Source organism: Stegodyphus dumicola, chromosome 11 (genome assembly GCF_044657685.1).
Source record: "Stegodyphus dumicola isolate Sdum_Otavi_A_Nest chromosome 11, ASM4465768v1".
Taxonomy (NCBI): Eukaryota; Metazoa; Arthropoda; class Arachnida; order Araneae; family Eresidae; genus Stegodyphus; species Stegodyphus dumicola.
Genome location: NC_140778.1, coordinates 75,425,814 through 75,569,992, shown reverse-complemented (window position 1 = coordinate 75,569,992; position 144,179 = coordinate 75,425,814). Strand labels below are relative to the sequence as shown.

General features: G+C 33.1%; 2 protein-coding genes across 3 annotated transcripts; both read left to right on the top strand.

Annotated features, from left to right (window-relative positions):
* The first annotated feature begins 33,386 nt into the window (after positions 1-33,386).
* Positions 33,387-37,709, top strand: LOC146994119 (uncharacterized). The gene has a single exon (XM_085826861.1). The coding sequence runs from the start codon at positions 34,436-34,438 to the stop codon at positions 36,248-36,250; it is 1,815 nt and encodes a 604-aa protein (XP_085682987.1). The 5' UTR covers positions 33,387-34,435; the 3' UTR covers positions 36,251-37,709.
* A 9,277-nt stretch (positions 37,710-46,986) lies between these two features.
* Positions 46,987-114,163, top strand: LOC146994118 (uncharacterized). 2 transcript variants are annotated; one of them, XM_085826860.1, is made up of 5 exons: positions 46,987-47,064; positions 67,139-67,333; positions 97,798-98,036; positions 103,521-106,627; positions 113,256-114,163. In XM_085826860.1, the coding sequence occupies exons 1-4, from the start codon at positions 47,049-47,051 to the stop codon at positions 103,614-103,616; spliced, it is 546 nt and encodes a 181-aa protein (XP_085682986.1). In that variant the 5' UTR covers positions 46,987-47,048; the 3' UTR covers positions 103,617-106,627; positions 113,256-114,163. The 2 variants fall into 2 exon arrangements, with proteins under 2 accessions (XP_085682986.1, XP_085682985.1); XM_085826859.1 differs by lacking the exons at positions 46,987-47,064; positions 67,139-67,333 and adding an exon at positions 73,303-76,791.
* The last annotated feature ends 30,016 nt before the right edge of the window (positions 114,164-144,179 follow it).

The following is a 144,179-nucleotide window of genomic DNA, read 5'->3' as shown; positions in this document are numbered from 1 at the left end:
GTGAATTAAGTTAGATTGAAAGCAATGTATCTAACAACAGAGAGAACGATAAATGTACGTTATTCAAAATTGGATGGGTCTAGGTACCGTTGTTTTATCACAATGCGAGAAACATACATATATTTATGCAGATTATTCATTATTTAATTTCAAGGCAGATAGCCTCGAGTGCTTTGCCCTAATCTAATAAACCAAAACCATTATTTAATTTCTTTAAATATAATACAGGGCTGTAATATGTGGTAGCAACAGTTTGAAAAGTGAACTGACATAGTTTTCAACGGAAAATGAAGTTAATAGACCTTCTCGGCTAACGCCCTTTGTTTTAAAAATAATGTATCGTGTAATTTAATGGGAATACGATATTAAATAATTCTCTTTAAGAAATTTATCTACAAATTTATATCACGAATAACAAAAACGTGAGGCTGTCTTGATAAATTTATAAATATTATGCATCTGACAATGCGATTCAATTATTTGATTTCGTAATTTAAGAACCTATGATTCTTCTTATAAAACTGTGCAGGAATTTAGCAAAGAAGCTATTAAGTAATCTCTTATTACTATTAATCTATGCGATAAATTATTATTATTATTATTATTATTATTATTACTATTGGTTCAGTCTTTTACTTCCAAGTATCCTTTTACCTCAAATAATCGAAAAGATATATAAATTTAAAACAAAATTCGTCCCAAAATCAGAAATTAGGTTACGAATTTCATGCAAATTTTATTTCAAAAGCTATTTTACGCTTTGTAAAATGATGCAAACTTAAAAATTTTGAGATTTTTAGTTTATTCTTAAATGGAAATATGTGCAAAAATTTCTTCGACATTAAATTTTAAAAACTCTAAATCGAATTATTATCATCCGTAAACGGTGTGTGTACAAAATTTGAATTCAATAGCTTATCGATAAGTAGTTCAAAAATCGACGACGAGCTTTTGATTAAACACCGTGAATGAACTGAATACAATTTTTGGAACAGCTCTATTTTTAAGCACTTTGGAAAGATCGGTAAGTTGTTGATATAGCATAACCGTTATTTTTATAACATTCTTGGCATTATGAAACGTGTAAGTGACATTCATAAGCGATTCCCGACAGTTCTGTTCATTTGTCAAAGTGGCTGCTTTTGAAAATATTGTGAAGCTCACTCGATGTGCTTCACTGTCTATGGTACTCATTAAAGATATTTAATTATGTTTTATTTCTATACAGAAATACTGGTAAAATTAAGAGGTCAAATATTTAATTATTTGAGTTATATAACTACTTATACTGACTCAAGAAATTTTGAGTCATTTTGTAAAAATAATCTTTTCTTTAAAATTCCTTTTCCCCCCTACCCCCTATGCTTCATAACTTTATTACTATTCTGATGAATGGAAGGTTTGTAGAGACACTACATTTTTTTTAACAGCAAGAGACTTGAAAAATGAGCAATGCCTTACCCGGGACGCGAACCACGGACTTCTCGAATGCGCGCCGAGCGTACTGAGACCACGAAGGCGTGCTAAAAGGGCGGGAGAAAATACCGTATATACTTCCCCTTTTAAAGGGTGACTGGGGATTAGGGGACCGAATCGCCAAATCCTTGCGGCGGAGAATCATCATCCACCACCTTTTTTGGTTTGAGTGCCACTATAGAAACATTAGGTTATTTCGAAGCAGGACATGTGAAATAGGAGCAATGCCTTCGCCGGGGCTCGAACCACCAACCTCTCGAATACACGGCGTGCGTGCTGACCATTACACCAAGAAGGTATGCTAAGAATGCGGGAGAAAATACCTTATAGGTTATGAAAACCAAAAGTTGAGTAGGTAGTCACAAATCTAACTAATAAATGCTCTACAAATACAACTTTTAATATTTTAGCAGAATTTTTTGGAAACGTACTTATATAGATTGTTGTAGAAATCGACACAGTTTGATGTCAATTTAGAGGAGGGGTTGTTTATGAGCTTATTAAAAATGCTTTTCCCACTCAAAATGTTAACTACTTTAAAATAATAATTCATAATTGCACTGAATCTGATGTTTACAATTATTTCCCCTGAGATTTCTTTAAAAAGAAAGAATTACAATTGTGTTTAATGCAGAAAATTTAATGGGATTGGCATCTGCGCAAGAGGACGGAAACTATCAGGGAGGACTTTCTAAGGAAAACTAGATTTCCTTCACATTGAACGTAGAAAACCTTCACCGAACAAGCGTGTTCACCAGGATTTGAACTTATGTAGGATTACCAGTACTCAGCGGTTTTAGCGCTTGGCCACTGGGGCCCGCAGACCGATTAAAAATCTTGTTTAGAAACCTTTTATCTTGATTTAGTGTGACAGGTGCCGTAGTTTGAAGGTTAGGATTACTTGAATACAGCAAAACGCACGAGGACTATCTGCTTTTAAGGAAAGAGATGCCTTCATAGAAGACTTTTTAACGAGAAAAGTCTCATATTCATGTTATACATAGGAAAAAACATGGGAAAATACCATTCAGCCGTCGTATTCGTTCGTCAGGGTGTAAATCTAAGTCGAACTACCAGTATTTACCGGCCACTAATATGGCCGTTTTTTAATAGGGGAAATAACTGTTGGATTGTAAGGCATCTAAATTAAGAAAAAAAAAAAAATTCACTTCTGAGGTAATCTTAAACCCAAATTAAGTTTTTTATTATAATTATGAAAGAGTTCAACTCATTTGTTAATTTTCAGATCGTTAAAATTAGTGCGGCTGTAATGAATGATTATTTAGACGTATTACAGGAAACAAATACATCAAAAGTTTCCTTTAAAATATCAGGAATTATTGAAAAATCTTCTGTAGTTTATAAACGAGAAAACGTATTTAACCAGATTTTACATGTGTAAAAAAATAATGAATTTTGATCTCCCCTAGTAGAGACATTTGTAATTATATTTCTAGTTCCATATTCAAAGTGAAAAATCTAGGTGCCTGAAGCCAGAGAACACTATCGATTCTTCTTGGCTTTTATTTTCAGCGACGAAATAGATCAACTGCATGGAATTTTTATAATTTTTCTCAACATGTAAACTAAATGCTTGTAAGTGTTTCTTAGAAAGCTCGTCGGAAGTAGAATATCTCTATCTTGGTAGATAGATATCGTGTGCTTTAGTAAATTTAGCAAATCTAAACACAGAGCCGACAGTACTATGTTTGAGGCCTTTCTCTAACATAGTCGAATAGTGTATCGAATAGTCAAACAGTGAAATCACTCTACATCACCCTCTTTTAGTTACTTTTATACTTTTATCTCAATATTATATATTGCATCCACAAAAATTTATCTAAATTAATGTTATTTGGATTCGAAAACCATTTTATGCTTAAATACATCTTTCCAGATGTTTGTCTATTACTCACTGAGAGTCAATGCTTCTTGAAGATGTCAATTCATGAATGAAAAATTATTTCTTGATTTTCCGGTTTCCCCTAACCGTTTCCACAAAAGCCGAACATTTGGGCAAAAACAGCCCTCCTATGATGTTAATTCCTTAGTAAAAGAGAAAGCACTGAACGGGGTAAAGTAGAAGAAATCTTGACTTTCCTTTTCACTCAAAATTCAAGCTTTCCCAAAATCTACTATAAAAGATATACTCGCTAAGGTATAAAATTTTTGTGTAATGAAATTATAAAATGAAATTATATATATATATTTCATTCTAATATATACATATGCTAAAATATGAATGCATATATATATCATTGATGACATATATATATCAATTAAACCATTAGACACACTCACACACATACATATACAGATATAGAATCACATAGTATCAGTAGGTGAAAGAGGAAAATAAATCCTACTGGTGAAAGATTGCTGAAGGAATTCAAAGCATAATGAAAGTTTCTTTTATCTTGGAATCAAAGAACTTTTTTATCGCTTTAGTTTTTGGGAGACAATTAGATGAAAATGTAATAAATAAATAAGTATATGGAAGGAAAATAAATCTTTAAAGGAAGAAAAAGGAAAAATAGAACCAAACAATCAAAGCATTTTCAGCATTAAAACCAATTTTAAATGCGACAGTATATTTTTCTGCCGACACGAAAACTTAAGAAAATAGACAAAAATCTGCATTGTTTCAGCTATCAATATACGACAAATGGAAAAACGATACAAGAAAAAGTAAATTTGAAAAATTTGCGAAAGCGGAATAATTTCGAATGCTGCACAAACAGAAAGATACCATGCAGAGACATTGGATTTTTTTCGAAGCAAGAAATGCGAAAATTCAGCAGTGCCCTCATTGTGCTTCTAATAAGGAGATCTTCCAAATTCTAGCTAGAAGCACTTCCATTTATAACAAGATAGTGAGAATGACATAATTCCTTTATTATTTGTTTCATTTAAAGGGCGAGAGAGAAGAAACACGAGGCACTGTCGGAATAATTCATGTGTTAACAAATTATCGTCTGACATGTTTTCGTTGGGGTGCCATTGAAGAGACATAGCGTTTTTACGAAAAAAAAAAAAAAAAACACGAAACATCCTTTATCCTATCAGCGGAATACGCACCACAGGCATTCCGACTGATAGTCCGATCTACTATCACTTACACCCCGAGTTCAAATTCTAGCTGGAAGAAGCTCCATTGAGCAATTTCCAGCTCAAAGAAGAATAAGATAATTTCTCATAATCAATACGGATATATAACTGATGATTCTAAAATTTTATTATCATTAAGACTGAAAAAAATACACGATTTAATTCATTTTCATACATTTTAAAAGAAGTTAAATTTTTCAGAGAGTTACTATAAAATATTTATTAGAATGTCAAATTTAAGCATTTCAATTATTTATATAATAAAGGATAAATTTTATATTTATATAATAAAGAAAAATCGTTGATAATATCACTCTGATTTTAGTGGAGATATTTTAAGAAGTAAATAAGTGAAAGCTGGAGGAAGAAAAACTATTTCAAGTTATATGTTTATCTTAAAAGTAACGAGAGAAAAACTATGTTAAAAGAAAAGGCACGCATATCGAAATTGTTTTCTGTACTGCTGACAAATTGTTATATGTCATGCATACTATAATGTTCATGTATAATTGATTGCTACTAGATTAATACAGGCATAGCATATTTCTAGGGACTGATTTGCTGCAATTTCCAATTTGATTTTTACATACTTTTATATTTAGGACACTAATTACATCACACTGAAGATTACTCAATGCAATAATTCCATTGCAGTTTTATAGAAAATTATAAAATTTTCAGAAACAAATATATAATATTTCGATGACTCAGCAGGTAACATAATTTATTATCTTTCAAGTTTTTTTCGAAAACACCTCGGCAGATATAGAATCAGCCGCAGACTGTACTAACTTTAACAAGCGCAGTATCTGAGTGTTCACATTTCTGTTTATAACTGCAATAAGAACAAGTGTAAGTTTGAAAAGTTTACCAATGGCTATGTGGATAAAAGAGATGATCATAAGTATTTTGACCTGGTTTTGGTTTCTGGTCAATACGTTGGCTGTAAGGAAGATTTCGTGATTTTTTCCATGTGAACTAGTTTTCTTTATAAATTCCTCTAAGTCTTTCGTTAAGTACATACAAAGTTGCTACGTTAAACATTAGTAAGTGTTTACATAGGTAAACCTTTTAAAAACGACTAGCGTGAAGAAAGATTATTTAAATTATGTTTTTAAAATGCAAATTCAGAACACTGAAAACCAAACAGTAAACATTATAAGACTAATTTAATAATCTTTGGTTTGGTTTACTTGAAATCTTTACTTAAAAAAGCGTTGAAATTTACAATGTTTACAACAAACTATTAGCGGTAAAGTCGCTGAACACTGGTAGTTCGGTCCGAGGTTCGAATCCCGCGAACGGGTTGGCTGCATGGGTGTTTTCGTGGTTTTCCCCATGTGTAACGTGTATACGAGCCAGTTTCCCTTAGAAAGTCCTCCACGAAGGCATATCTCCCCTTAGACAGATAGCCCTCGAGGCTTTGCCATAATCACACACACACACACAACAAACTATTATTCTGCCATATTCATCGATTGCGTTAATCAAAATCTAAAATTATTTAACGTAAAATATAATTATCCGAAAATTATGTAAAATGAGAATTTTTTCCCACTATATCTGTAGCTTACAATGGCTAGAAAAAAAGATAGCTCTAGATAATGAGTATTTCTACAATGAAAAAACTGTATTGACTAGAAATAGTCTTTGGAGACCTTAGTGTCAGTTAGCCTGCGGAGGTCAGGTTCCCTTCCAAGTCGTTTTCTTTTCCCAGGAGGCAGGGGTAGAAAGGATTCTTCCCGATTATTATTACTTTTAGCAAAGACGTTTACAATTATCTATTCAATCCTTGCTAATCAGACGAATTTGGGAAGAAAGGGAAAGTTGTAGATAAATTTTGCTTCTTCCAGTGTCAGTTACAAATCGTACAGTTGTTCAATAACATTTGAACTATATCATTAACGTTGCATATTACTAAAATGTACTTGTTCTTTAAAGTCCTTGATCTGTTCTAAAAATAATACCGCAGAAGTTTCAGAAGTGAAGTACAATTTAAAGCTACTTAACATTTGTATGCATATAAAAAAGTAAAACTGTTTAAAATGCATATAGTTTAACGCTTCCTGTTTTATTTGGAATAATATTTCAAAAATAAAACTCGTGTTGGTTACGACCCAAGCAATACTTAACGGGATAAAGAGCCGTACTTTGATAATGCATTCAGTTTTCGTCGTTTTAATAAAATCCATTATGATACTTATGCTGGTAATTATAAACTGCATTTACGGATACAGAAGTATGATTAATACACTAATATCACAGAATATACGCTTTTTATGCTCTGTCAAGTTTTGTCAAGATACCAATTTTTAGTTCATATACAAGTCGTAAATTCCCTAGCCAGATTCCTTTTTTATATAAATAGATGCATAGAGGACAAAATGGAACAGTTAATTATATTTTTTATTCCTTTACAAAATTTAGACAAAATTTTTACAAAATTTAATTCTTTTAGATATAAATTTTAACGGTAAACGATATTCTGCTAAGTTATAATACAAAAATTATTACTAATAATAATTTATATCCTAATATTTATATCCTAATTTAATAATATTTATATCCTCATTTATATCACTCAAAACAGAATTGGAAAACTTATTCAAATCATATTTAATCAAAACATTTTACGAAGTTTTGGGAAAAAGGAATTTTGGGGTTTGTTTGATTTTTAACGGTGAATTCAATCATTAAAACATTTTTACCGTGTTTCATAATTCATATAACATTAGCAAAACAATTTACTAAATAATTCTTAGATGTAATAGTATTCTTCTTTATCTTTTGTTATATGACTAAAAATAAATAAAAAAGCGGCTGGTATTCAATATTTATTTTTATTTAATTACGAATACTTGGCTATTGGTACTTAAGACATAGTCTTTCCATATTATCACTTTTCTATTCGACCTTGAAATTATATTAACGACCTAATAGAATTCGGAAAATCCTATGATTGCATAAAACTGCGGGAGGTGCTAATAATGACAAATTTTAAATGAAAATAGAAATTTATTTAAATAAATTTATTTAAATTCTATTTGTGCGTGTCTGCTTTATGCATTTAATCTATCAAATGCAGAAAGGTGAGAAAAATCCATCCAACACAGAGAAATAATTCTTCTAGTCTGTGCTAAGATTGTATCAAATTCATTTAAACTTCCGTTTAAATTCGAAATGCGATCTCTCAAATCAACGAAGGAATACATTTTTGGCTTTAAATTCCACATTAGTAGCAACTGTATAATAGCTAAACGTACCCAAAATATTTGTAGAAAACCGCCAAAATTCTAGAAATTGCTATAAAATCCCGAAAAATATTAGGAAGATTATTGCTTGCCATTTCCATGCTGAAAAGATCAAGCGTTTACGAGGATGAGCTCGACTGTTAACGAACAACTTGTGGAAAAAATTCAACGCTAAAATATAAATACGTATGCCAAATTTTCCAAAAATTCCTGATAAATATTGTATTCTCATCGTAAATATATATGGACTTATAATGTGATGAAAACAGTCGGTAAAAGAATGGATTAAAATTCAATTTCCAAAAATAAATTGGCCTACTAAAACTAAATAAAATAGATTAGTAAACAGTAAAAAATTGTGTAACAAAATAAATAATGATCTTTCTTAAAATACTGCCCAATAAAACATGTCGAATAATTGAAAATTTACAAGCTTGAAAGCTAAAATTCTAAAAAGATTTCGGAAAATTCGGCCGTCACATGTTAAAAGAAACAAGTCTACAGGCTACTAGTACAAAGAAAGAGGAGGGAGACGAAACGCAAGCCATTCAATACCGGGGAGGCAATTTTATGGCTTATCCATCACACTAAGGGGAAGCAAACATACTGCCTTAGGCTGGGCCATCTTAGAGACATTTCAGAAAACGAAAGCGATTTTTTGGAGGGGTTTGTTGTCTGACAACGCGGCCGTTTTCAAAGCATTTCGTTCCGAGAGGCGGGCTCGTTGATGGGTTAATTCTGTGGGTGTTCCATGAGGTGGAACACTGCGCCGCCAGAGCTTTTAAAAGTGCGACTAAGCGAGCATTGCAGTGAAGAACGAAAATGAGTAGAAGCGTTTGCATAAGAATGAAAAAACTCTGTATTATGGCTGTATACATGGTTTCCTGGATATACACAATATTCTTGAATATATACGGATAAATGAGATACATATCTATATACACAAGTCCTATATACAAAAATGTTTATAAATTTTCCTATTTCTTAGCTTCGTGAAATTGTTCAAAGCAAGTCACACCTTTTTGATGGAAGCACAAACCAACTAAGATTAAAATAATTAACTACGATTAATATTAACAAAAAAGAAAAATAAGCTTATAATATATAGATACACGAAAAATATCTACACAATTATTGAAAATAAACGGGAATGAGACTAAAAAGACAGCAAAAAAATTCGCGTAGGTCTAAGTAAAGATGAGTCAAGCTACTAATGAAATTCCCGACTAAAAACTACCCCCAAAAATTCCGAGATGCCAATATTAAAGCTTTCATAACACAAAAAACACATCGCCCCTCAATGCTGCTTTGTTTGAATTCATTCCCCCCCCCCAAAAAAGTCAACGGAAACAGCGGATGTTCTCTCCTAAGAGCAGAGATGTTCTGATTAGTAACAGCATGAGATCGCTAAAGTCGCAGTGTTCCCGCTAATGGAACACCTGGTTTTATTCAATGATTCTGCTTATGAATTTTGTATGAAAGATTACAAAAATAATTTGGAGTACAGCCAGCAAAATTATGCCTATTTTTTCTCCAAATAAAATTTTTATATCATTAAAAAAATTAATGAAAATTACTTGAAAAAAAATGGATTTTAATAACACATAATAAATTAAAATTATGTGTCTCCTTGAGATATGCTGCTATCTACGGTTTAAAAAGAAAAGTTCAAAGTATATTATAAAAGCATTTTTATCTATTTACGGTTGAATTTAGAGGCTTTCGAAGCGATTCAATTTGGGTGTTCCATGTAGTGGAACACTGAGACACAAAAGCTTAACCATATTTTAAAATCATTTATAAAAATATATAAATGTAAAGTTAAATATAAAATATTCGTTTCAAAGCGATCGTTGACGATTCCATATCTCTTTAATCTTCCGTGGATGTGGTCATCTTAGAGAGACATTCTTAAATACCTATATTTACTTATTTTCTCAGAAACATCGGTTATCTTAGGATGGTAGTCGACAAGAGGATTTATTGTACCTATATTTTCTTTTTTGTAAAATTCTTCGTTTACATTTTCTAGATCTAAATTTAAATTTGATCTTTCTCAAAAAAATAGTGGGAAAATGAATGCATTTCCGTTAATAATCTATTCCGTTAATAACTCTATCTGGCCGCAGTGGTCCAGAGGTAATGTCGTTGAACGCTGGTAGCTAGACCCAGCACACGAACACGCTGCTTGAGAATTTTGTGGTTTTCCTAATGTGTAATGTAGGTACGAAACTTTTCCTGAGAAAGTCCTCCCCAAACGCTTCCCTCCCCTTAGGAAAAGAGCCCTAACGTGCTCTTCCAATAATCCAATAAATATAAATACGGTACTGAAATATTACGTAGTTCATCCTGACTTGTTTCATCACAACTAACGAATCGCAACATCCAAAGGATACTTATATAAAAGGATTACTTTGAAGAAGCTGAAGGAAAAAGAACAAAAGAAGTCTTAATTTTATTCAAAGAATATAAAATTAGAAATTTCAGACATGCGTAAACCTTTTAAATATATTTAATCTGATGTAAATGCTCCTTTTCCCTTTTTTAATTTTTTAAAAATATATTGTTCATGAAGAACTGCCAATACAACTTTATGAAAGGACTTAATTAAATAATAACGTTTAATAGTTAAGTACATAAATTTAAAATTCTCTTAAAATAAAAAACTGCATAGCACTCCCATACGTATCATTAATTTTCTACTTCCTTTCAACTTTTCAATGCAAGAGTTCCTTCTTGGATTTTTAGCAAAAAATTATTAATAAAAGGAAATATATGAAATATAGAGTTAAAAATATTCCTCATTCTTACTCGCACCTAGAATTCATTACTCGAATACGCACCAGCACCTTTTAAAAGTAGAAAAGATATATCTGCAGAATAATCGTCATGCGATTATTTTACTTACTCTATTTTATAGGAATATATTTTCCACTACGATATTTTTAACTTGCGAAGTTTTGGAACCGCTTTCTTTTCTTCGTCGATGTTTTGTACCACGATTGTTTTTTTCGACGATGTTTTAGACTTACGATATGTATTCCTGCCTTCTTTTCCATCACATGTTTTCTACAACGAAGTTTCCGTCTTACGTTGTTTTCTCCGCTACGTTTTCGTCCGCGATGTTTTCGTCGGACGTCCTAGAATTCACTCGCAAGCAAGCGAAGTAATCGTTCCATTTAGACTCTTGTCCTTCGACAAAATAATATCTGGCCCAGTATGGATTTATGCAAATGTACAGAGACGTATAAGATTATGGGGTTCATTTAAAAATGACTTTTCAGTCCACTTTCATATTAGTTTGATTACCATTAAAAACGAACATCAGAAAAGTGTCTAAAAATTTGCGTCTTAAAATTAGGAATTTTTGAATAAGATTACAATCAAAATTTTTTCTTATGGTTGGCACTTGCCTATGTCGGCATCGTCCTGCCCTAAGGCCAGATCGGTAGTCTCTTTATCATGGAGGCGCCTAGTAGGTGGGCCATCATTGCCTCCTATGAAAGGACAGACCATTTTACATCCATGCTTTCTCCGGGATTCGAACCTGAGCCCTTCGGTATCGCACTCAGTTTTCCCTAACCACCATAACGCTAAAAAAGGCTTTCAGCTACAGATTTTGTTTATTCATGACTTATCATTATAGTCGTTAGAATATTTTATTCTCACAATTAAATGTTGTTTTTTTTTTTTTTTAGCTTGTACAACGATGATTCAAATTTTAGTGTTTTTCCAGCATCAAAGCGGTGCGCACATTGATTACAGACATGTTGTTTAAAAAAATAAAATTTACGAAAAGAAAACGCAGATGAATTTTTGAACAGTGGGAATCAATTTTTCGTAACTATTTCAGTCGTGTCAGTTAGGTCAGACTTGTAGAGATTAATATTAAAATATTAAAACTGAGACTCGGTCTTACAGAAAGCCTCACAAGTACTTTCTCTCTTTCCAGAACAATGTATGTTATTGTCGTTATTATTGATCAATACCAGTATTTATCTCTGATAACTTTTTAAGAAAATCTGTGATAACTCTTTACCGACTTTTAAACAAAGGAATGAAACTTATACAGGGTGAGCTGTCAAGTACTTCAGAAACTGTGTTCTTAAACGTTTAAAATATTTCATATCTTTTAATGAAATACATCTGACACTGAAGCATGTCTCCATTCGATGATGCCACCGATGCTTAAAATTATATTCACAGTTTCAGATTGTTTATAATAAAAATTGTAACCAATGTGCTACTCACTAGTTTTCTTGTATACTCCTGCGCTTTATGTACTTTAAAATTACATACGGCTACAACTGTGTCTCTGTTCACCTTGTTTATTTAATCAAACTACTTTGTCTTTAACTGACAGAGTGGTGGCTTAATAGTAATACATTCTTCTCATACTTCTGCTGCTTTGTTTTGTGCTTAAAATGTTTCTTCAGTTTTATTTGGACTGTAAACGCTTATAGGAAAGAAATTCAGAAATCTGATTTAGAATGTGCGTGTTGATGACTGACTTATTCAGATGTTTGATTATTTTCTGATTAGATCTTATTTGCGTCTGCAAGAAATGCCAATAATTAGGTAATAAATCTATGCAGACTTTTCGTCAGAAATCTTTGGTATGCAAGTAAATAAAATGCTTGCACAAATGAATAAAATACTCCTCATATTACCATTTCGACGTTTCATATACAGATAATTTGACTAAAACCTGATAATAATTTATATTTTCTCTCTCAATGTAATGTTTCTTTATACTTTTATAAACGTTCTTCCAAATAAATGTTTCCACAAAATTATTACAATAGGTTCTCAAGCATTATCCTCTTAATCGCTCGGCTCACGTTCGTTCACGTTAATCTCACGTTCACTCGGCTGGAGAACTCAGCAAAGGACTTCTTACCACAATGCCCACAGTTGGATAATCTTCGGCTTCTGGCAAGTACTATCTTAGCTGGTAAAACGCAGCAGACCAACAATAAAGTGCTATTCACATTCAATGTTCCCATGTTTAGCTATTGTCTATTTTGCCTTTCTGCTCACTTTGCGAATATTTGCTTTTGAGTGAAACGATCCTTAAGATAGTAGGTGCTTTGAAATTTATAATCATTCATCCTTTGGTATTTAATTAGGAAAATTCTCATCGGAAGACTTAGTGTGAAAGTAATTCAGCTAACAGGGAAGTACTGCTATATGCGGTAGAATTACATTTGCATAAAGGTATGAAACCGGCCCTTTAAAAGAGCTTCAACGTTTTCATATGAACGTGTATTTCTGTTGAAATTCAACTAGTTGCAAAAGCACAAATCTTCCTAATTTATTTTGAGATGGTGGAAAAACAGTGCTGATGTGTTATAAAGCTAAATGTACACTGCTCAAAAAAAAAAAAAAAAAAAAAAAAAAAAAAGGGGGGGGGACTGTGCTATATCTCCCGTTCTACTGGGCCGATTGACAAATTTCAAACTGCGTGTTTCATGTCTCGAAAGCGCGACTTAAGAATATATTAGATTTATACATAGCACTATTCTAACATAGGCATTTTGACACAAAATAGGACTTTTTCTGAAATAATATATCAATATTTTTCCATATTTCTATTCTACGACTCAAATTATCCCAGAATACCAAGTTTTGTAAAAATCGTACAAGTAGTTTTTAAAATATTAGCTCTCAAAATTTTAGCTCCTCAATGTTAATGGAATTTGGTAAATATTTATTAATATCTCTTTTTTTTATTAAACTTTTATCATTTTTCTTTCACATTTCGAAATTTAGGTTTATTCCAAATAAAATTTACCCATTTTTTGTGTGTTTTTTTTTTAAATTTCTGTTTTTAAAGAATTTTTATAAATTTTTCGAAAACTTTTTTAATTATAACCTATAAAATTTTTACCATCACCTTAAAGTAGGTGTGTTTTTAAGCATATCTGCAAAAAATTAGACTTTTTTATTCAAAATTTTCTAAGATATACCGAGTCCCTTCTTGTTGCCACACCGTAAAATGCAAGTCCTTATCCTATTATCTATATTTCACGTTCTTTTTAAGTCACGATCTTTACAAGTCCTGATCTTTACAAGTCATGATCTTTACAAGTCACGATCTTTACAAGTCCCCCCACAAGAAGCACATTCGTCACCGTAGAGACAATGCTGCTCAGAGTTCATTGAGAGAGAAAGAGTTACCTGCTAACCTTGACATAGCATCAGCATTCCCATGTGAACTTCCTTTGCGGTATGTCTCAGTCTGCCCATTTTAGAGAGTCGCCTATCTGTAGATCTCTGGGTGACCATTGTCGCTGCTCCAGAGTAGCCGCTGGCTACGCATTATCAGTTTATCAGTAAAATGTAGCCCTCTTGTTATCAGTTTGGCTACATTTTGGCAAAAATGGCAGGTTTTGTCTCGCGCCAATATACTTAAAAATCAAATAGAGGCCATGTCTTTCTCAATCTGTCTCATAATTTTATGCTAATTTTTTTAGTACTGATTTTGCTATGATTAAAACGTCAGCGATTTTGCACGCTCTTTAAGCTTACCATATTTATTGTTTTTTAATCATAACAAATAAGAATAGATTAATATTTTAGATTTAATGCCCTTCTAGAAAATAGGTAAAACCGCTTTTATCGTTTACTTTCTTTTCATACTTATGAATAATAAGATTTTATTTTGACATTTTTTTGTGGAGTGCATAAAATGCTTAAGAATGGTTAACTTTTTCAAAGTGCTTCTATTATGTAGGCAAGTTTGTCTGATTTATCAGGAGATAAATAAGAGACAATTGTATGCATAATAGTTTTTGTGATTTTCATTCATTCAGTGATTGCTTTCAATGAGTTTCATTGATTGTAAATTAAATAAAATCAATTTATATTTAGACCCTCTTTTAGGATGAGATCTGCCAAAAAGTATTTAAATATCAGTAAAGCTCACGTTACTTCTAAATTGAATCAAAACATCAGTTACATTGTATAAAATTTCGGCCAGTTTTATTTGCTGGAATTCTTATACTCCTCAAGAGATAAAGGGAATTCAGAAAAGTTAATAAAAAAAATATCTTTAAAAAATGTTGTTATTTTGTCTGTAATAAGGTGTATGTCAACTTACTATTAAATGTATAAAAATTAGGATTGGATTACGGAAAAGAACGCGAACGCTATCTTAAGGGGATGGATGCTTTCGTGTAAACCTTTTTAAGAGAAGATTGCTCGCATTTACGTTCTTGGTGGAAAACTCCACATGTAATCAACCCGTTCTTCGGGTTTGATTGGATTAATTTTGTTCGCTTACTGAATTACATCAAAGCACACAACAATTACCTGTATAAGGGGAGTTATGCCTTCGCGGAGGACTTTCTAAGAGAAGCTGGCTTGCATTTACGTTACACAAAAACCGTGAATCCAACTATTTAGCCAGGATTCAAACCCAAGCGAGCTACAAGTGTTTAGCCAACTTTACCGCTCTACTCAAGAGCCCGTAAAAATATTCATAAAGGAAAAGTATTGAAATAACCGGTTTAATTTACTAACCTATATTTCTCAGTCGACAGTACATAAATTACGCATATGAGGGGGATTATTTGTGAATAAATAAACTGTATTGCACTTTTCTCCACTATTTCATATTACGATGGAATTATTGCATTTCAAAGTTATTTCTCATGAATTAATTTTGCTCCGTTCATGATTTTTGATATTTTCAAAGAGAAAATTCCACACTTTAAATAAAAAAATACGCGAGAAGATACTTTATACAAAATTTGGGGTAAACGGTTTTCTTAATTTTGCTTTGAAAATATTGCAGGGTAATCGTTTTCATTACTGGAAGAAATATAAAAAACAAATTTACTACATGGTGTCAACACCCAATATTTCCTTATTCTTTTGAAAACGTGAAAGATTACTCTTTCTAAAAATAAATTAGAAAATATATTATGTGCAAATAGAATATTAGTTGAAAATGAAATAGACTTCATCTTTTGGATATAACGATAGTTTTAGACGAAATTTCTTCCTATGAAAAGAAATTGACGTATAATTAATTCTTCATGAACATTTAAAACTGTTCTCAAAACTCTTTTGATGATTGCATGTATAAGTCACGAATTCTTTTTCTCGGCTAACATAAACAAAAGCCAATTTTACAAAGAAAAATTCTCGTTAAAGATATACCTTCTTTTGCCTGATAGTCTAATGTAATATTTGTTAAAATTAATTATTAAACGCAACCAATGTATCTCGGATTTTGATTTTTATATTATAATAACAAAATTATCGAAAAAAGAAGATTTAAATCTCTGTTATTGTTATGTAAAGCTTTATTATTGCTGTAAGTTCATCTCAAAGTCTAATTGTATTGAATCTCATTCTAATCATCTAATGGTAATAAATATTATTATTATTATTTCATTAAATTAGTCATTACCATTACTTTATTAATGAAAATATGTTATTAAAAATCGCATTCCGGCCTGCAGACTTACAGATCTAGTCTGTATTTGCTATATTTTGTTAAATTTTGTTCTCGCTTTCTAATTTCTAATACGAAAATACGCGAATATAAATGAAGAGTGAAAACAAAGTTAAAAAATTCACAAATTATTTACGAGATTGATTAGAAATAATGAATGAAATATAAACATTGCATACATTTTGTTCTAAATAAAGTGTGCACTGGATATGCATCCAGTACTGCATATTTATTTATGCACTATTTATTTAGAAGTTCATTTAAATGAAAGCAAAATAATCATCGAAAAAATTGCAAATCTAGCAACTCCTCTTCTATGGGACGTAAGCGTCCGAGAAACATGTAAATTTTACTTCATCCATGGAGGGGAACTAACGACTTTTCTCATTAGGAAAATGTCAAAGAGGGGGCAAAACTGTTTCGGATCGCGCCGGTCTGAAGGCTATAATATGAGAATTTCGGCCCGGGTTTAGAAGGTTAAATCACACTAATGAGAGTCAGTAAAGAACAACTAATGTCGGCAGTATAGTATTTTCTATGAAAGTTTAGTCTATACAGTTCGTTACACAAAGTGTAATTAGCTCCCTAAAGCTACTTGCAATAACAAATTTTAATCTTAGAAAATATTATATACACTACTGTGAACGTTCATGTCTTGTGAGAATAAATTAATGCCATTAGTTTTTATGATTTTAGTTGGATACCTTATAACACAAAATTCTTTTAATATTCACTGAACTATTCCGAAATTAAAAGTTCAAAATCAGAAGTTTCAAAAATAAATTTCTGAATTTTTGATCGAATAGCTTATTTGGCACCCTTTCTACTTCTTCACCTGACACAAATGCCTCACCTGCCCCACCCCCGTCCGGCCCTGCTGAGAAACAACTTTAATGTTTTTGTTTTTTGCAGCTGATTGCGTGCTTTGTTTCAAATATCATATCCTGTAAATTTGCTTCACTTTTAGCATAATATATTTATAATTGCTACCAAAAACATTTTGGTTTGATTTCAGTGTAGAAAAGCGTCCGTAGGGCCTATGTATCTACCTAGAGAAAGGAATGCTTTCGTGGAAGACGTGTTAAAGACATACAATGTTCTTAAGAGCGTTAACACATCATGAATTATTTACATAATAAGGCATGATCGGGTAATCGTACATAAAGTTTTCCGTTTTGTTTTAATATATAGGGTGAGTGAGCTTCTTGTAAAATTTTGCATTTCATTAGAAGCACTAATCTACCTTTTGTCCCTGTGATTATACAGGGTGATTCTAAATAGTTTTTACAAATTAGGAGGGATTATAGTACTCATCCAGAAGAGCAATAATTACCATAGAACATTGGGTCGCATTCAAAGCTCTGAGGCAGAAAAGAGGAATATTAGAATTTCAACCTAATCTTACAACAATATTGGGAAAGTGAATGAACGAGACCATAAGTTGCTTAATGAGTTTAGTGAAAAACTCCCAGAGAGTGCACAAAACGGATAAAACCGAAAACTTGGCGTTCAAGTGTAAATTCGTTCTCAAACTTTGATGACAAACACTCACATGCACATCTTTGGTTCATAAAGATCTCAACCTCGCAAACGATTGCAAAAAGTTAATTATCTAATCAGGGGCTGAATACCTTGATATCAAAGTATCAGTTTTTGCCCTTTGCCACCTTCTAACTTTTCCTCCTGGACATACTGTTCGGCGCTCATTCTACTTGAAGCACCCTTCTATGGGACACGAAGTTCTGACGGCCGGAACGCTGCTTGAACATTTCATGCTGATCTCGGCATTCAGTGAAAGTTGGAGTAAGTTCATAATATTCAGTTAGTTGGTAATATTCTTCTTAATTTGTAAAAACAATTTAGTATCACCCTGTATAGAAAACGGGGGCTCAATTAATCCATGATCAGTCTAACTTACAATATCGCGGAGCTATAATCTAAATTAATACCCGTTTTAATAATATATAGTTTAGCAGCTGTTAAGAGTTTGGCAACACGATACAGAATAGTACACTGTATAGTGTACAAGTGATAAAGCTTCGACTTCAAATATTGAACCTTGTTGAATGTTCCAAATGAAAGGCCCATTTTAATTACACAAATGTCTCTAAGTTCTAAAAAGAAATGTTATGCCCTAAATGTAGCTTTTAATTCGTGATTACTTAAATACTTGAAGAAAACTGTTATACTGTATTGCTTTTTTTAATATCTTGTGAGTCAAAAAATTTTAAACTGTCCAAAAACTCAAGAATTTAATTGTTCATAAATATTAGAAACCATAGAAACTAAATTATCACTTAATTGAAAGAAATTAGTCCTAACTCGGACATTATTAGTATTGGAACTGGAAAAATATGGTTTCCTTTCTATTTGTTTTAGTATTTTTGTAGTTATATTTAGTTTTGACTCATTAGTAAAAATGTTAAATTAATAAAAATAACTTGTTTCTATTAAATAAGTATATAAAAGGAATTAAACATTCGTTTAATTCGTTTTGTATGCACAGCCATTCCTAGCACAGTTCCTTAAATATTCCCACTAAACGTTTGATTTATTTTAAAAAAAATAAAACTGTCTTTCTACAGCATATTAAATGCTCTCTTAAATCGAAGCTATTATTTTTTGTCAAAAGGGACATTTCCTCTACTGGATAAAGATTTCGAGAATATTTGATGTTGAAAGTGAAGTCGAGAGATAAATTTTGTGTAAAATATTTATGCTTGCTTTATGCTTTATTTGAAATGCTAGTCTAGAGAATTTGAATACTATTGAAGATTCTTGGCATTGCCAATCATCTTCAATAAAAATTAGCATTTGTTAATTAAAATGGCGAAATTGGCAAAGTAAATATATAAAATTCTATTAGAAATCCCAATTTATACTTGGAAGAATTGAATAATAATCTGTACTGCTATAAAAGAGACTTCATTGATTAATCACACCATTTCGCATTAAATAAATTCCTGAATGAAACGAAACTCTGTTTTATGTCTAGCCTGGGAATGATGTCTCCCCTTTCTAAAAATAGATTTCTAAGAAAAGAATGAGTCATCTTTTTCTTGGAAATCTGCTTTAGAAGCATGTTGAAACATGTTGAGACCTGATTCGATCCAAAATAGGGGATGTCAAGTTAATTTTTATGATGTCTAAGACATCATAAAAATTAACAAAAAGTTTTTTTTGTTTTTTTTAAATCTGAGCCAGAGAAAATATTTTTCTGTCTGTCAGAAATTTTTTCCCAGCCAACTCGATTTTTCGATTGGCAAGACAGCACCTTTTTTTTAAGAATGAGCTTTTCCTGATCTATTTATTACTTTTTTTTTCATTCTGAGCCAGACATACCCATTGATTTTCACAAGTTTTTTTTCATTTTACTTCCCATCTCCTCCCTTTTTTTCCTAAACTGTCATACAAACATTGTAGAATCTCATTTTTCCTTCCCTCCCAAAGCTAATACAGAGGTTCTCCAATCAAAAATGTTACTATAAAGGGATTGGTTTGAATGCATTTATCTGCAAATTCTCTAGGATCCTGTTGAGAAGAAGATGTCATATTATTATTATTGCAGAGTCGTTTTTGGAAGAGAAGCCTAGTTTCATCAGAGGGTCTTTTCTGAGGATCGTCCCTACATTGTTTTTCAGTAGGAATGATTTCTGTCGGATCCTCAAGAGATATAGGAGAATCCTGTTTTGAGATATTGAGCGGTCCCTCCTCCTCCTCCTTGAGGGGTCTTGTCAAAGGGAGAAAAGTTTCGGTTCATTATCCTCGGAGAGTCTTGACAAATCGAGAAGTTTTTCCTCTTCGAGAGATCTTGAAAAAAGGAGGGCAGGTCCTTCCTCATTCTTGAGGGGTCTTGACAAAGGGATTGATTTTTCGTTTTCGAGGGGGTTTGACAAAGGAAGGAGATGAATCCGAACAGAATCCTTCGTGTCCTCTTCCTCATGGATAAGGATAGACTTTTTCTTCTTCTGAACAGGTTCCTCCTCATCTTCATCATCATCGGTGAGAGAGATAGGGTAGCTTTTCAACCATTCTATATTTTCTTGCTCGATAATTTTTTGAAAAGTCGTGGTCTCGTTCAGATGATTGTTCTCGAGAATATAATATGGATTCTTCCCAGTCCTCACGATAGAGAGAGTTTCGTGCAGAAATTTGGGCCACCAATCGCTAAAATGAACGAGAATCCCCTTTTTCTTCTGAAGACAATTCACGTTATTGTTCATTTGCGGGAGGGTTAGAAAGGTAGACGTATAATGATATTTGGCTCCTTTCACCGACAAAATTTGTGAATCCAAAGTTGAAATTTCACGAGCCATGAAAATTTTTTCGTCGGCCAGAAAGTAATGCCGCATCTTGTGGTAGCTTCCCACGATATGATATCCCGCACATTTTGAAAAATCGGAGGCTTTCAAGTAAAGAACGGCTTAGATGATATAAAAAAAAAGTTCAAAATTTTTATATTTGATATGGATACATGTGGTGAGCTGGGGATTCTTCATGATGATCGACTTCTCCTCCAAAAAAACATAACAACTGTTTGACTCTCCTTATTCTATTTTATATATAGAGAGAGAGAAAGAGAGAGTTCCCTCCCCCCTTCTTCCTCTCTCTCTATATATCTCTGGACGTCCTTGGGATAGAGAAAGTGTAACTGAAAAAATAAATTCGGGAAGTTCATGGTAAGTTCATGATGACTTTCACTTCCGCATTCCGACCCACTCAAACTAAAAACAATGAATGAAACTATGATGTCATAGAGATTCTACGTGTGTGTGTGTGTGTATATATAAGAAGGCGGAGAGCACTGAGCGAGATGAATTTTTTTCCCCATTAGGAGCCATGTCGCTGTTCGATGTTTTTCCGACTCAACCCATTTCGGGTGTAGAGAATTTGAAAACGCTCAAGGAAAATCATAAACCTGAAAATCTTTCTGGCATGTCATTCTGCCAAATTTATTCCACATCTACCCACTCATCGAGCCATCGTCTCTTTCAAGCAGGATGTCGGATCCTCTGACTTGCTCGTTCAAAACCTGTATAGGAATTTTTTCCAATCTCAACAAACGAAAGAGGAATCTCCCATCTCTTGGAGCCGGTGAATCGAGCTTTGAGACGGCCTATTCAAACAGATCGGAGGTATACGGATCCCCGCATGAGTTTTCGATGGAGGAATATTTTTCTCACGAAAAGATATTTTACGTTTGGAGTCAGAACGACGGCCAAGGACGAAGTGCATATTGTTCAGACAACAGCTTCCCCCATCGTCTATTATGAATCCTCGTCGCTCCATCTCCAGGAAAGAAGTTTTAACATAGCCGACAGGACGAAATTTAAGAAAGATGTTTTAAGACCTTTCCAAAACTATGTCATTCTTCCGAAAACGTGCTGCCTCATCCTCACGATCCAGAAGAGCCTCTTTTTCGTGGATCGATGCCCGTGGACGCTTTGGAAACAAATAAAAAAACAGATTCTTTTTCAAACGCCGATGATGTTTCGAGAGGAACCACGGCCACTTTCTCCCATCCCTCCTTTAGAGGATAAGTGCAGATGGATCAAACCGTCCTGGCCCGGAACGAGTCAACGGAAAGTAATCGAAATCATCACCATTGAAGATGAGGAGGAGGAGGAGAAAGAGGAGGAAAAAGAGGAAGAAGAAGAAGAGAAAAATTACCGATTAAAAAACGGTCGACTTATCGTAACATGCCTGACGGGGAAGATTCATCCAAGAACCTGGAATCTTCTTCTTCTTCTCCAACGTGTCCAGAGATTATGGAGGTCGTCCAACTTCGTCCGGCTCTAGAAGTTCCAACGTGTCCAAAGGTCATGGAAATAGAATCTCAGTCGGGTCCAGAAGCTTCAACATGTCCAAAAGTCATGGAGATAAAATCTCAGCCGGGTCCAGAAGTTCCAACGTGTCCAGAGGTCATGGAAATAGAATCTCAGCCGGGTTCAGTCATCGTGGATCCTCCCACTCATCCTAAAGAGACTTCAAGAGTTTCAAGACAAATTGGGGAAGATCCAGCCTTTCCCGTATGGAAAGATTATATGGACTTACAAAGTTGGATGGATCCTGAAGAAGAAGAAGAAGGAAATAATAATACGAATGGGTGGGTCAAAAATTGTTTAGATTAATTATCTTCGGAGGAAATTGAACTGTTATGGGGTTGCATTTCTGAAATCACATCGGAAATGTTGTAAACAAAAAAAAATAATTTTTTTGTAACAAATTGTGAGAGGGTCATGATAAAAATAAAAAAAAATTATAGATACCAATCTTGGTAGTTTTCCAATTCAGAGAGAGAAGGTGTAAAGCGTTCCTTTTCCATTTTCAAGGATAAGAAGGATCTTAAAAAATGACTACCCAATTCAAAGAGAGAGCGTGTAGAGCGTTCATTTTTCAGTTTTCCAAGATGGGAGAGTCTCAAAATGGTTACCTAATTCAAAGAAAGAGGATGTAGAGCGTTCATTTCCATTCTCCAAGGTTAGAAGGAGGGGGGAAGATTCCTAAAAAAATATGACTTACCCATTTCAAAAAAGAGAGATTGTGTAGAGCATTCATTTCAGTTTTTTTTCTCCCCAAGTTTGGGGGAGAAGGAGTCGCAAAATGGCGACCCATTTCAAAAGAGAGATTGTGTAGAGCGTTCATTTCAGTTTTTTTCCCAAGTTTCGGGGGGGGAAGGAGTAGCAAAATGGCGATCCATTTCAAAGACAGAGAGAAATCGGTGTAGAGCGTTCATTTTAATTTTTTTCCAACGTTAGGGAGTTTAAAAAACTAGTGATCCATTTCAATGAGAGAGAGAGATCGTGTAGATCGTTCATTTCCAGTTTTCCAAGGTTAAGGGGGGAATCCTCCAAAATGGCTACCCAATTCAAAAAAACAGAGAGAGGGTATATAGAGTGTTCATTTCCATTCTTCAAGGTTAGAAGGTCCCGAAATACTTCTAAATTCAAAGAGACAGGGAAAGATCGCGTAGAGCGTTCATTTCCCCCCCCTCAATTCTCCAAAATCAGAGAGTCCGTTTCCCCCCAAAATGGTTTTCCGAATTCAGAAAAAAAAACAGCGGGGTGCAGACTTCCAAAGTCCCCCCAAAAATGGTTTCCCGTTTCAAACAGAGTGAGAGAAGCGTGGTAAGCGGTCATGTTCCGTTCTTCCAAGATGGGGAAAGAAGAAACACCTAGGATGGAAAGACAAGAAGGAAAGAGAGAAAAAAACGCCATCTTGTCATTTTCTGATAGGGTACCGGTGTTCGAATACTTTTTTGACCAATTGTACACATGCTCGCATGTGTTTCTGCGGAACAAGTAGACAGAGTAAAACAGAGTAAAAAAACCTTTGGAGCCCCCACATGAAGGACCCTTTTTGGTACTGCAGAGAACCCCGAAATATTTTCTTCTATCAATTAAAAATAAACAACTTAGTATCTCTCTGGATAGGTTAAAACCAGCTTATGTGTTACAACCTAACGAACTTTTGTCTTCAACTTCAAAAAGTGATCATACATCTGTGCCAAGTAAGCAAACACCAGTGCCAAGTCAGCAACTAGAACAACCTAAAAAATCAACACGCTGTGGAAGACAAGTAAAACTTTAGGTTCGTTTCAATGATGTTATTGATTCTTCTTGAATTTATAACTCTTTTACATTAATTTAAAACTTAATTATGTTTTTCTTTGTGTACATTATTTCAATTTATATATTTGTATCAGTGTTATTTGTATAGATATTTGTATCTTCTCTCCCACCATGTTTTAAGAGTTACGTAACTTTGTTACTGGTAGGGGAGTGATGTAGGCAACAATTATTATTGGGCATAATAACTACAACTACTTCTACTAGATAATAACGACTTTCACTTCACCTTTAGTTTCAGGTTAGTTTCTAAGGTTGTCATGCCTGAAATCAATAAGGAGTTAGTGAGCGCTACAAAGAATGGACCAGCTTAGTATAGGTCCTTTTGACGAATTTTTGATTTGGCGACAAAATTTTGTCGCCGAGGCAGACCCGACAACGACGATTGGAAAAAATGGCGGATCGTCAACACAACCGTTCAACGAAAGATATATCTGGACTAAATAACTTTCTTAAAACATAAGCTCTTGATTATATACTCCAAAAATTATCAAAGTAAAAATACCGTTTCGGGACTTTGTAAAAATAAACTCTTGATTATATTGCACAAAATTTCACATTGACGGGGAGGATCACCAATGAAACTAAATAACAATCTTAAAAAATTATCTCTTGATTATAATATTGCACAAATTATCACATTTATAGCGGAATGCCAACACAAATTAGATCTATACTAAATAACAATCTTAAAAAATAAACTCTTGATTATAATATTGCACAAATTATCACATTTAATCACGAGTACAATGGAAAGCAAATGTAAACATGAAATTTATCAAATCATACCCCACTAAAGGACATACCTAAAATTCTCCCAATTTACTTCCCTGATAATTTCCAGAAATGCAATAAAAGCATTTATATTCTTCTCCTTGCACGAATGCCTAAACATGTACACAGCTAAATAAAACGAGAAGTCATTTTGCCGATTATAAGACAGCAAAGAACTTTTCACATGCCTCCATGTGCTTTCCATTGTGTTCGTGTGACACTGTGTCACAGGATCCTTAAAATGGATCGAGTGATTCACGTTTAAGTGATCAAAACCTTCCCTTGAAATAACGTCGTATGCCTTCCAGCAGTCACTGTAAATTAGTGTACCCGGTTCTATCCATTCTCTGATTGCATTTAATAATGTATCCTGTGTTCGATCGGGTACTGCAACTAGAAAAATCTTACCTGATCTTCTTTCCACCCCGCCAAAAACCCACTGACCCTCCACCCAATGCCCTCTATGATACTTCCTCTTGCCAAATTTAGATTCGTCAATTTCAACGATCCTGCCTACACCACCTATTTTCTCGGACGTCAGCTCAACGTGATCGAGATTCACTTCATTAACGAACTGACGTAAGAGTAGCTGACGAGAAGCCAAAATCGTCAACAATATCTCACGTTCGCGTCCCCCTAACTATTTCAAACGTTAAATGAAATATCTCTTCCAGCTTCAGCTTACTGCATGAAAACCAAGAGCCATATCTATAGGACTTTTGAGCCCCACAAACCTTTCCTTCGTTAACTTTCCTACAAATCCAAGCACAACCATCTGAAACGGTCTTTTTAGGACCAAGCTTCATAAGCCCTCCACACTTCAAACATACTAAATCGCTTTTCACTAAATCAGCTTCCCTCAAAAAGTCAAGAAATACATCCCTGTTGTTACACAAAGCCGTAACAAAATTCCTATTTGGAAACCCCTGTTTCCCTAAAGTTGGATTGTTATTGGAATAAGTCCAACTAACCGTACTCTGTAGCAAACCCTGATACTTAATAAACACACTTAGAACGGAAGGCATACTGACAAAATAGAAAAAACTTACCTGAAATACAAACCATAAAAAATAATAAAAATCCCAATCGAACGATCCCGAGCTCACTGCACAGAAAAAAAAAAGGGGAGTACTGAACTGAAATCACGGACTCCTGCTTTAGGATTACCATAAATAAACAGTAAACGACAGGGTTACCATAATTTGTCATTAATCGCGCGAAAAGAAGTCGCCAAATAGAATCGCGCCAAAAAGGACTAATACTAAAGCTGTGCCCAAAGAATAATAAAGATGTCATATATGAAAAAAAATACATTCTTGCTTTTGCTTTTTGCCTTTTAAATTATTATAAAAAGAACTTTGCAAGCAACTACACAACTCGGAAGGCCATCTGTGTTGCATATGAATGCAAAGGACTCCGCCCAATCCTGATTGAATTCTCGGTTTTCTTTTCAGTTCTCTTTTTTTACCAGCTGCCATGCTGACGGCGGAGCTGAAAAAATGAACAATAGTTCAAATTAACAGTACAGTATTAATGCTCAAATTTATCTCATCACGGTCATGTTAAGCGTAATTAACGATTATGATAAATAGAAGCTATTGAGAAATTAGGTACTTAAAAATATATTTTCTTATTTTTTAAGGGTTTTCATAATAAATTATTAATTTTTCTGTATGGAACTGGAGAGCCGCAACTTTACATCAAAAGAGACTCAGGTTGCCGACCCCTGGGGTAGACGCTTGTGTGTTTTGTTACTACAACTCAGAGAAATCTCGTGACGTGAATATCGAATGTATCTTTACTAGTGCTGTAGAAGTAACGAGAAATTGTGTACCCGTATGTATTCGTTACTAGGTGAACCAGTACTCGTTACTATCGTATCGTTACTCGTTACTTTCGGTAAAATCGATAGGTATCCGTATCCTGAGCCTATTTTATCGGTCTACGGCCCTAAAAAGGGCCTTGAAACGTCGCATCGCATTGAATCACGTGAGCTATTTTATCCCGCGGGAACTTAGTAGTGCTGCGATAAGGAGTTTTGCGTCGTATTTTTGGGTAGAAATAATTAACTTTATTTTTTTTTTTTATTTTATTTTTTTTTTTTTTGGTGCACTGGATATGATTCATTATTAAATTTTCTATTGCTGTCAGGGCTTAGTTTCTAAAATCAGAAGCGCCTACGGAAGGCCGTCAGGAAAATAGGAAAAAATAAAATAAAAAAGAAAGAAAGAAAGGAAATAAATATTAAAATAATAACATTAATTAGTAATTAAAATAATAAAAAATTACTCATTAAAATACTTAATAATTAACATAATTAAAAATAGTGATTAAAATAATGAATAATTAAAGTAACACAATAATTAGCAACTGAAATATAGAATACTTATGAGTAAAATTTAATAAAAATGTAAAAACAAATAAAAATTAAAATAATTTTTAAATTTATGATGACTAATTAAGTAATAAAGTAAAATACCAGATCTTGTCTTATTGGCTTAGTATCGTTTCGTCCTTCCTCATTTCATCCCCAGCTCGAAAAAGTGTTATTTCGTTTGCTGCCCTTCCCCATCAATTCCCTCTTTCCCGTTTTATCCGCTGTTTGAAAAATAGGTGTTTACGATAAGGCGAACGTCTCTTTACTTCATTTAAAATGGTTTAAAAGAGATGACTGTTTCTACTTCGACTTTTGATTTTTTAATACTAGTTAATATTTTATGCAGACAAATTATATTGAGCAGAATAATGAATTTCAGACGTGTTCAAAAGGTGTGTATCTGAATATAATAACATTTTTGTTATACAGTATCCATTTTTTTTTAATTTCACACATTTCTAAAGCAACAAAAGTACGGTATAACTATTTTGGCACACACATCAAAAACATATATAAATAAGATAAATGTTACATTCCTTATTAAAAGTAATGGGTCCTCTTTAAATGCAACCATTCATGCTTTTAGAGGATTTTACATGTGGTGGTCTTAAAAAAGTGATGTTCACTACCAATGTTTGTTTATGTTCCCAAAAATAGAGATCTCTTAAGAAGTGACCTCTTAGAGATGTCGTAAATAGATGATTAGATATGATCATTTTCCGATAGATAATGGAATTAATGTAATTTAATGTCAATAACTCGAGGAAGCAAGTTTAAATACGGTGCAACAAAAATACAGAAGTATTTTAAATGACGAAAATATCCATATTTTGTCAATGTCAGATTTTAAAAAGAATTAATTTTGGACAAATTATGAAATCTAGCTTTTAATGTCGTCTTCTGGTTTCTATATTTATATCTGGCGAAGTTTTATACTCGTTATGAAAAAATAAAAATACAAGAAGTTTGAGTTCCGTAGGACAAAGATTGACCGGGAAATTTAGTTTCAAAATTTGCAATGTTTGATACCATTTGTAACTTGCCTTCGGGTATCGCTTAATTGAGTTAGAATAATTCGAGGAAATAAGTTTAAATGAAGTGCAGAAAAAATAAGCATAATTTAATTAGTCGTAGAAGGAAGTCATGCAGAATCCATATCAAATTTTCACTTTTTTATAATGACCATAAAACCTTTCCAAATACAAATACAGAAACTGGGATACCGCATTAAAGATTAACTTTCGTTATTTGTCCGTTATTCGCTATTTCGTTCGCTGCTTCCCCCATTCCCTTCATCAGAACCGCTAATGACGAAAGGGTGAATTTTCCTCGATTCATCCCCTTTCTAAAAACTCCTTGTTGAGACTGTTATTTGTTGAGACAAGGAATGCTATATTATAAACGTCAACTTGCTTTTTACACTTAACAATAGGATCGATAAAAACATTCGCACATGTACAGGTTAAGTACGAATTAAGAAAGAACTTAAAAGAAATTTAGAAATCTTTAAAAGGTAAGGAAATTTTTATGTTACTTTATTAAAGATAATAGTGAAGCATTAAATAATTCAATCAGTGTTATTTCATAATGCTAAGAGTATACCTTTATTCATTTAAGAAATGGCCCACCATCGGTCGAGCGGTAAAATCGCTGAACACTGGTAGTTCCGACTTGAGTTCGATCTCAGGCGAAGGGGCTGGCTTCATGGGTGTTTTCGTGGTTTTTTTCCCGTACGAGCTTGCAAGCCAGCTTACCATGTACCATACGAGCCAGCTTTCCTAAGAAAGTGCTCTACGAAGGCGTTCTTCATCTTAGGCACATACCCCCAATGTGTTTTGTCATAATCAACTAAACCAAATCATTTAGGAAATATATCAGTTGATCACTGCTCAGTGTACATCTGCTGTTTGCTTACAAAAACACCTTGTAAAGACATTTCCACTATTTTGCTAATAATTCTGGAAGGCTCATAAAATCCGAAATTATGTTACACTAACTAACAGAGAACTTAAGCCTGCTTAATACAACAAAAATCTGCTTAACTTGCTTTCGTATTTTTGGGAAACGTAAGTATATGCAGAAATAAATATTAAAATCTATCACGTATATTTGTAAGGATGTAAAACATACTGTTTTGGTTCACGATAATGATAAATATGCATCATGTTACGGCAGTTTTAAAAGATCATAAATAAGTATACATATGCTAGACTTCTAACAAAATTTCTTTTGCAGTATGAATATGCATTTATTATTATATGAGTCGTAAAGTTCAGTATTCGTCATTTTTAGATTCTAGGTATATGACAATTTTTTTTTAATTTTCGTTTTGTTTTTAAAAATTAATTTACTTTATAGCTTTCCTTCAATTTATTATAAAGGAATAGGAGTTTAAATTTTGATTATATATAATATGATATAAATTCATCATTCCTTAATAATATTTTATGTATAGCAGAAAAATTATTATTAATGTTTCAAATTTTAATTTTTTTTTAATGATTTGTCTTACATTTGTTGTATATTTGTCGAATGTATAGCTAAATATTTCAATTATACACAATAAAGATTATGCTGAAAACAATTCAGCTGGCATGACAGCTAATTGCGAAAGAAAAATTAGAGTCTTATTGCTGTTAACTCTTAGTAGAAGCAGCCATTTTTAAACTGACGTTAAAATAAATTTCTTCTATGGTCTATTAGAAAATAACTATACTGAATCATTTATTGACGACTTCTAAGAGGTCGCTTTCTGAAAGAGACCTGCATTTTTGAGAACACAAACGTACGTTGATATTGAACATCACTTTTTTAAGATGCCAGAGCAAATGCACAGAGCTCCAAAAATATTCTAAAAGCATAGACGGTCACGTTTAAAAAGGCTGACTTCTTTTAATAAAGCCTGGATATTAATGTTCATTATACATTTGTCACATTTTTACTTTCTTTCAAAACAGCGATACTGTGGTTCAATTGCTTTAGAACTATGTGAAACTAATAAAATGGGCCCTATGTTATAAAAAACTAAATATATTCAGCTACACACCTTTTGAACATGTTTTAAATCCATTATTATAATCAGAATACTTTGTCTACAGAAAATATTGAAGCAATATAAAAATCAAAAGCTGATTGAGATTAAAGTAGTAAGAGTCATATCGTCTAACCCATTTTAATTGAAGTAAACAGGTGCTTACTTCATCGTAAAGTGAACACCTGTTTTTCCAACAGCGAATGAAACAAAAAAGGAGCCCACCAGAGCTCGAGCGGTAAAGTCGCTGAACACTAATAGTTCGGTCCGGGGTTCAATTCCCGGTTAACGGCTAGCTGCACAGGCTTTTCGTGATTTTCCCCGTGTGTAACTTGCATATGAGTCAGTTCCCTTTAAAAAATACTCCACTAAGGCCTCCCTCCCCGTAGGCAATAGCCCTAGTGTGCTTTGCCGTAACCGAATAAACCGAAACCGAAAAAAAAAGGGAATTGGTGGTGGAGGGCAGCGACGAAACGTCGTTTTAGAAGAATGGGCTACATAACAAAATTTCTATCTATATTCTGGTAAACACTACATTATTTTCTCATCAAGAGGCTAAATTTAGTTAATGCTCGGCTTAGTTCTTAAATTGCAATTTCAAGCACAGCCCCAAACAAGACGATGTCTGGTATTTTATTTCATTACTTAGTTATTCATCATTAATTTAAAAATTAATTACATTTTCATTTGTCTTTAATTTTTTTTGAATTATAGTAATAATCATTTAATATTCTAGTTGCTAATTATTTTATTATTGTAATAGTTATTTTATTTATTTTTTACTTTTATTTATTTATTTAATCATCTTTCCTGATGGCCTTCCATAGAGCTCCAGCACCTCTAATTTTAAAAATTAAGTCCTGACTACAACCGATGATTGCAAAAATAAAAGTCAAGTAACTTATTTAGTGATAATTAAATAAAATAAAAGCCAAAGCTTTTTCGCCTTACTTGGTTTTTATTTTATATATATATATGTGTGTGTGTGTGTGTGTGTGTGTACTTTACATTTAATTATAAGGACATATATATATGTACTTAACGTTTAATTATAATTTATTTGATATATACATATTTACGTTTGGTAGTATTACCGATTGCAATAAAAAGGGAGGTGCACATCTAGATGTTATAACGGACCCATATGCAAAATTTCAACGTTCTATAACTAACCGTTTTTGAGTTATGTAAAATGCATACATACGTACTTACACATCACGAAAAAAAATCCCTTTCAAGTATCAACTTAGAGTCATAATCATTAGTCATAAGTATCAGCTTAGAGTAAATGGGATTACATTTAACAATTAGTTTTTTTGGAAAAAAAAGAGAGAGAGAGTCCTTCATTGTGTTCGTACGCACAGACATCACCCCAAAAATAATTCACATGGATTCCGTAATCGCCAAAAATGGATATTTCCGTTAAAATATGATAACCAAAAGTTTTCTCGATTACATTACTTACTACCATTTTATTTGGCACAAAGAAGTAAAGAACCTATATTAACCTACATATTCTACATAAAAAAAGAGCTCACCAGAGCTCGAGCGGTAAAGTTGCTGAGCACTAATAGTTCGGTCCGGGGTTCAATTCCTGCCTAACGGCTAGCTGCACGGGCGTTTTCATTGTTATTCCCGTGTGTAACTTGCATATGAGTCAGTTCCCTTTAAAAAATCCTACACGAAGGCGTCCCTCCCCGTAGGCAATAGCCTAGTGTGCTTTGCTGTAACCGAATAAACCGAAACTAGAAAAAAAAAAAAAAAAAGGAATTGGTGGTGGAAGGTAGCTGCGGAACGTTGTTTTAGAAGAATGGGCTACATAACCAAATTTCTCTCTATACTCTGGTAAACAGTACATTATTTGCTCTTCAAAAGCCTAAATTTAGCTAATGCTCGGCTTATTTCTTAAATTGCAATTTTAGCCACAGCCCCCAAACAAGACGATGTCTGGTATTTTATTTCATTACTTAGTTATTCATCATTAATTTAAGAATTAATTAAATTTTCATTTGTCTTTAAATTTTTATTGAATTATAATAATAATCATTTAATATTCTAGTTGCTAATTATTTTATTATTGTAATAGTTATTTTATTTTTATTTATTTATTTATTCATCTTTCCTGATGGCCTTCCATAGAGCTCCAGCACTTCTAATTTTAAAAATTAAGTCCTGACTACAACCAATGATTGCGAAAATAAAAGTAACTTATTTAGTGATACCTTACTTGGCTTTTATTTTATATTTATATATATATGTGTGTGTACTTTACATTTAATTATAAGGACATATATATATGTACTTTACATTTAATTATAATTTATTTGATATATATATACATATTTACGTTTGGTAGTATTACCGATTGCAATAAAAAGGGAGGTGCACATCTAGATGTTATAACGGACCCATACACAAAATTTCAACGTTCTATAACTAACCGTTTTTGAGTTATGCAACATGCATACATACGTACTTACACATCACGAAAAAAATCCCTTTCAAGTATCAACTTAGGCTCATAATCATTAGTCATAAGTATCAGCTTAGAGTAAATGGGATTACATATAACAATCAGTTTTTTGAAAAAAAAAAAAAAAGAGAGAGAGAGTCCTTCATTGTGTTCGTACGCACAGACATCACCCCAAAAAATAATTCACATGGATTCCGTAATCGCCAAAAATGGATATTTCCGTTAAAATATGATAACCAAAAGTTTTCTCGATTAAAATAATTACTGCGATTTTATTGAATACAAGGAAGTAAAGAACCTATATTAACCTACATATTCTTATATAAACAATACCTAAGTGCAGTATATAAATATTTAAAATCAATAAAATCTGACTATGGCACGCTCAAGGAAAAAAAAAAAAAAAAAAGATGAATCATCTAAATTTTCAAATTACAAACATAAATAGCAATAGTAAAAAGCAAATAAATAACGCTTCACGCTATCAAAATTGCTCATTTTCTTAAATATCAACAACTAAATAGTATTTCAACTAAAACACATAATGTAAACAAGAGTTTTCCCGATGCCCAAAAAAATTCAAAATTATCTATGAAAAATATGAGCGCATTGTGATGCAACCGTATCATTCGTATTCGAACAGCAACCGCATCATTCGTATTCGCATATAAACCGCATCATTCGTACTCGAACAAACCGCATCGTATGACAGATGCGAGTAACGAAGAGATGCGAGTAACGAAATGAATTTGTGAGTACCGAATCGGTACTTCGAGTCAACCGATGTACCCGTTACTCAGTAACGAATACATGCGGTTTGCTCCAGCTGTAGTTTTAAGACGTTAGTCCGCTGTAATTGTTGTCTGACATGATAAGTTTTGTTTTCGTTGAAACTGATTTTATTATTTGAATAATTACCGCAGTTATAGTTTTTTTTAATGAAAGTGGCTGTTTTAAAACTATGATGTGACTCTTTAATTAAAGTTTACTTCATGCTGAATTGTAATTCATGCTGTTTAGTATTCAAAGCTTGAAAGCCGATTACTTTTTTTCCGTGTAAGCTTAAGAGTTGTTACTAAATTTCTAACGTATCATGTAACTTCTTTAAGCTATAAATCATTGGGTAGCTACTGTACAAAAATTTCAGGTAGTCGTAACATAACATATGTGACACAATTTTACAAATTCCTGTTTAAACATGTTTATGTGATCGGGCAGGAAGTCTTATTTTTGTGAACTATAAGAAATAAATTTTCAATTAAACATTATTGTGAATGAAGGCATTCTTAAGGTGTCCTAATAGCAAGCACCAGATACGTCACATAAATAATTTGTGTTTATCCTTTTACGAAGAAAAATGCGTATTTACATCAGGCATGAAATGCTAGAATAAACCAACTTAAAACTACTTTTACCGAAATTTCTGTTTAGCAGCCAGTTTTACATTCCTTCAGAGGATGAAATTCACGAGATACGTAGCAAGTTATATTAAGAATGTAATACAGTTATCAATATAGTGCAAATTGCCTGTTTTAGGAGGAGCATGTTCTAGGTTCAGGGTTTGTAACAAAGTAACAAATCATGTTGAAGAGGTAATATTTAAAACAGCACATGCATATCCATGCTGAACAAAAGCCTCGTATGTATGAAATTTGTATGATGTCATTTAGTCGAAAAACCACTTAAAAGATGCATATATTAATTCAAATTGGAAAGAAAGCTCTTATATGTGAGGTATGTAGACATTTAGTTAAAAGACTAATTCAGACAATCATCTGCTTATTCTCACAGGATAAGAACCTCATGTATGTGAAGTATTTAAGAAATCATTAAGTCAAAAGTTCAGTTTAAACATGTATGTGCTTACTCACGCAGGAGAGAAACCTCATATATGTGAAATATGTAAGAAGACATTTCGCCAGAAGGGTAATTTAAACAGCCATATGCTTATTCACACAGGAGAGAAGTGTCATGTGTGTGAAGTATGTAAGAAGTCATTTACTCTGAAGGCTAATTTCAATGCTCATGCACGTATTCACACAGTTGAGAATCCTCATGCATGTAAAGTATGTAAGAAGTCGTTTAAACGGAAAGAGCATTTAAACACGCATATGCGTACTCATACAGGAGAAAAACCTCATGTGTGTGAAGTATGTACGAAGTCATTTAGTCAGAAGTCTGCTTTAAAGACCCATATGCTTATTCATACTGGAGAGAAACCTCATGTTTGTGAAGTATGTACAAAGTCATTTAGTAAGAAGTCTGCTTTAAACACCCATATGCTTATTCATACAGAAGAGAAACCTCATGTTTGTGAACTATGTACGAAGTCATTTAGTCAGAAGTCTGCTTTAAATACCCATATGCTTATTCATACTGGAGAGAAACCTCATATTTGTGAAGTATGTACGAAGTCATTTAGTCAGAAGTCTGCTTTAAACACCCATATGCTTATTCATACAGGAGAGAAAGCTCATGTGTGTGAAGTATGTGAGAAATCTTTTAGTGAGAAGTCTAAATGTAGTAGACACATGCTTATTCACACAGGAGAGAAACCTCATGTTTGTGAAGTATGTACGAAGTCATTTAGTCAGAAGTCTTCTTTAAACACCCATATGCTTATTCATACAGGAGATAAACCTTATGTTTGTGAAGTATGTAAGAAGTCATTTAGTCTGAAGGCTAATTTAAATGCTCATGCACATATTCACACACTTGAGAAACCTCATGCATGTAAAGTATGTAAGAAGTCGTTTAAACGGAAAGAGCATTTAAACACGCATATGCGTACTCATACAGGAGAAAAACCTCATGTGTGTGAAGTATGTACGAAGTCATTTAGTCAGAAGTCTGCTTTAAACACCATTATGTTTATTCATACAGAAGAGAAACCTCATGTTTGTGAAGTATGTACGAAGTCATTTAGTCAGAAGTCTGCTTTAAATACCCATATGCTTATTCCTACTGGAGAGAAACCTCATATTTGTGAAGTATGTACCAAGTCATTTAGTCCGAAGTCTGCTTTAAACACCCATATGCTTATTCATACAGGAGAGAAAGCTCATGTTTGTGAAGTATGTAAGAAGTCATTTAGTCTGAAGGCTAATTTAAATGCTCATGCACGTATTCACACAGTTGAGAAACCTCATGCATGTAAAGTATGTAAGAAGTCGTTTAAACGGAAAGAGCATTTAAACACGCATATGCGTACTCATACAGGAGAAAAACCTCATGTTTGTGAAGTATGTACAAAGTCATTTAGTCAGAAGTCTGCTTTAAACACCCATATGCTTATTCATACGGAAGAGAAACCTCATGTTTGTGAAGTATGTACGAAGTCATTTAGTCAGAAGTCTGCTTTAAATACCCATATGCTTATTCATACTGGAGAGAAACCTCATGTTTGTGAAGTATGTACGAAGTCATTTAGTCAGAAGTCTGCTTTAAACACCCATATGCTTATTCATACAGAAGAGAAACCTCATGTTTGTGAAGTATGTATGAAGTCATTTAATCAGAAGTCTAAATGTAGTAGACACATGCTTATTCACACAGGAGAGAAACCTCATGTGTGTGAAGTATGTAAGAAGTCATTTAAACAGAAAAATTATTTAAAGAAGCATATGCTTAGTCACACCAGAGAGAAACCTCGTGTGGGAAGTATGTAAGTCATTTAACCAAAAAAATTATTTAAACAAGCATTTGCTTAGTCACACCAGAGAGAAACCTCATGTGTGTAAAGTATGTAGAAAGTCCTTTAGTCAGAAGTCTCATATGAGACTCATAAGCATATGACTGCTTATATAAGCAGTCATATGCTTATTCACACAGGAGAGAAACCTCATGTGTGTGAAGTATGTAAGAAATCATTTAGTCTGAAAAGTAATTTAAACAAGCATATGCTTATTCACACAGGAGAGAAACCTCATGTGTGTGAAGTATGTAAGAAATCATTTAAACAAAAGGATATTTTAAACAAGCATATGCTTAGTCACACACAAGAGACGCCTCATGTAAAGTATGTAAGAAGTCATTTGGTCTGAAGAGTAATTTATACCCATGCACTCATGCACATATTCACACAGGAGAGAATGCTCATGTGTGTGAAGTATGTAAGATGTCATTTAATCAGAAGAGTAGTTTAAACAGTCATACACTTATTCACACAGGAGACAAGACTTGTGCATAAAGTATGGATAAGTTCATTTTTAATAAAGAATTATTAAGATATGCATATCGACAGAAGAGAGAAATCTGTCATGTATGTAAGAATTCATTTGGACAGCAGAATAATTCAAAAACATATTTGTTTATCTAAGCAGAAAAGAAGCTCTTTTGAGGAGATGTTAAATTAGTATCAACATTTTATTTATCAGTGTAGTAAAGATTTGTGTACACAGCAAAGAAATCTGTTTTTTTTTGCGGTCAGGTCAGTTTGAATCACAGCAGTTGTCAGTATTAATTGATGGGAGAATTCTTCTTAATAAGAGCCATTCAGTGGCAGAATTTTAGATTTGAAGGTAAATTGGGTGTTGCTGATGCTGAGGAGAGGTTTTTTGAATTGTCATTTGATACTAATAAATCATAATCTAATTTTTTTTAAAAAAGCAAAAAACTATATTTATGCAAGTTTTTACCTCAATTGTGTTTTTAACTAATGCTGACTTGAAGCTACATTTGCTTATCTATCCTATCTTAAAGAGTCTAAAACTGCTTATACCGACCTTGATTGAAGAAGCTGGAATTGTTGTTTTGTTCAGAATATGCCATGATGTGTTTTGTGTTTCTTCCACCTTTTCGGAAATTTGAATTTTTGACCCTTGATATAACGTTTCACAGATTTTCGTATCGCTCATATTCAGTGCTACATCTGTTAGCTAGTTAAATGCACTGTAGTGAACATACGATTGTTACCAATTTGACATACTTCTGAGATGCAATTCTGGAGCAGGACTAAATGCTTCATCCTATATGTGTACTGTAACTTGTATCTTCTTTGTGCTGAAAATATTTCAGAGTTTAACAATCAAAGCTATTGAATTAATGATAGAAATGCCTTTCTTGTACCTGTAATGAAATAATATATTAGGTGATTTCTTTTTTGTGTTAAAATACTAAAGACCTGCAGTCAAATTAGACAGTTCCATTTTTTTACATATTTTTCATCTAATTAAATCTATTATGAGGAAATATTCTCAGTATGACTATCCAGCTGCATTATCAAATGTCTCGAGTGTATAACATTCTAAAGCAGTATACAGTTATTACATATTATAGTGATAAAGGGAAATGAGGTCTTGTAAGATAAAATTCTTTCAAATCCTGAACATATCAAGTAGAGCAGTTCCATGTGTGTAAAGTACCTAAGAAGACATTTGAAAAAATAAATCTGTATTGTGGTATTTCTATGCAGGTAAGAAACTCAAAATATAGTACATATATATTCAGAAACTAGATAGAAGTTAGAATTAGTTGCCCCCCCCTTTTTTTTTTTTTCTTTTTGCGATTCCTTTTTGATGCTAAGATCGGTGCCAGGAAGGCACAATTTTAAGATGGTCGCTACATACACAAAACCAAAATAAGAAGTCGAAGAATTGCACAAACCTGGTGTCCATGTACATATCGCTCTATTTTCACTTAAGAGAATATTGGAGAATTGCACAAACTAGGCATGTACTAGGCATGCCTTAGCTTTGTCCATGTACACATTGATCTATTTTCATTTACAAAAATCAGGATGCTAAAGCAATCAAAGTTAAAACAATCATGATAAACAGAAATTGGGTTTCATCGCCAAAATTGAAGAAAATTTGTTGCTAATCGGAGGGCACCAAATTCTACACTAGAGCCAGAAACTGTTCTATGTTCTTTAAGCAGTGTTGAAAGAAACTTGATTTTTAATTTGCAAGAGTTGCACACTTTATAAGCATGAACATGTGTGTACAATTTAAAAAAAAAAAAAATCTTCACTTATAACTGTATCATTCTTCTTGGCAAAAATCATCATTATAAGCATCTCGGGCATAAAAAAGAAAGTGTCTTAAATGGTTCCCATAATAATGCAAATTCGGAATGGAATAGAAACTAGCGATATATGGCACTTTGCCACCATTTTTATAATTTTTAATTCAAGGAAAACCTTTTTCTGAAAACTATAAGATGTGCTTGTAAAGCAGGACTCTCATAGAAATTTGCTGTGTTACTTTAAAATTTTATTTCATGGAATTTATTGAAGTAACTTTGCTGTTCTTCAACCTGTTGATTTAATAAACTGTATTTTTAAATAAAATTATAATCATAAATGCTCTTTTATAGTTTAATTAGTTTTAAGGGTAAAATGGTAAAAAATACTAAAATTATGAAGATATTAAATTAAAATTTTTTCGGCAGTTTTCAGATAACCGGCGCTTGGCGAAATTTCGGATTTGTTTACATCGGAAGTGAGCGTACGTGCGCCAGAATATGGTAACCCTGATAATTGTTGCAACCCACACAGGGAATTTTCCTGAACGAGGAAAAGGGAAATTTTCTGTTTACTTTTCGAACATTACGGTAAGAGAAAATAAAGTTTGAAAATCGCAAATCATTATTAGTTCATATTTTCGCAAAACGTTTATGGGGTTCTGGGAGTTAAAAAATAAAGTTTGGAAGGAGGAAAAGGGAAATTTTCTGTTTTTATTTTTCGAACATTACGGTAAGAGAACAGTTACTTATAGTATGTAATTTTTCAATGCAGCAAATTATTCTTATTAACATAACAAAAAGTTCAGCTTTTTTAGGTATTATATATGTTATAAATATTGCCATGGCCATGGCGACAAACTGGGCAAAGTTAAAATGAAACCAACAACAACAGCATTTAATTTATTATAGCTTTTTTCTTACTTTTACTAGAATTCTAATGATAAAATGATTAGTGTATTTAAATACATATTAAATGAAAATATTAAAATAGATAAGGAGATGCATTAAATATCATTTGGACTAATTTAATTATGTATTCTTACATATATAGCTATGCACATTTAATTTTTCTCAATAAAAATAATTAAGCTATCCTTATTATTTTTATATGTCTATACATTTTTTAACTCTGCACATAGCTACTCAGAAAGAAAGATGTATGAGTAGGATATAAGAAGATAAAAATTATTAATCTTCCCTTCAAAGTCAAATGGATATAGCTGTAGTATACGATTTCAAAAAAAGTAAATCATTAGAATAGTAAGCTGAAAATATAAGTCTGAAGCAAAGAGATTTTTCTTAAATTCAAACTGCGCACAAAACATTTCAGACGCATTCAAACTCTGAACTGGAACAAGTTAATTTACTGTTGTGGAACTAATATGAAAATAATATTGTTGACAGTATAGTAGTGTACCACCAAAGAATTTATGCTGGGAGAAGAAGCAAAGCTTCGATGACACCACAAAGCCAAATGATAACTGGCTTAATTTTTACTCTTTTTATGCATAAAATGTCATAGTTGTTAGTATCTCGTTAAAATGTATTTTCTAATAATATAATGATTTGCAAATGATGGAAATTTACTTGTCATTAAAACATTTTGTTCTAAACATGCTTATCAAAGAAGTTAAAGCTATTCCAACCTATCCCCCATATTAAAGTTTTTTTGATTAAATCAGGTTCATGTCTAATGCATCAAAAATATAAATAAACCTTCTTTAGTATTTCTCAAACATCAGTTCTCATGGCTTTAAATTGGATGCAAGATTTATTTCACAAAGTTATGTTTTCACTTATGGGGCAAAACTTTTAAATTTGTTATTTGAATCTGTTACATTAGTCTTTATTTTAAAGAATATATTGTATGTCATATGGCCATGAAGGCAACCTGGTTAAAGTAGAAATGAAATCAAACTTTCTAATTAATGTGATTTGAAGCCATTGTTCTATACTTCGAGGAATATGTTATATGGTAAATACTGTATGTGTGCTCATGTTTTTCCTGGAAAGTGCATAACATTTTTTTATTGAAATAAATTACCAACTTAAATCTATTGTCATGGCAATTAAATTTTTCTGAAAGAGCAGGATTATTTATAAGCCGAGTGCTAAACCTCTATATTGTTACCCTGATCATGAAATTTTAAATGGTGATTTAATTTCTTTTTTCATGTTGAACTGCCCTTCAATGAAAGCTTTTGCTCGATGAAAATGAAAGCTTTGTAATAGCAATAAATGGGACTTTTGTGAATTGAAATCTGTTAGGCTTTCCAAAATCCAGAAAGGTAAAGTTTAATTTTTTATTTAAGCCTAATGTTCTTAAAATATATTAGAATATCCATAGGTGACATTTCATTATTGTTTAATAAAGACACCATAACAAAATAAGCTGATTGAATCGCCAAATTTGTAACTTGTAACTTTTAAATATATCCAGACTCTATCTGCTTTAACAGGAAAGTAACATACAGTGCATATATAGAAGTGTTTTAATTTTCATTTATCATTTTATTCTGTTGTAAGTATGAGTTTAGCAATGCTCCAACATAAGGTATTCCAATTTATATGAGCTTGAAGTCATACAGCTCCTTATTTTATTTTGCATATTTATACTTGTTTTGAAATTGTCAATAATTCATAAAATGCTGATGAACAAAACATTACTATGCCTATCTATAAGAATTAGCTTTAATGAAATAAGAAGCATCAAAGTATATGCTAATTGCCCTAAAACTCCATACTCTTCTTCAAAACAGTACTTCAGTTATAATTGTGTTAACAGACGATGCAGTTGTTCAACATTTTTATACACTGTGCTGTTACTTTCATACTTTGGTTCAGGAAAGTAAATGGGATTTGATATTCTATATTTCTCCTTTTTTCCCCACATTATAATTATGAATTGAGTTATCAGAAAAGAATGATTAATTTTATGAAACCATTAGCATCAGAATAACTTCATTTCTTGCACATGTACTTTTTTTTTCCAATGGCGGGCGCTTGCCTATGCCTGCATTGGCCACGCCCAAGGCCAGATATGGTGGTCTCTTTATTATGGAGGCACCTAATAAGCATCCCACCTTTGCCTCTTATGAAGGGACAAACAATTTACGTCCATGCCTTGTCCGTTATTCGAACCCGGGTCCCTCGGTATTGTACTCAGGCTTCCCTAACCACTATACAATCCGGGCAGCTATGAATTTACTTTAATATGCTATTTTGTATCGATACGTAATAGGAAAACTACATTTTTTATTATGTATTTTTTAAAACAAGTGCTTTTTAGTCATTGGTTCTATTTAACTAGAATTCACATGTATTGTTTTATATGCAAAATAAATACGACCCAGACTAATTGGGATCTGACTTCAGAGCTTTCACTCGTTGCATCTGTCACATAGCTTCAGAGCTATAACTGTGTTATATTTAATCTTTAATACTTAAATATTAATTTGTTAAAGTTAAAAACTAATAAAGCTGAAGAATGTAAATGTGATATATTTCTTAACAATAATTTCTTAACAATTTCTTAACAATAACAGTCCCTCTTTAATAATGGTTTTGATTATCTGCAGACACTGAAAATTGAGAAAGTTATGAAAATTAGATTATTTTGTTGAATTCAAATTGGCCAAATGATAAAGATATACTTGCATATAAATCACTTCTGCATATGATTGAAGCTTTACAATATGTGCTTGTTAACTTCAGTTGTCTATAGTACTATTATTATGACAGTTTAACACTGGATATTTGCACCACATTACCTCAGATTGGAACTATAGGATAAAATGTAGTTGAAAACTTTGGGAGGTTATAAATGAAATAAACGCAAAAGAAATTAACTCAAGCCATTACCATTGTGAATGAATAACAGAGCAGCTAGAAAATTTATTATAATTCAGAATTAATGTTTAATACTGGCAAAGAGAAAGTGAACAGTGTATAAGTCAGATAGTTTTCACAATAGAAATATTAACTGAAATAAAAAGTAACAAAGCTATAAATTTCCCCTCATTAATTATGAATATTTTTATTCAGTTATGTTTCATTATTAAATGTGTTTATTACTTCTGTATCCTGCCAAATAGACTAGCTGCATGGAAGTTTTCATAATTTTCTCTATGTGTGACATGAATTTATGCATCCAAAATGTTAAACCTTTGTATGCAACACTCACTCATTTCTAATGCTTTAAAGCCCCAATACCATGGGCGTAGCTAGAGGGGGTCAAGGGGGGCATCTGTCCCCGGGCGCAGAATCCAAGGGACGCCAAACTGATGTTACGACATTTTAGAATTAAATGTTTTCCATCCTTGCCAAGCAGTAGGGGGCGCGAAATCTTCAGTTGTCCCTGGGCGCTGAAAACCCTAGCTACGACTCTTCCCAATACTCGTTTAATTTATCATTTGCAGTATCAGTGTTGTTACACTATGAGTATTACTAATATTTTAATTCAGTGCTGCTTTTTAATTACTTTAACATTTATTTTATTCAATAAATAAATTAACTAAAATATAAAATTTATTGTGAATTGATTTTGTAATTATTTATGTTTATAATTTTTATCCCTTCCAGCTGATTAAGTGTGCAGAAGCAGCAGACTTGTAAATGTGAAGGAGCTATTTGCTTAGTTATGCAGTAAAATTCACCACCCTGCGGCAAGCTTCATTTTAGTGTCATTAAGCTGTGAACAGCCAAGCTAACCATCTTCAGGGCAAGTGGCTGCATCAAGCAAACCCAGTGACATTCCAAAGAGGAATGTCAGTCAAAATAAAAACTTAATACCTAAATCTCGGAAAATCAGACAATTCAGCCACAAATCTTGTGACCAATTTCCCAGTTGCTGTGCTTAGTGCCATAAAGTTAGATGCCAATAAACTGAAAAGCTATGGGAGGTATTCTATTGGACCCTTTAATGAAATCAATTTAAAGCAAGCTTATCGTATGATAAGCAAAATGATTGCATCATTGGATATGAAGACTATGGTAATAATTGCATTACTGGGTATGCAGGCTGTGGCCAAATGTAATATCTCAGTATGCTGTGACTATTAAAATTATAACTTATGTATTATTACTTCATATTGGTCATATTAGGTTCCAAAATGGATGCTCTTTTTATATAGAACTATATATATGTAGAAAATCTGAGAAGTTAATTTTATATGGAAAGCCTTCATGCAAAATTAATAGCATCTTGTTAATTTCATATATGTTTTGTGAAAGTAATTGCTGCTGAATCTGGAATTAATGCATTATCTGGGATTTGAAACAAAATTCGTTAAATTAGAAGATAGCGAAATAGATAAATAGGAAATGAAACATGAAATTTATATATTTAATATTGAAATAAATATCTCAGTAAAGTGGCTGTATGTAAAGTATAATGATGCAATTTTTATAATTTTTTACTAAAATGCTAAAATTATGTGCTATGAAAATTTTATTTTCATTAATATTTATAATTTTTTACCTCGCAAATTTTTATCCAAGGTGTCTATGTTTTAGCTATTTTAGATTTTTCTGTTTTAATGTTAAAAATGTCTTCTTTATCAGCATTACATTAAAATCCATCTCATAATCATTTGAAAACTAAGGAAATTTCATTCTTTTCAATAGTTTAAGAATATTTTCATAAAACATAATTATAGAAAAATGAACTGATACATTTATAGTTATATATATGTAAAGAAAAAATTTTTAGAAGGATCCTTTTTTCTATACCAGAAACATTTCATGAGCTGTAATATTAGTTGACCTAATATGTAAAAGGAATGTTTAATCAAATTATTTTGGTTTTGTTTTTATAAATATCACTATAATTTTAAAAGTTATTGAATATGAAAGTGAAAGAAAAAGCTATAGTTATTTCAAGATTCTTTAATAAAACAATTCTTTATTCTTGTATTCTCGTATGAAAATTTTCTGTATATTTAACATAAAATTGTATGCATATAAATAAATTTTTTAATTTATTATTATTATTATTCTGTTAGCTTCAATTTTATTCTCAATAAATTTGATACATGTATTTAATATTCAGCTAAGTTTTATTAACCATGACTTTAATTCAGGGCTTAATTTCTAAGATTAGAAGTACCGGAGTCCTATAGAAGGCTGTCAGCAAAGAGGAACAAGAGTAAATAAATAAATAAAATGACTATTAAACTCATTAATAATTTTAAAATTAAAGAGTTAATTATTATCAAATTAATTATAAATTGTTATTTAATTAATTATCATTTAATTGTAAATTATTAGATAATTAATTATTATTTATTGAAATAATTAAAGATTAAAGTAATTAAATAATTAAAATTAAATAAAATGTAAAGAGATAAGTTAAAATTTAATACGCGGTTTTTAATATAATTTTATTGTTAAGATAAAATTTCTACTGAAATTGTTATTCAGTTACATAAAAGAAGTACTGCAGTCTTCTTTATTCAGGGCTCCGGTGCGTTCTGGCTAGAATTATGATTTATTACAGAAACTAAGAAGCACCGGAGCCGAAACTCGGTGGGCTCTGGCCCAGTTTAAGCTCTGATCGTAGGGGTAAGAGTTCTTTTATCATCACAAAAATATTAAATATACTTAAATTATAGCTGATGAAAATTCCAGAAAGAGGGTATAAGTGGGTAGAAATAAAAAAAAGGGAGGAATCTTGGTGAGAGAGAACGTTCTCTTTGACCGGGGCTCTCTGCTGATATAATTATAGCCATCAAGCAGATGTGTTTAAGGGGTAAAATGAGTCCTCAATCTGACTCCTAAGGGTGAATGTAAAATTGCTGGTTACGCTTCCCCCCATTAGTGGATACTGTGGGAAAGACGATGTACAGGACGTGATTGAGCAGTTTATCTCAGTATTTTACTCTTATTGTACTCGCTATCACTTAACGCACGTTTAAGAACACAAATTAACTAACTGTAAGCATCAATAACAATACACTACATACGATGGCATGGCGAGAAATTTACGCGTTCCTAAACAAACTCCCCCAAATTTATTGCTTTTCTTAAAAGGAAAGGTTTTCGCATGTGAGTGAGGGAACTTTACTTGAACGTCTCATTTTCTCATGAGTTCGTATTTCTAGGGAAATAGAGTATTGCAAGGTCTGCTTATTGTTAAACTAAATTGTTAGGAATTCTAAATTTTTTCCCTTTAAATTGTGGTTCAGTTTTATAAAGAGAAGTACCGGAGCTCATCTTATTTAGGGCTCCAGTGCACTCCGGCTAAAATTGTAATTTATCTTAAAAATTGAGAAGCACTGCTTTAATTGCTGATAAGCATTTTAAATTTCATCCTGTCAAAAAATTAAAAATTCCCTTTTTTTGGTAGTTTTTTCATACAGCTGTCATTTTCTGTTTAATTATAAATATTGCATATTTATAATTTTATAAAGCATAACTTCTCTCCCCTGAAAATGCATACAGATTCATTCTTAATTTAAAATTCAATTACAAGACCAATGTGAAAATGAGTTAGACTCACTCTCCCGTTTGCAGTCGAGTGGAAAGAGAATCCCGACTGATTTTCCGATATCGATCTCGACAGGTTTCCAGACTAGACCCCCTTATCAGCAATTCACACCCTTCGGAGGCCCCCCTCTTCGTGCTTAGGAATTTCTTGTGAGGGAAAAAATGGGGATCTCTTGACCATCGATGAGTATAGATTGTGATTTTTGTAACTAAGATCCCCGACCTTTTTTTTTTTTCAGGTATCAAACTTGGAATTATGATCAAATATAAATACAGGGTGACGGAATTTATTAAACTTGTACTATAATAAATTACAACGGTTAAATTAATAAATTAATTTTATATTTAACTAATATTTAAGAAAAATAAACTGTATAATTTATTTTTGTTGATATGCTCTCACACTGTGTATGGATTTATGATTTTGTCAATTACTGTTTTTCTGAAATATACATGAATTTTTTGGGAACGGCAATAGTTAATGTTACTTTAGTTAAAATATTATGTACATCTCTGTGATGATATATGTCTTTTCTAGTTAGGTCTCAAGATAAGGGCATACACATTACCATGTAGGAATTCATTCATTTATTTTTTTTTTTTATTAAACTTAGCTAAAGTTTGCTTCTTAAAGACACTAATTTTTGCAGATGAACTCCTTAACTACACTCATGGACACAATCGTATTTTAGGATATTTTCTACTTCCTTTCCTTTTCTTTCTTTAGGCCCTTTCTTTTTCTTTTTTTTTTTTTCTCTCTATTATTTTTGGGCCATTTATTTTAAATTTTATTTTGACCCATCTTTTCTTTCTGGCCTTTTGAACTCGTAAAAAATGTATGAAGTTCCTTTTTACTCTCCTCAAATACGAAATTGCCCCCTTTCCTATATACCTTTCCTTCGCACCTATGCTTGATTTTTCGCCCATCGGTGCAGAAAGACTTAGCGGGTGCAGAACAAGACATCTGTCTACTTTGTCTGTCTGTCTAAATTGTCACGTTGATCGCGCGCGGAAAGGATGTCTCGTGTACAAAGTAAGTGCTAATTTGTTATTAATACAATTTAATATTATTATTTAATATATATTATGATATAAATTAACTTTAATTTCATATATTGTCAGAGGATGCTAACGAGAATAAGGTAAATTCTTAGTTTAACACGATTACTCTTATGCTTCCATTCAGTCATGTTTAGCCTTTTTCATATAAATTATAATAATTAAAAAGTATTATATGAAATTAGCCTTTCATCTAAATTAAAACATCAATGTTAGATTGTTATTTACTATTATACTTCCTTTCTTGCCACAGTTATTAGAGTTGCTGCAATTATTTTTGGCAGCATTATCATCAACAATAGTTTAGCGATTTTTTACGGCCCTCGAAACCGAATAGTACCTTTGATTATAATGCAAAACAGAAAATATTCAATAATAATATTAAAAAATATCACCATTTTCCTTGGATGGTAATGTGAAAATATTTTTTTATTTTCTTCTGGTTTATTTACATTATACAGCACAAAGTCTTTAATCTGGTCTTTAAAGACTTCGCGATTCTGGATTAGGGTTTTTTCTGGATTATAGATCATCAATTTAAATCTGGGGAAGCACTTCCGCAGAGGATCCGTTAAATGTAAACATCGCCAAAATTGGCGATAACAGTTTAAAGTTGGTAACCCGGCGAATTCGGTGGTCGTAGGTAGCAACCTGATTCTTCAAACGCTTAGACAACGAATCTGTTCTCGTATGTTTTGTGCGTGCTCCGTTTTGCCGCTGGCTGGTGGTGCATCACTACCGGATGAGCAGGTGAAATTGCGGCGGAGGGGGGGGGCTTATTGATAATTGGTAACACGCCTGTTTAGAGTAGTATGACTGTGTTCTTAATAATTAAAAGACTAAACACTCAAAACCATAGGGTACCCGAGTCCTAAAACATGATTAACGTGGGCCGCAATAATATAAGGTTTTAAATAATTAACTAAAGTTTTTATTTTTATTACTCTTATTTTTATCTAAAATAATAGGAATTACATCACTTTTCATGCTTAAAAATTTGACATATTTTTAATGTATCTTAGCAATTACCTTTCAGAAGATGCTAGGTGTTTATATATGATAGATGATTAGAAAGAAATAAAGAAGTAATAATGAATTAAAAAAAGTATTATTGGTTCTCTGAGATGAGATTTAAAAAAAAATTTTTTTTTAAGATTTTTTGGCTAAGTCGCAGAATAGGCTGCATTAGTCGATGCTGTGTTTACTTCTCTTATGCTTGGACACGCCTTTTTATGACGTAATATTGGTTACGCCTCTTCTTCAAAACAAGTTATAAGTATGCTATAGCTTCGTATTTAAAGAAAACTTATATTATATTTTAACTGAGTTGAAATAGTAGGTTTATAATGTTCTGTGCGAGATTTTTTAAATTGTAAATCTACTTTTGTGTGTTGTGTGGTATTGTTAGCATTTAACGCAACGAATTATCTCTCACAAATGTATTATTAAGATACCAAACGATTGAAAACGATCATTAGCAAACGATTGAAAATATTGAATGCATGAATTAAAAATTATAACCGTAACTTCTGAAAATACAGAAAAGAATTCTTTTGCTTAAAGAATGTTTTGATTATTCATGAGTGTGTTTAATTCGGTGCTTACTGCAGAATGGATGAGTATTTGAATCTGGATTTCTTTTATCAGTTGGGGCGAAGAGATAAAAAATGTGTTATTGAATGGTGTATGGAGAAAGGTTTGATTGCAATATCGTATAAGTGCCCAATTTGTGGAACAAATATGAAACTAGTAGAGCGAAAAAACCGTATAGACGGTTTTGAGTGGATGTGCAGAGTTACTGGAGGCGAATGTAGGCATCGAAATTCAAGATCAATTCGAAAGAACTCCTGGTTTGCGAAGAGTAAATTGAGCATGTGTGATGTTTTGCGAGTTACCTATATGTGGTTGGGTAAGTGCGGGAATGATTTTATACGAACGGAATTACGTATTGCTAAAAATACGGTGACAGATTGGAAAAGTTTTTGTAGAGAAGTATGCATGGAGTTATGTTTGAAGGAGAATGTTAAGTTCGGTGGGGAAGGTGTCATTGTCGAAATCGACGAAAGCAAGTTTGGCAAGCAAAAGTATCATAGAGGGAAAAGAATCGAAGGAAAATGGGTTTTTGGTTTGGTTGAGAGAGGAACAGATAAATGCGTCTTTAGAGTTGTTGAAAACAGAGGTGCCGAAACATTGCTAGAAATCATTAAAGAGAATGTTCTATCAGGATCGATTATTATATCCGATTGTTGGAAAGCGTACGACTGTCTCGAGTTCGAAGGGTATGCGCACCTGAAAGTCAATCATAGCTTGAGTTTTAAAGATAGAGAAATGTGGTGCGCAATGCCGAGTTTGTGCAATTCTGGGATGTTTTTTTAAGTGAAAATAGGTTGACGTGCACATGGGCAAAGCCAATGTGGTGCGCTATGCCGAGTTTGTGCAATTCTGGGATGTTTTTTTAAGTGAAAATAGATCGATGTGCACATGGGCAAAGCCATGTGGTGCGCAATGCAGAGTTTGTGCAACTCTGGGATGTTTTTTAAGTGAAAATAGATCGATGTGCACATGGGCAAAGCCAATGTGGTGCGCAATGCCGAGTTTGTGCGCGATGCCGAGTTTGTGCAATTCTGGGATGTTTTTTAAGTGAAAATAGGTCGATGTGCACATGGGCAAATCCAATGTGGTGCGCAAAGCCGAGTTTGTGCAACTCTGGGATTTTTTTTAAGTGAAAATAGATCGATGTGCACATGGGAAAAGCCAATGTGATGCGCAATGCCGAGTTTGTGCAATTCAGTGATGTTTTTTTAAGTGAATATAGATCGATGTGCACATGGTCAAAGCCAATGTGGTGCGCGATGCCGAGTTGTGCAATTCTGGGATTTTTTTTAAGTGAAAATAGGTCGATGTGCACATGGGCAAATCCAATGTGGTGCCCAATGCCGAGTTTGTGCGACTCTGGGAAGTTTTTTTAAGTGAAAATAGATCGATGTGCGCATGGGCAAAGCCAATGTGGTGCGCGATGCCGAGTTTGTGCAATTCTGGGATGTTTAAGTGAAAATAGATCGATGTGCACATGGGCAAATCCAATGTGGTGCGCAATGCCGAGTTTGTGCAACTGTGGGATGTTTTTTTAAGTGAAAATAGATCGATGTGCACATGGGAAAAGCCAATGTGGTGCGCAATGCCAAGTTTCTGCGCGATGCCGAGTTTGTGCAATTCTGGGATGTTTTTTTAAGTGAAAATAGATGGATGTGCACATGGGAAAGCCAATGTGGTGCGCGATGCCGAGTTTGTGCAATTCTGGGATTTTTTTAAAGTGAAAATAGGTCGATGTGCACATGGGCAAATCCAATGTGGTGCGCAAAGCCGAGTTTGTGCAACTCTAGGAATATTTATTAAGTGAAAATAGATCGATGTGCACATGGGAAAAGCCAATGTGGTGCGCAATGCCGAGTTTGTGCAATTCTGGGATGTTTTTTTAAGTGAAAATAGATCGATGTGCACATGGTCAAAGCCAATGTCGTGCGCGATGCCGAGTTTGTGCAATTCTGGGATGTTTTTTTAAGTGAAAATAGGTCTATGTGCACATGGGCAAATCCAGTGTGGTGCGCGATGCCGAGTTTGTGCAACTGTGGGGTGTTTTTTTAAGTGAAAATAGATCGATGTGCACATGGGAAAAGCCAATATGGTGCGCAATGCCGAGTTTGTGCGCACATGGTCAAAGCCAATGTGGTGCGCGATGCCGAGTTTGTGCAATTCTGGGATTTTTTTAAAGTGAAAATAGGTCGATGTGCACATGGGCAAATCCAATGTGGTGCGCAATGCCGAGTTTGTGCAACTCTGGGATGTTTTTTTAAGTGAAAATAGATCGATGTGCACATGGGAAAAGCCAATGTGGTGCACAATGCCGAGGTTGTGCGCGATGCCGAGTTTGTGCAATTCTGGGATGTTTTTTAAGTGAAAATAGATCGATGTGCACATGGGCAAAGCCAATGTGGTGCGCAAAGCCGAGTTTGTGCAACTCTGGGATGTTTTTTTAAGTGAAAATAGATCGATGTGTACATGGGAAAAGCCAATGTGGTGCGCAATGCCGAGTTTGTGCAATTCTAGGATGTTTTTTTAAGTGAAAATAGATCGATGTGCACATGGGCAAAGCCAATGTGGTGCGCGATGCCGAGTTTGTGCAATTCTAGGATGTCTTTTTAAGTGAAAATAGGTCGATTTGTACATGGGCAAATCCAATGTGGTGCGGAATGCCGAGTTTGTGCAACTCTGGGATGTTTTTTTAAGTGAAAATAGATCGATGTGCACATGGGAAAAGCCATGTGGTGCTCAATGCCGAGTTTGTGCAATTCTAGGATTTTTTTTAAGTGAAAATAGATCGATGTGCACATGGGCAAAGCCAATGTGGTGCGCGATGCCGAGTTTGTGCAATTCTAGGATGTTTTTTTAAGTGAAAATAGGTCGATTTGTACATGGGCAAATCCAATGTGGTGCGCAATGCCGAGTTTGTGCATCTCTGGGATGTTTTTTTAAGTGAAAATAGATCGATGTGCACATGGGCAAAGCCAATGTGGTGCGCGATGCCGAGTTTGTGCAATTCTAGGATGTCTTTTTAAGTGAAAATAGGTCGATTTGTAGATGGGCAAATCCAATGTGGTGCGGAATGCCGAGTTTGTGCAACTCTGGGATGTTTTTTTAAGTGAAAATAGATCGATGTGCACATGGGAAAAGCCAATGTGGTGCTCAATGCCGAGTTTGTGCAATTCTAGGATTTTTTTTAAGTGAAAATAGATCGATGTGCACATGGGCAAAGCCAATGTGGTGCGCGATGCCGAGTTTGTGCAATTCTAGGATGTTTTTTTAAGTGAAAATAGGTCGATTTGTACATGGGCAAATCCAATGTGGTGCGCAATGCCGAGTTTGTGCAACTGTGGGAAGTTTTTTTAAGTGAAAATAGATCGATGTGCGCATGGGCAAAGCCAATGTGGTGCGCGATGCCGAGTTTGTGCAATTCTGGGATGTTTAAGTGAAAATAGATCGATGTGCACATGGGCAAATCCAATGTGGTGCGCAATGCCGAGTTTGTGCAACTGTGGGATGTTTTTTTAAGTGAAAATAGATCGATGTGCACATGGGAAAAGCCAATGTGGTGCGCAATGCCAAGTTTCTGCGCGATGCCGAGTTTGTGCAATTCTGGGATGTTTTTTTAAGTGAAAATAGATGGATGTGCACATGGGAAAGCCAATGTGGTGCGCGATGCCGAGTTTGTGCAATTCTGGGATTTTTTTAAAGTGAAAATAGGTCGATGTGCACATGGGCAAATCCAATGTGGTGCGCAAAGCCGAGTTTGTGCAACTCTAGGAATATTTATTAAGTGAAAATAGATCGATGTGCACATGGGAAAAGCCAATGTGGTGCGCAATGCCGAGTTTGTGCAATTCTGGGATGTTTTTTTAAGTGAAAATAGATCGATGTGCACATGGTCAAAGCCAATGTCGTGCGCGATGCCGAGTTTGTGCAATTCTGGGATGTTTTTTTAAGTGAAAATAGGTCTATGTGCACATGGGCAAATCCAGTGTGGTGCGCGATGCCGAGTTTGTGCAACTGTGGGGTGTTTTTTTAAGTGAAAATAGATCGATGTGCACATGGGAAAAGCCAATATGGTGCGCAATGCCGAGTTTGTGCGCACATGGTCAAAGCCAATGTGGTGCGCGATGCCGAGTTTGTGCAATTCTGGGATTTTTTTAAAGTGAAAATAGGTCGATGTGCACATGGGCAAATCCAATGTGGTGCGCAATGCCGAGTTTGTGCAACTCTGGGATGTTTTTTTAAGTGAAAATAGATCGATGTGCACATGGGAAAAGCCAATGTGGTGCACAATGCCGAGGTTGTGCGCGATGCCGAGTTTGTGCAATTCTGGGATGTTTTTTAAGTGAAAATAGATCGATGTGCACATGGGCAAAGCCAATGTGGTGCGCAAAGCCGAGTTTGTGCAACTCTGGGATGTTTTTTTAAGTGAAAATAGATCGATGTGTACATGGGAAAAGCCAATGTGGTGCGCAATGCCGAGTTTGTGCAATTCTAGGATGTTTTTTTAAGTGAAAATAGATCGATGTGCACATGGGCAAAGCCAATGTGGTGCGCGATGCCGAGTTTGTGCAATTCTAGGATGTCTTTTTAAGTGAAAATAGGTCGATTTGTACATGGGCAAATCCAATGTGGTGCGGAATGCCGAGTTTGTGCAACTCTGGGATGTTTTTTTAAGTGAAAATAGATCGATGTGCACATGGGAAAAGCCATGTGGTGCTCAATGCCGAGTTTGTGCAATTCTAGGATTTTTTTTAAGTGAAAATAGATCGATGTGCACATGGGCAAAGCCAATGTGGTGCGCGATGCCGAGTTTGTGCAATTCTAGGATGTTTTTTTAAGTGAAAATAGGTCGATTTGTACATGGGCAAATCCAATGTGGTGCGCAATGCCGAGTTTGTGCATCTCTGGGATGTTTTTTTAAGTGAAAATAGATCGATGTGCACATGGGCAAAGCCAATGTGGTGCGCGATGCCGAGTTTGTGCAATTCTAGGATGTCTTTTTAAGTGAAAATAGGTCGATTTGTAGATGGGCAAATCCAATGTGGTGCGGAATGCCGAGTTTGTGCAACTCTGGGATGTTTTTTTAAGTGAAAATAGATCGATGTGCACATGGGAAAAGCCAATGTGGTGCTCAATGCCGAGTTTGTGCAATTCTAGGATTTTTTTTAAGTGAAAATAGATCGATGTGCACATGGGCAAAGCCAATGTGGTGCGCGATGCCGAGTTTGTGCAATTCTAGGATGTTTTTTTAAGTGAAAATAGGTCGATTTGTACATGGGCAAATCCAATGTGGTGCGCAATGCCGAGTTTGTGCAACTCTGGGATGTTTTTTTAAGTGAAAATAGATCGATGTGCACATGGGCAAAGCCAATGTGGTGCGCAATGCCGAGTTTGAGCAATTGTCTGATTTTTCTTTAAGTGAAAATAGATAAATGAGTCCAAGGACACCGAGTTTGTGGAATTCTTTAATGTTTTTCGAGCGAATACTGATCGTTGTGTAAAAGGGAAAACGAGGTGTGCGTGATGTCGAGGAGTAATGTGACTTTATTTATGTGCAATGTTTAACATATCGTTTGTGTATTTTAATTTTGTATTGTTGTTTTAGTTGTGAATTATATTTAAGACATAATTTTTCATTTAAATTGTAATTTTAATTTTTTGTTTTTTGATATGTTTATAACGCTTTCCGATTTACGATATATATGGATAGTCCGACGATCAACTCAACAGTAGCAAAACTGTAAACTTTAACCCTTGAAGTAACGTTTACCTCATATTTTAATACGTAGTGTTTGGTATCGTAATTGCAAATAATATGTGTGTGTGTGCGTATGTGAAGCATTGCTTAGCGTTCCAAGTTTGTAGTATTTATTTTATTATATTATTTTCTTTCATTCTGAGAAATTAGATTTTTTTATTTATTAATGCGTAGAATTCTAGCATGCCTGCACAGAATATAGCGTGATTTAGGAATTTTAGAAACTGATATGAAAGCTGTGTAATGATGTTCATATGCAATAAAAATATTCTTTTTTTATTAACGTAAAGTTTAAAATTTTTAGAAATAATGAAAATTGTCTAATTATTGGTATGTAAGGAATTATGTCGTTACGTAGCAAGAAGGTAATTTGTAAAAATGATAAAATTGAAATGTTCCACAATATGAATTTAAATTAAAAAAAAAATAGTTTATTTGTATAAATAAAAAAAATTAATAAAAAAATAATAATTTAATATTGAAGCTCTACAACTATTAAAGACTGCGACGTTGTTTATCGTTTTAATAATTGGTAGAATTCGCTCACTGTATCATGGTAATTTTATAAACGATTTATTATACTTATTATCAGTAACGCCTAAACTTAAATGTTATAAATGTAAATTAAAAGTAAAGAATTTGATATTAATTTACAATAATAAACAATTTATTATTGTTATTTTTAAGAGAAAATAGAAAGTACACGTAGTGTAAATGCGAGACTACATTGTGACGTCATAAGCTTAGTCCCACCCATTTAATGACGTCACGCAGCTTCTCATACTGAACTTTGTTGATGCAGCCTATTCTGCGCTTTTACCGATTTTTTATTGGTCATCAAAGTTAGTAAACCACTGCTTTGAGTAATTAATCAAAGTTTGACTTTTGAAAGATAACAAAATGTATAATGTTCTTATAGTTTTATTTACAATGCTACTCTAAAGGATTTGAATATTATTGAAGATTCTTATCAATGTCCAGTTTATTGTGAAAAAGGCAGTTGTTTCAAAATAAAATATTTTAAGGTATCAGCAAGTAAATTCAAAAAATAACTTTGAAAATTGCTTGCATAAAATGGATATTTGAAATGTATTATTCTGTAATGAATCCATTAATCTATTATATGTACAGTAGCACTTAACATATGAAACACAATTTTGGGAATATTGACAAGCAAAGCACTTAATGAAAAAGACACTTTTAAATGTACTAAAATATTAGTATCTGTATGAACAACAGAGAATATATGTAATGAATAATACCATGACCAAATACCTATATAAACAAAACAAAATTAAGTATTCTCATCCTCGACACTTGAAAAAGTAATCCTGCTGTGCAACATTTAGTGAATTTCTGATTGCATGATATTGCAAGCATTTTGTTAGATTTTTCCTACTAGTGCTTAAGACCATTGAATGCTGGTAGTTTGATCTGTGTTCATATCATGGTTAAAGGGCTGGCTGCATGGTTGATGTTTCTAGTTTTCCTCATATGTAATGCAAATACAAGCCAGTTTCCCTTAGAATGTTCATAAAGGCATCCTTCTTCAGGTCAACAGCCGGTATGCTTTGCCATATTCGAATAACCTAAACTTTCCTTCAGATTATACATTGAAAGGTTATATCTGTAGTAAGCAGGATAATGATCATTCAGCTTCTATCCGTGTGGAAGGAGTATATTTAAAACATGTCAGAACCATGGGATTCATAACAAAATCGACCATTAATCTTGAACATTTTATCTAGTGTGCCGTTTTTCTTACGTTATGGGTTTCACTAACAAGATATTCATACTTTTGTTCAAGTTCACATGCAGTTCAGCAATACAGTTGCTGGATACTGGTAGTTTGACCCTAGTTTGAATCTTCAGTACTCAGTATCTTGGGCCATCACACTGTCATGGCCCCTAAAGCTATTACTGCTTGGCATAATATAAGCAAAGCATTTACGACTCATTTATGATACAACATTCTGAGAAGTGTTTCATCTGCCTTTCTCATACACCTGAATGCATCATTCAAAAGAAAATGATGTTACTGCGTTTAATTTCATCAGGCCTGATGAAAGGTCTAGAATGCTGCAAGTGCTGGTTTTTTCTCACATCTGTTTTAAGGAGAAATAATTTCAGCGATATCCTGGAACTCGAATTATCCTAGTTTACATATGAATTTGTCAACAGCATATGCTATTTCCTAAAAATCAATGAAAATATTGCTTTTTTCATTCTCATTTTGGATATTCTAAAATGCAGTAATGTATACAGCATTGATTTACGTCCATTTTAAGGTAAATTTGCTGATCATTTCTTATAAGTTTCCAAACATCTTTTTAGAGATGGACTTTCTTCTTTCCAAAGTGAAATGTGTGTCAATACAATTTATTTCAAATGACTATGGCATGACATCTAGTCTTCACTTTGGCATTCTTATTTCATTATTTTCTTCATTCATTTCATTCTTGTTTCATTATTTTACGGAGACATTGCTATTTATTTTTAAGTGTTTTTAATGTGTTATTGAAAATATTTGTAATATACGCATTTACAAAACTTTGCACTGACCAGTGATATAAAGTTAGTCTTCAGCTAAAAGACTTGTTTAGGATTGTGTAAAGTTGAACAATTACTTTGTTTATATAAGTTGAATAGGAGACTGTTGTTTTATGATTTTTTTTGTAATGTTGGATAGTTTCCACAAGCTTTGGGAATTTTCTTCATTTGATTATCTCTATGTAGTTGAATAGAAAAATATTTTGAAATTATCAAAATAAATAAGTTATCTATTTTGGAGATTAATTTTGATAACCAGCATTTTGTAACAGCATCATGTTCTTAGCATATGCTAAGCATATCGTCAAAAGAAAAGAGTCAACCAACGTGTGCAGATCTGTGATAAATTTTACTACTTTTTGTTATTCCCATGTATATGTAGTTATATAATGATGAACAACTGTAATTTTGGAACACTGAGAAACAACTGCTTCAAGTGATTGTTAGACTGTAACTAAATTACTTCAAGTTGCAAATGTGGTCTCACGGCTTCATAGTTTATATTGCAAGGCATGCTGAAAATTTCTAGTTACATTTGAATTGCATTGAAATCTGTGTTTAAACTCAAAATCAGACTCAAAATGCAGGTTTCTTTTTCAGGCTATCTTCATAACTATTGCATTTTGACATTTAAATTGTTCATATGACAAAGAAATGTGAAAAATGCTAAGTTGAAAACCATGCTGTATCAATATAAATTAAATCCTGTGACTAATCACTTACTAGTCCTGTGAAAATTTGCAAATATGACTCTGATTTTTTGTGATTGCTTTCTAAATTAATTGATGCTATATATTTTAAAATTTCACACTTTACAGAACAATGTTTCTCATTGAAGAATGGCACAATTTCGTTAATCAGTTGCCAAACTTTCTCGAAAACACATCTTGCACTAAGCCATCTTACTTTTGTTTTGTGTAATACAGCACATGCAAGTATTCAGATTTTAAGGGCTTAAGTAAATCTCGTAATTCCCTGTGGGTACATCAACAAGATTGAATACTATTCCCAAGCCTCATGGTTACATCAAGCACAGGTTTAATGTTCAATGGAAATTTAAACAGACCACTTGAAAATAGTTAAAATTTCCACATTCAAAAAAAAAAAAAGATTACCTTTCTTCATTTCGTTACATTATCAGTAATTCTCGCTTTCTGGGGAATTTTCAGTGGGAGATCTAAATCTTGTTATAATACTTATCTGTGTTCATGATGTAACAAAGTCGATGAGCACAGTATACATGTCGATGAAGTGAGATAACAGATATCTATGTGAACTCATGTTATGCGCAAATCACGTGATATTCCTTTATGTTTTATTTATACAAATACAGTATACATTGTATAGCCAAAACAAAAATGAATATATATTTACAATATACATTATGTATTGCATAGTAAAATCCTAAATATATTTTGATAATTTGCTGAATAGAATATCTATATAGATCTATATAGAAGCTTTAAACAGGTAGTTGTTCACTGGCCATAGTTTGTCCATCCTTGAACTCAACTTTCGGATTTGATAGAGTGAGATTGTGACTACATTTTCAGTAACTTATTTGATAAAATTATGATTTGAAAATTCAAAATAGATTTAAAATCAGAAGATGAATTTAAAAGAAATACTGTGCCTAAATATATTATTAATAATAATTAATGAGCCCACCAGCGGCCGAGCAGTAAAAGCTGCTGAACACTGGTAGTTCGATCCTGGGTTCAAGTCCCGGCGAATGGGCTGGCTGCATGCGCGTTTCCGTGATTTCCCCATACGAGCCAGTTTCCCTTAAAAAGACCTCTACAGGGCATCCCTCCCTTTCCGTGGAGTGCCTAAGGGCGGAGCACGTAATAAGAAAAAAATAAAAATAATTAATAACAAAAAAATTAAGTAATCATATAATAAATATATGCAATATCACACTTACATGATAATTTATACAAAACTGTTCCTACATGATTTTTCAATGAAATTTTTTTCTTATTCACTGATCACTCAGCATAGCTCTCCAATAACAATAACCGAAATCAGGTTAGGGTTTGAGGGTTAGTTAAGGAATATTTTGAGTTTAAAATTGCTGGTGGCATGTATCCGTTTGGTTTGGTGTGTTTTAATTATGTCAAAGCATGCAAAAAATATCTGCGTAAGAGGTGTGCCTTTGAGGAGAACCTTATAAGGGATTTTTGGCTTTGCATTCCTGTAACATATTGAAGCACCGTGAAAACACCCATGCAATTAGCTGTCTTTTTTTAGATTAGGACCTAAATCAAACTACCAGAATTCAGTCACAGAACATCAGTTGGAAAGTAATGAATCATAGTATGCTTGTTAGAGTTACATGCAAAAAAGTTAAATTCTGCCCTTACTGTTTCTGAGGTTAGCATGATTGTTAATAAAAATAGTGGATATGTTAGTTTTTATTTTATGACACACGCACACATAAGCACACACTTATTTATGCATGCATAAGTAAGTCAGAGCAGAATATAATTTATTCTTATACAAAATTTATTTTTTACCTAGTCAAACAGTTGCAATAGTTTATATTTCAATGAAAACATTGTTTATTTCATTTATGTGATGAGAATTTATTTTCACTCATACTTTGGAAAGCATTTTGAAATTATGTAATGAAGGTACAAGTAGTAAAAGTGCCTTTTTGTTTCTCTTGTGTTTTGACAATTTCCCAAGAAACTGCACTGTTAAAAACAGGAATATTTTCTAATTTTATATTCTTAAAGCATATTTAAAGAAAGATATGAATTTCACTAAGTTATTTTTCAACAAATTGATAACTTTGCCATGAAAGACTCATTATTTGCTGTGATCTGCAAACATGAGTCAATTACGATGAACACATTTCGCGGAAATTCGTTAACAGGCTGTTTTTCATTACAAACAGGAAATGGCATACTGCAAGCCAGAGGGAATATGGAGTTAGGAGATCTATGGGAACATAATATCCAGTCCTTTCATTGCTATTAACGATTTTCAGTTTACGGTTTGTATTACGGTTAATCTTTTTAAATATCTTGTAACGTAACTGTACACCGCTAAACATGGCCGATTAGCCGTTGACGAGCTTGGTGAGTAAATACGCTTCGCCGCCAACGGATCCTCTGCCGAAGCGCCAACGGATCCTCTCCGGAAGAAAACCCAAATCTGGTAAGATGGCATGCAGAAATTATAAAATTAAAAATATGAAAGTGTAATTTATGAAATAAAAAGCAATTATGATCTAAAGGTTATCAAAATTTACACACACACACACAAAAAAAGCTTAATATTTATTAAAAATTTTTTTCAACGTGTGCATGCATAGTCGAAATTAGAAAATTGCAACCAGAAAACTATTTGATGTGTATTTGTGATATTTATAATGACGAGGAATTTGATTTAAATCATATGAAAGACAGAGTACATAGAGATGAAATACTACATTTAGTAAGGAATTATAAGCCGAATAAAATAAAAACATCTGCCCTGAAGATAAGGATAGTGCTGACAGATCAACTTCCAGTATATTGCATGCCGGGACGTGCCCCCCCCCCCCCCCGCAGAGCAGCGTGAAATTGATAAACAGATTTCGGAATGGTTAGAGAAACAAAGGATTTGCCTTTATCCATTTTTTGCAGCAATTCCACTTTTTGTTTGATGGACATCGAAACATGCTTTCGCTTTGTAGATCCTTTGGCAGCTCCAGAATCGGAAATTCTTTTTGACATAATCAAAAGTTCCAGCTTACTTTTATAAAATTGCTCTAACAGTCTGCAAAAAATAATAAGCCAGATCCAATTAGAAGATTAAGGAACAACACAATCTGCAACTTTAACTGCAATAGATAATTAGATAATTTTAGCCTAGCTTATACCGTCCATTATACATTAAACACGCATGTGTAAACGTATTATGCGCATTCGTAAAGGTATTATGCACATGCGTACATACATTATGCGTTTACGCATGCGCCGAAAGTTTGTAGGTTTGAGGTACGGATTAAAGACTTGACTGTATATGAGTTTAGGTAATTCAGTGTAATTTGATTTCTTAAATGAAAATATTAAAATTTTTTTTTTAATTTCATTTAATTAAATGGAACATTTAATTATCATTTAATTAAATTCATTTAATTCAAGAGTTATTCAAAATCTTATTCATTAATCTTTTTTAAATGTTCTATTTCAGCTTCTTTTTCTTATTTGATTCATTTTTAATCTATTTACAGAGTTGCCAACTCTCCCGATTTAGGCAGGAAACTCCCGATTTTCGACCGCTCTCTGGCAAACACGATTTATAATATATTTCTCCTGACATTTTCTTATTCTTAAAATTTCTCACGATTTTTATGGAACTTGGCTTTATACTTCGTTATATGAACAAAAAAAAAAAAAAAAAAAAAAAAAAAAGTGATTTTTGACGTCTGAAAGCAATTGAAACATGGAGGTAGGAAGTAAGATGGAGTAGCCCTAAACAGGTTTCTCCTGTACCCTGCTCTGAAGCACCGGCGATCCCTATGTGGTGACCAAAACATTGGGTCATTTACCATTAAGTTCAATGGGTTGACGCAATCGGATGTAGATATTTTGTAATTACGTTGTAAATATACATATAAATGAATATATTTTCTTTTTCTACAACATGAAAAACAACGTATTTTTAAACAACATTTCATTCTGAACGGAATTAAATGCTATACTTTTCGCAGAACAGTTTTCTTAGAATGGTTTAATTTGAATGAAATATTTTCACAAGTTTTCATTAATTACATTAGAAAAAAAATTTAAGGTAATTCGATTTTATTCGGTTAAGGTACAAAAATTAAGATCAAAGTTTATTGTATTATTAATATTAAAATTATGCATTATTTTTTTCTATTTATAGAGCTTCTTCCTAAAATATTTTCTTAAATATGACATGATTTTTTGGCTTTTGAGGCATCTTTTAAATCAAAAAATATTTATAATTAATGCTCTATTCGGTTAATTTTAAATTAGACAATTATTAAAAATTAGTGAAATACTTTAACCCGGTGGAAGGCGCACCAAGAAAAATTACTAGAAAGGGCGCGTGGGGTTTCACATACCCCAATATTTAAAAACATGTAATTCCTAATGTTTTATTTTCCTCCAATAGTATCATCTATAGTACGATCGTTATATAATGTTGAAAGCATAAGAACAGTCTTTCCTTTTTTAGGAACATTATGAATTAATGTTTTATCTCTTGCGAAATCAAAAACAGTGTAGAAAATATTCCTAGTTTCATCTTCAGTTTCCGAAATGCAATCTTCATCGCTTTCAAATATTTCTAATAAATCTCGCATGCGTTGCATCTCCAGTTCATAGGGACTCATTCTTTTTACCATAGTGCAGTTAGAAATTTTTAAGAATTTAATGTCAAATACTTTACAATCACTTGCGAGTAGAAATATTTACTGTTACACTCTAGAAATAAATTTCTGAACTAAATATTCAGTCAGAAAAACACTTATACAGACAGGCACATGGGTTGTATCATACCCCAGTTCCAACAAAATACCGATAAATCTTTTTCTGAAACACACAGGCAAAGAAAAAGCAGTTCTGAAAGTCAACCACAACTAGAAACTCAGCTACTGAAAGCAGCACAGAATTTCAGTTTCACAAGTTAGGAATATTCCACTTTTATGTAGGGTTGGGGTATGATACACCCCACGCGCCTTCCCGCGGGTTAAATAGTACTTAACTTTCTCTGAACATTTCTGAGAGGGAATAAAATAAGGATTTTTTAATTATTTAAAACTTGTAACTGAGTTATTATAAAATGTAGGGGGAATAATTCTTTTAATTATCAGATTTTTTTTCTCATTAATTTCAACAATACATATTCCAAAACTCTTTATTACTTTCTTAAGTGCGCATCTCGTAGCATTTGCTTTACAATGTCTTTTAACAGATTGCTTTCCAGTACAAACAATTCTTGCTTAAATAGTTTTATAGCGTATTTGTCAACAGGATTTCAATTTATGTTTACAAATTCAATATTCAGGTTATTATATATTTAGATAACATTTGTAATCATTATAAATTAGATACATTTAATAATTAGATTTCTTCACAGTTGTTTATAAATGAATAAATTCTTCATTTCAAATACATTTATAAATAATTCAATGATGATTTATGTATTTTGTTAAAGGCAGATACATGCTTTTTGCAAGCACATGCATAAATACCCATACATATTTCTCATTTCTGGCATGTTTAAATCTTTAATTTCTGTGCATTCACTATATTTTATTTTTAATTAACCCAAATAAGTAAAACGTGTAAGCCCAAAGGAATTATTTTTCAGATATATAAAATTAAAATGAGGAACAGTAAAGCCTCTCCTCTAAAAAATTTTAAAAGGTACATGTTACAATAATATATGGATGTGAAAAAAATTTATTTTATTTAAAACATTTTGGCGTTTGGAACATAAAATAAAAGTAGCGAATTCTCTATCAAAGGTATTGAAAGACATATACAATTTTAAAGGTACCGTAAGGTATTTTTCATTCTTTATGCATAACATCTTTGCTAAAATTTATATTTTTGTAGTTCAACAGCTTAGAATTTTATAAAACAAATTCATAATCAAAATCGCTGTTAGTTATCGGAAAATAACCAAGATGTGATTTTTGCGTAAATGTCACTAAACTATACAAATAGCTATTATCTATCACTTTATGAATGTTTCTTTCATGTGAAAGTGTTCCTTTTTCTATTTGTATGGAACTGTCGTGTGTCGAAATACTATCAGAACACTGTTAAGCGAGCTTCTGAATGTAATCAAAGAACACCCGATCTGGTGACCGAAGCTTTGAAGCAGTGCTTCACTTTTAGTGCCCAGTTGGCCACTCCTTCCTTTCTTACCTCCATGGAAAGGACACTCACAAACAACTATGCTTTCCTGGATTTTAGACTCAGCTTATGGTAGCCAGGATACTGTCAAGATCGATCAGAAAGATAATTTTAATCGTAAATTTACTGTGATCTTTACAAAAGTAATAACATCCTCCAGCAGAAAAATCAAGTGATACTAAAACCATAAATTGAGCTCGTTTATAGCTCATAATTCTAGCATACTGTACATTGATCCTCGTGTAAGGTAATAACAGATTTTTGTCTCGCTTACTATCGCTACCATCAATCTTCGTCAAACCAGGTGATAACGTTTGATGCATGGATTGTTTAAAAAGTTTATCTGAACAAACTGCGAAACTTCTAAGACTTTGAAGACAATGTATTAAGCTTTTTGAAGAAGAAATATTTAAAAATTATTTGTGTTTAACTCGTTAATCGAACCACGGGTTTTAATTTGCAAGCTGAATGTGCTAACTACTAGCACACAGGAGAAATAACGTAAAACCTTAAAAACTGCACAAACAGAAAAGCGGGGACATTTCCGCATAAATGAAACATTCATTGCTTGAATGGGTAATAGCAATTTGTATAGTTTAGTGGCATTTTCACACAAATCACATCCTAATTTTCTTTCGATAACTTGCGATAGCGGTTTTGATTATGAATTTGTTTTAGAAAATTCTAAGCTACTGGACTACAAAAATATATATTTTAGCAAAATGTTTCTGTTATGTAATAAGGTGTTTTCGCTATCCATCCAGCATATCTTCGTGGTGTAACGGTAGCACACTCGATACGTATTCGAGAGATCCCAGTCCCGGCAAGGGCATTGTTGCACATTTTCATGTTTCCTGCTTTAAAAAAAAAAAAAAAAAACACTTAATTATTTTGCAGTGATGCTCGAACAAAAAGGGTGGTGGAAGATTATTCATTGCCACCAGGATTTGACAATTGGGTCCCGTAATTCACGGTCGCCATCTAAAAGAGGGAGTATATAAGGTATTTTCTTCCTCCTTCTAGCATGCCTTTGCGGTGTAACGGTAGCACACTTGGCGCGTATTCGAGAGGTCCAGGCAAGGGCATTACACATTTTTCACGTTTCCTTTTTCAAAAATAAACTAATGACTCTACAATGTGTTAAAAATGATAAATACCTTAAGGAAGCATTAAAATACCAAAATATCGCTCAAGTATGACAGTTTAAAACTCAATTTCCTTGTAATTAATGAATATAAGAGTGCAAATTTGTATACATCTTTCAATACCCTTGATTGTGTATTTGTTATTTTTATTTTATGTTCTAAATATCAAAATGTTTCAAATAATTCCTTTCAGAATGAAATGTCGTTTAAAAATGTAGTCTTTCACATACTTAGGACTCTGAAATATTGTATAAAAAGAAAATATACACATTTATACTTATATTTACGACGTAATTACGAAATATTTATTTCCAATCTTGTCAAAACTTATTGATCGTAATGGCAAGCCACCGAATGTTTTGGTCACGAAGAGGGGTGGGTCACTGCTTCAAAGTAGTGTAGCAGTGTATGGGAAAAACCAGTTCGGACTTGTCCGCTGTTTCTTATAGGGGACTTACTTCTAGTAGCGTCCACCCTAGCATGGTTTATGCTTCACGCATGCGCAATAGGCATATTTTCAGCATTGTAAACTTCGTCGCTTGGCCAAAGAAGATCTATGTGTGTTTGGCTTGGCAATGAATTCACAATTCAGTTTTCAGCGATGCGTAAGTGAAACTATTACTTTCTACCTCCATGTCAGGGTAGGAGAGGTAAGACATACTCGGATTTTCCTCCTTTCCGCTTACTTTTACCTGCACCTGTACATATAATGTTACATGTGAAAACAGAATGTTATACTATAAACTTCAGGTATAAGCTACTTGTTAAAGTGCTTTGTGAAGAAACTTTTCCCAGTCTCGAATAAACTAGCCAAAAAAGCTTTTCTATTCATTAAGCCAGTCTCATAACTAAAAGGTAAGCAAGCAAAATCTCTAACTTCTGGCCTCTTAAACAAAAGAGAATAAGAAAAAAAAAAAAAAAAAAAAAATCTGAATGGTGGAGGGTTTCAGATTTTAAATTACGTCCAAAGGGGCATTTTTTTTTAACGTTTTGTGTGTTATCTTTATTTATTAAATATCATATTCTTTGCACTTAAACCATAAAATTCAGTTCAATAAAAATGTCTTAAAATAATTTTAAAATTAGCATATCTTTAGAATTTCCGATACACAGTTCCGTGCACTGAAGATAAAAAGATCCCCCCCCCCCCCGTAGACTGTTGCCATTACTCGCGAGTTTGTTAATCAAAAATTCGTTAAAGTTTTACAAAATATGAAATCGATAATAAAACAAATTTCAAATTTGGTCTTCCTCATGCCCATATTCGTAGGAGGATTACGTCATTCAAAATTCGATGGCTCTATGTACCATTGTTTTATCACAATGTGAGAAATATACGTACATTCATGCATATTTTTCGTGATTTAATTTCTTTAAATATAATGTAGGACTCTAACATTTGGTGGCAACAGTTGAAAAGTGAAACGGATATTTATAGTGATTCAACGCAAAATCGCAAAACGAAAACAATAGTCCTTCAGGGACAAAGCCCCTTTGGACTAAAAATAATGCTTTGCATTACCTATCTTTGAAATACATTTTATCAGTTATTCTTATCTCATACAGGAAAAACTGTGCACATTTTAAAGAATTCTGACTTCCAAACTGTTTTCTTTTTCGAAGGAAAAAGCAATTTTTATTCACACGTACATTTCCAAGGTGCAGTGGGAAGTTAAGAAAGCAAAAGGTGATTACATGAGATTTAATTACAATGCAATCTGCGCTATTAAAAAATACTCTTTTCTCTATTTTCAAATTTTAATGATGGTGTACATGAGCAATGCTGATAGGTAATGTTACCAGACTGCTGACTATAATTAAAGGTATATTTTTTAATGTTGACTCAATTTATTATTTTTTTTACCTCTTTTGTTTCCATGAATAATTCACCTTTACAGTGAATACTGGTTATTACATTTATTAAGTTTTCTAATAAGTAATGAAAATTTGTAAACATTTTTTTATGCAGAAGAAAGCATGTAGAGATTCATATTGCTATATAATGCATTTTTCAATGAATATGCTTTTTTAAATTTTCACTGAAACTTGTATAACTTTACATTAATTTAAATGTTTTAACTTTATTTAATTATTTTTATTACATATTTTAAAATTTATTTTTAGCATTGGATGCCCATGTTACAAGGGGCACCGTTATTGATATAGCTGAAATGGAAGAAATTAAAGCAGTCCACATCGCAGTGAGGTCTTCAGAACGTGTATACGTCCAATTTTGTTTAAGTCTAGGTTTAGATTCTGTCAGCATGGACTCAGAAGGCCAGACTGCTTTGCACATAGCTTGCACAAAGGAGTCCTTGGGTAATATTAAAATTCCTATTCATATATTTGATTTCGCTGAATTATGAATTTAGTAAGTTCCAGTTAGAAACCAAATCTAATGTTATTTCTCATTAGATTTGAATTCTAACAGGAATTATTGCACATTACACTTGGTTTCTTACAGGAATTGTTTCATATTAGATCTGACTTCCATCTATGCAGTCAAAAGGATAAATACATCTACTGTTCTTGTCATAAAATATTGTTAGATCAAATCTAAATTTAAATGCTGAACATGTTTGAGTATTCTTTCACATTGTGCAGTGAAACTGAGCTGAATGCACTGAGATTTTACTGGGCATCTTAAGCACAGTATTTACTTTCGATTCCTCCCCTTTCAATCAATATTACTACTTAAAAATTGAAAGAGAAAAACGACGCAGTGTATGCAGTTTTTGAGAAAAGCAGCAGTGGCGGCTCATAGCTAAAATGAGTGGGGGTGCTGTTCCAAAAAAAAAATTAACATTTGTTTTAAAATTGTGTAAAAGGAAACTAACATGTATAAAAATAAAATTTATTTTGAAACTTCATGAAATCATACAAGGAAAAAATAAAACCTTTTTTAATTACGTTAACCTAAATTGTTACAGTTCAAACTTTATCTAGTCATATAAAATTGTAATCCATTCTTCTTATTTTAATTTGCGCGAAAAGATGAGAATAATTTTCTCCTTGATCTCTCGATCACAACTGAGGAAATTTTGCTTTATTGAAAGCAATACTAGGGTATTTAGTCTTCCTGAATTCCTAGTGCTTCTTAGAAAAGTTTTCATTCTTTTCAGTGTTGAAAAGCAGCGTTCTGCCTCTGATGTAGTCATGGGAACTCTCAAGAGAATTTTTATCAGTTTCATAATTTCACTAAGAACATCATCTAGATTATTTTTGAAAATAAATTTCAGTAGCTCAATTAATTTGCAGTATTCATGGATATCAGACCTACGATAGAATACTTTTAGTTCATTTTCAAGCTTTTCTTTGTCAGTCATTGGATATGTTTCAGTGGTCAGTACTATTTCTTCTACAGGATGTTCATTCCTAAAACTAGCAAAGCATTTCTTGTTAAACAATTTAGCAGGTGCTAAGTGTTTAGTGGAAGAATATTAGTGCATTATATCAGTACATAGTATAAAGTCACGTATTTCCTTAGCTTCTGCCATCAGTGTCTTTGAAAAATTCTCACAGTACTTTGAGTTTCTTAATTCTAAAATAGCAGTTTTGAAATTTGTTATATATTCATTAACTTTAAACACACTAATTTCTCTGGATTGCATTTAGTTGTATATTGTTTAAACATGAGGCATAATCTGAAAAAAAAGCTCTGATCATCACTTCAAATTATCATCATTTAGATATTTTAAAATTCCTGTTGCTTTTGCAATAGTTAGATCTGCATTTGATGTTGATTAAATTTCAGCAAGGTAATTTTTTTAAGGTTGCAAATTTTCATGAACTCTGTTTATGGTCCGTATGATGAAGGAATACTACACGCGCGGAGTAAAAAGAAATCAGATTTCCAATAACACGCCAGAATTTCGGCACTGCAAGAGCGACAGTGCTCTTCTCTCTCCCTTGGCTCGCGTACCTGCTTAGCCAAACACTACGTCACTGGAACTGTGAAACGCGCAGTTCCAAACAAAGACTTTCGTACCTTTTTCACATTCTGGGGATGGCTACTGACATTAAGCTTAAAGATTCTGTATTGTAAAAGTGAAAAGAAAGAATTAAAGACTAAAAGGGCTCACTATATTAAATATTAAAGATAATAATAGAATAGGGGGTGCTGCAGTTCCACAGTGCTTATTACGAGCTGCCACTGAAAAGCAGTAAAAGAATTTATCTGCTTGAAAAAACGTCTTTGAACAGTTGCGCTATTGCTATTACTGAATTGCTGTTTTTTCGGGAGTTCGGTTCTACTCATTTTGGCATATTCGACACTCTTCTCCTGTAAACGTTGTCCTTTACAAATCCCCAAAGGAAGAAGTCCATATATCAGGTGATCTGGGTGGCCAAGGAATTGCACCTCCTCGCCCAATCCATCTTCCTGTAAAATGGTTATTCAAAGAACTACTAATGATGGTACCCCAATGAGGTGGTGCACCATCTTGTTGCAAAAAGACATGTGGCTGAAGTTCTTCTAGTTGTGGAAATACGAAGTTTTCCAACATGTCTAAGTATACGACTGATGAGACCGTCTTTTCTGCAAAAAAGAAAAGTCCAGTGACTCGGTCGTGCCTTAGTCCACACCACACATTAACCTTTGGGGAATCCCTTTGTGCCTCACAGTATTCATGGGGGTTTTCAGATCCCCATATGCACACATTATGGCGATTAACAATGCCAGAAACAAAAGAAAGAAAAATGCAATTAATAAGCAGACGGTATTTAGAAAAGTACAGATATTTAGACTGGAAAATGAAATTATCTGAAATTAACCACATGCGCAGATGATATTTACAAAAGTAAAGATATTCAAACCTGAAAAGGAAAATATATAAGTTATTCCATCAATACATGCCATAAGTTTGTTTATATCTTCATTATTTTATAAGTTATTAAACATCAAAATGGGTCCAGAACTTTATACACACCTTGTATTTTAGGAACCGTCTGAATCTGCCCACTGTTTTAAAATCCATAGCATATAATTTTAACCAGTGGCTGGAAATGTTCTGTAGAGAGAAAAGACAGTGAGCTAAAATTCAACTTTTATTATTGTTTTTCTTTTTTGAGAGAAATACATTCATTCGTTTCGTGTATAAAGCTCTGTTATATACCGGTCTTTACGAATGCCTCCTGGATATATCATTTGTGTTGCTTCAGATGGCCAAACATTTATAACTTTTATGCATTCGTCAGGTTTAACCAAAGTTCATTGGCCATTTAGCCGTTTTTTCACTGAGAACATTGCCGAGGGTGTACCAAGGGGCGACCAAATTATACCTGCGAGAACGAGAAAGCCTCGTGCTGGTTTTGATGAAGACGTCTCGGAAGGGTCCAAGGGTCTCTCATCGATCTTCTCCATCAAACCTCTTCAGAGGACTTCTCGTGCTAATAGTATTTTAAGTGCCTCCATGTCGAAAATATACTTACAAACACCTAAACCTTCTCCAGAACTCGAATCCATGTCCAATTATTATTTTATTTTGAAGAAATTTTGTTTTTGTAAAAAGAAAATACTTATTTTGATAGGTAAATTGAGATTCACACGAAAAAATAAATAATGATTTTTAAATTGTTAGTTAAGTTATTTTGAAGCAAGAAACGTGAAAAATGAGCAATGTCCTCACCGAGACCGTGACCTTTGAGAAACAAGACCGTCCAGTTCTCTCGTGACATCACGATGAGGAGTGTGAAGAAACCTCTCTTCTGCATTCCAAGTGAGTGAACCACAGCGTGCTAATTTATCAGTAAAAGCTAATTTTATGTTATTCTAATGCAAAGTAAATAGGAGATTATTAAATAAATGATACTATCTTAACATTTATTATATATCATGTTTTAAGACTTCAGATATCTGAGCTTATTTTTCTTAATGCTTGATAAAAATTTTCACCTGGATGATCAGTAATTATTTATATTAGTCTCATTTTATTTTCCATAGTTTGGATAAACTTTAAAACACGTGAAAATGTTAAGCTTTGGAACTGCAAACAAAACATTACATATTATTTTTCATTCATATGTGAACATGAAAAATATGAATAAAAAGAGTAAGACAGGAAATAACTTTTACTTACAGACTTTTTTAAATAATGTATAATTTTCTTCAGTATGGCGATAAAATAAAAGAACTAGCATTTTCGGTTATTTCTTTATTTTTTTTTAAATTTAGTGTAGAAGATCTTTTACGAGGGCAATCCCCCCAAAAAGGTCTCCTATTTTTTGGGGACGTAGAGAAAGTTTTAATATGGTTGTTGGCAACACTGTTGTGAGTGGTGACTTCTCCGCTACCACAAGCACGCAGGTGCTTCTCTCGGATGCTCAGTCTTGGCTTGGCAGCCATTCGAAATGGAGCTCTCGATAAACGTTACCACCAAGTGCGAAGTGCGCGCAGTTATTCGCTTTTTTAACGCAAAAGGCGTTAAACCGGTTGAAATTCACCGCCTATTGACGGAAGTGTGTGGACAGTTGTCATGGATGTCGAAAACGTTCGCAAATTGTGTATAGAGTTTACAGCCGGTCGTACTGAAATTCATGACGAAGAAAGGAGCGGGAGTTGAGAAACTCATGCGTAAAGGTCGGAGGATCACTCTGGATGCTCTCTGCGTTTTGGTTCCTGAGGTTTCCAGAAGCACCATCCACACCTTTAACAGAAAAGTTGCAATATCGGAAGGTGTGTGCAAGATGGCTGCCGTGTATGCTGACAGAAGACCACAAACGGCAACGGGTTGATTCTTCCCGCGAATTTCTTCGCCGCTATGGTTCTGCTCCGATGATGAGGTGAAAGATGAGGTTCAACGCTTCCTGAAGGGCATGGCTGCAAGCTGGTATGACATGGGCATTGTAAAACTGCCACAGCGTCTACAAAAATGCATCGACCGAAATGGCGATTATGTTGAAAAATAAAGCATTCTTCAATCTTTAAAGTGATGTAGCAATTATAAAAATAAACGGTTCTTTTTATATCTAAAAATATAGGAGACCTTTTTTTTGGGATTGCCCTCGTATAATAAACTAAATATTAAAAAGGAATATTTCATCATTTATTTATCGATATATATACATTAAAATTAATTTTTAATGATAATTTTTTATGTCAACATTGTTTTAAATTGTCAAATGGGGTTATGTAAATAACTCTGTTATTATTAAACTTGCAGTGATCCAGAGCAGAATAAAAACCAAAGATCTATTTTTAAACTGTCACAGAAAATCATTTTACTTTAATTTTGCCAGCTGTCTTTATTAAATAATTTTTTAATTGCGATATGAGTTCTTACTATTCTATATTACTCTCTAGCGAAATCTTGATATGTTCACGTTAGAGTTTATGAATACAATATAATAGTTAATTTCGTAGCTCTCTAGATCAAAAGTTCTGCCTGTAACTATTAGTGAGTTTTGATTCTTATGTTTTGGCACTTATTTGTATCCTTGAGGAATGGTAAAGGGGAAAAATAATAATTCTCTGAAAATTTAATAGCCATAACATTTTGAAAGGAACACACTGCAGAATTATGCTTTAAATTTAAAAATATGCGAGGTAGTTAGCCGAGGTTCCCTTATCTCGTTACCGAAGTGCACGTGGTAGAGCCTATATCTTATCAGGAAATTGCAATGATAGGTATAGGATACCGGACGTTCCTTGCGAAAGCACTTCATTCTCCCAGTATAATCTTTTTTAATTGCTTATTCTACTGTATCCATTTAAAATATCATATACTCTATAGCTCTTCAAAAATTTAGCATTTTGCTAATGTATGAAGTTTAATTTTAAAAACGTAACAGCAAAATTTTAGGAAAAAAAAAAATCTAAGCTTTATCTGCAACTGGTGTAACAATATTGTTTTCAAATTTTGGTTATATATTTTTAAAAATATAATATTAATTACAAGTTTCACAATAATTTTGAAAATATGACTAAAAAAGTTTAAAAAAAGGGAATAATGTGAAACAAACAAATTTTAATTTTTAAATGAGAAACATTATTACTTTTAAATCGTTAAAAATATAATGACAAAAGTAAAACTGAAATAAATTAGATATTACAAATCATTTAATGCTATATGATTAATATATAATCATACTGCACAGGGTTTCAGCAGTACATGAAACAAAATTTGCTATACATTAAATAATCCTGTAGTATTTTTGACTTAATTAATTTATTGTTTACTTTTACATTTTACAATAGTTATTGTTTACTTTTTTTTATATTTTACACTAGTTTTTCAGTAGAAATCATTTTGGCTTAAAAAACAGACATATTAAACGTATCGAATATTTAATCCATTTAAGTTTTCTTTAAATATCAATAAAGTCATAGTAATGAAAGTTCACCCTGCTGGTTTTAGTCAGAATGAAATCCTTCCGTTTTATTGCACGTATCCACTTTCACATCTGCATCAACAGGAAAAGCGAAAATATTTATTGTAATTTCAATTACATCGTGGCACTGAACACATGTAAGACATTATATTGTTTCTAGAACAAGCACAGATTGCAAAAAAACTCAAATTTAAAGTGTCCAACTACGAGAAAAGCACGGTGTATATCAAGATTTTACGTCAATAATTGCAGTTCAACCACTTCTTTCGTAGCAATGGCGACTAACAATAACCTTTGACCCAACGCTGCCCTTAAACCCAAAGAAGGGGTGCACTGTCTGTACTGACGTCACGCACTGTACGTCACTGAGCTGTAGAGCCTTGTTCTCGAAGGCCACGTAGAGACTCGAACCTGGACCTCTCGAAAATGCGTCTAATGTGCTACAGTTACACCACGAAGGCATGCGGAAAGGAGGGAAAAAATACCTTATAGTGGAAGGATAATTTAATGATTTTTATATTTTCACTGATTTTAATAAATTATTAAATATTTTTCCCCCAGAATGAAACTTAATTAACTGAAAAATTCAATTTAAATTTTTTTTTGTTTGTTTTTACTATACAGCATAATGGTTCCGAAAATTACTCATTTTTTATATTTTCTTTATGCAAGTTTAATAAATATAATTTTTTGTAAACGATAAATGAAAGTAAAAGACGTGTGCCAGTTTTTCAGATTGCTGCGGAAATGGACAGTGTTAAGGCCCGTTTCCACTAATGCGTACGAACGCGTTGCGTCAATTGAAGACACGCCTACAGCATCTGTACAAGCGTTTCCACTGCCGCGTATCCGTAGATTATTTTTATTTTTCACTGCTAGGTGTCACTGTAATATTTTGGCGTCAAATAACCAGTTTGCGAGTTACGACGCTGAACATCTGAATTTTTCCTGCTTAAGCGAGTATGGATCCTGACGTACAACGCAGAAAAGTTTTATTTACTAAATTCCATGTTATTGGAAATTTTTATTTCTGCTTATGAACTGCGAAATAAAGTACGCTAGCACTTTTTAGATAAGTAAGGTTATAAAGCATATTGTGAACATCACTAATTGCATAGAAGCTGAAGAAAATTTTAAAAAATTTTTGCGTTTCTAGAATATGCGTTAAATATTAATGAAATAATATATATATATTATTAAAACTAAAATGTACTGTTACTGAAAAAATAAATAAATAAAATAAAAAAGTTAAACAAATTAAAAAATAGGGTTAGAGTTGACTTTAAGGTACCCCCTTGTATTATCGCAAAGTTGTTGTTTTGTTTATCGCCAAGTTGTTGTATCATTTATGATAACCTGAGTAGTTGAATGTTATGGAAACCCTATTATGAACGTAATCATTTGCATTATTCTGGGAAATTTTGAATCATGGGAAGTTTTGCAAGGGCTTTTGTGGTGTGTGTTGTTTAGAAGGTATATTGCTTGTTTCATTGTTTAGACAGCGCAATGGCTGAATGTAGTAGGATTAATTTGAAGTTTCTGTACGATTTGGAATGAAAGGGGAAAAGTGCTTTCACTGGTGTGTAAATGAAGGTTTACTCATTTACACACCAGTCACTTAGTACACTACACACCAGTCAGTAGCCATACTCCGGATCCACATAGTATATTTATTATTCTTATTTTTGTGAATTTCTGTGGTGATGCCGATATATGGATTGTAGTTCAGATAATTTTAGGAAGTTTTTGGATGCTGTTAAGGAATTTTGTGTGCCACAGACTGGTGAAAGTGCAGAATCGCCCACTGCTTGGCACGTTTTTCAAAATCGGCACACTCTCGTGTCTTGTCTGCTGGATTTGCAACCCCTTCAGAAGACACTACGCAAGGCGCGACATTTACAATGGCAAACAGTTAAAATAAAAGTTGAAGCAAAATTTTGAAAACTGAAAAATCCTTTAAAAACAGCTTAATAATTTTAAAAAACAAACATGGTTAAGAAAACATAGTAACCTTCAAAAACTTAAAATCGTTACAAAACACTGAATAATTAAAATACATTCACATATAAAAAGTGCAGAATAACCCACTGCTTGACGCGTTTTTAAGAATTGCACAAACTCTGTATCCATGTACACATCGATCTATTTTCACTTAAAAAAACATCCTAGAACTGCACAAAAATGACATTGCGCACTGTCTTGACTTTACCCATGTACACATCGACATATTTTCACTTAAAGAAACATCCCAGAATTACCCAAAAAAGGCATTGCGCACTGTCTTGATTTTATCCATGTACACATCAACCTATTTTCACTTAAAAAGTAAAAGAAAATTGACAAGAATCCAATTCTTCTTACTCTTGTAAAAAGCGCCAAACAAATAAGTGGGAAATTTTTAAAACTGCAAATCCTTTCAAAAAGAAAAAAACCTAATAACTTAAATCATTTCAAAAACATAGTAAATTTAAAGAACATAAAATCCTTACAAACCCTGAAAAATTAATACTTTCACTTTCAAAAAATTTTAAAATATGAAAATCCAGTCCTTACAAAAACATAATTTTAAAAACTAAAAATCGTTACAAAATACTGAAAAATAAAAATACTTTCACTTACCTGAAAAGGGGTAATCCACTCCGCTCAGCCGAAGAACAAAAGGTAACGAATTCTCGAAATGTTCTCGAATTATTTAGCAATCAAAACTTCTAAATTTTAAGCACGCACGAAAATCCTACGAATTTCGCTCTCACAAGAAATTCTCAATTCAAAATACATACTGGGCATGCCCGAAAATGCGTTGAAATTCGCCTTCTAGAACGGCAAAATCGATTTGGATACCATTTGGTGCATTTATTGTTGGAAAATATAGCTTATTTAAAACCTTTTACTGCATCATCTCTCCTCCTTGAAACGTTTATTTAGTTTAGTTCTTATTTTAATGTAATATAGTAGTTACTTCTACTTCTTTTTCTTGCTGCCACTGTTTGCATTGAGAATGGACTGTTTCAACTTAATTGAGATGCAAAAACGAAACGTGATGTTACGTCATCTGAAAAGCCGATAGCTGATTGGTTGCTGTGAGATGACGTCATTCATATTTCTGCTATAAGTATCTCGCGTCGCTCTGCTCAACCCCTTCATTCTCGTCATGGACGAAGAAAGCGATGGTCGTAAGAGCTCAGAGCTCCTGCACGACAACGATAACACGAATACGGCGCCACCAGCTGGTATTTCTACCGCTGCCTCTCCTCAACTACAGATTAATACTGACATGGATACTACTGCTCCTCCACCTGCTTCTGCTTCAGCCATGGAACTATCGAAAAGTGCCATACAAATCTATGCACTGAAAAATCGTCACACGGACTTGCTATTCGACATCCAGAGACTTCAGCGTTCTGATAATCCCTCCAAGGACCTGATGATCAAACAGATGACTGACAAGGGTGAGAGAATTTTATTTTCACTTCACACTTTATGTACTAACCTCGGAGTTAACTTATTTACCCTCCCTGCCACAGAAGACGAATTCTTTAAAGAATGTCAGTCCAAATCTTCAAAACCAAATATTTCGGAACCCATCACTCCAAATTCTCCTAAAACCACCCCTACTGAAAACCCTAAAATCACACCTGAAACTCCAAAATCTGATAATAAGAAACTTACTCGCCCTACTGATGCTGAAGGGTTTGTCATACCACCTAAACACTTAATAGCTAAAAAATCCCAAACCAAACATATTTCTACTGAAAATAATAATAACATAGCTACTACAAACTCTTTCAATGTTATCCAAACAAATACTGACAATACAGAACATACTACTCAGCAGCCGGCAGACACCCAAAAACCAAAAGTACAGGCACCTCCACCAATTTTTATCAAGCCTCGTGCTGATTGGTACTTTCTTCTAAACCAACTTAAACGTCACGCACCGACAGTCCAATCAAAACAGGATATTGACTTTCTCAAACTTAACACTTTAAATGAAACAGATTACTGGACTGTCGTTAGATTTTTAACTGACAATAACATAGAATTTAAATCACACACACTTAAATCAGACAGACCACTTAAAATAGTTATTAGGGGATTACCCTCAAACACACCACTCAGTGTTGTGCAGACTGCGGTGGAAGTTCTCGGTTTCAAAATCCATAAAATTTCACAGCTCAAAAGATGGAAAACCAAGATGCTGATGCCCTTGTTCTGCCTACAGATATACAATAGCCTGAAAGCAACTGAAATTTACAACATCACGGAACTACTGGGAACCGAAGCTGCTATGGAGCATTTCAAAGGTCAGAAAGGCCCTTCACAGTGCTGGCGCTGTCAAGGGTTCTTTCACTTGTCCGAAGTGTGCACGCTCCCAAGAAGCTGTGTGAAATGTGTTGGTCCACATCAAGCCAAAGACTGCCCGAAACCATTTGAAGAACCAAACAAATGCGCTCGGAAATCATGCGGCTAACTGGCGTTCCTGCCCAAGATTCCCGGGTTCAAAAAATAGATCAAATCCGAAACTGAGCACCAAGCCCAGCCTGACTGCTGAAAAAACCAACGCAAACAATATTAATCTCAAAAACAACATCCAATTTCCAACACTGTCGGCTGCACCCACACCCAGTGCAAATAATATTCGCCCTGGAGTTTCTTTCTCCGCTGCCCTTACGGGTATGCAACGGACTGCACCCCAAATTATTCCAAATTTATCGGTCCCTTTAGGAGCTAATTCGACGCTAAATTGCACCGAAATCCTTTTGGCAATTATTCAAATTTCAAACCAGCCTGGTATTAACCAGAGCAGACTTCTTTTGGCATTCAAAAACGCCTTACCGCAGCTCAGAGTGGCTCCATCTGGTGCTGACGCGGCATACTACATCTTTGAGAGTTATATTACTCTCCAATTCTCTGATATCCCCAGTCAGTAAAATTCAGTACTTTGAAAGGATTGAAAAACTTAAAACTATGCACCTGGAATGCAAATGGCATCCTATCCAAATTCCATGAGTTTAGAGACTATGTAGAAGAGTAGGATTTTGATATTATTTTTGTCCAAGAGACCAAACTCCAGCCAGGGAGAGCTCCCAAGCTTGCAAACTATGCATTATACAAAAATGACAGACAAGCTTCTAATACTCGTGATGTTTATCCTGGTGGCACTTGTGTCTATATTAAAAATTCAATACCTCACAAAAGAATTGACACTCCGAGTATGAGTAAACTCGAGGCAACAATCATCGAAAGTTTCATTCAAAATTCGCCCTCCCTAGTAATGATCTCTGCCTATCTCCCACCAGGTGGAAATTTGCCTGTGGTAGATTTTAACAAATTGCTCACTTTATCCAATAATCTAATCATAGCTGGTGATTTAAATTGTCACCATCAGCATTGGCGTTGTCACAGATCAAATCCTGCTGGTCGTGGCCTTCTAATGGGCTCAGTGCGCCCAAATTAAAATTATTGCGCCGGATTTCCCCACTAGATATGGTTCACGGGGTGCCCCTTCATTCATTGATTTGGCACTCTTTCGAAATATCCCTTTTGGATACCACGTGACTGTTGAAAATTGTTTATCTTCAGATCACAACCCCGTGATCATAGACCTTAACTGTACTATTTTTAATCAAAATTCTCCGGCACTCGTCTCTACAAACTGGGACAATTTTTGTTTCAAACTTAAAAGTAAAAATTTGCCCTCCCTTGAAATTAAATCCAGCCATGATATAGACTCGGCAGTTGATCAATTAACGGCCATCTTAACGGATACTTATAAAGAAGTATCAAAACCCACCCTTAGACCCAATTTTCGTAAATTACCACAAGAAATTAAACTCAAAATTAAAGAAAAGAATAAAGTACGGAGACTCTGGCAAAGATATAGGAATCCTGGCTTAAAAATTCAACTCCGTACTCTCCAAAATGAGGTCAAGGCATCATGTGACCATTTCTTCCAATCACAATACACAAATTACATTCAGTCCTTAACGACCAATGATAAAAGTCTTTGGCGCGCATCTGCCCGCCTACGCAAACACAAATCTCACATTCCGTCCTTAGCTACGGACGCAGTGGTGGCTCACACAGATGCTGAGAAATCCGAACTAATTGCGGATTCTCTTCAAACACAATTTACACCACATAATGAAGGAATTTTTGCGAATAACGCAAATTCTGTCCCACAAGATGTTGAACGCTTTCTTTCCTCTCCTTTTGTGAGAGAAATTCAGTACACTTCCATGAGTGAGGTAAATGAATATATTACCAAGCTCAAACCCAAAAAAGCCCCTGGTATGGACTCTATTTCTAATCGTATAATTAAAAATTTACCAACCAGTTATCTATTTTTCCTAGTAATGCTAATTAATTTTATGATACAGCATTGCTATTTTCCTCAAAGCTGGAAACAAACACTCATCGTGCCTATTCCAAAACCAGGCCAAAGCCTCTCAAATCCTCAAAATTATAGACCTATCAGCCTCCTATCTTCGTTATCAAAGATATACGAATTTGTGTTACTTAAATGCCTGAATGATTTTCTCCGAAATCACAACGTTCTAATTGATGAACAATTTGGATTTCGAGCAAAACACTGCCCTACGCACCAGCTGCTGAGGACAGTGGAGTTCATTCACGAAGGGTTTCGTAACAATATGCTTACTGGCGCTTTATTTCTTGACATAGCCAAAGCATTTGATAGGACTTGGCATATAGGAATTATTATCAAGCTCATACGACTTGACGTTTCGGCCCATTTAATTCACATAATTAACTCGTACCTCAGTAATAGATCTTTTTCTGTACGAGTTAATTCTTTCATTTCGGCACCCCGTCCTATACTAAGCAGCGTCCCCCAAGGGTCACTTTCAGGCCCAATTTTGTTCAACATTTTCATAAATGACATACCAAAATCACGTAGTATCACTCTTACACTTTATGCAGATGATACGGCCATCCTAGCCCAACACAAATGCCTTGAAAACTTGGTCCAAATCATTCAGAGATATCTCTCCAGCCTTGAGCACTGGCTCATCACTTGGAAAATAAAAATTAATGTTGCTAAATGTGCTGCTATGATCTTCAAACGTAGCCCCCTCCCGTTAATATTAAGTTCCATTAATATTAAGTTCTTTGATGACTATGTTTCCCTGGTCAAACTCTTACAAGTACCTAGGAGTTGTACTTGATTCAAAATTACTTTGGCACCTTCACATTGAAAATGTTCTCAACAAAGCGAAAGGTGCTAGAGCCCAACTTTACCCCTTATTAGCTCGAAAGAGCCATCTGTCAATTAAAAACAAAATTCTTCTCTATACATCAATTATAAGACCTGTCTTTATGTATGCATGTTGTACAATCGGGGGTACTGCTGCAAAAACTCATGTGAAAAAACTTCAATCTTTTCAAAGTAAAACATTATGTATGGCCCTAAATGCAGCCTGGTACATCCGTACAGATGTGATTCATTCGGACCTTAACATTAAACCTGTTGATTATCTTATCAAAAAACTTAGTCAAAATTTATTCCTTAAAATTGAACAGATTGATAATCGAGCACTTCAACAGATGCCAGCATACGATCCTGCTATTCGCAGCTCACAGAAGAGACCGAGAGCCGTGATTGGCTGAGAGTTCGACATCTACCCGCCATCCAAAAAGGCTAGACACGCCCTCTCAATACCAGTTCCAGCCCCCGCGCCATGAAGGAAGGACGTCTCTTCAGCGAGCTGCCATATAATTGCTTTTTCCATCATCAATACCTGCAATCAAGATCTTCAATCTTGATCTTGAACAGTTATCAATCTGTTCGCATAGAATCACATCTCCCGCAGATTTTAAAATCTGCCTATGAATATTTTCATCGCGTTCCCTTTTTATTATTTGCACTATCCTACACATGCCACATGCCAATGAGCCTCTTAATTGTAAACTCTTTCCTATCCGCTTTTTGCTTTAGTGTTTGTATTGTGTATTAAAAAATTATAAAATATAAAAGTACAAAAAAATTATTAAAACCTAAAAACTTATAAAAAAAATTATGATATTTAAGTTTTTATTTTCTTATCCCTATCCCTAAACTTTCTCGAGCCTGTGGCTCCCTCTATTGAGCATCAAGTAAATCACTTATGCCAAATTTTTCCTATTTCTGCTCACTTTTAGTAATTCTGATGTGGAGGTACATGGTTTTGAACCATAGGCACTCCAAAAATTGCAAATCATTGGCATCATTGGCTCAACCCCTTCTAGTTCCTGCTTTCCTGGCACTTGAGTGAGCGGTTTCCAGCCCCTTCAGAAGGATGCATGCAGTCCGGTGAATGAAGTGCCTGTCCGCGAGATGATTGTTCCGGAAAAAGTTCCTTGGTTCATATCCATAAAATGATTGTTCCAGAATAAAGTTCCTTGGTTCCAGAGGCTACCATATGAGTGACTGCTGTGGGCGGCATCCATGTTCTTCAGTGAAGGCGGAATTTAAAACACGTGAGCGGCGATTCCTCGTGCAAACGGAGTTAGGCCGGTTTTAAGTGCTTTCAAGAACTTCATTTAAATTTTCAGGTGTTTTTCTTGACCATTGATTATGGACTTATTGAATGTGTAGCCAGCTTCATTTTTAGGCCGCATAATTACTGTTTAGGTCATTTTTGTTTGTATTGAATGCCAGTGTTTTGGAGACCAGGTAAAAATATTATTTGATGGATGATGGTTATATTATATTTTTCCTAAGACTCTGATATTGTTGAAATTTATTTTCTGTGTTTTTATTATTTATTATATTGTTAATAAATTGATTAAGTTCAAAATTTTTTATTGTCTTCAATGTCTGCACAACATATCTCAGGGAGCTTTTATTGCTACTACTGCTGAATGTTTAATTTTTTTCAAACTTTAAACTTTGCTTTAGCATCATTTATCAATCTCGTAAAAAGCGCCAAACACAAAGCTCCAAATAAGCGGGCGATTCTGCACTTTAGCCAAATACATAACGGGGTTTTTCCTTTTTTGTGTTATTTTATTGTTTGGTTTAAAATGCAGTTTATTAAGATTATGCATTTTTTGTTTGCCTCTACTGTAGAAATGTGTGCTCCTTTGACTTTTTAAGTGAAAATATATCAATGTGTACATGAACAAACTCAAGGGAGTGCGTAAAGCATAGTTTGTGCAATTCTTTGATGTTTTTTTATGTGAAAATAGGTCGATGTGTTCATGGATAAAGTCAAAGGTATGCTTCAAATTCGTATTATATAATTTTCAAAATTTTTTGCGGGGAAAATTTAAATAAATGAGATCATAAATAAAACATTATATTTAACTCATATAATAATAGAAATAAGTTATAAAACACGAATATAGATCAAATTTGAACAAGAAGCTAAGAAAGTTGCAGACAGGGTGGAAAAAGTGCATGGGATTCGAACTCACGAATCCAAAAGTTAAGTGTTGTTACCGATCAGCCTTTACCACTAAGCTAGCATCACACGGGAACGATATGAATATTTTGGCTTATATACATCATCAAGTAAATCAATTTTTAAAACTAAATTCTTTGGTCCTATTTCAGTGTGCTATCGTCTAAAAAATTCACCAGAGTTTGTTCTTCAGCTTCTAGTACATTTCTTACAAAAAATATTATCTTTTAAAGTGGCGTTCCGGTTGAAGTTAAACGGGCTGCTAAAAATATATTCCATGTGCTTACAAATATATGTTAGACAGAAATGTATATTTATAAATAGAGAAATACAAATTTAACATAGTCTTTAATGCAGCGGAATATTTAAAAGGCTATCAAATTTAATTTATAATTAATGTTTTTAGCTTTTACCTGTTTCAAAAGAAAAAATAACAAATCTTTTAATTAGACACAATAACACGCCGAATAAATACTAATTCAGAAGTGAAACAACAAAAATCAGCGTTATACCTACAAAAATTTTTCACAGGACTAGCTTCGATGATTTTACCGAACCATCATCTTCAGCTGCAAAATCGCAAATGAACAAGATAGGAAATAATGATTAGATAAGATAAGAAAGCCTGGACAAGAATAAGCAAGTAGCGCCATCTGTTGGCGAAACCAGAACTAAAACATAATTTCTCTAAAAGCCGAAGGCAAATTTGGATTGGAATTAGGATCGTTAACTAGAACAGAAAGATTTTTATGAATGTGAAATGCCTCTAGAAAATCCAGTTCTCCAATGGAAGATGTTTTTTGAATAATTTTGGCAGCAGAAAAATTGAAAGTGTGATTTTCGGACCAACAATGTTGAGCAACAGAAGACTTCTGTGTTTCCTTTTTTCTAACATATGCCTCATGTTCTTTGACGCGAAATTTTAAGGCTCTCTTAGTTTGGCCAATGTAAATTAAACCACACTGGCAAGGAATCCTATAAATACCCCAGGAATTCATATCCGGAATGGGGTCCTTGAGTATAGAAGTTGGAATTTTATTGATGGGAGAATAAACAACCCGAAAGTTAAATTTCTGCAAAATATGTGCAACTTTATAGCTAATTGATGGAAAGAAGGGAATGACAACAGAATTTTTATAATCTCCTAAAACAAGAGTGTGCCTTTTAGTGTGTTGAGATGAGAATTTTTTAACTGCTTGATTAATAATGTTGGGTGAAAAGCCCCTGTCAATAGCTATTGCTTTTAAATAATTTAGTTCTTCAGCAAGGGCTAGTTTGGAGGAGCAAACTTGAAGAGCACGGAAAACATAGGAATAAAATGAAGCTAACTTTTGTTTAGTCGGATGACATGATTTAAAGTGTGGTGGAAGGCAACCCGATGAAGGTTTACGGTAAACTGTAGTACTGAAGTTGGATGTGTTACGTGTGACCAGAATGTCGAGAAACGGAAGAGAATTGCAAGTCTCAAGTTCAAAAGTGAACTGAATAGCAGGATCAATAGAATTCATTGTTGAAAGAACTTTATTTAAATCATCTTTATTACCTTCAAACAAGGTAAAAGTATCGTCTACGTAGCGGAACCATGCCGGGAAGTTTAAAGTTTCAAACAATTTTGATTCATTATAATGCATGTAGATATCAGCCAGGATGGGACTGAGGGGGGCTGGCTAATCCCTCAGTTTGCTTGTAATATTTATTTTGGAAAACAAAATGTGTTTGTTTTAAACAGAGTTGAGTGAGAGAAATTAGCTCATCAATTTCGATGCAAGAGAAATGAAATTCGCGAAGTCTGGTTTCTAGACATCTTAATGCACCCTCCACTGGGACATTGGTGAATAATGATTTTACATCAAAAGAAACCATGAGTAAATTACTAGGAGAAATGTTTTTAACCTTTTTTACAAACTTTATTGAATTTTTTATGGTGTAAATGTTATTGTCTAATAGAGTGGAAAATCTAGAAACTAAATATTTAGCTAAAGGATACGAGGCAGTACCTAAATTTGATACAATAGGGCGGAAAGGAATACCACTTTTATGAATTTTGGGAAGAGCATATAATCTGGCACAATTCGCAACAGATGGGATAAGCGAATGTTTTGATTTTCTGCATTGTTTATCATGCCTTCATCCGTTAATCGTTTCACTAAATTACGCCTGAAACGGCAAAAATTCCTGAATCATCTTGACTTTTTACTTAAATGTAAATGTAAAAAATTGATCCCCATTTTTATTCAAATCAAATCTAATCAAAAACCTTCGAGTCGCGTTTGAAGAATTCTGTTAAATTGCAAGCTTGCCTTACTTCGGTCCGTGATAAGGGATACACGTCAACAATTGTCCAAAATTGAACATGAACTCTATAAGCTTCATCTGGAACTCGCTAAATCATATCCAAAATTCACTGCCCTTGAACAAATGTCTTGGTCTAGAACGGAGAATGCAGTTAACCGTCATAAAAACACCCTTGCAGTTAAATTCGAAAAACTTCTTTTACAGTCTTCCAGTTCAAGTAGTTCAAAAAATCTTCCCATTGTAAACATCAAGCCAATAGTTAATATTTCTAATGTTAGTCTTTCAGAAGAACAAGAGAGAATTCTAAAATATAATTTTAACTTCTCACAAACCTGTAAACCCTCGATTCCAAAGATTTTGGCTCCTATCGAAAAAGCTTTCAAGTTCAGTAAAGTTTCAGATTCACAGAAAGAAATGATTAGGCGTCTTATCGCTCATAATGTGAAATTCAATAATAAACCTTTGAAACCAAATCTAACTGCGAGAGAAAGAGCTACAATGCGCGAAATTCATTCTAACCCGGATATTATCATTTCAAAGGCCGACAAAGGTAGCCAGATAGTCGTCATGGATAAGAACACTTACATCGATGGTGTCACTAAACTCTTAAACGAAGGACCATATAATCCGATCCCTAAAGATCCTTCACCTTCGGACTTATCCAAAATAAAAACTGCGATCAAATCTTCGCAAATAATTTCAAGCAACTTAAAACATTCGCTTATCCCATCTGTTGCGAATTGTGCCAGATTATATGCTCTTCCCAAAATTCATAAAAGTGGTATTCCTTTCCGCCCTATTGTATCAAATTTAGGTACTGCCTCGTATCCTTTAGCTAAATATTTAGTTTCTAGATTTTCCACTCTATTAGACAATAACATTTACACCATAAAAAATTCAATAGAGTTTGTAAAAAAGGTTAAAAACATTTCTCCTAGTAATTTACTCATGGTTTCTTTTGATGTAAAATCATTATTCACCAATGTCCCAGTGGAGGGTGCATTAAGATGTCTAGAAACCAGACTTCGCGAATTTCATTTCTCTTGCATCGTAATTGATGAGCTAATTTCTCTCACTCAACTCTGTTTGAAACAAACACATTTTGTTTTCCAAAATAAATATTACAAGCAAACTGAGGGATTAGCCATGGGAAGCCCCCTCAGTCCCATCCTGGCTGATATCTACATGCATTATTATGAAGCAAAATTGTTTGAAACTTTAAACTTCCCGGCATGGTTCCGCTGCGTAGACGATACTTTTACCCTGTTTGAAGGTAATAAAGATGATTTAAATAGAGTTCTTTCAACAATGAATTCTATTGATCCTGCTATTCAGTTCACTTTTGAACTTGAGACTTGCAATTCTCTTCCGTTTCTCGACATTCTGGTCACACGTAACACATCCAACTTCAGTACTACAGTTTACCGTAAACCTTCATCGGTTTGCCTTCCACCACACTTTAAATCATGTCATCCGACTAAACAAAAGTTAGCTTCATTTTATTCCTATGTTTTCCGTGCTCTTCAAGTTTGCTCCTCCAAACTAGCCCTTGATGAAGAACTAAGTTATTTAAAAGCAATAGCTATTGACAGGGGCTTTCCACCCAACATTATTAATCAAGCAGTTAAAAAATTCTCATCTCAACACACTAAAAGGCACACTCTTGTTTTAGGAGATTATAAAAATTCTGTTGTCATTCCCTTCTTTCCATCAATTAGCTATAAAGTTGCACATATTTTGCAGAAATTTAACTTTCGGGTTGTTTATTCTCCCATCAATAAAATTCTGAGTTCCATACTCAAGGACCCCATTCCGGATATGAATTCCTGGGGTATTTATAGGATTCCTTGCCAGTGTGGTTTAATTTACATTGGCCAAACTAAGAGAACCTTAAAATTTCGCGTCAAGGAACACGAGGCATATGTTAGAAAAAAGGAAACACAGAAGTCTTCTGTTGCTCAACATTTTTGGTCCGAAAACCACACTTTCAGTTTTTCTGCTGCCAAAATTATTCAAAAAACATCTTCCATTGGAGAACTGGATTTTCTAGAGGCATTTCACATTCATAAAAATCTTTCTGTTCTAGTTAACGATCCTAATTCCAATCCAAATTTGCCTTCGGCTTTTAGAGAAATTATGTTTTAGTTCTGGTTTCGCCAACAGATGGCGCCACTTGCTTATTCTTGTCCAGGCTTTCTTATCTTATCTAATCATTATTTCCTATCTTGTTCATTTGCGGTTTTGCAGCTGAAGATGATGGTTCGGTAAAACCATCGAAACTAGTCCTGTGAAAAATTTTTGTAGGTATAACGCTGATTTTTGTTGTTTCACTTCTGAATTAAATCTTTTAATATCTGATTTGCTATAGTAGTTTGATATAGTCAGGCATTCATTTTCATTAAAGGTAAATGTGTATGCAGAACTAGGAAATAATTTTCAGGACAAATTTTGCTATTTCATGGACTTGGAATTATAATTTTTGTGCCTGATTTTCTTGAACTGAATTTCTTGAACGCCTGATTTTATCTGCAAACAAGTACTATAGTTGCAGTTTTCTTATTTTTCTTATCTTTTTACTTCCTTGTATGAAGTAAAAAAGGAAGTATTGTAATCGTGAAAAGTTTCAGGCAGCATATTTCAACGAAAATATCCATTTTGACCGCTATCGAATGCAATTTAACGATGTTTTTGCGTGATATCCGTACGTAACAGAATAAAATACTCTTTTCCTTCAAAAAAATTATAAAACTGCTTTAAAATTAATTCTGAAGAGAATTTTTCGCGGCGTCTGTACGAACGTATGTACGTACGTACATAACTCAAAAACGAGTAGCCTCCGAACGTGTAAATTTTGTATATAGGACTGTTATAACATGTAGATGTGCACCTCGTATATGTTTGTAAATTGTACATTTTTTGCTTTAAAAATGATTGTATTATGTTGTTTTTATGCCTTTAATAAATCTGTATGCAATATTTTTAGAATTATCAACAATTTTAACCCATTTTTGCCGAAGGTTTAAAAATTGGAATTTTTGCATGAAATTTCTATATGTTAAGTAAAAAAATATAATAAACAATGATTTGAAGAAGAATTTTTTTTATTTTAATTAGTTTACAAGTTATATGGTGTTCCAAAAATGGAACACTAGGCAAAACCATTGCTATAACGTTACAATGTATAAAATCATGGGTTTCCTCAAAAAATGTGGTTATTCCCATTATTCGGTATGGTAATTGGAAGAACACTTAACATGTAAAGCCATTTTCCACATTGAAAAGTGGTGTTTTTATGACATTGAGCACAGCGAGTTTACTTTCCTTGCTTTACGATCCTATGATTTATGCCATCATAGCGTGAATCAATGTTTCGCTTCTGAGAGGGTTTTCCTTTCCTGCCAGGTTCTGCAGGATGACCATGAGTCTCAAGATAATGGCATGCTACATGACGACGGAATTCTAAAAGATCCATTGGTTTTGCATCATAAGTTTTGTGTAATTGCCAAGCATTTTGTAAGGCCAATTCGAAACAGAACAAAAATGGACTTGATTACCATTTCTTTCCACGAATTAATGCTCTATATTTGTCAATGTTTTCGTCTGCTCTATCCACACCTTCCATAAATTAGTTATATACTTTTATCATGTTTGGCTGCTGAACTTGGATTTTTCTTTTTTTTGTTCTTGTGAATAACGATTTACAAGACACAGTGGATTTACACCAGCACCAGATGATGCAACAGTCACAACACTGTTGTCATGCCATCTACAGACAATATTGCCTTTGCCATCAACTCGATAACTGAATGAGCCTCTTTCCATTTTCTTTAGGGCAACATCCGATTGCAATGGTGGTTTATCAATACGACCTTTTCTAACTGTGGCCTATTGCCTGATGACCCATTGAACCAAGTTTATCAAGCAGGGCAATACTTTTTAAAAAATTATCAAAAACAAAATGATATTGCCCAGGGTGCTCCTCTGTTAGTGCATCCGTAAACCATAAGACAACAGAAGCACCAACATCATACTCCTTATATTTGTTTGCCAGATTTTTACCTTGATAGGGTTCGAACCAACAATTGTAACCTAGACGAGTTGCCGCACATCAAAACTTGTATCCAAAACGAATAGGCTTTCCTCTTATAAATTGTTTGCATCCATGTCGACCAAAGTAAGGAACCATGGATTCATCAATGCTGAAATGTGTTTCATTTGGAACAAACTTCATGCACAGCTCATTTAGTTGTTTATAAGAGGTCGTAATTTAGCAAACTTGTCAAGTGGGTCTAAATTTGCATTGTCTGCAGCATGGAGATTTGAAAATATTGTTTCAAAGCAGTCACGTCTCATGGCAATACTAACAAGGGCTTTTTGTGAATCGGTTCTTTGTTCCCAGAATATGCGCCATCTAGGAAGAGACATATCCACTCAGAAATATAATCTCCAGGAAACATTTCAATTCAGAGTTTGTCAAGCTTAGGTTTACACCCTTAGTTGAAGCATATAAATTTGAGTATGTTACAATGAGTTCCATGACATCGTCATTACCAATTACCAAAGTAAGAACGATGTCATGACATGACATCGTTCTTACTTTGGTAATTGGTAACTGAGTAATTCTTCCTGATATGGGTTACACATTTAGATCTGCTTTTTCCCATTTTCGTACAAATTTTTCGAGCTTTTTCTTCTTTGTTAGAGGTGATTGCTGCAAAGTAGAAGAAGTGAATGGAACCCCTTCTGCAGGAGAATCAAATTTAGTTAAATATGAAGGATCATCTGGTTCAGAGTCAGCATCAAAAGAACCATCCCGAACAAGATAAGCAGGTGCGCGCAGCAAAGAACCAGGCAGATTATTTATTGTTCCCCTATCTTCCTCACCGGAGTCCTCATCAGAAACAGACGCTGTAGCATTTTCAGGTGGTTCTATGATTATGGCACTTGCTTCTATGTTGTCACACGTCTCTAAAAGATCAGTTAACTCATGTAAGGCTATTTCGGACATCTTGTGTCTTGGAAAATTATTTTTAATTATTAAATTATTTTTATTATTTCAACTAAAAAAATATGAAGAGAAAATATATGCGTTCTTGTGGTAGTGGTTTTGCCTAGTGTTCCAAAATGGAATTTTCAAGCCTATAACTAATTCATTTTCTTTTTGCAGTAATAAAGAGTAACTAATTAAATAATAACACAATTTTTTTTTTACAATTTTAAAGTATAATGCAACAGAGTTATAGTTATCTGTTTATAGATGAATCTACAAAAACCTTGACGAAAATGAAGACCAAAATTTCACAACATCACAGCAGCCAAATATCTGCAGGAGTGACAAACTCTGTGTTCTAAGCAAAACCATATGCCCTTACAAACTGGCTGACATCACAAATCAAACCATGTGTGCGACCTTGAACCCGTGGCCTAAAAATAACTTTTATGTGAGGGATGTTCCAAAAATGGAACAGTAGGCATAAATGGGTTAAAGTTGTCTAAGTGCCGCTGAGCCTTTTTGTAATGGCGGCCATTGATGTTTACATTTGAAACAGGAGACTAGTGGATTTGTGGCCAGTCTAGAGAAATTTAGCTTTGCAACAACAAAGATAACGCAAACTTGTACAAATTACTTGTACAAAATAAAAAGGAAGTATTGTAATCACGAAGCGTTTCAGGCAGCATGTTTCAACGAAAATATTCATTTTGACCGCTATCGAATGCAATTTAATGATGTTTTTGCTTGATATCTGTACGCAAGGACAGAATAAAATACTCTTTTCCTTCAAAAAAATTATAAAATTGCTTTAAAATGAATTCTGAAGAGAATTTTCCGCGGCGTCTGTGCGAAGGTATGTACGTACGTATCTCGCATAACTCAAAAACGAGTAGTCTCAGAACGTTGAAATTTTGTCTATAGAACAAAATCTATAACAGGTAGATGTGCACCTCGTATTTTGGTTGCAATCGGCCGCACCAAACGTATATAAATATATTTATATATATATACACTCTGTTACCCGGCTCAGTGATGTCAGTTTCTTTACTCGTATATGTTCGTAAATTTTTCATTTTTTGCTTTAAAAATGATTGAATTATGTTGTTTTTATCTTCCGGTTAATGTTTTTATGCCTTTAGTAAATCTGTATGCAATATTTTTAGAATTATTAGCAATTTTAAAGTTGTTTAAGTGACGCTAAGCCTTTTTTTAATGGCAGCCATTGATGTTTACATTTGAAACAGGAGACTAGTGGATTTATTGCCAATCTAGAGAAACTTAGCTTCGCAACAACAAAGATAACACATTCATTTATTATTGCCAATTAAATCATGCTTAATTCTTTCTGGAATTTTTTCGAGGAAATGTTTAAGATTTACTTTGTAATTTTTAATATAGATATTTTGAGTTTTTATGTATTTTTGCCTTCTTGCGAAGTGAGAACTGAATTAATTAAATGAGAAATACTCAATCGTCTGTGAAAAACTGTTTCTTTTTTTGTTTCGTTTGCTTAATTTCTTTTATACATCATTCTAGCTTTATTTTAGTATTTGAACAGAACATGTGGCAATGATTAAATAATTTTATTCTTTAAATGATATAAATTTTGTGCATTATGAGTTATAACATGAACGAAATATATAAGTTAACTGTTATATAATTATTGGATTATATAACAGTTAACTTAGTTTCCGTTATATAATTATTATATAAGTTAACTGTTATATAATTATTAATACTGTTAAGTGAATCTAACGCCAGAGTGTCGCTATGGTAAACAAATACTAGAGTGAATTTTAAAGAATGCATTTATTCTATTGTGGTTTATGCGCTGTCAGCGAAGTAGATTTCATTCAATCCAATAAGTGTAAATGAAATGCAAGAAAAAATGCGTATAATTTAATATTCCAATACAAGGAAGTCATGTGGTGTACACATCAGATTTTTTAAACTAAATTCAGCTGATTGCTGTCTTTTTCTGCTCGCAGATTTCTCGCTATAATGTTAATTCAGAAATAAGTATTTTTTAGCAAAACATTCTTTCCTTAAGCCAGCGTTTATCGCAACTTCTGCCGCCATTAATTTTTGGTGATAACACCTGATTGCTCCTTTTTTACCACGTGACTCCAACGCATCCGCAGACATACGGATAGAAGTTGAACATTGTTGAACTCCATCTGTACGTCATCCGTCACCGCACATCGACTGGATTGCAGATGTCAATCAAAGTGAATTCGCTCGCTGATTGGAGAAACGCATAGACACCGCAACGCATACGCAGCAGTGGAAATGGGCCTAGATTGGAAAGATGGGCAGTGGTTGGAAAACAAATCCTGTATGAAGAGTTGGGGATGTCGAAGTTCCGCGCTATGTGGTGTCCAGAATGTTGAAGCCAGAAAGAAGAAGCATCAAGTCCGAGAATAGCTCTGCATGATAAATGCCGATAAAAAGCTTTTATTGTTTGTTAGCTGGGGAGAGGGAAATGAAGTATGGTTCCACCACTATGACCAACAAATGAAACAAGGAAGCGGGGTGTGGAAACATTAAGAATCCTCAACCCTATATGTATAGAATCTGGAAATCTGCCTGAGAGTTTTTAAGATGTCAATTTTGGGATAAAAAATTATCACTGTTTATTATTAATAACATGCCTTTTTGATACAATGAGAATAGGCTTTCATTATGCTAACCAGGCCCGCACCGACAGCTCTACCCAACGAGATGGCTCCTGACCTAAGCTGTCCTGCAGGACAACGAGCAAGATGATGCCATTCCACAGAAGGAAGAAACCACTATCAGCGCACCACAGCGAAGGGCCGGGTGGCGGATCAGATGTGGTAAATTGAATGATAGTCATAAGAAAATGAAAGTTTATGTTATGAAGTCTATTGTGCCTTGTGCAGTAGGTGCTTCATCCAATTAGAAAAAGAAAAATGATTTGGGATGAAAACAATGTCTTGAAGGGAAAATGTAAAAAGCATTGATATGAAAGTTAGGCATGGTTACTGGAAATTTGGACTTTGAGAATTTTGATTTAAAGAACTAGCATACGCACAATAATAATCACGTTGATATGAAACACGTGTCAAGATGCAGAGAAGCATTTCACACACAAGATACAATTTATTGTGCACATGAAAATATTTAAGAAACGGGGGGAAAAAATCACATTTGTCACAGAGATAAAAGAAGCACGTCCCTCCACTATGACGGCTATGAGCTCACTGACTTGCACCGACAATAGGTGGAAGGTCGTGCTTCGCATGATGGCGCCGATTCAAAAAGGCGCCGGGCAATCATTAAAACAAGCAGTTCGTATCGCTGCCTGTCTGAACAGGAAAATTCTTGTCTTATTTGAACACCCCTCCGGGCGGTCGACTCAGGTAAAACCTGGGAAGCTACTGATTAGGTTCTGTACCTAGGCAGTATCGACCACTGGTGTTTAAAATCAGTCTCCACAGGACTAGAGTCATCGCTGGTGATGGCTGTTTCAAGTATGTACGGTACGGTACGGTACGGTACTGTATTGTCTGTTCCATTGGTTGTAGTGGAGCAATATAGTCAGATATACATGTTGTCCAGAGTGTAACACCCCCATTGATGGAGTTGACAAACTCAGTGAGCCTTTAAACTGCTTGAGGTTTCCAGTGAGACTGGGGCCTCAAAACTGCATATTCATATCCTTCCTTGGTTTCCCCCTGGAGGGGGGCGCCTAAAACCGACATCTGCACGCAATGACTTAGTGTTAGCAGGCCGGATTTGTGGCACGGTCTGTCTGACAGTATTTAAGTGACTTCATTCTGCTGTCCGGGGTTGGGACCCCTGTTGAAAGCAGATATTTTTACCATCCTTCCAGAACAGAGACATGGAATGTGAGTTGCTGAGTAGTCTTGTCGACTCAGCTTAGTCTTAGCTCGTCTACTGGACCGATAGGTTAGCAGCTTCTTGGATTGCCTTTAGGAGTTGGGGCGTTTAACTGTGTTAGGGCAGCCTCGAGTTTGCCAGCCTGGAGTGCCCCTTCTGCCTAGCACACTGTCTTATTCGAACGAAAGTTTAGAGCACCAGAGCAGGAGTTCGTCTCTGGTTGTTCTCTTCTGTCTTATTTGAACGTGCAAATACTTCATGCGTATGTAAGGGTAGACGCATTCGACAAATTGCTTAATCCTTATTTTGTGTCGTATTGCAAACGTAGTAATTTGTGCAATATTTATCTTTTTTGTGATTGCTTGTTGTTATTGTTTTTCTACATAAAAAAAGGTAAGTGTAGTTACATATTATGTTAAATTTAGGTCAACTTTTTAACGCGAAGCAAAGATTTGAGCATAATTTCTCGAAAACTGTTTAGCTCTCAAGTTTGAACCATTGTCGTATTCTTGGCCTCAAAAATTACTAATATCTAAACCATTTTCCTCTAAAATCTTTTAATAAGCCGACATTTAATAATAAAGTTGTTCATCTTCCACTGGTCGTATCTGTTGTAATACAAAATACTAAACCTTGATACTTGTGTGATTATGCAGGTTATCTACTGCAATGGCAGTACTTACCTGCTCACATGAATGAGCTCCGCAATGGGCATGGTGATGAGAAGTTACATGAAGTAGTTATCCAAACGAGAATTAAAATACTAAAAACCTTTCTTCAATACTCATGTCTGTATTTTCTAAATTAAAATACTTCATACAAATTAATACTATTTGCTCTTGATGGCTGGCATCAGGGGTACAATCAAGTAAAGTAGAAAAATGTTTTGCCTGTTTGACCTTATTTAAAATAATTTGCTTTGTATTATTCCCTAATAAGCTAATTATTTTATTTTGGTAATGAAGCATATGTTTTTAGTTAGCAATATATACAGACATGATAGGGTCAAATAGTGATCATTTCCATACACTTTAAAAAATTATTATTTCTTTCGAATTATGTGTTACTGGAACCACGGGAAGGCTAAATATTGTTTGCCTAAAAACTGAATGGCATAGATAATTCTTTCAATAACATTACGCCAATGCTTAGTCTCTGTTTTTAATAAAATTTGAAATTCCGAATTAACAGGTTTATTCTTTCGTAATCGTTCTAAGAAATAGGAGTAACTCTTTCGTTGTCTGGCAAGATTCGACATGAGTACGTCTAAAAAAAATTACGTCCATTTTTGTCTTTTGGGAAACTCGAACTCGAAAGCAAGTTTTGTTAACATCCAAGATTATTTTCTATTAAGGCTTAAACTTGAGGTGGCAGTAATGAACTTGGGCATAATCCAGAATCATCAGGCACAAGCAAATGCGTTATCTATTGCAGAAGTTGTAGATTTCAATAGTATTTCTTCTGTTTTTTTGACCAGCTGCATTGAAGTTAAAGGTAATTCTCAGGTGAATATGCTTTCTAAACTCTTTCTAATTATTAAGTTGTTTTGGTAATTTCAATGGTAGCCGAGACGTTGATTGATAACTAGTGCTAGTAGTGCCAGCTTGGGTATTCTTCGGATTTTGGAAAAACTCAATAATTTTATAGTTCTGGTTTATTAAGTCTTCCTCTCACTTTTTTTTTTTTCCTTATTACATTCTGATACTCAAACAGTTTTTTTCCGTTTTCCTTCCGACATGTAGGGGAAAACGAAAACAGAAAAAGTGGAAGTAAAAATAAAAGCAGAAAATAACTATTATAAGAACTATTGTCTAAAACACTTCTGGAAAATATTTGGAAAGTCACTGTTTGAAATAATTTACCTTACTTCTGAAAAAGTGAGTATATCTTAAACCATTGCTTGGAAATTATAGGAATTATTAGATCAATACCAAATAATTCAAGAAGGGGATGTACTCTTTTGTTTATTAAAGTAAATAAATCAAATTTAAAGGCGTAATGAAAATAACGAAACATTTTCCTTCGGTTTTCCGTATAGCTAAAAATCGGAAAATGGCTAATTTTTGATTTCAGGATATGTTGAATATTTTTACTTGACTCCAAATCTCAAATAGGTATATTTTAAATTCAGTGGTACTCCATAAATATGTCAATCCTTTCTTCTCGAAGGATAATATTTTTTAGTTTAATCAACAAATGGTTGATGCAAAAAAAAAAAAAAAAAATCGAGTAATTATGCTCAAATCGACGCTTTTCTGAATTACATAGCTAACCTAAGTTTAAAATAATATGTAACTGCACGTACCTTTTTTTTACGTAGAATAACAATAACAGCAAGCAATCACCTCTCCCCCCCCAAAAAAAAAATCACAAAAAAGATAAATGTTGCCCAAATTACTACGATTGCAACAGTAGAACAAAATAAGGACTAAGCAATTTGTCGAACGCGTCTACGGCGCCCCCTATATCCTTACATATGCTTCGGCATCATGTATTTTGGTTCACATATATTTTACAAGATAAGCTCAACTTATGTCAAAAAGTACAAAAAGCATTAACTGATAAAAATCAAAGTGATATAAATAGTATAGATCTTATGCAGGAACTGCAGTTTTTGCAAACTTTTGGAGGAAATGTAGCATCGCCAGTCGAAACTCTAAGCTGTATCGTTGTCAACAACATAGCGGTGTGCAGAAAAGAATTTTGGATAGGTATCAGTACTGGAGCATTTTTTGTGCCCTGTTGTAATCACAGTTTGCACCTTGTCGTAAACTACGCTGCGAACAACAATTTATTCAGTGCAAACTTATTAGATATGTATATTAATTTGTTTTTAATTTTAAGATAATAAATAGTGTTCAGCAATATTTGGTATGCAATGCGTTTAGTATATTATTTCGTTTCGCTTGCAGTGTTACTTTTTTATAACATGTTGTTGTTGACTAATGCTCACTTGTCTGGCCTATAGTCAGCTGAAGCCTACAAAGTTCCTCGTGGCAAGGAGCGCAAGATACGCCACGCGTGCCGTTGGCAACAGCTTTGAGCACTTTACAGGCGACAGTGCAATTTAGCTCAGTTTCGCCCCTAATTTTGATGGAGAGCACCTGGGGGAACGGGTCCGAGCGTCTCGAACCCTCCTTTCCCTACCACCAACCTTTCAAGAGGAATTTCGCCTCGCTTATTTAGAGTGCCCCCATGCCGCACAGGCACTGTACATTTAGAAACATCCATAACTTCTAGATTCGAACCCGAGGCCTTTGCACGGCAGTCAGCAACTCTAACCACTTTACCGGTTGGGCGGCCTTTTATAACATAAATGAATGTATAATTATTCAATGAATATGTTTGAGTGCGGTTTTTAACAAAGCACAAAATATTTGCATATTTAGACAAATGGTAATATATATATATATTTTTGTTTTGTTTTTTCATATTATTATGTTAACAATGCTTCATTTTAAATGTTAATCATAAGCACCGTCCCTTTAATATCATCACTACATAAAGGCGCTAGCTAGACATTTGCACGACGGCGCCGATTAGGCCTGGCGCGGGCCTGATGTTAACCTGCTGCAATAAGACATAAATGCGGCTCAGAATTCCCAAACTGCTATTTCCCCCAATGATGCAGATTTCAGTTTCTCCTCATGTATCGTATTAGTCCTAGACTTCTTTTTGTTTCACAAGCTGTAGTATTAGCGTTTTTTACGTTACGGCGACAATAATATGCGGAAGTACTTCATTGACATACTCTGGATAGAAATATTTTTAAACCTATGTATGTTGTCATTAAATATAAATGCATGTGGTTTCTCATTATGCATAACATTGATAGTATTTTTTTTTTTTTTTTTTCATTTTATTGAATGCTTAAAGTTCAAATATACATTTTGTTGCAGCAATGATACAGCTACTTCTTGAAAATGGGAGCAGGTCCATTCTGAATAAACATGACGGGTTTGCAAGAACGCCGCTGTGCATAGCATGCTCTCAAAGTTCACAAGAAGTTGTCCAATACTTGCTTGAGAATGGTGCTGACATACAAAATGAAGGTTGTCTTCTATTAACTGCATTGAATCACAAATGTAGGAGTTATATACACAGAATAATATCTACGCTTCTAGATTATGGAGCGGATGTAAGTAATAAATGTAGTCAAATATATTTATAAATATATTTTCTCAAATTATAGTTTACATTATAAGAATCACATCATATTCAGAACAAAAGTTGGTTATTTTCTTCGTTTGCTTGAATGCATCCCCAGTTTTATTATTGAAATATAGATTCTGCTTTTAAAGCAAAAAAATTATGGTTTGCAGTTTTGGGTAAAATAAATTAATTAATTAACATATGAATTAATTAAAGTAATTCTGAGTAATCAGTATATAGATTTTCTTAATGTAAAGTGTACAATGTGTACTAAACTCTAATGTACTACTACTCAATGTACTAAACTCTAAGCTGTATCGTTGTCAACAACATAGTGGTGTGCAGAAAAGAATTTTGCTTAAGAGCTATTTAGCTTTAAGAGAGCGACCTCATACGACCATTATGCTGTCACTTACAATGCAAGGATCATGCTGAACTAATTTATTATCACCTTGACAACGCTGCTTACATTTATATTGCTGGATTTTTAGTGACCTTATCTGAGTCTTGCCGCAGTATTTATGAAATTTTATTTCTTCAGGCATCCATTACCAGATAGGAATACCCTTAATGGCCAGACAGGAAACACTGCTATTAGTACTCCGAATATTAATAGTTCGACCGCTAATAGCTCGATAATTCGAATAGTGAATATAATAGTTTGACCTGGTTTCAAACAGTTACAGGTGAAAACATTGCGGATGAAAACGTCACGCAGAAAACAATGCAAGGCGAAAATGTCATCGTATAAAATATTGTGGGAGAAAAGGAAACAAGAAGAAAACATCATGCATAAAACTTCATGAACGAATATAATTGGTTTTATCCAACCACACCACTCCGAGCAACGAATATATTAATTGCTTGCACGATTTCTTTACCTCACCAAACCAATTGCATGCTAAATCATTTTCTTCTGTTTCCACTTCACAGGGGAAAAAAAATTACTTTTTCATTTTCATATGAGTATTTTATTGCATGCATAAACTAAAGCTTTCTGCTTTAAATACATTGATTCAAAAAGGCATATTTTTATAAATTTTTTGCATAAACACTGAAGCTCAAATTTTTTTTAATTATTTTGGCAGATTAGAACGTGTCTCTGAAAAATTTGTAAATCACTTTTAATGAAGTGTCTAATTTCTAAATACTAAAGACTAAAAGAATATCAAACTAATAAAGTGAAAAAATAATTTTTCTATTTGATAATTAATGTAAACAATTTTAATATGCTTATACTTCGTGCAGTTACTCATTTTCCCTTTACTAATCGTTTTAAGGACTATAATTTTAATGAAAAATTTCCAGTACAACTTGATAGAAGAGACTAGCTAAATAGTGATTTTTTTAACAGTTAACTACATAAGTTTAAACTTCTATTAACTACTTTTCGTAGCATAAATTTTTTGCCCATTTTCAGTTGGCGAAATGCTTAAGTTTCCTTCTTGGATTTTAGCAAAAAAAATGGTGATTAATTCAAAAATAGAAAACGCAGAGGTAAAGATATTCCTTACTCCCTCTCGAGCTCACAAATCTTTATGCAAATATACATTTACAACTTTTAAAGCTTATGTCTGACCTAAAAAACTAATGTCAGGTATGTTTTCATTATTTTTTCCCCAATGACACAAACCGTCCTACTACTAAGGCCAAAAGCGGTGGTCTTTTTATTATGGAGGCACCTAAGAGGTGGGCCACCTCCGCCTCCTATGAAAGGACGAATATACATAAGCCCATCGATTCGAACCCGGGCCCTTTGGTATTTCAGTTGGCTTCCCTAGCCACTATACCGTCTAGGCGTCTGATGTTATCATTATATGATGATTTGTAGGTGCTTTCTCATAATCGAAAATTTGGATGTTGATTCCTTAACTATGACTTTTTACCACAATATTTTCTACTATTATGTTTAAAATTGATACGTTTTTAAACTGTTTAAAGCTGCGATGCTTCTTGCTGTTTTTTTGTCTTACGTAGGCGACGTTTTCGCCTTGCGTTTTTTCCTTCTAGATGTGTTCATCTGCGATGTTTTTGTCATGATGATGTTTCTGGTAGGTGCCGCTTCAAATAGCGATAAAATAGCCTAGCATTTAAATACTTTATTGATTTTTGCCATGTAGCTCACGCAACCAAGAGAATCCATTTCTCTTAGAAAGTCTTTCATGAAAGCATGTGAAAACTATCTCCACGCAAACCGGCAAATAATCTTCTGTGATTTTACTTAGTTAAACCAACGCTTTGTTTGGAGAAAACTTGAAATGAAGATAAAAGTTTGGTTCTTTGAAGTGCACATTTCTTTGTATTTATTTTTAAGGATTTTCTGAGATACTGTAGCTACATTTTAAGGATTTTAATTAAATGTTTTTAAATAAATTTTTAGTTTAAATCATTTATAATTTGAACTGTCTATGTGTGTTTGTCATGAAACACAATGAAAATGTGGAATTAAATTAGAAAAGTTATGCAGAAAATCCTGGAATATATTGAATGCTATTTTAATAGTAAATAAATATGTAGAGTCATTAAGTTAATTTTTGAAGGAGAAGACAAAAAATGAGCAATGGCCTCGTTGAGACTCGAATCTGGACCTCTCGAATACGCGCCACATATGTTACCGTTACACCAGGAAGGCATGCTGGAAGAAGGGAGAAAATACCTTATATACTTCCCCTTTTAAAGGGTGAGTGAGGATTAGGGAACCCAGTCTTCAAATTCTGGTTGTGATGAATTATTGTCTACCACCTTTTAGTTCAGGCGCCACTTGTAGAGTCATTAGAGTTTCTTCGATGCTGGAGACATGAAAAATGAGCAACGCCTTCGCCGGGACACGAATCTGGACTTCTCGAATACTTGTGAAGTTTGTTACTGTTACACCAACAAGGCACACAGAAATTAGAGAGAAAATACCTTATATATATTGATATAGTAACAGAAGTTCATACTTAGGTTTCAGTTATTAATTTCTCCATAGAAACTTTATCTTGTAATTTATGAACTATTTAACAGACTCAGATGAATAAATTATTATGTTGCAACTTTTGATCTTTTTTTGTATTCTTATTATTTACATTTAACAACATCGATAAGTGAATTTTTGCTTACCTTTCTTGATAAATATCCACAGGAATGCTTGGAATTCCTTTTCATTTTTATCACACAGAAGCTTTATTTACAGCTATGTACAACAATTGTATGCTTACATTAGAACGTTCAACATGTTTTTCGGGTTGCCACTACATCTATCTCAAAAATCTGCAATGCGGTAAGAAAAATATAACAAGCTTAAAGTAAAAAACGCTGCGCCTTCTCGTGGCCAACTACATAAACTGTAACAGATGATGCTTGATAAATATTTAATATTCACTGCAGTTTCAGAAAATTTCTAGTTCTGAAATCAAGCTTTCATTTTGTAATTACGCATAATAATTAAAAACAGGAAAAATTTCATCCTATACTGATAAAGAATATAACTTAAAAATTTTATACGTTTCCTAGAAATCGGAAAGGTTCGCTCTTTAACAAGCTGCAAAGGTAGTGCGAATTTTCTACAAAAACATGTATCAATTTCCGAACACATTTTCTTCTGCAAAAAGAGGATCTCACGTAAATCTACCTCAAAAACCTAATGGAAATCTGAGACAGCTTTCCTGAAAAATTCCTCCCTTGCGGATAGTTCTAGTCTGCTTTGCATTAACTAAAATAAACCATCCAAATCTTCCTTGAGGTATGCAACGTTTTTCAGCAAACCTTTTTTACCTTTTTTTAAATTTCATTTTGGCTAGCTTCACTTCCATAAGTTGTTCTACCAAAATGTAATCATTTATTATTTGCTCTAAGTAGCTCATTCATTTCCATTACAATATTTATATCTGCTTGGAATGTAAAAAAAAAATATATATATATATATACATTCATTTACCTCTTCAATACCATTTGCTGTTGAGTTTCAAAAAAAGGCTGTTTCTGCCTGCCTTAAAAATATAATTTCAAAAGAATGATAGTTTTCTTTCCTATGAATATTTTAAGGAATATGAGCTGCATAATCGCCCAATTGGCGATGTGCTTGGATAAGTTGCATGTGATAGGGATGCATTTTGTTTTTGCTGAGAAGCCTCCGGATACTGGAATGGAAAACTCCGACTGCGTGCACTTATGGAGGTAGGAAGTAAGGTGTAGTGAACTCAATGGAGGAAGAAACCTTTCCTACCTCCATGCGTGCACTACACTTTGCGTACTTAAACGTGGAGTTCCCTGTACCTGATTTAGGGCATTCTGTTTGATGTCTGGAGTCTATGCTGATCGTGCCCGATTCATGACAGCTCTTTGAAAGGAACCTGTTTCAGCTAACCTCCTGTGCAGCCTTGCAAACAAATTATGGCTAGGTGTACACCTCATAGCCTGTCGTTCCGCGTACAAGCGCTGTGTGGCTGGCCCACTACAGTTCGTAGCTCATATACCAGATGCATATTGGCTAACTTCCCGCTTGTATAATTATTCATTCTACTAACTCTCTGTCCTGGTGCGAAATGACGATTCCCTGCAAGAACTTCTGCAAAACTTTCGCGGAACACCATCTACAGCTTCAAAAAAGCATTTCAGACCCTGCATTGGTATATGATTCAGAGTCGTTGAGGCAAAGAATAGACGTTCTTTGGCTCTACCTTTCCTAGAAGTTCTGAAACGTGGTACTGAGACCCCCTGTGTACATATGGAATAGAAATATTTAATAAACTATAACAACTTATACGAAATACTATTTCAAACGACACTTGATGATACAGTACAAAGTCTGTAATCCGGACCTCAAAGCTACAAACTTTATACGCATGTGCGTTTAATGTATAATGGACGGAACTTTCGATTATGTCAAAAAGAGTTTCCAATTTTGGAGCTGCAAGAGGATCTACAAAGCGAAAGCATGTTTCGATGTCCATTAAACAAAAAGTGGAATTGCTGCAAAAAATGGATAAAGGCTTATCCGTCTCAAAATTATGCGAGAAGGTATGGCATTGTAAAGTCCACTATATATGACACAAGAAAAAGAAACTTTTTGAATTTTTTGTGGAAGCATCATAAACAACTTGCATTGAAAGATATGTTTAATAAAGTAAACAAATATTAAGCTTTTTTTTTGTAAATTTTGATATCCTTTAGATCATAATTGTTTTTTATTTCATACATTACGATTTCATATTTTTAATCGTATAATTTCTGCATGCCATCTTATCTTAAATTGATGATCTATAATCCGGAATCGCCGAAGTCCCGACGAGTCCGGATTACGAACTTTGTACTGTATTTATTTATGTAAAGATTTTTTAGATTTAAAACGTTTCTTCAAAACAAACATACTTGTTGAGAAGTATATGAAACTTTATGATTCATCGCATAGTTTTTCGCTTTTATTACTTTTGTTTTTGTTAAAGTATTTTAGTTAGCATTTAATACCAAAACAGGTTTTATTTTTTAGGTGAACCAGTGTTCAAGTCGCGGAACAACCCCTCTGTTGATGGCGGTGGAACGTGCTTCCTATACGAAAGAATCCTCTATTTTTTTATATATGTGAACTATTAAGGAAGAAAGGAGCGGATGTGAACGTAACCAACTCAAATGGACAATCCCCTCTTCACATGGCGGTAATTTCGAATCAAGAAAATTTGGTCAAAATGCTCTTGATTGGAAATAACTACATCGACATCCGTGATCACAGGGGATTTGTCGCATTGTTTTATGCCTGTCGGAATGGTAATCAAAATCTGGCAGAGTTGCTAATAGATTGTGGTGCAAACCTTCACGCTCACAGCTGGGAGGATTGCATCATTATCTATGGCAATGTAAACAATGCTTCAGTTTCTAAAACAATGTCCAGAAAATCAAAGAATTGCGTTCAACTAAATAAATTATGTTTGAACGCAATTCGGAAGAACATTCAAAATATTAAAGGCATCAGCAGTTTGCCGTTGCCTACATACTTTGTCAATAAAATAACCCAGCGAAAAAGTGTAGTGTAGGAGGTAACCTAAATAAGTTCCTTTTAAACCTATGTATTTAAAACGCATGCTTGAAGTATTGTATCATACATTAAGGTTTTAATATTATTCTTAAATATATATGTGGTATTTCGGCAGGCGTGGTGAAGCTTAGCATCAAAGTTCGTGCATTTCTTTAGCAGAATGGTAGCTTTTAATTGCCCATTTTTATTTAACTCGCCGGCCGGCTCGCATTCGATTCTATTTACGTGTCGAAAACTGCAGTAAAAATTAACCATGCTTACAATTTTTTTTTCATTTAGAGTGAACTAAAATTGTCCTGAAAACGTCCTTTGTTAGATTTTCTTCCCCCCTCCTTGTAGCATGGAGGTAGGAAGTAAGATGGAGTAGCCCAAAGCAAGTTTCTCCCGTATCCTGCTCTGAAGCACCGGCGATCCCTATGTGGTGACCAAAACATTGGGTCATTTACCATTGAGTTCAATGGGATTTGACGCGTTCGAATGTAAATATTTTGTAATTACGTCGTAAATATACATATAAATGTATATATTTTCTTTTTCTACAACACTTCAAGTCCTAAGTATATGAAAACAACATATTTTTAAACAACATTTCATTCTGAACGGAATTAAATGCTATACTTTTCACAGGACAGTTTTCTCAGAATGGTTTAATTTGAATGAAATATTTTCACAAGTTTTCGTTAATTACATTAGAAAAAAAAAATTAAGGTAATTCGATTTTATTCGGTTAAGGTACAAAAATTAAGATCAAAGTTTATTGTATTATTAATATTAAAATTATGCATTATTTCTTTTCTATTTATAGAGCTTCTTCCTAAAATACTTTCTTAAATATGACATGATTTTTTGGCTTTTGAGGCATCTTTTAAATCAAAAAATATTTATAATTAATGCTCTATTCAATTCATTTTAAATTAGAGAATTATTAGGAATTAGGGAAATACTTTAAATAGTACTTAACTTTCTCTGAACATTTCTGAAAGGGAATAAAATAAGGTTTTTTTTTTTTTTTTTTTTTTTTTTTTTTTTTTTTTTTTAATATTATTTAAAACTTGTAACTGAGTTATTATAAAATGTAAGGGGTATAATTCTTTTAATTATACTTATCAGATTTTTTTTACCCTTCATTTCAACAATACATACTCCAAAACTCTTTATTATGTTCTTAAGTGCGCATCTCATAGCATTTGCTTTACAATACCTTTTAACAGATTGCTTTACAATTCTTGCTTCTTTACAATTCTTCTTTTATAACGTATTTGTCAACAGGATTTCAATTTATGTTTACAATTCAATATTAAGGTTATTATATATTCAGATAACATTTATAATCATTATAAATTAGATACATTTAATAATTAGATTTCTTCCCTGTACTTTTACAGTTGTTTATAAGTGAATAAATTCTCCATTTCAAATACATTTATAAATAATTTAATGAATATTTATGTATTTTGTCAAAGGTAGATACATGCTTTTTGCAAGCACATGCATAAATACCCATACATATTTCCTATTTTTCATTTCCTGCAAATCTTTAATTTCTCTGCATTCACTATATTTTTCGTGTAAAGTAATTTACACTAATTTAGCATACACCTGAAAGTTTTACATAAAAAATATATATGAATAAATTTAAATGAAAATTATATGCATTATTTTTAATACCCACTCAAAGGTCAGTTTTTCTTCAAAATTCCTCCGCGATGGCATCTCTCTCTTTAGGCAGATAGCCCTTGCATGCGTTACTCTATTTAATAAAAACTTAATCTGACATATGTGCCTAATTACAAATAAGATATATAAAATTAAAACGATGAGTTTAAAATGAGCAGCAGTAAAGCCTCTCCTCTAAAAAATTTTAAAAGGTATATGTTGCAATAATATTTGGATGTGAAAAAAATGTGTTTTATTTAAAACATTTTGGCATTCGTCTGTCAAAATACTATCAGAACCGTGTCAAGCGAGCTTCTGAATGTAAACAAAGAACACCCCATCTGGTGACCCAAGCTTCAAAGCAGTGCTTCACTTCTAGCACAGGATGGCCCCTCCTTCCTTTCCTACCTCCATGAATTGAATTTTCTCTAGATTATATCTAAAACAAAACCCTGAGAATCGGATGAGAATTTCTGGAGATCTGCCTTCAGCCTGCATGGGTGAAGGTCACTTCACCCATGCAGCATTCCGCCGGTCACATTCCGCCGTCCTTCACCATTCCACCATCCTTCACCATTCCGCCGTCCACCAGAGCATTCCGCCGCTCTCATCGCGAGCCATGATCCTAAGTCGAACCATGATGTTCTTCCTCTGGATAAAAGCTTTTCCGACTGGAGTGTGCCTATGGATGACTTCACTGATGATACAATGACCGCTACTGAATATGGACCTTCTGTTGATTGAAAAACTAAATTTGGAAATCAAGGTATTGGAATCGAAAATTAACACAATCAAGGATACGAAAAAATAACTTGACACTACTAGACCTGTTACTGAACTGGATAAATACACCAAGGCACTTGCAAAAATGTTACGAGAAGACACGCTGCAGAAGGACTACCTAATAGGTAAGCGAGATATTTTTATTTCTCTGTGTACTAAACCCTCCTCCTCTAAATCGGCTAGTAATGTTAACTTGGAACATCTAAAAAGGAAAATATTAGATAACTCTGATCTTTCTGATAATAACTCAACTCAAAATGATGGATTCATTAAACCCACTCGAGTAGCCTAAATAGGAAAAAAAGAACACGTAAAAAAAATCCCATAACTACTAGCAATAAATTTCATATCTTAAATGCGGACAATATGAAATATCATCAGGATAACGATAATACTCAAAATACTCTTCCTAAAGCTCCTGAGGATCAAACTATTCCACTAAAAAAAAAAAAAATTCTGTACCTCCTATTATGGTAAAACTCTCAAGCAACATCAAACAAAACTTATATCTGAAGCAACTTGCCCCTGAATTCTCTTCTAAATTTTACAGCAAAAGTAGCGGTGAATTTCTTAAAATCTTTTCAAATACTTCCGATGATCACAAAACTCTCACTACTTATCTTAAAAATCATTCAGTGGTGAATTTCTTTAAATATTTTCAAACACTTCGATGATCACAGAACTCTCACTACATATCTTAAAAACACTACTTCATCAATGCACTACACAAAAAAAAAAAAAAAACAATTAAAGTCGTAATACAAGGATTACCTATTGACATGGACACCACAAAAATTAGTGACATTCTAACTGAACAAGGCTATAATGTACATAAAGTAGTACAAATGACATGTTTATGTACACAACAACCCATGCCTTTATGTCAAGTTCAACTTCTTCCTACACCCAAAATTGACTCTCTATATGACATTACACATTTCTCACTATTCATAGTTGAAATTCAAAGGTACATAAACAAAAACCTCATTTCACAGTGCCAAAAATGGCATCACTCTTCCAAAAACTGTTTCCTAGCCCCATGTTGCGTCAAGTGCGCAGGAGAACGCAAAACTTCACTATGCCCAAAAACAGGTTTCTTAGAAAATCCCATCTGTGTAAACAGTAGTAATTCTCACTCTGCGTCTTATCGTGCTTCCTTAAAATTCCCCAAACCCAAAACTATTAGTGCAAATCAGCAAAAAAAAAAAAATCCTACTATGAGGTACTACTCAATAAACATCAAAATTCTGAACCACAGTAGATAGAAAAAACTCCAAATCAACTTTATCCCACTCTTGAACTCGGTCAAAACCTCCAAAAACTCCCTGTCAACCTTCATAGAATTTTTTAATGCTATAAAAGAACTTGAAACAATTTTCAGTAGTCAATTATCTAAGCTAACAATGCTCATCAACCAAAAATTAAACGAATTAAGAAACACTCAAACTGTTATTGAAAAAATCTACATAATCTTCCTAATCCTGTTAGAGGCTAATAACTCAAATTCTAATTAACTTAATATTCCAACAATTAACTAATTCAGATGATATCTCCTAATTGCAACTCTTCTTCATTTTAATTAAACTTCTATTAACTCCCATGTCTTAGACTAACTCCTCCCTCTCTCCTCCCCTTGCTTTCGGCTTCCCTTTCAAAATTGCATGGCAATGAAAAGAGCCCTTCTGCACACTGAGAATCTCTCGCCCATCTACCACCTTCTTCCTCCTTTGCACATGACTGCTCTAACTCCTCAGTTTCAACACCTCCTGAAATGGCCAATAAATGGCACCAGGTTTGCTACTTTTCCCCAAGCTCTCCATCCAGCTACACACTCAGTTACTGCTATCTCTTGAAAGTGAATTTGTTGCCTACTCGGTGCTTATTTTTAGAACTCTTGTCGTCAACATCGACTCATGGTCACCTTTATATCAGACTTGCAATTACTCTTTCCCATACAATGCTCGTCAACATTTGAAAAATAAAAAAAAATAAAAATGTTCTGCTGGGATAGGTTTTTAACCAGGAGCCCTAGAGCTTAAATTGCACTGGAGCCCGGCTCTGGTACTTCTCCGTTTTCGTGATAAATTATAATTTCAACCAGAGTGCACCGTTAATCGTAAAAGATGCCTTAAAAATCAATTCTAACTTCTGAATGTAGGCCTGTCTTTCCCTTGCACTTAAGCTTTGCACAGAGGTCGAGACTTTTAAGGAAAGAAATGCCCCCAATTGTATGTCAAAGGCTTATTCTCCAGGATATGCCATGAATTTATAAGAGTGGGTAAATGTTACATTCCTCCCTTAAAGAACTAAAAGTGGTGCCCAGATCGTGAACGTTCCGCGCTAGTGACTTCCTCCTGCAAAGCTCCTGTATGCTTTCTGAATGATGTAATCAAATGGGGTTACCGCTGTTGTCACTTGTACCGAGAAGTCTTATGTAGTGCATAAATGTTCATTCGTTTTCACGAAGAGGATTTAAATATGGATATAAGCATAAGAGATAAATGTTACGTGTGTAACGAGCCATTTAGTGCGATGACAAAAATGTATATGTTATCTGCGCAGAAGAGTAGCCTCCAGTGTTTTGAACATATGTTAGAAACAACTTTTCCTTGCTTTTGCAGTAAGCACTTGTCTCTGTAGCTAGAAAATCTCATTTGAGGTCATGTCTAGAATTTTTTCACAGGTTGACAGAGAATATTCGTATAGCAAAATTCTTAGAAATCAGATAGGCAAATCTGAATAGTGTAAAGCATAGTAGTGAACCTGTAGAAGAAACAGAAATTCACATTTGATGAAAATAAATTACAAACCATTTATTTGTTTCCACAAGATGAAATATTCAATATATTTTTACATGATAAGTGTTCAATGTTTATATCTGCTGCATAAAGAAGTCTGGATAAGAACTTCAAAAACTGAAATTCTAAATGGTGGCTAAATGTTTCATCCAATATATATGCTGTAAATTATTTGTGTTTTGCTTTAAACTGTTTCTGAATTTCACACAGTTACGTATTACAACAATGCCATTACAGATAGTAATACCATTCTTGGTACTTGTCATTAAAACTATATTAGATATTTCCACCCATCCTGAACAAGTATTAAAGACCATGGCTATTGGGCTCCAGTATCAAATGTGTCAGTGTATAAAATTTACAAAATTAGTGCAGTGTTCCATTGCATTGTTAGAAAAGTGAAATGAAATCTCCGACATTTTCAGTCAAATCTTGGGCATATTAAGATCAGTGACACCAGGTGTGTAGTGTGAATAAGAAAAAATTTGTGTAGCATCATATCTCTGCAGGTAAGAAATCGAAGCATTATAGGTATTTATTTTGAAAGCTTTTATATTTTTTTCATGTAATAGATAAAGAAAGCTAAAGTAATTCAGTTGTATTTTCTGCTATCATATTATAAGATGAAATTGTTTTCCATTTTAAGAACTTATGAATATTTTGTCTCTGAAAAATAAAATAAAATAATAAATGCTATAAAGCACACATATTAAAAAAATAAACAATTTAATAAATGTCATAGGCAGTGGCTTTTTTGCTAGGTGCTTCGGAAAGTATGGAGGTTTTGGAAGTACTGAGCAAAGGCAAAAGTATTGTTGAAATTATTTTAAGATTAGTTTAATTTCTCTTCTTTAATATTTTTTTGTGAGAACTGTATGTTGTGTAATTGTTTCTGTATATTTAAATGTGTATCCGTTTTCTCTGTAAAATTCACTTTACACTTTTCTGATTTCTTTTCTTTTCAAAATTCGCAAGTCTTGCGTCTGTTTGCTCGCACAGAGTTTGTAGGGGTGTCTTTTCGATTAACTCACATACTCAGGATTTAAAGGCATATGATTTCTAAAATATGTGACAAAATGATTTAAGTCTTGTTGGCATTATCGTTTAATGGTCATATTTTGTGAGAAATTTTTGATGAATATCTTATTTTTGGAGAATTTTTTGAAGGACATTGAAAACAAAATTATTTGAATTTTTTATTTTTGAGTCTGAAAGTTGGTCTCTTAACATGTTTAGGTTAGTGTAGACTGAAGGGTACCCCATGTATTATCATAAAGTTTTTGTTTCATTTATTGCCAAGCCAAGAGAGTACACAATGCCAAGTTTGAGATTCTCTGATATTTTTTTAAGTGAAAATAGGTTAATATGTACATGGATACCGAGTTCGTGCAATTCTTCGACTTGTTATTTTGTCTTTGTGTAGCAGCAATTTTTGGTGCTAAAATAATTTTTGGCACTACATAAAGCCAAAATAACAAGTCAAAGATTCACACAAACTTGGTCTCCATGTACCGCCAAAAATTGCAGTTTTGTCAAGGGGTTACCCGTAAATATACTTTTACCCATGTTTATGTTCTCTTTACTTTCTCTTCATTAGACACCTGTACCGAAAGTTGCAAAAATAGTTCTAATCTTATTACATGGAGAGAGATGAAATTATGCTTTAGCGATAACTGGGTAGCGAAATAATGATGCAGGCATCCATTCAGTTATGTTTAGCAATTTTTATATAAATTATAATAATGATCTGGAATAGTTAATTACTCTTATGCCTCCATTCAGTCATGTTTATATGAAATTAACCTTTCATCTAAATTAAAACATCAATCTTAGATAGTTATTTACTATTATACAGTACAAATTCCGTAATCCGGACTCGTTGGGACTTCGGCGATTCTGGACTAGAGGTTTTTCCAGTGATAGATCATCAATTTAAATCTGGTAAGATGGCATGCAAAAATTATACAATTAAAAATAGGGGTATGTTTCCGTTTTGCCGACGCAATAGATAAAGTCGCCAATAATGGTACAACTGATGCCAAACGGAATATCTTCGCTGATAACCTTTTACGCCTCATTTTCAAAACAAGTTGCAGCCATTTCTTATCCGATTGATTATTTCTTTCAATACTGGCATACAATTACGTAGAATTTTTATAAGATAGTTAAATTTTATGCCCTAAGACCATTCACGGTAATTAAGTCAATTAGAATGCAATCACACTGCTCACCCGAAGGCAAAATCAATTGTTAAATTCATAAATTCTAGTGAGAATGCACTAGCGAAGTAAAGCACTGCGGTTTACATAATTTCTGAGTAAGCTATTCGTACAAATTGAAATAATTCTTGCATTTAAACTTGTATTCCAAATTAAGATTTAAGTTGAAATTAATGTAGATAACTGCTGAGAGAATTAGATTTTTGTAGCGGGGTTTACGTGAGATGAGATCACTTGGGGTCATGCGATTTAAACCGGCAAATCAGTATGTAGAACCATGAAAGCATAGTAAATTATTAAATTAATGTATTTTTACAAAATGTTAAACCATATTAAAATGTTTATGCCTTCAAAAAAAATTCTTAGAATTAACATTTGTTAACATTTTTTATGTGTACTGTATGATGTCGGCAACAAAGTCTGCTTGGAGAGTTTTGTACAAGCGAAAAAGAAAAGTACCAAAATGTGAAACCGTAATTTATGAAATAAAAAACAATTATGATCTAAAGGGTATCAAAATTTAAAAAAAAAAAAGCTTAATAGTTATTTCTTTACTTTATTAAACATTTCTTTCAATGTAAGTTGTTTAAGTTGCTTCGTTTTATGTGCTAATACTTTCTCTTTAATTCTATAAACAGACAAAATTTCTTGTTCAGTTGCAAAGTTCCGCTGCTCAAGTTCTGTAATTGCTGTGCCGAGAATACCGACTAACTTGTCAGTCGAAATTTTTTCGTTTTCACTAACCTCTCTGTTACTTTCTTCATGTCTTTATCCATTTTTTACAGCAATTCCATTTTTTGTTTGATGGACATCGAAACATGCTTTCGCTTTGTAGATCCTTTGGCAGCTTCAGAATCGGAAACTCTTTGACATAATCGAAAGTTCAAGCTTACTTTTTATAAAACTGCTCTAATAGTCTGCAAAAAATAATAAGCTGATCCAATTAGAAGATTAAGGAACAACATAATCTGCAACATTAACAGAAATAGATAATTTTAGCCTAGCGTATACCGTCTGTTATACATTAAACGTGCATGTGTAAACGTATTATGCGCATGCATAAACGTTACGCATGTGCAGAAAGTTTGTAGCTTTGAGGTCCAGATTATAGATCATTCTGAATTATGAACTCCCGGATTAAACACTTTGTACTGTATTTATAATTATTTGATTATAAGGAAAATGTCATTTTATATTATAAATCATATTTAAATAAATAATATGATGGGGTATATTAGTTTAGGTAATTCAATGTAATTTCATTTTAAATGAAAATACTTACACAATTTTTTTTTAAAATTTCATTTAATTAAATGGAACTCTAGAGTTATTCAAAATGTTATTCACAGTCTTTTTTTAAATACTTCTTTTCAGCTTCTTTTTCTTGTTCTAGTTATTTTTTATCTCTTTACAAATATATATTCTTAATTTCCAACCAAATTCCACTTATCATTTAGGTAAATATCCATACAATGCATAATTTCATACTTTCTAGTGAACCTTAATAAAGTTTAATTACAGTTTTGTGTTTTTGATAAGTTTAAATCAGATTTATATTGTGTTGTGTTCCAGATTTAAAAAATGAATTAAAAATATCTGTACACCAATTTGGATAATTTCTCGACTTTAATTGTTGACTTTACATTGTGTTCAGTTTTGAAAATTCAAATAATATCTCAGAACTTAAAAGTAAGCTTATTTTGTAATTCTAGATATTTTCTTATTTGTGTTTACAGTTTGCAAGAAATGGCATTATGGTGATTAGTATAAAAGCGTGGTTGAGCTAAAGTTTCACAAGAACAGAAGTCATGCAGCATGAAACATTTGAAGATTAAATATGAGATATCTCCTTGCAAAAGCAGCATTTTTTAATAAACTCCTTAGCTAATTCACTCATGCATGAAAATGATTTATTGCATATAACTTTTTCATGAGAGTAAATAAGCACATGTATTTCTAAATGACTTTTGAATTTAAATGAACTGCTATATTTAGCACATGTTTATAATTTCTCACCAGTGTGGGTAAAAATATGTGTGTTTCTAACACACATTTAACTGTGAATATGTAGTTACAAATATCATATTCATGTCATTTCTCATTGTTGCTGGATAAGTATTTGTCTCTTTAATGCACTTGTGTGTGCGGATGATTTACAAACATTGCATTCATGTAAGTTGCCTCCAGTGTGTGTAAACAATTTTATTTTAATGATGCAAATAATTCATCACATACAACTTGTTCGTGTGTGATAAAGATTTAATATGACTTTTGAGTATAAATGGCACGAACACACTCATTTTGTTTTGTACCTGTGCGAAAGCAATATGTGCCTTTAACATACTTGCATGTGCAAATAACTTACTATATATACCTGGGGTGGCCAAACCTTATGACGACAGCAGCCTCATAGTGGATTTCATGAATGTTCGAGAGCCGCAAATCCATATTTAAACCATTTAAAAAATAAGACGACATGTTTTCAATGGAAAGAAATGTTTGAAGTAAATTAAGAGTTTCACATTTTATATGCGATTCGCATGGTTACGTGTAAATAAATACTTTTTTTTCCTCTATTTCTATTTATCTTTTTTTTCCTGTATTCAGGAAAGTAAGTCCCAATAAAATATAAATTTGAAATTAGTGTACTGTGTAGTTGAGCATTCTTCTTTCAGACAGAAAAAGCAAACATATTCATTTTGTTTCCTCCTCCTTTTATAACTGTTGTTTGATTTTAGCAGACGTAAGCTAAAATCGGAAAAATATGTATTGTTCTTTAAGAATACAGTTATGTAATACATTTTTTGTATGAGTGTTATAAATAATTAATATAAAAAAAAGTGTTTTTTTTTTCTTTAACTCAAAGAAAATCTTTTAGAAAATAAATGACGAAATGCAAGTCAACACGCATTGCAGAGAAACTCTTTTATCCCCAAATAGGCAATAGAGTGCATTCCAAAGAAACTCATTTTATGTAACCAGTAGTGTTCAGATTTATCACAGTGTTACCTCTTAATAATGCAAACCTCAAAAAATAACTTTACTGCCCAAATCAAAACTCGGACCACATTGCTTAGAATTTGAAGATTTGGTAGAAAAATTTTCATAAAAAATTGTTTTTTGGAATTTTTTTTGATAAACTTATTCCTGTTTATCTCAAATCCACAACCAAAACCAACAAAAATTAAGTAACCTTAGTAAATATCAGTGTGTTGAAATATAAAATATTGACTGTGTTTTTGGAACGTGAGGGCATCCAGTTTATACACTTGCTATTTGGAGAATTCATCGAGCTCTATGCAAGCATTTTGCATTGAATGATCAATATAAGTGTTTTATTAATTAACTTGTAAGTTGGAATTTTTAAGACTGGGCATTGATGATTATTATCAAACTTATAATCTCTAATATTTTAAGATTTGTTTTAATTTAAAAATGTTTTCTAATCTTGCATGCTGATTGGTTTATTTTTCTGTTGCTGTAAAAAGTAAAATATATTATTAGAAAAGACATTTTGTCTTTATAGAATAATGCCTGAATCCTCTGATCAAATCTTCATAGCTCTCCACTGGATGGATAGAAGTAATTGTTGATATGAATTAAACAAAGGTCTTTTCATTTTAAAGGTCTTTAAATTTCTTTCTTTTATATTTAATACAAATAACTTGAAATCATGTATCTTTTTTTTTCTAATAGGAGCATAAAATATGCCCTGTTAAACAAATAGTAACTCTCATTTCTCACATTTGATTTTTTATTTTATGTGAAGAGCAGGGCCAGATTGAAACACAGTTGACCTAGGTAGTTACCAGGGTATATAAAGGTATACTGTATTTACTTATATATTCTTCCCTATTCCCCAGTTTTTTTTTTTTTTTTTTTTATTATTTTTTTTTTTTAAGAATATGATTTAAAGACTTCTGACTGATAGTAACAACGTAAAGTGTATGCACAGATAGAAATTATTTTGTGTAAATAAAAGGAAGGTCATCATGAATGATACTGTTTCGTAAAAACCATGTGGCATCAGAGATGATGTGAAGAAACGTACTATATTGTAACTTCTTTTGGTTTTGGTTTGGAGTCCCAACCCTTTCTGGGGCTGCATATAGAATGACAGGGTCCATTGTACATAGAGAAATAACTTTTATTTTCAATGCTTAGGTAAGAGTTTATTTTTAATAAGGGATAAACTGCCGTGAAAGCTTTCTGTGCTTTGATTCAAATGTTATTTACATGCTCCTCGAATTTTAATTTATTGTTCAGATATACTCCGAGATATTTTACTGAATTGTTGAGCTGCACTTTGATAATTTTAATTTGTAAATTGTAGCTTTTTGTTTTGTTTTGTTTTGTTTTGTTGTTGTGGAAAAGAATTGCAACAGATTCAGAAGGGTTGATTTTAATGCACCAGTTATCAACCTCATTATGTGCATTCTCAAGAATTTGAAAAGCAGTGTCTGGCCTGCATGACCTGCGTACAGAGTTGTGTAATCTACAGATTTGGGAAAGAGTACGAAGAGGATTAGACATATCATTAATAAAAATATTACAGAGAATGGTTGAAAGAACAAAGTCTTGTGGAACACCAGCTTGAACTGACTTAAAAGGAGAGATAGTTCCTGATTTTACTCGGGAATTTTCTACTTTAGACGGAACTATTGATGATTTTCATGACATAAGTAAGAAAATTATAATTTATCATTTTGTGGATAATTCCAGGATGCCATACTTTTTCAGAGGCCTTTTTCAATGTTGAGGAAGCAACCAATAACACATTCTTTATTATTAAAACTTATACTGATGTGTTCGATAATGCGAAGAATTTCATGAGTAGTGGAATGTTTTCGCTAGAATCCAAATTGGGTAGGAGAAATGATAGCATTAGTATTTATCAATTCTTGAAGTCTGGTAAAGATGATAGATAAGCAAGGGTAGTTACGCATAATCTGATATGCATGTTCCTAGCATGTACTCGCAGTACCCCTGTGGAGAAAATGCAATCCGATCCGAACAATTATTGCTGGGGTAGCACGTTGTTTCCAGCTCTTGAAGAGATGCCTGAAGGCACATGACAGTAGTAAGTCTGACGTGGTAAAGTTGTGGGAATGAGTTGATGGCAGAAGGGGGGGCGAGCAAGATGCCGCAAGCCTAGGAATTAGGCCAAACAAGAAGACGCGCCGCAGACGACGGAGCAGTGCAAGGTAAAGCAATCATGAGTTTTATGTTGAGATACTGTGAAAGCATAAAACATGACATAACGAGTTTGTAAAGAATACAAACTCCCAGCGGCATACATTTATTAATGTAAAATTACAGTGACAAAAATGCAATTTGTAAAATCAGATATAAGAGAAAATGCTGAATGACTGATACGTAATAATACAACTTGTTTGGTCACGTGACAGAACAATTGCAGATGAAAACATGTTGTAGAAGTTAATTTATTCATTGTTGGATAAAACGAAATAAGCTTTGTATGCATGTAAGATAAAAATGTATGAATTAGAATTATAATATAACTATAAACATTAATTCTTCCTGTCTATTCTAAAATCGTAATAACTTATCTGCATTGCGTCATTCAAATTAATCATGCGATCTTACGTAACCGTTAATACCAGATGCCTCTTGACGAACAATCACCGAATTGTAAACCAAAACTTTTCTCTTCGCGTGCTTCCATCTTTCATAACTACGCACTTCAGCTTTTGCTCTCTACTGTGCTAAGATGTAATTTCGCTGGCTTGCTTGCTATCCCAACAATATCAAAAATGTAAATCTTCTGTGGAAAGGCACGACTAGAGTGCCAAGTGATTGTGGCTACAAATATCAATTGGAAATAAAAATGGACTTAAAACTGCTTCGACTGCCAAGTTCTTTAAATACTACGCAATCAAAATTCGTCTTCAATATGGATCTAATCATGCATCTACACTGCTCCGTCTTTTTTCCTTTGCTCTTATTATGACATGCATATTCAATTCCAAATTAATAATAAACCATTAAAAGTTATAGCTATCGAGGAATATAGAACACGGAGTTCTTCAGACATAAACTCATGAAGTATTTTAAAAGAATATAGTAAAGTTAAATATGCTTTTTACGAATAGAGAATGTTTCTTAAACACGTAAAGTATTGAAGAGAAATTTCGTTGAACAATAATGATATACAGAGAATTTCATTACCAGAACTTAAGTATTTATAATTGAACTTCATATACTGCCGAATGTTTCGTATAAAATATCAGAAATGGTGAAATAACATACGAGATTTTATTCAGATTTTGGAGAGCGGGAGCTTGAGATGAAGAGATGTTTTTTTTATTTACTTTGTAATAAAACAAAATTGTTTTTGCATTTTTTAAAATTTTTGTCAGAAGAAGGGGTTAATGTTTTAACATTTCATTGGTATGTCTATATTTTCTGAAATTATAAAATGTAATAGTGTTAACATTTACATTAATAACTGAAATTCTGAAAAAGAATATTGTTTTTGATTATTTGAAAATATAAAGCAACTTCTAATGATGCCTGTCTTTTGAAAAGGTAAGTGAAGACAAATTGGAACATTATCTGGTCACCAGTAAAGTATCGAAAACCAATGAATGTTCGTTTTGGATGTGGGCATTCGCCTGCATATAAAGCATTCAAAAACTTGGGAATGATCATTATGATATTTTTAGATGAAGTTGACATAATGAATTAATAATTACATCTGCATGAAAGAATTTATGTTGTTGATTTACAGTTATCTAAGAGATTTCATGAGACAATAGAATTTTATTGTATAAAAAAATATGCATGCAGTATTTATAACCTTTAATATATGATAGATAACTCAAAATTTAAAAACATTGTGTCATCTATAGTGTTGACCACTCATTCATTACATAATTTTTATTTATACTTTTCCCACATACCAGTAGATTGCAACTAAAAAAATGTGACTTATGAGTCTAAAATAGCTCTATTGTCCTGACATAAATATAGCAATATATCCAAAGCAAAAGTAATTCTGTTTATGTGAAATATGTGCATGACACTTTACATAATTTTATTTTATATTTTCCTCACACCAATAGATTGCAATTAAAAAAAGAAGATACTTACAATTACAAAATAGCTGTACTATCCTGACATAAACATTCAAAATTACATCCAAATCTAAAATAATTATATATGCATTAAACTGTGTTACCTCAGTATGTTAAATACCAGACTGGCTTGGATCATGTTAATAGTTTAACAGATGGAAAATTAAGCTTGACAGTATGATAAGCAACTGCAGTTTTTCACTATCATAGTTGTAGAGATAACTTTGAAGACATAGTTTATGACACCATGTGTATACGTTACAATAAAGTGAGGATCTGAATTCAATATATGAATCTTCGAAACATATTGAAATAATGCCTATTTGTAACATAACATGAGGTAAAATTCTGAGAAAAAAAAATCTGAACATATTTTAATGAAAGCTTAATAAGAAACACTAAACAGCAACACTAGTTTTCAGGAAATGAGAAAGTGAAAGAAAGAAATATTAATTAGGAGATATGTAAAATGACATGAAACTATATATGCGTGATAAAAATGCATAAAACCTAACAAGTTAGATAAATTGTTTCATCAAGGAATAAAAGTTTCTATTAATGATTTACTGCAAATGATTTAATTGTATTTATGTGTACATTTAAAAAGTGTGTGCAAAACATTCATTCAGCATACATGTTTTAGTGATATCAACACTTAATATCGAATAACAATATATCGAAGATCGCTCAGTGAATCATCAGTATTGATTTCAAGTTTGCATTTGTTACTATCCAGATTGCTGGATCCTATAGCTAAATCTGTCCAATCTTGTCCGACAGGAGAATTAAATGTTGCAATAGAATTAGAGTCATTAAACAAAATTAAATTATTAGATATAATAAAATCAAACACCAACGTTCCTCTTGCATCGATCAATTTGGCCCCCCAACTAAAATGCTTTGAATTAAAATCCCCCATAATTAAAAACCTCTTATATATAGATAAAACCTCTTCCAATTTATGAAGATTCACAGCAATGTCCTCTGCAGGAGAAAAGTATGCTGATATGAAACTCAATTCTTGGTCTCCCATTAATACAGTAATAGCTGTTACTTCATCCATTTCATAATCCGCTGTAAAATCAATTTCCTCGTTTAAAACAAGAATTGCAGTTCGCCCTTCAACTTCAGCTGCAACTCTCCAACCATTCTCAATAAATGCCAATTTTCCATTAACCCAATAGGGCTCCTCCTGCAGTAAGATCAGATCAGGACTAACACCAATAACATTTTGGAGAACAAAGAGCTGGGCAGCAGCTAAGGCGCAGTGGTTTAGGTTGATACTTAAAATAATCATATAAATAAATTTATACAGTAAAATCATATGAAAATAGAACAAATACACATAAATGAAAACACGGCTGCTAAAATCTAATTATATAAAATACTAGAACCAATGAGCACATACATGCTAAAATTCATAAAAATTAAATCATACTGGTCATTCTTTAAAATTAAAGTCCATGTGACCTCTAATAAATTCAATTTCTCTCTGTAAAGAGGAACAGTTCTTATCAAATGCACTGTGATCATTTTTCAGCTCTATACCATACTTCTGATTAGAAACCACACAGTTTACACATTTTCTACGTTTGTCTTTATTTTTAAAACAGTTGCAAGATGATTTCCAGCACATACAGCACAATGGACTTTAAAAAATCTCTTAGAGTGACCGTATGCCAAGCATTGTGTACACTGTCTTGGTCTCAAAAATAATCGCGCAGAGAAAGCACGCCATCCAATTGCCAGACGTTGCTCTTTCAGTATTTCCCTTTGATAAACAGAATCAACAGAAAAAACATGATGGAGTGTCCTACCCAGTCCTTTCGTAGGAATATCAAACAAATGTCTAGCACATTCGGCATTACATACACAGTTACGTTTCAAGACATCTACAAGCTCTTCATTCTTAAAAGTCTCCCCCACACCATAAACAATAATTTTCGGTATAATGAATCTACGCCTCCTTGGTTTGATATACTTCCTCAAATTTCCTTTTTTTTAATGGCAGTTTCAAGCCTAACTACTTCATCTTTAATTTCAACAAAAAGTCTCCATTTTCTCTTCTAATGAACCTTTTAATGCTAACCTTGATATCATCTGGCTTGATCATGCTGCTAAGTTCTTCGAATACATTAACTCCATCAGAGGTAGGCTTTATCACTATCTCATCATGACCTTTTTCAAGAACCGAAGAAGCCATTCTTTTCGAGTTCGAGATCTTATTTTCACAGGCAATCCATTCGTTCCAATAGTGAGACCTTAAGATCAGAAATTTCGTGTTTAATGCCATTGATATCATTTCTATTACCGCGTATAATATCAGCTTCTACAATAAGGACACTGTTTTAGAGCAAGCTGAAGAATTTTATCTAATCCCTCGATTAACTTATCCGGCATCCAGAAGGTATCCTCAGACATTGTTCCTCTACTGAATGATGAACAATGTAGTAAGAGTAGAGATTAAAATCATAGAGAACTTCAAGCATATTTCCCTTTGGCTGTAAAGAAAAAGATTTTAATGAGTATAGAACTGAAATGTTGATTTTGGTAACCGCATGAAAGTTAAAGCACTAAATATTCTCTAAAATCCTCCAACCGTTGTTTGGCTCTGAAAATCTCAAAGCTTCCAAAAATGCCATCTAAGAAAACGATGATCATAATTCTAAAATGCGGCTTCTGTTTCTCTATCTTTCTAGCTCGCTATTTTTCCATTTCGCTATCGCTCTCTTCTAATAAAAAACATTCTTCGTTGTTAGGCCACATTTTATGATTCACGTACACGATAATATTTAAACGTTTCGTTAGAAATGTTCTTGTATTTGTGCATACGGCCTAGCCAGGTTGAGGATTTTAATGTTTTTGAATTTGTCTAAATTATGTTGCTGCTATTTTATATTAAGGGGTATCAGAAACTCCTATATCGACAATGTACAATTGGTCATCTTCGATGTACCTTTTCTCAGAATCTGCTGTAGATACAAGCTTGAAAGTTTTTCTGTAATTAAAGTATACCTATCTGATTATACTGAAATGAGTTTTTGAAACATTTTGAATTTTAGAATAAATTACAGAATATTTTGTTAGGCATAGTAAAATTTAGCACTTTTCTCACACAAAAAAATTTAGAATTTTTTCTTTCTAAATTAATTACAAAAAGCTCATTTCAGTAAATATTAGGGAATCTAATAAATAAGCCATAAAAAGTTGAGATACCTGTGAGCAGTAGTTCCTGAGAAAAGATACATCGAGTATAAAAAATCACGCTCGGAGAAAAACGCGTTTTTATGTAAAAATCCTCATTGATCAAAGCAGTAGATGACAAATTAAAACGATTTTTTACAGCTCTAATTTTCATAGAGATTAAAGAATGGTGATTTTAGAAAGATAAAATTGAAAATGCAAAAATCCGAAATCACAATTTTTTGAAGATTTTGGAGTTCCAACACACCTTAATAACTGTATGAGATGAAGATATGTAGCAAAGCAAAGATTGCAATTGTGGAGTAGAATAAAAAGATAATGACTTTTTAAACATTTAACGAAAGTGTAACAACTGGTCTTACTTCACTGGCTGATGACATTTTCTTTTTCGTAATTTTGAGTAATTGTTTTAGAGCATGAAATAGAGAAAGATGAACAAACGTCATAACTCTATTTGTTGATAAGCTTTCATAGCCACATTTATATGTTATAGTTTTGTGTAACAGCGTGAAATAAATAAAGCTGGATATGTATCAATTGTCAAGATATAATCGCCGTTGAAAAAAACTTGATTTTCCTGGAAGGCGTTATTACAGGTGAGGTGGCATGAGTAACGCAATATAATTTTGAATCGAAGTTGCTGTATTTAAATCAAAATTATCTGATTATGGAGAAAAAACTGAACGGAAAACAATCATAAATCAAGAGTTAATGTTTTTTTAACAAAGCAGAGGAATCAATTTACCATGCAAATGTAAGATACCCGTTTAAATATGACGGATGTAAATATGGTTACATCTCATAGTTTTATTGATGTAGGATTCCAAAGGCTAAGTTAAAATTTTTTTTTTTTATTTTAATTAGCCAGTTATTTTATGTTACATAATTTCCCTGTGTGTTCTCCCTTTCCGTTTTTCGACAGAATTTAACTTTTAGCTGATGCGTATTTAATGGTATAGAAAGAAATAAAAGGAATGCTTTAGACTGTTTAGTGACAGCGTGTTCTACCCGCTGAAGGCCATGTTACTAGTTTAAATTCTACATTTCCTGTCTGCTTTCCGCCCTAATCATTTTCTATGTAGCCTTTGGGTTAGCTTAAAATTTAGCTTAGTTTCAATTTGAAATTTCTTTATTTTGTGATACGCCACTGTTTTGTAAGCAGAAGTGCCTTTTCTTCAAATATATTGAGTTCTTAATAAAATGAGAGCTTTTACAGTCTTTTTACGTCTCTGGTATTTGTCTAGATAGAGCGATAATTTGCTTGAAACGTACTGTAATTTCCCGTTACTAAACATTACTTAACCATAGCAAGAAATGCAGGTGCAGTTTATATACCTGACTATACAAAATGAGAATGTACATGCAGGTAAAGGAAACCTGCAAACGCTCAAATGCAAAATGTGTTTTGAAATAATCACAGCTAAACTATCAGCATAATTCTGCCATTTTAAAAAGAATAAATTATTTATATAGCATTTTTCTTCTCCTTTATCAATTTCCTATACCAAACATTTCTTCACTTTTGAAATGCGTTAATTTAATATTCAGTAACAGAATTTGGTATTCAATTAGATATTTTTCGACTGGATCTTTGTTCATGTCCGGACTCCGAGGCAGCAGATCTAATCAAATATAGTAGTTGTACGATTTTCGATCTGATGATAACATGAAAAGAATGAATAAGATGTGTGTGTGTGTGTGTGATTATGGCAAAGCCTCGAGGGCTATCTGCCTAAGGGGAGGGATGCCTTCGTGGAGGACTTTCTAAGGGAAACTGGCTCGTATACACGTTACACATGGGGAAAACCACGAAAACGCCCATGCAGCCAGCCCGTTCGCGGGATTCGAACCTCGGACCGAACTACCAGTGTTCAGGGACTTCACCATTCCCCGAATGAATAAGAAGAGGTTGAGAGTTCATAGTATTTTGAAGAGAGTTCATATCATAAGCAGCAGTGGAGTAGCATTCCGTGAAGACATCAGTAATTAGGAGCCGGTAGTAACAATGTAGATAGCATTGAAGTCAGTGGAGTAACATAAGTGACATGATCCGAACTTTACCTGAGTAGCCTGTGTATAGAAGCTTGCCGACAGTGGGGATCCAAAAGCGATGTGTATTGTAGGGAGAAAACTATGCCGCGTGTAAATGACATCATGTGCATGACAGTCATTAGTTCTTGGCTGTTTGTTTACATTCGTTGTATCAACAATTTGATTTGATTTGTGTTGTTAATTTGCTATTATACCTAGTCGGAAATAGCAAATTGTTCTGTAGTGTTGTGTCAGAATTATAGAAGCAAAACAAAAAGTCAGTACATCACATACCATCGTTTTCCAAGTGATCCAGAACTTCGTAAATTATGGATTGTTCGCTGTGAAAGAGCAGAAAATTTCAGCATCGAAAATGCAAGGATATGACCTCTTCATCTTACACCTGATGATTATGTACTGGATCTAAAGACAGAATTCCTTGTTCAACTCCTAATAAAAGGTGCTGAAAGCCCATGCTGTTCCCACTTTATAACTTTCATCATCATGGCATGAAAATAGCTCAACGATAAATTATATATCTTGTGCTTCAAGAATTGAAGTTAATCTGGAGAGAATGATTTCTAACACGAATGATTCATCCAGATGTATGCTAAACGGGATAGAGAAAGCAGGTGTCAGGCTCGGCAAACAAGTAATCGAGCGATGGAAAATTTAGCTTCCATTTTCGTCAAAAAGTAAAAGGGGATAGACTGTGCAACTTGATTCACGACTTCTAGCAAGCTGGAAGCAGTTAATATATTTTGACTTTGATGCACAAATGACTGAGAACTATTGAAAGATATAATAATAACATTGGCAGAAATTGGAAATTATGTTGTTGCAGCTGTAGCTGACTTGGGTTGTAGATCTCGTGCTGTGTGGACAAAACTTTAGATTATTCATCTTAATGCTGTTTTACCCAGGACTCTAGTGAACGTGTGGGGGTGTCTGCTGATGTGCCACACGTTTTGAAACTTTCGCAATCATTTCTTGGATGACGCATTAACGCTTCCGGGAAATAAATTAATTACTAAAAAGCCTATCGAAAGATTGTTATCAATGGATTGCAAAGAAGTGAAAATTTGACCAAAGTTGTCCGTGAGTCACATTGCTGTAAAAGGAAATGAACAGTGCGTGCATTTAGCTGCACAGTTAATTTCAAACCATACTCCACTAGTTATCCGCTATCTTATACCAAAAGAAGAGGACACTGAATTTTTTTTTTGAACTAGTCAATAATTCATTTGATATTCTAAACTCCAGTAAACCAGTCTCTGATACAGTATTAACTTGTGCATATGGAAAACATAAAGCAATCCAGGAGAGAATTTAAAGAAGTTTATGCATTGTGGGAAGACATGACAGTTGGCAAGGCAAAGCACCTATTAGTATAGGCCAGGGGGACAAGTAAGCATTGTTCAACAACAACAACATATTATAAAAAAGTAAAACTGCAAGAGAAGCGAAACGCATTGCATAACAAATATGTTGAACACTAATTATTATCTTAAAATTAAAAACAAATTAATATACATGTCTAATAAGTTTACACTGAATAAATTGTTGTACATAACGTAGTTTACGACAAGGTTCAAACTGTGATTACAACAGGGTACAAAAAATGCTCTAAGGCTGATATCCAGGGATATATCCAAAATTCTTTGCTACACACCGCTAAGTTTTTGACAACGATATAGCGTAGAGTTTCAACCGGCGATACCACATTTCCTCCAAAAGTTTCAAAAAACTGCAGTTCATGCATAAGATCTGTACTATTTATATCGCTTAAATTTTTGTTAGTTGATGTTTTTTACAGTTTTTGACATAAGTTGAGCTGATCTTGTAAATATATGTGAACGAAACTACGTTATGCCAATGCGTATGTAAAGGTACAGGGGGCGCCGTAGATGCGTTCGACAATTGCTTAGTTCTTATTTTGCGTCTACTGTTCCAATGGTAGTAATTTGTGCAACATTTATCTTTTTTGTTTTTTATTTGGTGATTGCTTACTGTTATTGTTGTTTCTACATAAAAAGGGTAAGCGCAGTTACATATTATGTTAAACTTATGTTAGCTTTTTTATTCAGAAAACCGACGATTTGAGCATAATCACTCGAAAAATGTTTTTTTTTTTTTTTTTTTTTTTTTTTTTTTTTTACACGAAACATTTGTTTATTAAACTATAAATTATTACATTTCGAGAAGAGAGGATTGAAGTATTTATGAAGTACCACTGAATTTAAAATATACCTCTTTCAGATTTGAAGTGAAGTAAAAGTATACAAGTTATTCTGAAATTCAAATTTGTACATTTTCCGATTTTTAGATATAGGAATCAAAGGAAAATGCTCCGTTATTTCATTGTCTGCAATACATACTTTAAATTGGATTTATTTACCTTAATAAACAAAAGAGTACCCCCATCTCCTTGAATTATTTGGTATTGACTTTAATAGCTCATATATTTTCGAAGGAATGGTTTAAGATATACTCACTTTTTCAGAGGTAAGGTAAAATATTTCAAACAGTGAATTTCAGAGAGTTTTTAAGAAGAAGTATTTAACGCAATAGTTCTTATAATAGTTATTTTCTACTTTTATTATTACTTTCCCTTTTTCTGTTTTCTTTTTTACTCATATGTCGGAAGAAAATAGAAAAAATTGTTTAATTATCAGAATGTAATGAAGAAAAACAAAGCGAGAGGAAGACTTAATAAACCAGAACTTTAATGTTACACAATTTTTACAAAACCCTAAAGATTACCCATGCTGACGCTACTAACACTAGTTGTCCATCAACGTCTCAGCTACAGTTGAAATTACCAAAAGAACCAATAAGCAGAAAGAGAAAGTGTTTTCACCCGAGAATTACCTTTAACTTCAATGCAGCCGGTCGAAAAAACAGAAGAAATACAATTGAAATATACAGTTTCTGCAGTATATACGCATTTACCTGTGCCTGATGATTCCGGGATTATGCCTAAGACCATTATTGCCATTCCAAATTTAAGCCTTAATAGAAAATGGTCTCGATATTACACACAACCTGGTTTCGAGTTTCAGTTTCCCAAAAGACAAAAATGGACGTAAATTGTTTCAGATGTACTTTTGTCGAATCTTGCCAAACAACGAAAAAGTTAACCGATTCCTTAGAAGAATTACGAAAGAATAAACCTGTTAATTCGGAATTTCAAATTTTGTTAAAACAAGAGACTAAGCATTCGCGCGATGTTATTGAAAGAATTAGCTATGCCATTCAGTTTTAACGAAACAAAACTTAATCTTCCATAGTTTCAATAACAAGTTATTCGAATGAAATAAGTTTTTTTTTTAAGTGTATAGAAATGATCACAAAATTTGACCCTATCATGTCTATATATATTAATAAAATTCAAATTAAAAAAAACATGCTTTATTACCTTGAAGATAAAATTCAAAATAAAACAATTAGCTTATTAGGGAATAATATAAAGCAAATTTAAAAGAATCATAAAATATTAACTAATTCAAATTTCTTGTATAAGAGTTTGATTTTTGTTGCTAGATCTTCTAAGATATCGACTTAATACTCTAAGATTCTAAGATTCATATGGGCGGCTGCCCATATGAATCAAGTAAATGACTGATTCCCTTTTATTACCTATATATGCATTTTCTGATATGTAACACACTGAGCCATCTGTAGTAAATCTTGGAATCACTATTTTCTCGAGGCCCTTCCAGGCGGTAAAGGAAAGGGCCTCGAAAAAGAAAAATTAAAATTATGGTGAGCTGTTGATTTTGGAGTATTTTGGTCATTTACAGATATATTTTAATTTATATTCTTTATTAATATTGTTTTGTTTATATTTCTTTAGGTTTTTAATAATTATGTTCATATATTTATTATATATATTAGAGTATTTAATTTATTTTTATTCTCATGTTTTTTTTTCTATATTTATATGTATGAGCATGAGAGGTATGTTAATAATATATTTATGAATAATCTTTTTTTTAAACTGTTATATATATATCAGCTAAAAAAGCTAATGGGTTCATACCTCATAAATGAAAAATTATTATAATTCCTTCTTTATATTTATTCATAATTATATATGTGTTAAGATTTATAATTGTATTGAGATGCCAAGATTGATTTTTAATTTGATTTGGGTTAGAATTAAATATAATTAGATTTATTGTTTTAATATATAAACGTTATAGTATAATTTCGGTTGAGTCATGTTTAAAATATTTTTTTGTTCAAAGTTTAGGTTCTGCAATTTTTATGTCTTTATTTTATTTTCGGGGAGAAGTTATAATTGTTTTAGGATCTGTAATTTTAACATATAAATTAGGGGGAGGTCCTTTTTTTTTTTGATTTCCTTCAGTTTGTGACGGAGTAGATTGAATGGTATGTTTTATGTTAATGAGATTACAAAAAATTATTCCTTTAATAATTATAGTTATGGTAGTGAATAGAATTTTATGAGTTATGATTGTAATTAGATTAATTGTTGGGGTGGTAGGATCTTTTTCTCAGAGAAGAATTAAACGGTTATTTGCTTATTCATCTATTCACCATATTGGATGATTAATTATATGTCAGATTGAAAAAATAGGATTATGAATATATTATTTGGTTATTTATTCGATAATTTTATTGAGAGTAGTTATTATATTATTGGAGGAAGAAATTGTAAGAATAATGGATGTAGATAAAATTAAAAATAAATGATTATTTGTATTTGGAATATTAAATCTAGGAGGAATACCTCCTTTATTAGGTTTCTTTTTAAAATGATGAGCTTTGATGAGATTTATTGAGTGTGATTTAGTGATAGTAATATATATAATTATATTATCAGTAGTAATATTTTATGTATATTTTCGTATAGTTTATGATGTGGTGATAGGATTTAAGATAGAGAGAAAATGAATAGAGTCTTTTTTTTATAAAAATAATAAAATTGATATTTTATCAAATATAGGAGTATTATTAGGTTTAATGGGTGGAGTAATTTTAGGAATTTTATAGAATAGTAAGATAAGTATTCTGTTAGCTTTCAAGGTTAAGAGTGGAAGCAAATATGAATTTACAGTTCATCATCAATGTGATTTCTAAAGTTAGAATATTAAATTTGCAATTTAATGTTTTAGATTAAACTAAGTTACTGCGATGAATTTATTCAACTAATCATAAGGATATTGGAACATTATATTTAATTTTTGGAGTATGATCTGCAATGTTAGGAACTTCAATAAGAATAATTATTCGTACTGAATTAGGACGAACTGGAAGATTATTAGGAGATGATCATTTATATAATGTAATTGTTACTGCTCACGCTTTTGTAATAATTTTTTTTATAGTTATACCCATTATAATTGGTGGATTTGGGAATTGATTAGTACCTTTAATATTAGGGGCTCCTGATATAGCTTTTCCTCGAATAAATAATTTAAGTTTTTGATTATTACCACCTTCATTGTTTTTATTAATCATATCTTCTATAGTTGAGATGGGAGTAGGAACAGGTTGAACTGTTTATCCTCCTTTGTCTTCATTAATAGGACATGCAGGTAGATCAGTGGATTTTGCTATTTTTTCTTTACATTTAGCTGGGGCTTCTTCTATTATAGGAGCAATTAATTTTATTTCTACAATTGTTAATATGCGTTCATATGGAATAACTATAGAAAAAGTTCCTTTATTTGTATGATCAGTATTAATTACTGCAGTATTATTATTATTATCATTACCTGTTCTAGCAGGAGCAATTACAATGTTATTAACTGATCGAAATTTTAATACTTCTTTTTTTGATCCTTGTGGAGGAGGTGATCCTATTTTATTTCAACATTTATTTTGATTTTTTGGACATCCTGAGGTGTATATTTTAATTTTACCTGGATTTGGAATTATTTCTCATGTAATTAGCGCTTCTGTAGGGAAGCGGGAGCCTTTTGGAAGATTAGGAATAATTTATGCTATAGTAGGAATTGGAGGTATAGGATTTGTTGTATGAGCTCATCACATATTTTCTGTAGGGATAGATGTTGATACACGAGCTTATTTTACTGCTGCTACTATAATTATTGCGGTTCCTACTGGAATAAAGGTATTTAGATGAATAGCTACTTTAAGTGGATCAGATTATAAAATAGATACTCCTATATTATGGAGTATAGGGTTTGTTTACTTATTTACTTTAGGAGGAATTACAGGGGTAGTTTTATCTAATTCTTCTTTGGATATCATTCTACATGATACATATTATGTTGTTGCTCATTTTCATTATGTTTTAAGAATAGGAGCAGTGTTTGCAATTTTGGCTGGGATTACTTATTGATTTCCTTTATTTTTTGGTGTAAAATTAAGAGAAAGGAAGACGATTTTACAGTTTTACTTAATATTTATTGGAGTTAATTTAACTTTTTTTCCTCAACATTTTTTAGGATTAAATGGAATACCACGACGTTATTCTGATTATCCAGATGCTTATTTATATTGAAATGTAGTTTCTTCTTTAGGGTCAATTTTATCAGTATTTGCTGTTATATATTTTGTAGTAATTGTGTGGGAAGGAATAGTAATAAAGCAATCTGATTTTATAATTTATCATGTAAGTTCTTCGTTAGAATGAATAAATAGAACACCTCCTTTAGATCATACTTTTAATCAATTGAGATTAATAAGTGATTAATTTTTGCCAATTTGAGGAAATTTATATTTTCAAAATGCTTCTTCGCCTGTAATGGAACAATTAATTTTTTTTCATGATCATTCTATAATAATTATAGTAATAATTATGGTGTTAGTAGGTTATATTTTATTAAGATCATATGTAAATAAAAATTATAATTTAGGAATATTTGAAGGACAAGAGTTAGAAATAATTTGAACAGTTCTTCCGGCTATTTTTTTGCTTATAATTGCTTTCCCTTCATTACGATTATTATATTTAATAGAGGAAGTTGAATCGCCGGAATTAACTGTAAAGGTGGTGGGTCATCAATGATATTGATCTTATGAATATAGAGATTTGGGTTTAAGAAGTTTTGATTCATATATAGTTTCAAGAGAAGATGAACCAATATTTCGATTATTAAATGTTGATAATTGTTTAGTTATTCCTTATAATACTAATGTACGTATAGTTGTATCAAGAATAGATGTTATTCATTCTTGAACAATTCCGTCTTTAGGAATGAAAACGGATGCAATTCCGGGTCGATTAAATCAATTATCATTTTTATTTAATCGTATGGGGTTGTTTGTAGGTCAATGTTCAGAAATTTGTGGAGCAAATCATAGATTTATACCTATTATGATTTCTGTTATTCCTCGGTTAGAATTTTTAATAGGATGAATATAATATGGTGACCGAATAAAGGTGTTAGTCTCTTAAATTAATTATGAATAAAAATAGTTAAAATAATATTAGTTTGTCAAACTAAAGTTAAAGAGGGATTCCTCAGTTAATACCATTGAGTTGAGATTATTCTATTTTAATAGTTTTAATAATTTTGATATTAAAAGTGATGTTATATTCAAATACATCATTATATTTAAATGTAATGAAAGGTTTTAGAAAAAAGAAATTAGGTTGATGATGATAAGCTTATTTTCTGTATTTGATCCTACTTCATATTTAGGAATATATTTAAATTTTATTATTTTGTTTTTAGTAATAATATATTATCCAATGAAGTATTATATAATTGAAAGAGGATATTATAGAGTTTGGACTATAATTTCTGGAGAATTAAATAAAATTTTTAATGAAGTTTCAAGTCCTAATTATCGAGGAATAGTATTTATTTGTATTGTTACATTTTTGTATTTAGTTATTAGAAATATAATTGGTTTATTTCCTTTTGTTTTTACTTCTACAGCTCATCCTATAATTACAATAGGTTTAGGATTAGTATTTTGGGTTACTTTTTTTCTAATAGGATGAAGAAAAAGATTTTATATTAGTGCAGCTCATTTAGTTCCTGAAGGAAGACCATTATTTTTAGCTCCTTTAATAGTTTTAATTGAAAGAGTAAGACATTTAATTCGTCCATTTACTTTATCAATTCGTTTAGCAGCAAATATAATAGCAGGACATTTAATTGTAGGCTTGTTATCAATAATTAGAAAATTAAGAATTTTTGGGTTTTCTTCATCATTGTTTTTACAATCTATATTATTAGTATTGGAGTTTGGTGTCTCAGTAATTCAAGGATTTGTATTTAGAATTTTAATATTATTGTATGCTTTAGAATATTATTAACGTTTGATGAAGTATTATCATATATATCATATAGTAACAATTTCTCCTTGACCTTTATTGGTTGGGGTAGGTAGATTATGTGTAGTTATAGGTATAGTGAAAATATTTATATTTTGTGAACATGAATTATTATTTTTGAGATTATTTATAATAGTAATTGTAGCGAGAGTGTGGTGACGGGATGTAGTTCGTGAAAGTGCATATCAAGGATTTCATTCAAGAATAGTTTTAAGTGGTTTAATATTAGGAATATTATTATTTATTTTACTCATTTATTTTTTAGATCAAAAACTTACAAAGCTCTTATTTTATTTAAACTATACAACCCCTTTTCTACTTAAATTAATTAATTTCTTAAATAATTTTAAAGAATTAATCTTAACTAATGCTTTCAAAACACTATAAAAATAAAATCACATTACTATATCTTGAAAATTATAATTTAATCAAAAAACTACATACAAAAAAAAATAAATAAATCTAAATATAATTCCTAACTCTCTATAAGGTAACTCTACCTCACAAGCTCCAATTCATGTTAATAAAACTCAATTTACAAAAAATATTCAAAACATAAATTTTATAAAAGGATAAAATCCAGTTCTACGAAAATTATGTTTATATACAAAAGGTAATAAATATAAAATTATTACAGATATAACTAAAGCAATAACCCCTCCAATTTTTCTTGGAATTGAACGTAAAATTGTATAAGCAAACAAAAAATATCATTCAGGTTGAATATGAGTTGGAGTAACTATTGGATTAGAAAGAATAAAATTTTCTACATCCATAAATATATAAGGTAATTCAAAACAAATAAATATATAAAATATAAATACTATCATTAATCCATATACATCCTTAATTCTAAAATAAGGATGAAAAACAACCTTATCCGAATTTCTTCTTAACCCAATTGGATTTCCTGAACCTACTTCATGAAGAAACAATAAATGAAGAATTACAATAAATAAAATTACAAAAGGTAAAATAAAATGAAAAGCAAAAAATCGAGTTAAAGTAGGATTTCCTACCGCAAATCCTCCTCAAACCCATTCGACTAATAATACTCCTACATAAGGAACCGCAGATAATAAATTTGTAATCACTGTAGCAGCTCAAAATGACATTTGCCCTCAAGGTAACACATATCCTAAAAAAGCAGTAGCTATTGAAAGTAATAAAATTGTTACTCCTCTTAACCAAACTTTTCTAAACCGATAAGACCCATAATATAAACCTCGACCAATATGAATATACATAAATATAAAAAATAATCTAGCTCCATTAGCATGAACTACACGTATTATTCATCCATAATTTACATCTCGAATTACATGAATAATTCTATAAAATGACAAATTTAAATCCCCAGTAAAATGTAATGATAAAAAAAGTCCTCTAACAATTTGTCTAAATAAAAAAATTCCTAATAACGAACCAAAATTCCAAAAATATCTAATTCTTGAAGGTGAAGGCAAATCAATTAAAGAGCCATTAATTACACCTATCAACTTGTCTTCTTTTCGTAAAGTTAATAAAATCTTCTCATTATTTAATCTATCAAATTAACCCTTTACTCAGGCATATAATTAAAATCCACGAACCGCTATCCCCATTATTCCACTTACTCAAACAACTAACACTATTATAGCTAATAATATTCTTACTAAAAATAAATTAAATATATACATTACCCTCTTATATAATTTCAATCTTATTTCATCTCCAATAACTAAAAATTCTTCCCAATCTCAATAACCTTTATATAAGTAAATATAAATAACTACAGATAATAAAATTATTCCTATATATTCAAAACTTTCATTAGGTCTTAATCTAGCTATATAAGTAAACAACACTATCACAGAAGTTAATATTACTAACAAAAAAGCATATCTATATCAATATGATCCTATAACATTATAAACCATTACCGAATAAAATAAAGTTATTAAAATTATTCTTATAACTATTACTATCGGTTGAGAAGAACAAATAAATAATATAAATAAAATTAATAATATTATCAAAAGTTAACTTAATAATTTATTCAAAATATCTACTTTGGATGTAGAAAAATTCTATAATTATTTTTATCAAAATTATTATAATTATAAGAATTTTCAGAATATGTTGATGACGAAAAATTATTATTATAATACTTATAAGTTTGGAAATTATAATTATCTCTTTATTTTCATTATTATCTTACCAAAATTACTCTACTTCTTCCTTATCTCTCTTTATTATACTTTCATTAATAGTTGGAACCTCTTCCTTAAGCCTGAGACTCCTTGTTAGAATTTCACGATCACACAAATCTTCTCTAACTACCCCAATTTGAATCCTAACCTTTGATAAAAATAATCTTGCCCCTACTTTTACTTCCCTCTTTTCTTAATAATTTTATCTTATCTATTTCAATTTCTTCCTTTATTATTATACTTTTAATTACTAAAACTTTAGAAAACAAAGATTATATTTCATTAAACAACCTTTTTAATATAGATTTATTATCATTTAGAATAATTCTTTTATCTTTATTTAGATGTTTTCTCATTTTTATCTCAACATCAAACTTCTGATTAATTTCTCCTACAATTTCATCAATTCTTTTAATTTTAATTTTCACCTTCTCTTTATCAAATATATTTTCATTTTACATTATATTTGAAACTGTATTAATTCCAACTTTCTTCCTTATCACTATAAATGGAAAACAACCAGAACGCCTTCAAGCAGGAATTTATTTGATCATTTATACTATTACTGCTTCATTACCTTTAATACTCGGAATCCTTTATTATAAAAAATATTCCGAAATCCTCTTCTCAATCACATTAAACTTTAAATTTAATCTAGCAATAATTTTTATTTTAGCCTTTATAGTCAAACTTCCTATATTCTTTCTTCACCTCTGACTCCCCAAAGCTCATGTTGAAGCTCCCTTAGAAGGCTCAATAATTTTAGCCGCCGTAAAATTCAAAAATTTCTTTCAGCACTTAAACCTGAGGAAATACTAGATTTTAAATGAAACCTTCACAGTTATGTGATTTGCGTATTTGAGAGATCATCATTTGTCACTTTCATTAGAAATTATTTGTGTAGCAGAAAATATTTCCTCTTCTTCCTTCTTGAACCCTCTCCTCCCTCCATTCAAGCGATTAAAGAATTTCCTTTTCACTAAAGCGTGAAACAGGAAGAGCTTCTTTGCTGCAGCTGCTGAATGCCTATATTCAAGCTATTAGTATACGAGTACAAACAGTTTCGTTCTTTGCTTATTTTCTAGGACAAATATGCAACTTTGTGTACTATTGCAGCACCTGAAAAATTAAATGTTAGGGTTTTTGCTTTTAGCGGGGGACCCACCAGAACATGAGGGGAAAAATTGCTGAACATTGGTAGTTTGGACCGGGTCGAATCACAAGAAGAAATTGCAGCGATTTTCGTGAAGCTAAAAATTGTAAAGGATTTGCTGACAAAACTATATTCATACTTAACACGCTATACTTACAAAATGTTTTAGCATTTGAAAGTTTATCAGAAAGTCTTTACTGTTTTCGAAACACTGATATTGATAAAAACCTTCTTGATTTGTTTCAGACAACCGTTCCTGAATGACACATAATTCAACATTTCAAAGTCTAATTGAATAATAATATTGTTTTCTAGAAACTTTTTAAATCAGGGCTTTCCAAACCTATGCCCGCGGGCACCACGGTGCCCGCCGATCGTTTAACGTGTGCCAGCTGCTATACAATCACAATAAAAATGTTTTAGGTTTCAGTAAAAATCCATATGAATGTTTTCACGTTTTTAATGAACTAGAATTTGCGTCTAACACAGATACCAGCAGAAAGCGAAATCCTTCCTTATGTGCATGAATTATTAACTCTAACCAACCATAAATTCGCCGTGAAAGAGCAATTGGTGCCCGCCGTCCTACGGATATTCTAGAATGTGCTTCTAGGAACAAAACGTTCAGGAACCTCTGTATTAAACCTTCAAACTGTTAATTGCTTTTCTCATTTTAAGAATGCGCATTAACTCTTAATATTGAGAATGTATCTCTAAGCAAGGATTTTAGAATTATTTTGAATGTCTATCAAATATTAATATATTTTAGAACTTAATATATTAGATTTATTTTTTATATTAATATATTTTAGAACATTATTTTTTATAATTATATCAATATATTATATATATAATTTTATATCAATATATTTTAGAATTATTTTGAATGTCTATCAAGTCAATATATTTTAGAATTATTTTGAATGTCTATCAAGTCAATATATTTTAGAATTATTTTGAATGTCTATTAAGTCGAATCAAATACGTTCTAAACCAAATTTCTCAAATACGTTCTGAGAACTTTTGCTGTGAAAGGCAAGTCGAATAAACAATACCGTAAGCGGCACGTCGAATACAATATAAGTACCAATTCAAACACTGAAAATAACAGAAAAAGAATTTGTTCACTGCTCTGCCCAATGTAGGGGCAAATCAATTTCGTTAAAAAAAAACGCACAATATGTCGTTTTGAATTAGGTAACTGCGCGTAATTTTAAAATGCATATAGCAGAAAAGTATACAAAAAAAAAAAAAAAAAAAAAAAAAACGTAGTAAGTAATGAACAAGAATTGCTATCTGACAGTTAGCTCAAAGAAACTTCATAACGTCCCTTTTCCGAATGTTATAAGGCCCACCAGCGGGCGAGCGGTAAAGTCGCTGAACACTGGTAGTTCGGTCCGAGGTTCGAATCCCGCGAACGGGCTGGCTGCATGAGCGTTTGTTTTCCCCATGTGTAACGTGTATACGAGCCAGTTTCCCGTAGAAAGTCCTCCACGAAGGCATCCCTTCCTTTAGGCAGATAGCCCTCGTGTGCTTTGCTATAATTAAATACACCACACCGAATGTTATAAATTATGCCTACCGACAGATAAATATGCCTTCATAAATAGTTACGCGTTATTCATTGTCATAATTTTTTTGCAGTATGTATATTTGCGAACAAATATTTTCAATGTGAAGCATACTAAGACCGAAGTTAGAATCATATCATCGGATGAACATCTTGAGAATTTCCTGATAATTGCAACCACTTCAATACAGACAGACATCAATACATCAATACATTAGTTTTCCAAATTTAAGGTTGAATATTATATTAATTTAATGATTTATTATAAATACAATTAGAATTTGCATCGACATTTTATGAATAAAATTTAAAAGCAAATGTCAAAATAATTCTAATTTACTTTCATTACATTCAATCAATCATAAATTAATAAAGTTTTAAAATTGTTAAATATATTAAAATTTTTTTTTGGTCATCAGCCATTGTTCGGCAGCGATGACTCGCGAAATAAATCAAGTAAATCACTCATTCATTTAAATGTTCCATATATATGTGTTATATATGCGCTTCTTAATATATGGTGCACACTGAGAAAATTTGAAATAACGCAGTCAAAACTTTAAAATTCTCTGTTACCGGTGAAATTAAAAAAATTCTCTCAGGAGTCAAACTTGAGAAATCCGAGACATTTCAATGAAATCTAAGCAATTATGTGATTTGCTTATTTGAAAATCACGAGTTGCCACTGATAATAGATAATTTGTGTATCTGAAAATATCTCATATTCTCCCTGTGTGGCCCAGGGTAGTTAAAAGGTTGGACTCCTTTGCATTAAAGCATCAGAAAGCAAAGAAATTCTATGCTATACTTGTTGAATGCCTGAGTATCAGAAGTTTTCATTTTCTTTGATTATTTGCCAGAATATATATGCAGCTTTGTGTATTATTCTACCTCGTGGAAAAATAAATGTTAGGCCTTTTTTTGCTCATAGTGGTGCTTACCAGCAGCCGAGGTGCACAGTTGTGAAAACAGGTAGTTTGATCCCTGTCGAATCACAAAAAGAGATGGGACGGATCTTCGACAAGTTAAAAAATGGGAAAAATTTGCTATCAAATCCATATTAGTACTAAACACGTTACACTTTCAATGCGTTTTAACATTTGAAAATTTAGAAAAATTTTGAATTACTTTTTGAAAAAATTTAAGGTCTTCAAACGGATAATTTTATTTCACTTGGAGAATGTGCATTTACGCATATGCTTGAGAATGTATCTCTAGGCAAGGCTTTTAGTAGTGTTCTAGAAGTGTAAAATCATCATCATACACTCTCTAAGTCAAATTTCTAAAACACTTTCCTGAAAGCTGTTCTCGTGGACAGCAAACTGAAGAAAATCATTCAAGCACAAAGCAAACAGGAAAAATAAAAGCATTACAATTAAACTCAATAAAATAAAACTGCTCTGCATAAAGGATGCACAGCAGTTTGTTTTAAACACGTGATCAGTAAATGAAGTTCGATCCGATCCGAACAAGTATGGCTGGAGCAGCGCGCGAAGCGCGCTGTTTGCAGTTCATGAGGAGAGACAGTAGGCACATGACGGTAGGAAGTCTGACGTGGTAGGAGTTAAGAGAATGAGGTGAGGCAGAAGGGGGGTGAGCAAGATGCCGCAAGCCTAGGAATTACGCCAGTCAAGAAGACGCGCCGCAGACGGAGCTGTGCAAGGTAAAGCAATAATGAGATTTTAAGATAAGATACTGTGAAAGTATACTACATGACAGAACGAGTTTGTAAGAATACAAACTCTCAAAGGCATACATTTGCAAATATAGAGTTACAGTGACAAAAATGCAGTTTGAAAGATCAGAAATCATATAGAAGTTTCGATGAAATAATAAGAAAAGTATTCATAAAAGCTATATACAATATGTACAACTATATACAGGAATGATCTACTTTATGTAGGAAAGTTCAGATCTCTGGCTAGGTGGGCTGCCAGCGGTCGTAACTCTTTATCTTCCGGTAGTGGAATGTAGTCAAATACATGTAATTTTGTCATGTGAGGGCATGTAACTGCTTAAAATGAAGTTTTGCAATTTTAGAATTTATATATCACATGAGGATATGAAAAAACTGGTAGGCAACAAACTGGCTATCAATTATTTTCCTAATCTGTATAATCTCAAACTAAATATAATTTTAAAAATCTGTGCCTTTAATGAATTGGAGCTTGTTTCCATGTCAGGCACACGTAAAGAAAAAATCTGAAATTTTTTTATACTTGAAGAACTAAATTTTCAAAGTATTTGAGAGTCCAACCTATATAAACTGCATTCATTTATTTTAAAGTACGCATAGGGTAATCACAAATCTTCTTAAACATTTATCAAAGATAAATGCAAATATTGATCGATACCAATATACGCTCTATCATCACGTTTTCCTTTCAGAGGAATAAACTCAGGTTTTTTTTAATCGCATTTGAATGTGTGGGAATTAGAAATATTTAGAAATAGAAACTCAGAACAACAAAGCGGTATCGCAGTATCCCCAATGAACGAGAATTTCTCAAAGATTTTAGATTAAAATCTGTTTCTGACATTTACGTGATTCAACTAGGTACGGAAAATTGAATCTACTGTGAAAACATTGATCTGAATTTTGTCAGAAGATATTTTTCTTATAAACATTGAGATTTCAATCACATTATATAAGCTGTAGTAAATGTGTAAAAACCAAATGCCAGAGACTAGGACCTTTGGAGGGTGTTAGTGAATATTGCTTTAATTTTCAAGGAATTATCAAAACAAATTATCCTGTTACGTACCCGTTTAAAGTTTTGTTTCTTCGCAGTTAAAGTGAAATCTGCAAAAAAGCCTGCACCCCTTATTACATATTTTGCGGTTGACAGTAGCGAAGAGAATGCTCAGAATAACTTCTGTATTCCAAGTTTTGTTGCTGCATGTACAGCTCTTGAAATATGCCAGGAAAATATTTCATAGAAGCGTGCAAGTAAACAAGCCCGTCATTGTAGTAATTAGGAAATATACTTTAAAATTTGCCCTTGCACAAATTACGCACTTCAGACGTATTAAATGGCTTTTTGAAAGCTCTAAGTCGCTTAGCTAACATTTCTAAATAGAGTATATTCTATTTTGTAACATTTACACATTTTTAGAACTTAGACATCCTTTGTTTCAACATGCTGCAACTGAGTTTAGAACACTCTAATTTTGTGTAATTATTATTATAGAACAACAATAGGTTTCTTTTTTAAGAGAAATTTATTTTCTTGTTTTTTATTACCTTTTTCACATCATATACATGCAAATATGCAATTTTATTAAAATATTATTATATCAGTGAAGTTTAATAAAATTTGTACTTGAAAACTCTTAGTAGTGAATTTTTAAATTGCGACGTTTGGATAAATTGCTGTCATAGTATTAGAAAATTACGTTTAGAACATTCACGAATTGCTGAATAAAAGAAATCTACAAATCTTTGCAAATTATTACCCTGGTCAAGAAACGGAATTTAGAAAAGTCAGCACCAGAAATTCTAGGATCTGACCTTAGTTGTGCAGTTGCTCCGATATATTTAGAAGAATGTTCTAAGTATGATTATTAAGTTTGCTATCAAGTAAAGTTTCATTCAAACAAGGAATCTTATAGACCGAAATGACTCCAAAACTCTTACGGATAATTTCAAATGTTGGTCAGATTATAATGAAAATATATCATTTTCCCATCATGATTGTAATGTGATACCAGGGATAAGCTATAACGTTTTTTCAAATACTGACCTCGAAAGACATTTTAAATATTTAAGTTGAGCCCGTTTCTGGTATGGAGATAGGGAAGCCGGTTGCAAAGACCTTGGATTCGTGATCGAATTTTGAAAAAGGCATGGATCCTCGTTTCGTGTATAGTTTCTAAGCGTCATAGAGGTTTGGTTCGTTTAGTTGTTTATCGCAAAGCACACTAAGGTTATATGATTAAGGGGGAAGGATGCCTTCGTAGAGGACTTTCTAAGGGAAACTGCCTCGTATAAACGTTAGACATGGATAGATCGTCCATGTAGCCAGTCCGTTCGCCTCGAATCGAATATAGCTGAGAACTACCAGTGTTGAGTAATCTTAACGGGCGGGCATTGGTGAGAGTGAACTACAATCGAGTAAACGTCTTCTAGAGAGGGTGGTAATCGAAGAAAGGCGACCTTTGGATCCATTCTCTAAGATATTCTTCAGCAAAACTGGAGCTGAACTTCCCCTTTATCGCGAGTGTGATTGGCACCTTCCGGCGCTTTTTCGATATTTTTTTCGGTAATAAGACCGCTAAACGACCGATAGATTTGATCATACTTCCCGAATGCTTAAGTAGTAAAGTGCCTGTATCCTTTAAAATTTTGAAGAACATGGAAAAAAAAAAAAAGTCTAGCAAAGGATCTCTGTGTGATATGGAATTTACGGCGAACATAAATTTTCAATCCAGAAATTAAGCGCAGTTTCTAAATGAAATCCATAATCTTACACGTATTTAGACATTTGTAGAAGCGCATGTCGGGCGAGCCATTATTTTCTCTTGGAACTAGAGTCTAAGTAAAACGAATACTTCGATTACCTCCGAGTGAACTCTTGTCAGGAAGTAAAAATTAAGCATACTCTCTGCAAATTAAAGGTGTAAACCGGTCACCTTGACAACCCTCCCCCTAGATCGTCGCAAGAAAACCGCTGAAGTTTCTGGCTAGGAACTGAATTAGGCAGTCTCGGTCACGGTGGTATATAATGTCTTCACAGAACAAAAACCTCCGTTCATTCGGGAGGATTGTTAAGGCTCGAAAGGAACCATATTGTCTATCCCTTATTAGTGGGGTCTCATGGTTAGATATGAGGCTTCAGCCCGCACCAAGCCTAATATGCGCCGTCGTGCAAATGTCTAGCGAGCGCCTTTATGCAGTGACGATATGAAAGGGACATTGCTTATGGTTAACATTTAAAATTAAGCATTATTAGCCTAATAATATGAAAACCCCCCAAAAATACATTTTGTCTTTTAATTTGTCTAAATATGCAAACATTTTGTGCTTTGTTAAAACCCACACTCAGACATATTTATTAAAGAATTATATATGTACTTATATTATAAAAAGTCGCCCGAACGATATAGTGATTAGCGTTGCTGACTGCAGTGCCGAAGGGCCCGGATTCAAATCTCGGAGAAGGCATGGATGTTTGTAAATGTATTGTGTCCGTGCCGCATGAGGGCACTCTAAATATGCGAGGCAAAAGCCCTCTCGAAAGATCGGTGGTAGGGTAAGAGGGTTGGAAGAGGCTCGGACCCGTCCTCCAGAATGCTGTCCATCAAAAGTGGGGGCGAAACTGAGCTAAATCGCACTGTCACCTGTAAGGTGCTCAAGATTGTTGCCAACGACAAGCGTATCTTGCGCTCCTTGCCACGAGGAATTTCGTGGGCTTGAGCTGACTATAGGTTAGACACGTGATCATTAGTCAGCAACAACAACAATAACAATTTTTATGAAAACGCAACACTGAGAGCGAAGCGAAATAATACTCTAAACGCATTGGATAGCAAATATATTGCTGAACACTATTTATTATCTGAAAATTAAAAACAAATTAATTTAGATATCTAATACGTTTGCACTGAAGAAATTGTTGTACGCAGCGTAGTTTATGACAAGGTTGAAACTGTGATTACAACAGGGCATAAGAAATGCTCTACAGCTGATATCTAGATATATATGCAAAATTCTATTTTGCGCACCGCTACGTTGTTTCCTCAAAAAGTTTGCAAACCTGCAGTTCATGGATAAGATGTAAAGTATTTACCGCTTTCATTTTTATCCTTTTTCCGCACCGCTGTGTTTTTGACAACGATGTAGCTTAGAGTTTCAACCGTCAATACTACATTTCCTCAAAAAGTTTGGAAAAACTGCAGTTTATGCATAAAATGTATAGTATTTATATCGCTTTCATTTTTATCCTTTATCCTCACCGCTAAATTGTTGACAACCATGTAGCTTAGAGTTTCAACCGGCATTGCTACATTTCTTCAAAAAGTTTGCAAAAACTGCAGTTCATGCATAAGATGTATAGTATTTATATAGCTTTCATTTCTATCAGTTAATGCTTTTTGCAAATCTGGGCATAAGTTGAGCTGATCTTGTAAATATATATGAACGAAAATACGAGATGCCGATGAATATGTAAGGGTAGACGCAATCGACAAATTGCTTAGTCCTTATTTTGTGTCTACTGTTGCAATCGTAGCTGGGGTTGACACATTGTCGATTGATCAAGGGCGAGGCGGCACTTAATCCCGTTTATGCCTATTAGGTCGCATTAGGTCGGGAGCCATCTCGTTTGTTTACCATAGCGACACTCTGGCGCTATGTTTACTTAACAGTATTATATTTCGTTCATATTGTAACTCAAAATGCACAAAATTTATATCATTTAAGAAATTATCTAATCGTTGCCACAAGCAATCAAAAATAAAGCTAGAACAATGTATAAAATAAATTAAGCAAACAAAACAAAAAAGAAACAGTTTTTCACAGACGATTGAGTATTTCTCATTCAAGGCACTTTTATGATAAGGCACTTAAGTGTGATCACATGAATATTTTCCAGACTTTCAACTAAGTCTTATTAATGGAGGATAAAACCAACATCCATTCGCGACCCACCTCTGTAACTCAAACTACCCCACTTGATAAATTTAGTATATATTTGTGGATAGTTTATATTGCATTATATGGCAACGTCTCCACCTCTGTCCACTATCCTTGGCTTTCCTGACCGAATGATGCCGATCCCCTCTTTTTGCCACTTCTTATTATTGTATTTACGTGACGATTGACTCATCGTGATGTCGCCGGGCCCACCAGCGGCCGAGCGCTGAACACTGGTAGTTTGGTCCGAGGTTCGAATCCCGCGAACGGGCTGGCTGCATGGGCATTTTCGTGGTTTTCCGCATGTGTAACGTATAGCAGCCAGTTTCGCTTAGAAAGTCCTCCACGAAGGCATCCCTCCTCTTAGGCAGATAGCCCTAGTGTGCTTTGCCATAATTAAATACACCACACACACCTCATCTTCATGAGTATATGGCGCAGGGAAGGTAAACGGTTGCACTCCTTCCCTGCGCCATATACTCATGAAGATGCTTCACA

Bases quoted from the DNA above. Each gene is read 5' to 3' on its own strand.
- LOC146994119 (XM_085826861.1), top strand. From the start codon at position 34,436: ATGTATGTGCTTACTCACGCAGGAGAGAAACCTCATATATGTGAAATA.
- LOC146994118 (XM_085826859.1), top strand. From the start codon at position 76,494: ATGGACGAAGAAAGCGATGGTCGTAAGAGCTCAGAGCTCCTGCACGAC. The intron at 76,792-97,797 runs GTGAGAGAATTT...ATTTTGTTGCAG, and splicing joins CAAACAGATGACTGACAAGG to CAATGATACAGCTACTTCTT. The intron at 98,037-103,520 runs GTAAGTAATAAA...TTTATTTTTTAG, and splicing joins TTCTAGATTATGGAGCGGAT to GTGAACCAGTGTTCAAGTCG.